Genomic DNA, 143,072 nt, shown 5'->3' with positions numbered 1-143,072 from the left:
TCCTTAGCCCATCCTTTGTTCTGTTCTGTTTATACAAAATGACAATAAATGTTGTCTAAGTCTAGGTCTTTGTCCTTAGAGGTCTCCTTGTTCATTATCCAAGTGGTGAAGGTTCGTTTCTTTGTATTTTTTTTGTTTCGCTTTAAGTTACTCCTCATTGTGTAGGTCTGTTGACATCCTGTATAAGTCAGCCAGAGGGACATCGCAATGCTCAAGGAGCACATTACCGGGTTTTCAGAATACAAGTCGCAGTTACACCCAGAGATTCGTAAAGAATTTTACTGTAAGTCTGTTTTTGCAGAAATCTTATTCTGAATTTGGCAAGATAGGGGTGGAGGAACTAAGTCCATTTAGCCAGGTTGTTCTCTTTCTCCCCAGAGGGTCATTGGTTTGAATCCCAGTTCAGTCTGTCTGAGGTGTTGTGTACTTGTGCTAGACACTTGACCCACATTGTTTACTAATATTGTTTACTGGTCAGTGTTGCCTGTTTATCGTACCATCAGGCCAGTAGATGTGTTTCATAAAACTTTTTTGCACATATTTAAGGATTGTATTAGAAACCGGAAAATTCAAATAAACTTAATACATTTTGAAAAACAAAAAGTATGCTCGCTTGAGGTGTTTTTGTACTTTTTTGAAGAAACAAATTTTTTTCATAAGTGTTGGTGAACTGTTTCACCCATTACTGGTGTCCTTAATGCAGCATTTGAATCACACTTCTTTCCTGATGTCTCTGGATAGCATGAGCCACCAATCCTAGTAGCTGACATGATAAAGTTAGCACAATCTGCCTAATTGCAACATATACATTGAAAACGAGGTCTATCAATCATCTGTGGTCTATGTTAGCTTGCTAACTTTACTTCCTGTTTACTACAGCCAAGCATAATATCAGCTAATAAGCCAATGACATTGTAAAATATATAAGTGTATTTGCTGTGGTGGCTGTTGGTTTTAAATGTAGGTGAAAAATCTAACATAAATACTGCTTTAAACGCTGTGAAACCTTGATTCTTTTTAGGTCAAACTGTTTTATATTAGTTTTTTCATCCAGAGGTTAATGCAGCAACCCTCCAGAGTCTGTGGTTGTTCAGTGGTAATCAAGTTAATTAATGACTACTTAAACAATCAGACCGTTTCATTGCTTGGATTAGGCTTATCAGCTATCCACTTATAGTTAAGTATTTACAGATAAAAAGTTATTGGCGATGTATTAATCAGACTTTGATCAAGAGACTATGTAGAAGGTGACATAAGAGAAGCTTACACAAGCGCCTTATTCCAAATAATTGGCTGATATCCAAACTTACTTTATATCTACTTATGTTCATAAAATATGTGCACTTTCCTCCAGAGAAGTCCTTTCATGGCTTTACTTTAAAGATCAGTGAAAAATGAAACATTACAAATAAAATAGGCAGAGCTGCATTAATAACTCCCTTACTAGCCCCATATTCTCCCCTTCACGCCATTGTCCTGTATACTTCAAAAGGGGATTTCACAATGAAACAAGTACCCTACCTAAAAAGCAATATCTGGCCTTTTTTTGAAAACATTTAAAAAAAAATTTAGGACTGTAAATATATATGGTTGATATCTGTGAAATGAAGTCTACAATGACTGCTGCATATGCAGGCCATGTCATATTTGATGTGAGTGCAGAATGCTATTGCTAATTTGATCACTCCACTGATTTACAGTCAGACTAATCACCCTGTGGCACAACTTGGATCTATTGTTCTGGGTCAGAAACCAAGAACTTTAGACAGTTTTTTGTTTTTTTCATAGCTATCATTCACTAATGCAGAAGTAAGCAGGGTTTGATCCATTAGAGAAGGCATTGCACAGAAAAAAAAACACACATTTTCATTTTTCCAAGTTGCACGATTCAATTAATTAACTAGAATGGAAGTATTGTAGAGAGTTAGAGAGTCTCTGAGGCTTACTGTTTCTACATGTATTACTATGGCCTATTTTGTTATATCACATTTTCCACATGATCATCTGGGACTTCTTGAGACCAAGTGAGCACCTGCTTCACGTGCTGATCATTTAATTCCCTTTCATCATGGAACTGGGATATTTTTTTCCCATGTGTAATCCTGGGGAGGAACTGGAACATCAGAGATTAGAACATAATTAGGTTGCAGCCATTCAGTGACCGGAGCCTGACTGTACTTCCTTGGCTTGTTCTGGTTTGGCATAGCAGTCAGACTCATTAGGTTTAGTGCACCTCGCAGACATTTCATACTTGGACCTCTTAAGTTCTAACAAATAAATTTGCCAGTTCACCGAAGTGCTCTGCTACCTAAAGCCTGTTATTTTTTGTTGTTTTAGTTTTACTTTTTGTTACGCTTTTAGTACACAAACTAACAACATATAATGTGTGTTATGTTTGTGTTTAGAGGAGTATTCTTATTTTTGATTTTGTCAATTTTTCTAAAGGTTATGTGAAGAGTATTTAAAGCAGGTGCCTCAAACTGGTTCCAGAAAGGGACATGTGGCTGCAGGTTTTCTTTCCAACCAAGTATTAGCACACTACACTCCATTGATCTCATCAAGTCATCATGTTCAAATTGCACTCAGTTGATGAGATGACTGGAGGCTGATGTGTGATTGCCTGGTTTGAAAGAAAACCTGCAGCCACACAGCCCTTTCTGGAACCGGTTTGAGACCCCTGATTTAAAGTATGTTTTCCCCAAAAAAACACATCTGTATTTTATATTCAGTAATACCTAAAAGTCTCCACACCTCTTTCCCTTTTTCATATTTGTGCCATTACAGATTTACAGGTAAGAAAATAAATATGAAAAGTACCAAAATATGTATAGTTAAATCTAAAAAAAATAAATATCTGAACAAATTACTCTATAGTGACAGCATGGAAATATAATTTGAGCAAGATGGAGGTTTTTTGCAATTTCAAAGCAGATTATGAATATATTTAATAACTAGAACTGAAAGAATATAGTAAATTAATAGGTCATTCAAATCAAGGGTAAAACCAGTTAATAATTAATAGTTAAATGATTATACCTGAAATCTGCTGACTCACCAAGGTTTTTTACTATTTTACCCAAGGTTGGACATCTGGACTGCCTGTTAAAATCCAGTTGTCTTTCACCAATTTAGTCATTTAGACTAAGGTTATCTACAGAGTCTTTAATCACCAACCAAAGGAAATTGGGCTGTTTCTTCAAATTTTAATCAAAAAGGGGGTGGCTCTGGCTCTCTGTGGAAAAACGTTCATTGTATAAATAATTACAGACAACCACAGGTTAAAATATCCATATCTTTATCACCTAATGATCCCTATTATAATAATCTCTGTCGCAGGGATGTGAGGTCAGGGGGGGGAGACACTCTTGCTTACATTTGATCCCCTACAGAGGCCACCACTCACTAAAAGGCACATGAAAGGCTTTGGGAGCACAACTAAAGAAATCCTTTGATTTGAAGTCAACTAAAATAAACTTTTTTACCACAGCTTGACCATATATGAAAAAAACAGGCACTATTCATCACGTGGCTAAAACTTTCTCTTCTGAAAAGAAATGGGGGTGACACCATCATTCTTTTGGGAACATGGTTCTGCAGGATTATTTAAATGGAGAGCCTGCATAGATAATACATCACAGCAGCTCAGTATAAAAAGGTCAGCAGTAAAACTTGTTTTCTGAGTACTCAAAACTTTAGATTAAGATATAAAGTAACAAAACACACAGTCCAAATCACAAAGAGGTAAAGAGCAGTCTTAGATTATTTAGTGTGTCCCAGAAAGAGTCCAGACTTCACTGTAGAGGTTTGAATACTTCATGAAAACACTGTATTGTCAAAATTTCAGGAAAAGCATCATATTTTGCACAAACACAGCTAGGAGTTAAAAAATTAAAGTGTAGCTAGTCTGTTAAAAAGTCAAGCTTAATGCACTGCTAAGGTAGTATCTTGAAAACTTTTTTTATGCAATATGAATGAATTGAAAATCTTACTTCCAGCATGCAAAGGCGCTGTATTGAAAACTGGCTATGTTCGTTCAGTCATGTCCCTGTGCGTGCAAACCAAAAAAAGCTGAAGCGAGAGATACACGTGTGACACAGTTCAATGAGATAGCTCATTTCTTTTAAAGGTAAGCAGTTCAGGCATGCTCATGACATCTGAAAAAACAGGTTACAGTTAGATTTTTATCATAAATGTCAAATTAGCTTGTTTTGAGTAAAATGTTTATAGTAGAAAAGCAACATATACTCTGACCGAGGCCTTCTTCATCATGGATTTACACACATGGGCAGAAACCTGGGTATTGATTCAAGATTCGATTTCACTTTGATTCTCATGATTTAGAATTGATTCTTTTAGTTTCTTATCAATTTGATTAAATCCAGTTCAAAATTGGATTGCTGCTATTCATTTTTAAGCTGTTACCTGAATCACATGCCAATGTAATTATGCAAAATATTGATACTAGTATTAAATTGGGTTATTCTTAGCCTAGTGGTTGTACTCTGGGTCCCTGAGCAAGACCCTTAACTCTACACTGCTCCCCAGGTGCTGCACAATGGCAGCCCAATGCTCCCCATTGGGATGGTTTAAGTACAGAGGTAAATTTCTGCAATGTGAGATCAATAAAATTCAATAAAGATAAATTAACATTCAATATAGAGCTAATAAAGTAATGGTAGTAAAAGGTTAACAAAGATTAAACCATGTTAAAATTTTATGGAGTTGTTTGTGTTTGGGATTAGTTCTTCAGAGAGAAGTTCGATAGACACCTTAGCATAATCCGGTTTAGCTACTTTCATTATCTGCCTGAAACCTGTATTTTCAAAAACTGAAGGTGGCTGCATATCTTTGCAAATAAAACCTGCAATTACCTGTTAGTTTTTGGGATTGTGCAGAATCAGCTGATAGTTGTAGAGTTTGCTGGTGTTTCATCTGTTGCTGTCAAGAAAAGGGTTGGGTTTTTCTTGACGCATCTATGAACCACACGGAATATGAGCCGCCCATCACAATGTTTTCAGGTTTTATACTTTGTCCAGCATATTCAAAGATAAGATCATGGTGATGCAACAACATGAGACTGGTTGAATTTTCCACAATATTTCACTTCTACTCTGCGTTTATTGCAGATTGCTTTTCTTTTGTCAAGCTTATCTTTGTTTACATGATCTCTGAATACAAATTATTGTCAGATAGGGGCTATGAGTGTGTGTTTTTTAAGGTAAGGGCTTTGCTAACTTTACCAAAATGGCCCAGTACCATTTTAAAACTCTGCCTTAATGTGTCTATGCTCTTCTCCTTATTTTCTTCTTCTTCCCATATCATTGGCTTGGTAAACAGATTTTAGGAGAATTGCCACCAACTATTACCGTGTAGTCAGTAGTGCCATTTCATACAATAAAGCTCGCAATGGAAAATTTACTTTTAAAAAGTCGATTTTTGGTTATGACCAATAAGGAATTGATACGTCTGCCCTAACCCCCGCAGTCACACTGTAGGACAGGGACTGTATAGTGGTCTTTATAGTGAACTCAGTTAACTGACCATTTGTACAGGAGACCACTACTTTTTGCTCCCCTGTGGTCACGTTACTTGAGCTCCCTGCATGGTGCCTTTGCTGTCTTTGTTTTCTCTTTCGCTACTTTTCAACGTGCAACGTGGGAAATTTTGAGTCCTCTACTTTTTTGTACACTGAACATTCGGAAACTAGATAGATAGATAGATAGATAGATAGATAGATAGATAGATAGATAGATAGATAGATAGATAGATAGATAGATAGATAGATAGATAGATAGATAGATAGATAGATAGATAGATAGATAGATAGATAGATAGATAGATAGATAGATAGATAGATAGATAGATAGATAGATAGATAGATAGATAGATAGATAGATAGATAGATAGATAGATAGATAGATAGATAGATAGATAGATAGATAGATAGATAGATAGATAGATAGATAGATAGATAGATAGATAGATAGATAGATAGATAGATAGATAGATAGATAGATAGATAGATAGATAGATAGATAGATAGATAGATAGATAGATAGATAGATAGATAGATAGAATATACATGAATAACAAAGTGCTATAGCATTTGTTGTAGACATTGGAAAGGGGGTTATAGTGTTATAGGAATACCTAATGTTTAGATTTTGTTTTGAATAAAGTGCCTCTGGAATCTTAGACCACACATCGGCACATAGAGGGTGTCACTGTGTATATTTTGCAGATTGTCAACACAACACAGAGCTTGTTACGACTCACAATATTTTTTATCTTAACTGACCCCAGATGATACATTTGCTACTGAACTCTTTTAGGTAAACAGAGCACAACATTCAAAAGTATTACATTTGTATTTTGTGAAGATTAAATAAGAGTAAGATTTTTGTCAAACAAGAAAATTTGCCTGGGGGGTTATTAGGCTGACTTTGCATAGAGCAGGAGGAAAAGGGCTTTTTTTCAACAAGAGATCATAGTATATTCATTGGTTCTTTTGTTAGAAATGTCTTCAATGAGCATCCCTACTGAAATACTGTTTTCATACTTTCTTACACAAATTCACTCATGACATAGATGTGCAATAATAGGAGGGGACATTTTTTATTGCTTTCACAGCTGTGCTTTTCGTTTAGCATCTTGCTATTTTCAGTCTGAACATGGCCTTAAGTTACCTGTCCATCCACATAGTAAATGTTAGTATCGATAACAAAACTCTTGGATAGTGTTGCTTTGGCAAAGCACCGTTAAATCCACACGTGATAGACTCTAAGTCAGTTATCTGATGACAGGCAGGCTTGCAGGCTGTAAACATGGAACATGGGAAGTATCCAAAGCCCTTGACCTCACTTTACATTTAATGTATTTTAATTGTGAAAAACATAAATATAATGGTCCACAATTTTGGTTTAGGAAAAGAAAAACAGAAATGATAGTTTTTTTTTTATGAATTCAACTTTGAAAAATGTGGCATGCTTATGTTATTTTTCCATCAAAGTCAAATGTAGTAGAACTGCTCTTCCTGAAAATACAGAAAAATATCATGTTTGACTATGCTTTTTTTAGCACAATAGCTCTGTCTCAATCTGAATACAACTATCTGAACTTTCTATAAACTCTGTCCATCTTACATTTTCCTGGCTAAAGATCCCCACACCGTGAGGCTGCCACCACATTCTATGATAGGGATTTCATTTTCATGATGATATGCAGTATTATGTTTTTCCACTCATTTAAAATTGCAGGTAGACCAACAAATTACATTTTGTTTTTCCGTGTTTGCAAACCATAAGCAGGACAACGGTTTTCTTGTTGATATTATCTACATTATCCAAACAAACTTCGAATCATTACAGCTCTTCCAAAAATGTCTTGAATGTCTTGGCAATATCCCATTTGAGAACCGCTTTGTTTAGTTGTCTGAACTATAATCTGACAATTTTTGGATAGTGGATTAAACAGTTCTCCCTCACGCATTAAAAGTATTGTTTATAATCTAACTCAGCTTCGAAAAACTTCATAATGTAATCCATGCTGTGTTCCTTGTTATACACTATTAACAAGTGTTCTCCATGACTCCTCAGAGGATTTTACAGAAAGGGGAATTTTGTGTTGATTTACACACAATTAATTATGTTGTTTACCTATTAGTTGACCAGGGAGAGCTATAAGTAAGACTGGAATGTTTGGGAGTCACAGGGAAAGGGGGTTTACTAAAAATACCAGAAACACTTTTAAAACCACATATTAATCATGTTTAAAACTGAAAAAAATCTTAACTTAACTACTAAAATGAGAACCCAGAAACTATAATTATGACCAATAGACACTTCAATTTGAGAACTAAGAATTGTTTATTCAAAACAAAACAATTTATGAATAATTAAAGCATGTCCAGCATTTTTCTAAAAATATATGGAGAGGATCAAGTCTACATATTCAGTGTTGATAATAAAGCATACATTTTTTTGAAATGATGAAGATATAATATGTCCTCTCTTGTATTTTTTTGTACATTCCCATCCCCCTCCGCTTTCTCTTCTTCCTCTTTGTCTGCTTGCTCTCTCTTGCTGCCATCTTTCCTCCTAGCGACAGTCGCTGCTCTCTGATTGGCTCGTTCTGATGTAGGGGTGGAGCTCGCGCTGTCCTCTGCTGGTTTTAAGCTCCAGGATTAGCTCTGTCGTCAGTTTCAGTAAGCGCAAACGAAGAAGGAGATCTAACCCACGTTGATTAAAAACAGCTTTAGCTGCTGTAATGGCTGGTTTAGATTATTATTAAATCCACCTTAAAACACGTAGCTCGGGTACAGAGCCTTTTAGAGCCTCCTTCAGTCAGGAAAAGGAATAAAATAAAGGAATTCGTCGCCGGTTTTGCTTCTTCCCCTTCAGACCTTTGTTTTTCACCGATTCGTTCGAACGGGTGAGCAACAGCGCCCCCCCGCGAAGACGAGTGGAAACAGCCTGAGAATAGGGAGCCTAAAAAGCAGCCGAGCAGGTACCCTCTCAAACGAGGTGGGTCTCCACAACCCAGCCATCCGATGCGGAATGAGGATGTGTCCCGCTTTGGAAGTCCTCATGCAGGCGGACGGGACTCCATATTCTGGAAAGGGTGTGATGCTTGAGCCGTTCGTGCACCAGGTTGGAGGCCACTCCTGTGTGCTTCGCTTCGGGGAACAGACGATATGCAAGCCACTCATCCCCCGGGAGCACCAGTTCTACAAAAACCTGCCCACAGAAATGAGGAAGTTCACCCCTCAGTATAAAGGTGAGACTAGTGTTTAGTATTATTTTATTGAGCTTCAATTCATCGTCATGTCAATGTGTATGCAGGGCCGTTCCGAAAGTCTGTGCGGGTATGGGCAATTTATTGGGGGGGGTTGTTTGTTTTTATCGGGTGGTAGGTTTTCTGCCTTGGTTATTCCAGCATCCTCTTGTTTTTATACTTTATTTATAAGCTTTCAATGGAATTGCTTCCCTTTTTAAAATATTTACTTTCATACTTTTACTTTTTCAATTACAAAAAAAGTATTTTAACTCATATATATATATATATATATATATATATATATATATATATATATATATATATATATATATATATATATATATATATATATTTATTAGAGCACAGCCTTTTTCTTACAAGCTGTTGTTGCATTAAATTCAAATGAAATACATACAAGAATTACATAAGTTTAGGTATAAAATGAGATGCTGCCAACTTTGTTAACCTGTTGTTGATTATTGCCAATATTGCTTTTATCAATGGCCAATGTCGTAGAACAAATATTTTATGATTTGTTGTGTTACATTTACTCAAAGGAATAGTTGAGGTAAATGTTTCTGTATTTCATCTGCTGATCCCAAATTGCAGCCTATCAAAATAAAGGCATTTATACTGAGCTTTGGGCAGTTATTTAGGGCATACTCAATCAATAACACTGAATACATGTTGAGGATTCGGTAGTTGCAGAGAAATATCAATAGACTCTGGAAGGAGGGGCTAACTTTAATGTGCTTATAAGAAACATAAAAAAAAAAAAAATGATTAACTGATTAATTTGAGTCTGCATAAGATGTTTCTTCAGCAGAAGAAGTAGATATTAGGAACTGGAGCGGTTCCTCTTTGCCCAGTGCTTGCTGTGGTTGAAACAGGTGGTTTAAAGAACATTGCATGCACTGCAGGGCAAAGTCACAGTTGCTTAGATTCCTGTTTTGTTTTCATTTGTTTGTTTTTTATAAATGGCCTCACAATTACCGCTATATCAATCATTTTAAAGATGCTGGCAGGCACACCTCGTGTCCTTTGGGGAGTTTCAAATGGCATGAACGCAAGACGTAACTCCCTGCCAGGAGGATGTCTAGCCAGGACTAGCTTTTAAAGCATCTACAGTTTCAGGACAGGAGAGAGAAACCCGCTTAATGGAGTGGAGATAGGAGCTCACAAGTCATTTGAGGAGATTCTGGGTTCTGGTTTCACAAAGTTTCACACAATTACACGTTTTCATCCACACATGGGCCTTAAATAGGGTGTTGTGTTTCCTGGTTTCAGTCAAACCCAACAGGTTCCCCTTCCCTTACAGACAATGACGCCAAATGCATGCAACAGCAGAAGTCTCCAAGAGGCCAAGTTTGAAGTAGCTGGGGCTCATGGGTGGTATCTGACCCCTCGGTTATGCACTCTGGGCCTATAAAAAGACCCTGAATGAGGAGTGGGATTTGGACAGGGTTCTTCTGGGCCTTTCGGTGGCTCAGATATTTAGAATTTCCTCAGTATTATCAGGAAAATATTTTCTTTATTTTTTTTTTTTTATGTACGTGTGCTTTTAAAACTGACTAGAGCTTTCAAGTGTCTTTAGTATCAGAGTTCAAACCTTTGTGGTCATACTAGGTGACAATAATCTGCATCTCAGCTGTTCCTCTAATGTACTCCGTTCCTGCCTGAAAGAGAAAGAAAAGCACATTTTCCTCAATAAATCCTTATCAAAACTCATCTAACTTTCCATTGGATGAAATTGGAGTGACTCAGAAGTTCCCACTCTCTGCGAATGATGACTGTGCAACTCTGGTGGACAGGACAGACTCGCCGAATGAGTTTCAGAGGCGGGGCCCTCTGCAGCAGGCGGAAGAAGATGCCAGTGATGACGTCAAAGAGCACATGACATCAACCGTTCTTCCTTCAGTTTCCAGACACATTTAGAATCCCAACCATAACCAAACACTTAAATTAATGCTGGACTTCTTTGTTTACACACGTAGCTGTGTAGTTAGATATCTATATGTGTCTTTTGTAGTTTTTCCTTTCTATTTTTTAATCTTTTTACACCCAGGCCTCCTTCCTCTTTCGCTTTTATTTGCGCTGGCTACTGCAGCTGCCATGTTTATTCTCAGTGCTGCACCTTCCCTCCTATTCCTGCAGCACTCACATCCTTATAGGGAGTTTTAATAGTAGCTTGGGGGATATGGGGGGGTGCTTGGCTTCACTGCATCACACTAAATGTATTTGGGATCCTATTGCAAGAAACTATTTGTTAGACCATCTACATCATTGAAAGAAGTTCATAAAGATCTATGTAATCATGAATCTGATTTATTTTCTCCCAGCCGCTTTAATAAAGTAGCAGTAAATAATAACTACACTTGCCACTGCTTCATATTTTATTCAGTGTTATGTACAGGGTTTATGTCACAATAATGTAGTCTGGTCAGCTGCTGTTATACATGTGATATAGTCACAGGGGCCGCATGAAAATCTATTGTAAAACTTTTAGCATATTCTGGCACATTCTGTTATCTCATGATAAATATCTTTGCCATTTTAACACAACTTTTGAATAAGCTGATCCAGGCGATTTGTGCACAATCTCTTGTATGTAAAAATGTGTTTCATTCATTATTGCTCAAATTTGATTTGTCAGAACGGTGGTAATTACTAAACCTCTCCTTCCTTTCATCCTTCTCTTCATGCAGGTGTCGTGTCTGTAAGCTTTGAAGAAGACGAGGAAGGGAACCTGTGCCTCATCGCCTACCCTCTCCACAGCGAATCTGTGGACACGGAGAACAAAGACCCAACGGCAGACTGCCAAGAACCCAAGAGCAAAATGGTGAAGTGGAGCAACAAGAAGCAGTCGCTGTTGCTGCAGGAGAATGAAAACTACAGCAAAGATAGAGCTCGAAACAGCCGAAAAGAGGACAAGATCATGAGGTGAAGATTCTCAAAGAGATAAGTTTCTTTTATATTCTTAATGGAACACAAGAGCTGATGTATTCCCTTGTTTTCCTGTGCTCAGTTATAATCGTGATGAGATCCAGCAGCAGCAAGCTGAGGTTCTGTTCTTCAACTTGGAGAAAGGGAACACGGTACCGCAGATCAAACACAACCCTTGGAGTCTGAAATGTCACCAACAGCAGCTACAGAGGATGAAGGAGAATGCAAAACATCGCAACCAATACAGTATCCTTTTTTATAAATAGTATTCTCACCGACCTCAGCACTACATTTATATTTATTTGTTCTGGTGAAGAGCACATTTCTCCTTGTTGCTGTTATGATCCTTGACTCCTCCTCTAACAGAATTCATTCTGTTGGAAAACCTGACGTGGCGCTACAGAGTCCCATGTGTGTTAGATTTAAAGATGGGAACTCGGCAGCATGGGGACGACGCTTCGGAGGAGAAGAAAGCCAACCAGATCCGGAAGTGTCAACAGAGCACATCGGCGTCGATTGGAGTGCGACTCTGTGGGATGCAGGTAAAGAAATCAGCAGCCTGGAAAAGTATTAGTGAAAGTATGTCCACATTAGGGCTTAAACAATTCATCGATTGTAATCAATTCTTGAAATAGTCATCAACTAATTTAGAAATTGACTAAACGTTAACTGGAGTATAGAGACCACCCACTCAGAGCAATATTGGAACAGAATTTAAAAAACATATAAACTACTTGCATTTAAGATGAAAAACCTTTTTTTATAAATCAGTTTGTTAAATCCACAGCTTCTTATTGCTTTCTCAGATTTGGCAACAGATTTTCCTTCCACTAAACTTTCCTTCTACAATCCATGGTAATCCATGCTAAAATCTGCTTCTTTAACATCAGCCTTTTGCTGCTTAGCCTCTTCAGTCAGCTGGTTGGCTGTGGAGATGGAAACCAATACTTGTTTAAGTACTAACCACTTGCTCCATGTAATATTCTGACTCATGAATGTGTTTTTTTTTTCTTTCGCTTTTGTTTTTTTATGAGCTGTAAGCCATAATTAAAACCGATACCATTAATTGAAATATGCTGAATTTAACTACATATTCGATTTTCTTGTTTTTATTCAGTTTTGTCTTGGGTTTTTTCAGAAATTTTTATCCTTTATTTTAATACCTGAAATGCCTTGAATCCTTCAAAATGTTGCAAAGTACTTTATCTGCTGCATGTCTTCCACAGGTGTACCAGTCCGACTCTGGCCAGCTGATGTTCATGAACAAGTACCACGGGCGAAAGCTGACCCTTGCAGGTTTCAAGGAGGCTCTCTACCAGTTCTTCCACAATGGCCGTCGGCTTCGCCACGAGCTGCTGTCCCCGGTGCTGCGCAGGCTTCGGGAGATGCAGGCTGCCCTGGAGGCGTGCGAGTCCTACCGCTTCTACTCTAGCTCGCTGCTCATCATCTATGATGGAGAGTCTCCCAGGACTCCCACCAGACCCAGACATCGAGGCGGGGAGGACGGGGACGAGGATGATCCGTCTGACGACGATGATGAGGATGAAGAAGAGGAGGAGGAAGAAGAGGAAGGGGCATTTGGTTTCCCCCGCTCTTCTTCCTCAAGCGCTGCTGGTGGTTTGTCTGCAGGCAGCAGCAGTCGCTCTTCACACGGTGCAGGAGAGCCCAGCAGCCCCGAGGTGGACGTACGCATGATTGACTTTGCTCACACCACGTGTCGGCACTTTGGAGAAGACAGCGTGGTGCACGAAGGCCAAGACAGCGGCTTCATCTTCGGCCTTCAGAATCTGATCACCATCATCTCTCAGCTGGAGGACCACAGCACTGATTGAGGGCACAGCCAAGCTGACATGGTCGAAATTTCAAGCCTGGGAAAAGCTTAGCTGCTTTAACCCCCCTCATGAGGTGCTTCATACCTGCGCAGGGGGGCTGCTCGGTGGTAACCACAGAGCTCTCCAAGTTAGAGGACGAGTCTGCAAGGTTGACCCTGCGCTCTCGCTCACCTGCCGACAGAAAGGGCTGTCATGCCCTCCCTTGCACTTTTCTCTAAGACTTTTTCTTTGTGATAGAAAGTAGGAGCAAAGTTGCATGAGATGGACGATTTTTCTACAAAACAGGTTTTCCCCTTAGACATTGTTGGAGTCCCTCCTCCGCCCCACTGGAAAAACCGAGCATCTGTAAATTCTCTCTGAGAGAGAAAGAGAGGCAGAGACCTTTGAAGCTATACATAGGTAGGAAGCTGCTGTGGTGCTTAACCTGTCATATTACATCCCCTTTTTTAACGAACCAACCCCCAACAGCAGAGCACAACTTAGTGGAGGAGTTAAATAGTTACCTGAACAAGCTGACCTTAGCTGGCTCGGTCAGCAGCCTTGTAGCAATGGACAAATTAAGCAACTAATGCAGACGTTGTTGTGTTTATATTGATGTCTTATAAGAGATATTGTTTGTGTGTCCACCAAGCACTTGGATTTATACCTTTTGGTGGGTATTAGGTTTAGAAGAAGGGATTTGCCTTTTTTTTCTTTTTGTTTCCTGCACTTCTTGCCTATAAAAATGCATTTTGAAAGGGGATTTTTATTGCAGTTTTCCTCATCATTCGTCTTCTTCTTCATTCCTGCAAATCTGACTTGAAGAGGATATATTGATAACACTAGCTTCAGAGACTACAGCATATTTATTTAAAAGAATTGTTTAAAAAAAATGGAAACAAGCACATTCCTTATTACCACTTTAAATGTTCTGTCCTCATAAGTGACTGAATTGTTTTTTTGCATATATGTGTTAACAGTGTCTTGGTAAATAAAGGCATTCATTGAGTTCAGAATCATTTTCTGTTGTTTATTTCATTTTATCTTTTTTAACTCAGAATGTACTGAGTGGTTCGGTAAATGCTCGACAGGGGAAATGAAAGTTAGAACGTTAATATAGCAAAAAGCGGAAGCAAAACAGAGACATCCTGTCTACTTTTGCCAGAAAACAGCTCAGTGCTACTTGGGAAAGGTTTATGTTGCTTGTTGCTGCTACAAAAGTTCATATTTCCAACCTAATCGACAAATCTAATTTTAGAACAAATGAATGTTTCAGTCGACACCAACTGTTTAAAATGCAACTCACCCGCTATAGAAAAACGGTTCAAATATAACCTGCAGGCTGATGAATAAATCGTTACTATTTCATGATCTGGTAGAATCTTCAGCTTTAATTCTTCACGTTCACCTTGTGAGAGCATTTAGTAAAATGGTTTAAAAGCTAATGTACAGATAAAGAGTTTCAAGAACGAGATACTGCTGTTAATCAGTGATGTATAATTCAGGTACATCAGAAGAAAATGTGGAAAATTTAAATATTTATGTTCTTGACTCATTTCCGAAGGTGTAACTAAGTATATAGACTCTTTACACAGAGGGAGATATTTACCTCCACCAAGGAGGCTGTTTTCAAAATAAATAAAGTAATGGATGGATTTTTCTGAAATTTTCAGAGAAGGTGGGTATTGTGACTGGCAACAAATGATTAAATTTTGGTAATTATCCAGATCACTATCTGGATCCAGATTTTTTTTTTTTATCTGTGAGTACAGGCATTAAAATAGGGTGGAGATTAAATAAAAAAAATAAAAAAGTTCTATGTGCTTAGTTCCTGGTCAGCTCTCTTTTTGCATGATAACAATAGACTATTACCATCAGATGACAAGAAACATCATTCCATTCCCATCCTTATCTCCATATAAAATGCAAGCTTTACTTTGATTAAAAAGAAAACTTTAGAAACTGGTCTAGTTAGATCATTAGAAATATAACATTTGCAGTCTGTGTAGGATTGATCTGGGGCCCTTTAATACGCTAACTCCAACTGAGAAGCTCACCTACATTTTTTAATGATTTTCATTTGAACATCATCTCGAGGGTTAGGTCAACCCTGTTGCTGGCTCTTTTTTTTTTTTTTACACCATTTTTTCATTCGCTCAATACTTCAGAAGATACATCTGTGAAAAACCACCTTTTTTAGCAGTGACCTTTTTTCTGTCATCTTGACATATTTCTTCTTATCTTCCTCATCATTGCATGTTCTGATTCTGACTGAGCGACCCTGTAGAAACGGCAGTCACCATAAGTAGCAGAAACAAACAAAAACTTCCATTATTATTCATTGTAAGTTCTCATGATCTTAGTTTGGGGTTATTCCTGGCAGATCTCAGTGTGGATACAAGTTTTTAACCGATAGCTCAGATTTTTGGCTCCACTTTCATCAAGCTAAAACATTTTTTTTGTAAAGATTGCAGCTCTTGACCAGCTTAGCTACACATATTAAGTTAAATCTAGGTATAGTGGGCTGGTGGTGTAGGGGTAGAGCATATGAACGAGTTGTCCCTGGTTCACTACTTAAGCTGGGGGACTTTTATGAATGTCTTTACTATAAAAAGAGGTCACTTTACAGGGTTTCCGCGGATCATTAAGCCATTAAATTATTATTTTTTATATTAAAGCTTTAATTGCCATTACAATTCATTAAACATGATTATCATGGCATTTAAAATGCTTTATAAAAAAAATATAATTTTGTCAAATATATAAGATTTAACTGGTTCCACGTGTTTGCGTGGAACTGCTCCTGCTCGATCCTAAAGCCATATGTTCGGAACAGAAGCTCGAGGCACAGAAAAAGCTAGAGAATGGGAAAATGCAAATTTTAACATAAGTGGCTAGAAAACAAGAAATTCGGGACATGGCTGCAGCCTGTCGATGGTAAAGATTACGAAGGAATTTGCAGTGTTTATATATATATATATATATATGTATATATATATATATATATTTATATGAGAGTAGTGGGTACTTATTGATGGCATTAAAATTATTTCTAAGAACATTAAAAAGCATTAATTAGAGTCCCTCCTTCCTGTATAAACCATGCTTTAGTTAATAAAGGACAGATAAATAAAGTCCATGATGAACAGTAAAGACCAAACAATGAAGAAAAACAGAAAAAAAACTTATAATGGGTTAATAAGATAAACATATAACAATGTATGTAGATTAAAACAATAAAATACAACATAGCAGTAAAAAGATCAAATCAATAATGAAAGAGGGTAAAAAAGAAAGAAAAATAAGTGGAATCAATTCTGAGTTGGGCTGAAAGCCAATGTGTAAAGGTACATTTTTAGAAGGGTATTGCCACCATTTTTTTTTTTTTTTTTCAGAATTGCACATCATAAAAGAGAGGGTGCTTTTAAGTTCTATTTGGATTTGTGGTGCATAATGTATCAAAAACCTGCTATAACCCCCAAACCCTACCTGTTGCTGAACACTGTAAAGTGTGAATAAATATTGATATTTATCGAACACTTTAAAAATCTCATACTGGTTGTGTTGTGAGCTGTAAAGGAGCCATCATTTTTTGAGTATGAGTCTCATGATACTCGCCAAACAATAAAGCTCTACAGAGAGTCTATATATGGCCATTTATCTTTTATTGTTCGACCTTTGAGGTTCAAGTTGAATCAAAAGGTCGATACATCAAGTAAAGATCAAATGCTTCCCGCCCGCAGTCCATGTTGCAAGTTTTTCATCTCTGCACGGCTTAAGTGCATGCAACCACCATCATTCATTCAAGAATCTCGTACCAGGTTACGCCTAGAGCAGAGTTATCTATTTTTAATCCTCACATGGTGGAGTAGTGCTTATTCTTCCAGTCCAGGGGTTCTCAGAGTACTCCAGCTTTTTCCAATTGGTCAAAAACAATCAGAGTAACAGACTGCTCCTGCCTGCCTTGCATGTGGACTTTCATTCCCGTGTCTCTTTGTATTGCTCTACACTGGGCTGGTGATCTGTCTGGGGTGTATCCTGACTCTCACCTCTTTACAACTTTGATATAGACACCAGTGATTCTTCTAGGAATAAGTTTTGAAAACATATGGTAGCCTGGATTTAAGCTTTGCTTCCATTTTTTAAAGATAAACCCTTAACCTTATGTAATCTCCAGCGGTTTTGTTATTGATCACGTTAATCTTTGACAAATCCGTCTCTATATATGAGAGGATGATGTGATCCTTAACATAGTCAAACCACCAAGGATTAAACATTAACCTGGTTCTCAAATAGTTTAATTTTAAAGCATTTTTAGGTACCAGCTGTACGGTTCACATTCCTAACTAAGAAAGACCTGATTGTTGTTATTTTAATAATACAGAGGTGGGCAAACTTCAATGCTTCGTAGAGGATTTTAGACTGGTGCAGTTGCTACAACTATATTATAAGGCTGTTCTTACAGCCTTATAAAAAACATACACCTGATTGGCATTCCTGAGTTGGCACTGGCATTGGATTGTTTTTTTACTATTTTTTTTTTTTTTCATGTTAACAGGTCGGCCACTTGTCCAACATGTAACCTGTCTCTAACTCCTTAACTTCTGTTAAATATTATTCTAGTGTAGAAAAGTTATGTTTTACTCCATTGCTATATAACATTGAAGGATGTGGTAAAAAAAAAAAAAAAATGCATTAATACTGTAAATAGATGCCAAAATATTTGTGTACATAATGCCAATAAGAACAGATGCAAAATAATAGCCTTTTGGTAGTGTTTATTGATTTCAAGAATTTGCTCAAGAGCCTGTGAGCACTAAGCTGTCCAGCTTCCCTGCCTGCGTCATTCTGGTTTCAGAATTCATTACTAAGCAGTTTAGTTGATATTCTTGGCCATGATTACCCCAGCTGGGATGGTGGTGATTGATCTGATTTAGGCAGGAGAAACGCTTAGATTATAGACTTCAAACACAAGAAACAAACTTCCTTTATGGCTACAGGGAAAAACACAGGAAGGCATTTAGCATGAGCAGATCAGCTGCAGAGGAAAACAAGACCCTGTTTTGCACGCTGCACTGTTCCCAGGTCGAACACCATGTGGTGAATGCTGCTGTTTGTCCCATCCATGGGCAATGTAATCAGCTTAGCAAGGCTGGAAAACAGTGGCGGCTGGTGAAAAATATTTTTGGTGGGGCTGATATAGCCTAGTGTATGTCTCCAACTAATCCGGAATAAGAATTCAAATAAACATTTGGACAATACATACAATTTAACAGTAATGATTTAATTTACTATATAATAACAGTAACAGGAATGATTTGGGTCACTGTGACGGGGTTCTTTGGCCTCCAAGAATCCAGGCTCAGTCGGGTTACCGGTGTTGGTGATTTATTGAGCTCAAAAACTCAAAACAGGGTGCAAAAGAAACTAAACATGTACAAGATACTCTGGGCCTCAGCCTCCCTCCAGTTATCAGCAATGTAACAAAGAAACAGAAAACAAAAATTGCCGCTTTTCTTCCCACAGCCCTCATTAAATAGTTTAAGCCCCTACAGGCTCTCTTATTTCTGATTTCTTCTCATAAATCAGTTTTGTCCATATATTACCTCCACAAACAATTGATGTACAAAAACAAATAATTTTTACAACTTAATTCTTTTACACAGATTCATTGACTTATTCAATTACACCAAACTGGGTTTGAACCCAGCAAAGACGCAGCCAGACTGAAGATGACAAGTCCCCATAGCATAAACACGTACACACCCACACCCCCCACACACCCACACACACACACACACACACACACACACACACACACACACACACACACGGCTAACCCCACTGAAATATTAAGTGTGCACCCTCAATACGCCAGCAGGTAACCAGGAACAGCTTGTGTGTTTTAAGTTCATGGAGCTACTTGGCTCAGCGCGAGTGTATTGGTCCTCACAAACACAGTATAACAGGAATGTGTGTGTGGCGCGCAAAGTTAGAGAGGTTGTTTTAAGCGACGAGGTGGATTCGTCACAGTCACAATAACCATGACATGAAATGTTCATATCCTACAACAGGGATATTCTTCTGGCAAACGGGTAGATAAATAAGGATCTCACCGAATTTGGTGGAAGCTGCATCTCGTTCGTTACATTCGCCATCTTCCCTCTAACTGTCTGCACCTGTGCTTGGGTTCAGAAGCCTGTTAAAGCGCAGTATTTTCAGAGCCCCAAGACCATAAAGTTCCGAGACGCTGATTGGCCATTAAATTCACCTAGCAATAGTACATGATTGACAGATTCTCTGCAAATGTGGGGCTGTCTGATCACAGCCCCCAGAACAGAGACGGTAGGAGTCTGTCTGTGGAAATCCACAAATTAATGACAGTAGATAGGGAAATGTAGTTTATATAATTTGTTTTGCTTATAGGTACACACTCTAGAGAGTAAAACTGACATTTATGAGTTAATTTCTAAAAATATATTTTACGTTTCTCTCTTCTTATCAGGGAGGGCGGTGCCCCAGCGCCCCCTATGGGCCGGCCGCCACTGCTGGAAAACCCTCTGAGCTAAACAGAGTCAGTTGACCGTAGCTTCGTGGAAACTATGTTCAGAATTTTCCTACTGTTATTAATGGGCTCACCTGTTTTACACATGTAGGGCAGAGGATGACAGCTGAGGAAACCTCAGAGGGTCATTAATTGTTGTCAATCAAACAGACAGCACCGACTTCCACTCTATGGATCTACAGCATGTGGACTCATTCTGTAGAAACAACAGTTGGAACCACATTTTTGTATTTTTTTTTATGCTTTTAATGAATTAATCGTTTACACCTGACTTTTTCCTCTCGTCTTCCTGTCTGTCATGTAGATCAAAACCAATTTGCTGGAGTAAAAATCATCAAAGATATTATGGAAAGGTTACAGCTAACAGATGACTGTATGAAAGATGATAGCACGAGGGCAGAACTGGATGGTACAAGATTGCTGAGATTATTAGTTTCCTGTTGTCAGATCTAAAATTAGTAACACAATCTCTGCTCATCTGCTGCCTGATGGGAAACAGATTTAGATTTATTTGTTTTGATTTGGAGCTACAGAGACTCAACCATATAGAGATCGTTTTAAATGGAGGCATCTAAACTTTATTTTCTTGCACTTGTTTTGTTTTGAAATTTTTTCTTGGGGCAAATTCAATTTACTATGTGTGTGATGTGTTAGTATGGAGACAGCACTCCTAAAGCAAAAGTCGATTATTTTCCATGCCATCGTTAGTCTTTCTTTGAGTCTTCAATGTCATTATATAACACAACAAACATTACATACAGTGCTTTGTAAAAGTATTCACAACATTTGTTGTGATATTACCTTTTTTTTTTCTTATATTACAGCCTCAAATCTCACTGTATTTGACTGGAATATTGTGTGAAAGGCCAACTCTGACTTTGATGGAATGATACCTATTTCCCGAAATTTTAACAATTAAATACGTTGAAAGTGTTCCCATCATTCCCCCTAAATAAAACCCGTAAAACTAAAGTTACATTAAAAAAAAAACAACAACAACAACTAATCAGTAAAAAATAACTGGAGGAGCTGCTAAAATTTAACATCTTAGGTGGGAGATTCTGTTGATTGTAATCAGCTGTTCTTTTAACAAATCTAAGCCTCAGCCTTCTAAAAGGTAAAATACATTGTTTGCATTAAATGACCAAAAAATAATTGCCATAAATGGAAAATTCGTTGAAAAACAACAACAAGTTGCACTGCACATCATCCTGAACACTTAGACTTAGACAACCTTTATTGTCATTTTATAATTTAAATACATACAGCTTTTCGACAGTGAATAAACAGCTTAGCGGTGAAATGAACATTTCCATTTATAAAGTGCAACGGTGATCAAAATGTAAACAGTGTAGGAGAGACTTGGTGCAAAAGGCATTGATGTGGAAGGTTCACAGCAGTGCAAAAATACTAAATAGAAATGGTGCAAAATGCAGTAGAAACACTGCAGTCGAGTTCTATATAATTTCAATTCAGTTTATTTATATAGCGCCAATTCACAACACATGTCATATCAAGGCACAGACCATACAGTCAAATTGATTCAAAGTTTTCTATCTAAGGAAAACCAGTGATTTCATCGACTCATTGACTCAAATGCAATCCCTCACACTAAGCATGCTTGTAACGACAGTGGAGAGGAAAAACTCCCTTTGAACAGGAAAAAACCTCCAGCAGAACCAGTCTGCTGAGACCGACTGGGGTTCAAGGAGACAGAAGCAGTGATACAAAAAGTAACTCTAAAAGGTGGCCCCATCCAGGAAACACACAGCAAGGCAGATGAGCTCCGAGCCAGCTCCCATGTCAGAGGATGAAGAGAGCACATCCAGCCAGTCACAGTTAGAGAAACAGGACTACACTGGAAAATCAGGTCAAACTCCAACATCTATAAACAAAGGTGTTGATGGCAGCAGCACAGCTGATATTTCTCGGATGGTGTCACAGCCAAAAAGCAACAGATGAGGCGAAGCTACTATGAGATTTGAAGGGATTTGAAGATTCACCATAAAGTGCAAGTATAATGTTTACAGAGTGATGCAGTCTCGATTTGTGACTTGATTAGAGTTTTAAACATTTCAACAGGCAGAGGGGAAAAAGCTGTTGCAGAACCTGCATAGAAAATGCTGCGATACATGATCTCAACTATGAAAGATGAGGGCGGTGACATCATGCTGTTGATTTACTTTTTTAAGCATGACTGAGGATTCTTGTCAGTTACCGCATTAAAAGGATTGATGGAGCTTAATATGGAGAACTGCTAAAATAAAACCTGTTCAAAGAGTCGCCGTACCCTGCTGGTATAGTAGGTACTTGGGTTGTCCTCCTGAAAAGTGAAACTTCCAGTAGGACAACCAGTTTAGGCTGAATAAAAATCCATCACTACTCCTTTCAGCTTTGCTTTATATAAAACACAGCTATTGTTTTTATTTCACCTCACAATGAAGCAGTACTTCTTCTTTGTTTGTATAAATGCAAGTTATGTACTTTTAAGTTTTATGTGATGTAACAAAATGCGTAACGTTTCAAGGAATGAAATATATTCCCAAGTAAACCAGGTTAACCTGCATGGCACAAACAATAAATATCTAACTTGATACAGGAGCTTGCGTGATTAATCCTGCTCTGATACATGGAGGAATACACGCATACATGGAGATAAGCACCCAATTTGTTTCTGAATGTTTGCATAGAAACCAGCACATCAACCTGTTACTGTGTATTTTACTGTTTGAGTTTTTGCAAATTTCTTATCAGATTGCTTTTCATTCTGCTGCATGTTTTAAAACAACATTGCATTGCATTGTATGAGACATATCTTGTGGGAGAAACCACTGAAACTAGATAGCTTATCTAGAGTTTAGCGACTAAAAGACAGCGTGTCGAAGTTTGAAATAATCTTAACAGGAGCCGAAAAAACAGGTGTGTTTAATGATATTGCATTGGGATCAAAGGTTTGTATAAAATACACGCTTTTATCACTGCTGATTAAAACATTCTTAGATGACAAATCTGTTTCTTTTTTTTTTCATCCTACCAAACGATGTTTTGATGTGGTTGTCTGTCAGGAAACCCGTTTCAACTTCAACCAGTCTGGAGTTGAGGTACATCAGCAGACTGCATATATGAAAACTGTAAAGCAGCAGAAACGGCATGAAAAATTTGGGTCTCTTCACACCAGTTCACCATCACATTGTTAAAGAGGTGATAAGTTACCTCAAAATGAGAGGGATCACTCATATCATTTTGTTTTTAACAAACAATGAATACTGTTATAATATTTCCAACATCCAGGCTAACTAAGGCACTAAACAGAATCAATGCGCTGCCTCAATATGTTAAAACCTCACATTTCAGTGGTTTTGGGTGCTAGACTAACTCAAAGCTAAACAATTGTGAAAGTGAAAGGAAATTGATTTTGGAGGAGCTGCAGCAATCCACATGTTGGGTGAGGGAATTGGTGGACAAGACAGCTAAATCCACATATCTGGCATTTATGGAAGAGCAATAAGAATGAGGAATTTAATGATAAGCCTTTAGATATCCTATGTGGAGTTTGCACATCACCTGTTGTGCGGATGTGTTTTTCAGTGGAAACAGACAGATGGTGATAAATAAAGAGAAACCTATTAGGCTGCACATTCCTTTGTACAGGGATGGTGGTTCATCCCCCAGCAGGACACCTCAATTCTCCTTTAAGGATCATAAAGGAACTTTATTATGAACTTCTTTTCTTTGAGGTTTAAAACATTCAAATGGTTTGAACACAAATGTACACTCATTTTTTATGAAGTGTTAAAAGCAGGTTTTGCAGGTGACAGAAGGGCAAACAGTGTGGTCTAAGTTCAAACACTGACATCAGCAGTGTGTTATGCAAGGCTCCTTGAAACTTGCTAAAAAGATCAGCGTGATAAGTCATCCACTGAGATGAGCTAATTGGACGTTAAGATAATGACCTGATTGCATTGTTCCAACACCTGTTGGCCCCATTTCATATCGACAGGGTTTATATTAACATTTCTAACTCCACGTTCCTGCTGGCACTTAACGGCCTTTAAACTTCAACCCCCAATAGTTAATCATCAAATGTCGAAGTGTGTCACTTTTACCTCAGAGGGGGACTTTAAATCCTCGTTCTGCTATTTCTACCTCATTGAGTTAATCAGAATATGGTTATATTTTTCTGGAACTAACTAGCTTCTTCTACTGAAGATTTAAAAAAGACTGATTCTTTAAAGTTTAGGTGAGAAGCATGAATTTCTGGGATAAAGTAGTAAAATAATAAAGTAATAAAAGATGTTAAGCGATCTTTTCTTCCTTTAGGTAAATAGAAACTAAGTTGTGTAACTCTTCAGTGGTGTCATAGACTGTTTGTTTGTTTCTCGCCACCTCCCACAGCCGTTGTGTCACAGCATCAGCAGCTGTTTAAACTCTAAATCCACATGGAAAGTGTGGAAGTGTTATTTATCCCTGACCGAGCCTTAAGGGCATATTTAACGCTTTTCTTACATTTAAAAAATGAAATAAAAGGAACAGTTTTGGAAATAACAAAAGCTAAAACATTCCACCTATCTTTGTTTTTGGAAACCTTAATGTTGATATTTCTTTTTTTTTGTATACGATGTTGTTTCATCCCATTAATAAGTAATTGTGCCTTGTCATCTACATTTAGGAGGGAAAATCTGTGTTTGATGTTTTTTTTCCTGAAAACATCCATATGGATTCAAGGTTTTTTTATTTATTTTTTTACCCACTGTTTTTTATAATTTTCTCTTTTAATTTATTTTAGTATTTAGGCTGTAAAAAGTCAACTTTTTGTAATTCCGTGCAAAAATGTAAATACTAGCAAAACACAAAGTGTGCCTCAAGCTAATAGGGAAAAAAACATTTGGCAGGATTGTTTAAATTTTATATTTGTGTGATTTTTTTGCATTTATGTTCTCTATTGTTTTAGATCAGAAAACTAATAGAACAGTTTGTAGAAGTCAGGATTTTTTGCCAAATTTTTACCAACTCCAATTTTACAATGCAACATGAAATGAAATCAGATGCACTTAGGCTATTTGTATTATCGTTACTATTTGTTTTTTTATTCCATGCAGCACATATTTTGCAAAATAAATTTCTGTTACCCCGTTTTGCTAGAGGTAGTTAGCCTGGTTGTGAATGATTTAAGTGGTGCTAACAACTCTGAATACCATCAAACCTTTTTTATCTACTGTAACGCGAAGCTGGATGTAATATTCAGAACAGCGTGTGGGGGTTTGCATGCTGCCAAACAGAAGCCCTTTCACAGCTATACACTCTCAATTCTCCCTGCAGCAAGAACACATAATAGTAAGACTCTGGTCTTAAAATAGACCAGACATGGACACAAGAAGCAAAGGGAATGATGAGTGTACACCAGCTCATAGTCTGGAATAATCTGGATTAAGGCTGATGACTGCAGTCTAGTTAGGCTTCCTCATCTGTTGTGGTATTATGTTGTGGCTTTTAGGTCAGGGGGGATTGTGTTTGTTCTCTGCTGCTTCAAGCTGTGACAATTAATCCGCTTTGAAATATTCCACTTGCATGTTTGTACCCGCCGGGACTACGAACTCTTTCCCTGACATAACAGCAGCAATCGTAGGTGGATTTAAGTAAAGATGTGAAAGGTGAAAGATTCAGCTCACCTTGTTATTCATTGTCATCCATTATGATGCCCTGCTTTTGTACCATTGAGGGGATTTTATAAAGGGTTTTGTGATGAATAGAATCAATCAGAAGGATGAACATAAACCAGTCCTAACTTATTACTCTGCTGTTTCTTCCAATTAAAGTTAATTACTCCATTAATCTCATTCAAAGATGTTTGGGTCTATCGGAGATTATATAGGTGTGGTGCACATGGTCTCTGTTTAAAAAAACAAAAACAAAAAAACACCAAATCCTTTGCTGGTGTTACTTGCTTTGAAGCACAAGTTAATGTTTAGGGTAAAGATAGATGTAAAAGGATAAACAGGTTACATAAGACAGCTGTACTGAAGCTGGGTTAAATTCATTATTGGATTAAAGAAAGACGAAAGCAAAAACAGAAAAGCTGTTTTCCACTCTGCTACTCTGTATCTAATATTGGGTACATGGTTAAATACAATATTTGCAAAAAAAAAAAAAAAAGTTTTATCCACATTGTGTCTAAAATCTCCATATAAGTTGGCTAAAATTTGATTTATCCCTTTTGGTCTTGAATACAAACCATCATCCGTAATCAAGTGCTTCAACAAATATATAATTAATGGCAGGGTCATTTTCTAAAGATGTGGTTGGTGTTCAGAATGTCCCTAACATCAAATACAGCAAACAAAACTGTAAATGTCAGCACCTCACCACTGTTTTGGGTAACAATTAGCTCTAAGAGGGCCAGAGTTTACAGTGCAGGGTTTCAACTCTCTTATTGCCTTCTGTTGAAAATAATGCGAAGATAGCTGAGTGGTTCTGAAATATGTGAGGAGCTGAAATCAAACAAGTTTAAAAAGCTATAATAATAATAATAATAATAATTGCACTTTATTAATCTCACACTGGAGAAATTCCTGTTTGCATCTTAGCCCATCACCTTGGGGAGCAGTGGGCTGCCACTGTGTGGCACCTGGGGAGCAATCAGGGGTTAAGGGTCTTGCTCAGGGATCCAGAGTGCAGGCTCTGGGATCGGATACCATCTCTGAGCACGAGCGCTCTGCTCTGACCACTAGGCCACCACTCCCTCAATTTGTCAATAAGACACCATTGTCTGTGCTCTCCAGCTACATTAAATGCATAATATTCTTATTTTATGAGAAACCTCTAAATTTGAAGGAATCAGAGAATATCTAGAAAATCTGCACGTTATTCATGGGAGATTTAGGTAATATGCATAGTTTGGTTATGTTTTATATAATTGTAATAACCCTTTAAAACTAAATGAAATTTTTGAATAATAGTGTGAAAACATTTATTATGTATAGAGGAAGAAATCACACCTCACATTTAACGATAGAGTATTTAACATAATTAATGAACTTTTCATATGTAATGACTTGACCTTCTGGTTCCTTAGACAATAGAGTGATAAACGTGTCCATTTGTCTAAGCCATTCAAAGCATTGAGATATGTTTTTTGAGTGTTATTTATTGTATTGCATATTTAGTTGGGTTTTTTTTTAAGGAAAAACGGGACACCAAGATCTGACTCGTCAACCAGAAAAAAACAATCCTTTTTTTTTATATTTGCTGAAACTTTTTAAATTCATAAAAACTTTTTTTCATTTTAGAAAAGCAAATGCCTTTCTCAGTTTTAATGCTTAAACTATCATTTTCAATCTTTAGAAATCATTCCCATTTTTGTCAGCTATTCAAATCAGTTTTGTTCCTTTGCATAGCTTTACCCCTTCTCTCATATTTGACCCTTCTCATATTGTCCTAACGAAAACAGCTTCATACTCGAATGGTGTGTGTGAAAAAAGCCTCTGAACTTTAGATCCTTACATAACCTCAAGCTTCAGTTTGAGGACACAATGTACTTCTATCTGGATTCCACTGTATTAGATTACTGGGGCAATCAAATCCACCAGTTAAGATCCATGAACAGGATCCCCTGTCCTTTGGCAGCCATACTGAGACATGAACATGAGGAAAATGCTCATTGTTAGGTCTGTAAATAAATAAATAAATTAAACACTGTAACACTGTAAACCCTCACTTTTATCATCATGAAGCATCATTTAAACATGATGTTATTTTGTGGATTTATTTGACAATGTAAAGCATGTTGGTAGTAAAAGGTCAGAGGGAGAAATCTTGTTTTGTCTCAACAACATTCAGCAAAGATATTCCCGACTGCGAGCTGGACAGAACAGGACGAGGCAGTGACTCACATTCCCACATCTCATGGTGATCTTGTGACATTATATTCCCACCCACTACCCTTTGTACATATAATCATGCACTTCCATAGCACCCTCTCCCCACTTTCCTTCCCTAGAACCCTATGTTCAACACTTTGGGTACAGAACATGTCAGGAACATAGTATTAACTTGTAATGTCTCACTTTTCTTCCAAAGACCCTGATTTACCTCTTTTACCACCATCCCTGCTTGTTTATTTACACCACAGGTCTGTTTGCTTCACATGTCCGGAGAAAAAAACAAAAACAAAACAGCAATAATTACATGCAGATGTAATGCTTTTGATGCAAGGGATTTTTCATTGTGACTTGCTGTAAAACTATTGCGCCCATTAATAAACATCTGAATCTAAATCCTTGTTTGGGTATATAAAGAAAACAGTGACTGAATTATCTTTTTGAACGGATATTTAAAAAAATAAACATTAGAGTAGATTAGGACTTAATTGACCTCATAATGGAGAAATTCGCTTGTGACATCGGCTCTTATAAACAACAGAAGCTGCACAAAGGAGGAAAAGGTCCATGAAGTTATATACAGTGGATGGTAAAAGATATAAAAGGAGGAGTTTAAGGTCACTTATATACAGTATACAGTATCGTATGTACCTTCTAATACTAAAATAATGTATTTAAGGAGCTAAACTTAACAAACACTTCAAAAGAGTTTATCGTTTTTTATAAATGTTGATTGCTGATTTTGTAAAGCGATTTACCATAGCTCTAAAATACGATGAAAAAGATATGCCACATACATGGCCTTTAATCATTTTTAAGCAATACCCTGATGTATTTTGGTCTTATTCCTCAATTCAGTTATATCAAATTAAATGTGAAAATACTCATTCGTGCCCAATATAAAAAATAAATGGGGAGTATTGCATTACTTTTTTATTTTAAATTTAACATTTACTTTTAGATATTGTTACTTTACATGCTTTTAGTATAAATTTTGTTGTATGCAAGCATATTAATTAATGTTTCAACATCCCATGTATCAGACAGAGCACATATTTGCTATTGATAGCTAACATGTTATGCAGCAATAAAGCCCATTTTAGCATTTGAAATAGATTGAAGTCTTTACTGTGGATAGTTTTAGCAGCTAACCACTAATACGCTGGGGCGTAACATGCAGGGGTAACAGTGGAGTCTGATGTAGGAGTTTGCCCTGAAATGGAAGGGTTGACGGTTCAAGCCTTCTGGCTCTCAGTGCTCTCTCTCTCTGGCTTTCAGTGCCATTGTGCCCTTGGGCACAATGTCTCCTGACTTGAAAATGTGCTATATAAGCTTTTATATGCAAGCTTTAGATAATGTTAGCTGTCAATTATATCATTTGAATAATTGCATATATTCTTGAACTATTTCTTTCTTAATCATGATATTGGCTCTTTGGAGCTTCATCGTCACAAATATATGTTTCAAAATTTCAATGAGGATAAAGAACATAATATGGAAATATATCTGGCCTAACTTTTCAAAAATCTGGATTTCAACTAGTGTGAAAGTATGGAACAAACTTTTTGCAATAAAACAATGTCAAAGAGTATAGCTGTTTCAGAAAAGGCTTAAACTGGTTTTCTTTAAAAGATATGAGATGGAAGAAGGGTGGTGAACATCAGTGGGTAGTCTTAGCCACTGTAAAATGGGTGTATGCAAACATTTTTGAAATGTTTGTAGTTGATGGGACTAATGGTAACCCTAAACAATTTTCTAGGAATTTGAATTTGAACACAGAAACAGTGTTGGCAGTTAAGATAAAATCCAACATCTTCGGTAATCTTATTTTATTTTTTTCTTATTTATCATGAAGTCTCCACTATTTTCTTTAAAGCCTAGAATAAGGAGAACACATCCTGTATAACTTTATATCTACCTGTTCCAATGACAGGATGGGTTTATCGATTTTTTTTTTTTTCACTAAAACACACGGAAAAAAAACAACAAATAAAGCATTAGAAAAGCAGAGAAAGGATGCAATTACCTCTGATTTGGTTAGGGCTGAGGACTAGGTTACCGGTACTATGACGTAGTATGAGTCATAGATTTAAACTGTGTTTCAGGGGGTTTAGATAGCCTTAATGCCATTATCTTTCCAGATTACGTTTACTCCAAGGTTATATGTTAAAACTTCTATGATATTGGTTATGACTACATGGGAGCTGATTTCATCATCAGCTTATCTCACCACTCCCTCTCAAAATGACGTTATGCATTGTGTTGTTTGGAATTAAGTTTTACTTTTAGGTTTTACAAGAGCAGGGAAAAGAGGTTTACTGATGTGTATAAAGTTATGGATACTTATATGACTCATATGAATAATTAATATATAGTGTAATTACTGTGGTTTTTGCATTGACAACAAACTCAACCGGGACACAGCTGTGAAGCTGTCTACAAGAAGAGAAATAGCAGATTGTGCTTAAAAGTTTAGGTCCTTCAGTGTTTGCAGCAAGATGTTGCATGTATTCTATAGGTCTGTTGTGGAGAGTGTGATCTATTTTGTCTGCTGGGGTAAAAGCATCAGGGCAAATTGCTTTAAGCTCAACAAGCTGATCTGCTCTGGAACATTCCTTTGAACCTCTAGAGATTATTTTTTAAAGAAGAAATCTTCATAAAATGAAGACCATTATGGACAAAGAGGACCTTTTTCTTCAGAAGATTTTAAACAACAACAGAGTGTCTTAGGTCATATCTGGTGCAAGACATGCTGCTACAAAAGATCATTCCTGCCTACAGCTATCAACATTTACAACTTTAAAAGCTATGAGTTAGAAAAACATTTAACCTCTCTTTAGGATAAATAAAGTATTAATGAATATGCGTTGTACAAACTAAAATGCATCAATATTTTGTTTAAAGCAGAGGTATCCAGGGTTTGAGATATTAAGGATAACTAAGCTTAATCTTTGTGATTCTTGCTTTAATCGTAGCTGATGCATTTTCAAACAATAGTGTACAACAACAAACTAATGTTGCAGTGTCTTAATCCTGGCTTTAAGCCTTTAAAATTATTTTCTTCTGTTTTTTTCTGCTTTATACACAGGACATATATAAAGGAAAAACAGCATTTACAGCTGCATATTAATAAAAATCCCTTCACCTACCAAATGTCAGTGGTCTAATCTGCAATTGTCTATCTGACCCGGTTTTGTCAGAAGAGCACACTTTAATCTTCTCCCCAGTGACCCAGAAATGATGGTTCTTTTTATTAACAAGGAAAACCTCAGAAACCTTAGTTTACTACAAAAACGGCTTGTGTCTGGTACACTGCCTCTTTTCCACCTGTGAGAAAAGCCCAATTTCGTGGACTTAGGCCTGGTCACTTAATACTAATTTAATAGAAAGCAACAAGGAATGCACAGAAAAAACACAAAAAACACTGAAAAAAACAAAAAAAGTATTTATTATTATTACATCAAAATCAATCTGTTTGGATTAAAACACTCGCAAATATTTAAACATATATGGGGAGAATGTAAAATATAAACACAGGGTGAATCAAACAGTTAATTTCTTCTTGAAACATGATATATCAATCTACAGTTTCAGTGCAATCGTTTTTAACATGCATATTTTAGGACAAATATAAATCTGTTCATCTCAGGATCTTAAACTAAAGATAAAATTTGAACCACAGACTAATAATAATATAACACTGCAACAAAAACTAACAGTAGCAGTTATTTTTATCAGCCTCTCGGTCTCTGTGTCCATTTGTGTGTTGACAATCTTGTTGACTTATACTGTTTTACAGACCCAAGCTTCCATATGAATGCTGAATGGTTTGTTGGTCTATTCTGCTCCCTGGTGGACACAATATTATATATATGGCCAATTACTGTTAGCCTAATTAAATCCAATACTTTTTAAGATTCCTGGTGTACAAAGCCTATCCCCCCAACATCAATCTAATATGTCTTTATTTATATCTCAAAAAATATATCCTTGAAAACCCATATCGGTCCTCCTTTAATATTACTTTTACTATATTTACATCCCTCTAATTTTGCCCTCATGGTGAATGGAATTGTGTTTTCCTTCATACAAGCATTAAGTGCCTCCCTGTGCTGATAGCAAAACCATGCTCCATTCTTTTTATGAGTGACACCATTCCTAGTCAGTCTCTCTTATATAATAAAAATAGTCCTTTGTGCTCTCATCCCAGTCTTTCTGACTAGCCTTTTTCAAACTATTATTAATACTTTTTACTTCAGCTTTGAGATAGCAGGAAAATGTATATCCCTTGCCTCCATCTTTGCATATTTAATTACTTTCTACCCTATATATGCACTGTTACCCATGAAAACACACGTGTTTCCCCACTCCTCGTATTCTATTAATTGTTTCTGCTATAAACCCTTTCTCACCTGTAAATAGATATTCTTATCACTAAAATGTATACTACCTGAATCAGATGTATTCACCTTTTCTTATGGATACACTACAGAAAATAACACCAGTTGAAGTCCAAGATACTCCCATTTAAATACAAATAAATTATCATTTGTCCTCTTACTAATTTTCACTTCCACATCAGGAATAATAAAGGCTACCCTGACCCTTCCATCCCTCATTCTTGATACGTACGTATACACTTCTACAATGTAGGGACTCAATTCATGGTCAGAGGCGTAGCCAGAAATTTTTTATAAGGGTGGCCAGGCAATGACCAATGTACACTAAGGGATGGCCGAAAGCGGATAGGCACTAGAACCTTAGGGTCATTCTACACTGTTCCAACAGGAAAATTAACAAGCAAAAAATCCATATTTTCTAAATAAAGACAAACTTTACTTTCCTACAGCCTTTGCTAACAAATAGACGCATATATTTAAACATCCATCATTTCTAGATAAAAGGTAAAGTGGATAAAACTCTTTCAGATTTGAGTTATGGAGCGTAAATCTTTTCCATTGTCATTACTTACCTACTTGTATCAATAAACATTCTGCATAAAACTAATACTTACAAGCACAAACATCTACATAAATTGATTATTTGATAAGTTTTTATTAAAATTGTTATTTATCTTTGATTTCCCTGAAGACTCCTAGATGAATTGCAGAGACGCATCATTTTCTCTCTACCCCAGATAACACCAAATCTAGTTCTGAAAAGAGCATGAATTCTGTACTTATCATCTTTGATTTTTGTATATTGATGTGTATAATTAACCACCAAAAAATAAAATGTTTTGAATTCCACTTGAGAGTATTTGTGCCACCATCTATATTAGAGGGGGGAAAAAATGGTAGAGGTGGCCACAGGGGTGGCCAATGATTGGCTAAGGGTGGCCATGACCATCCCTTGCCCCCATCTAGCTCCACCTCTGTTCTTGGTTAATTACTCCAGCCTCTCTACCGCCTTCTATACCATCCACCCAAAACTTGACTTTACGATGTTCTAAAGAACAATTTAATTAAAGACAGAAATAATTATTCTGATCTTTAATACATAATAAATAAACATTTATTATTCTTTTTTTATTTCTAGTTAATTATTACATTGAGAATATAATTTTAGATATCTTATAATTATTCTTAATCAGTTTAAATATAGCCTACTGCACAAATATAAAAATACATTTATCAAAACATTATCTATTGGGATGTAGCATTTTGTGGCGTTAATATTTTGTCTTTTTTTTTTTTTCCTTAAAGGCGCAATTTTCTTTCATAAAGCTTGTTATATGCTGCTGCAGTTATTTACAGCACAGATTTTGATGAAGTGCATTGTATGCAGCGCTTTGCTAAACCTGGGCAATTCCACGTTGCTTAATCCGAGGATAGTACTTCCGTTTTACAGACGCGGAAAAAAACTAGTGATGCTGCGTTCAAACTTTACTCGGATATATTAGTTTCTACCATAGATATGGTTTCTACTACTGAGCCATTCTACATAGTAGTGGACATGATTCAACCAATGCTATTTCTTTAAATTTTTGAGCTTCTGGTCTGTAGCGGTGACGTGTCTCTCTCCTCCTCTCTGGCTCTGTCAGTCATTGAGATTCACTCCGTGCTGGTTTCCACCGAAGAAAAGGATATACGTTGTTTGTTAAGACATCATGGGCAGTAAGTGGTACTTTTTAATCTAGTATTTATTAGACCGATACCTATATCACCAAAAAGAACCCTAGTTTTGTTATTTAATCTGTTCTCTAACTTAGTTAGCTTACTCTCTCATGGCTCACTTTAGCTTACATTGCTAGCTAGCGTGTGATTTGTTCCTTTTTTTTTACCGTTATGGTTTCTTTTCAGCGAGAATTTATTAATGAAAGTAACTCAATTTACTGGTAGAATTTGAAAACGCAGTTTATTACCTTTCTTTTTTTTAAAAGGCTGTCGCTGTTAGCTTTAAATCTTTTAAAAAGCTAACCACCCATTCATAGACATTGACTGTCAAGTGATGACGACGCATAACAGAGCTGCTGCAGTCATCTTATCGTGTTCATAAAACTACTACAAATGCGCGGCACAGAGGAATAACTTCAACACTAGCTGAAATAATGCTCTTTTTTTTCTGTGTTTTGTTTTATGGTTTTTGTTATTTCATTTGAGTCCCCCCCACCCCCACTCAATGCCACGTCCTGTTCATCAATCCATCATTCCCAGTGAAATACTGATGATTTTTCTTTTTTCCAGTTAAATTCTTGGAGGTGATAAAGCCGTTCTGTGCGGTGCTGCCAGAGATCCAGAAACCAGAGCGAAAGGTGAATATTAATTTATATTTAACATTATTTTTCATTTATAGTGTTATAATTTCCTTTGCTTTCTAACTTAGTTTATCCTGCTTCCTCCTTTATGTTTTCATCACAATGTGTGTCACCAACAGATTCAATTCAAAGAAAAGGTGCTATGGACTGCAATTACGCTCTTCATCTTTCTAGTTTGTTGCCAAGTAAGTAAAAAAACACCTATTACATAGAACATTGTTAATGCTTGTGGCTCTCTACTCTGATTTAGCATTATTTTATAACTATGCATGTGTTTCCATAAGTAACAGGTCAGCTTGTATGTAGTGTGTTTTTAATTTATATATATATATATAAATGCTAAAACAATTATTTAGAACAAATACCTACTGTTTCCTATTTGTAGACATTTCTAATTATATCCCCCCAATTTAATTATTTTTTTTTTTTGTTATTATTAAATCAACATAAATCACAGCACTGGATACATTTGCACAGTTAATGTACCAACCCAAATATCTCCCTCCCCTCTCACTCATTCATATTAATTTACCCATGTTAAATGAATTGATTCATCCACAAATTACATTTTAAGAGTAAACTTTTGAGAACTTCCCATCTATTTTTAATGTTTTCTGCCTTCATTATCGGTTTCAACCATATAGCTTTCTAAAGCTACATAAATGCTGAATAAATGTTTTAAAGAAATTAATGCTAATTGAGAATCTATTTTTGGCTTTGAAAAAATAAACCTTTTACGGAGTACAATGATTGAATTAACTAAATCGTGACTGTAGATAAAGTCTCCGAGTAAAACAGAAACCAAATCTTGGTTCATAGACAGACAATACCGAAATAAATGCAGATTGGATTCAGACTCCTAGCAACAGAAACTGCAATCATCTGAGTTTGTCGTATTCCATAGTTTTTACATTTTTCCAGTGTGTAAGAAATTCTATATGATTTTAATTTAAAAATAACAGTTTTGCACATCTACAGTAGTTTTATAGATTAGTTTAAATATTTTATCACAGGGCAGTGAAAGTAGTCCTCCCATTTTCCATGTGTCATATGGGGCAACCTTCAGTGTTTTTATTCAATATATATATTTTTTCATTTATTTTAATTCCCTTTTGCCAATTAGTTTCTTGTTGGAGATTTACAAACTTTATCATTTATTAGTTTCATTGTTAATTATTATTTTCCATCTTTTTCCAATTACTCCAGTGAGTTTGTTAAAGGAAAAGTTTGAATAAGCATCACCATACATGGTTCTAAATTCCACTAGTTTAACTTTACTAACCTTTTTTTTTTTGCTTTTGATTTAATTGATTGTTCTATTTCACTATTTTAATCTTGTAATAACATTAATTTCCTAAAGAATTCAAATTACTCTTAAGTTCTTTATTTATTTTTAATCAAGTCAAATATGCCATTTATTCCGTTATGACTCATTTAGAGTATCATGTTAAATGCTGATTTTTCACCCACGATTGCATGTCAGAAATTCAAATGAATAAATTTAAAGGTATTTTTACATTATCTGTCTAGACCTAATGCAGTCTTTCTTATTGATTTTCTTGTTTTAGATTCCCCTCTTTGGCATAATGTCCTCAGACTCTGCAGATCCATTCTACTGGATGAGAGTCATTCTGGCTTCAAATAGAGGTATCAGTCAAAAATTTATTATGGGAGATAAAATATATGATTACAGTCCTGAACAATTGAGTTAACGCATGTCTATCCATCTAGGTACTCTGATGGAGCTGGGTATCTCGCCTATTGTCACCTCAGGCCTGATAATGCAGCTCCTGGCTGGAGCTAAGATCATTGAGGTTGGAGACACACCAAAGGACAGGGCTCTCTTTAATGGAGCTCAGAAATGTATGAAATACTCTCCTGGTTCTTCTCTTACACTTTAATTTCTAAGGTCTTTTTCTGGGTTGTTTAATCCTTTACTTTTTCCAGTGTTTGGGATGATCATCACCATTGGCCAGTCCATTGTTTATGTGATGACGGGCATGTATGGAGATCCATCAGAGATGGGTGCAGGGATCTGTCTGCTCATCATCATTCAGGTAAAAAGTGTGTCTTTACTGACTGATGCATTTTAAAAGATGAATATGCACAATCAACAAGCTTTTATTTTGCACTAGTGGTTCTTTTGGATTAGAAAGGGACAAACTGTATGTTGCAAAACCTGTACTATTATGATTTTTGTTGTCGTTTTTTTAACGCTTAACCACAAATAGGGCTGAAACAATTTATCGGATTAATCAAGATTAATCAATTATTGAAATAACTCAATGTTAACTAATTTAGCAGTCAATTAATCGTTAATAGTGTTGAGACTCTAAAACCAGACTTAAGCTGAAAGTGAAGCAGAAATTTTACCAAAATTGCGTAAATAACAAATATTTTATCTTTGAGATAAAATAAAAATAAAAGGTTTTCGTCCGACAATATGCTTTATCCAGAACTCCTCAAGTGGAAAAGTTTTAGTTTCACCTGGTTTTATTTTTGTAATAAGTCTTTTTTAAAGAACATTTGGGTATCTGATTATTAATTGATTAATCGAAAAAAATTATCAACACATTAATTGATTTGCAAAATAATCGTTAGTTGCAGCCCTAGTCACATTAAAATCTGTGACTTCAGTGAATAGACAGTTTGGTACAAATAAGGAATGTTAATCGTGATATATTTTTGCACGTATCCCTCTTTACTCAGATCCTCCTAAATATTACTAATTACTTTCATGGGGTTGGTCGCTATCGTATATTATGATATATTTCCTCAGTGAGACACAGAAATATGTGCTCACAATAAATATGATCCGTTTCAAGCAATATAAACGGCATTGGACTGCAATATTATGCAAATAGGATTTTTATTTTTCTGTAAATCACTTAACAGTCTTGGCCATGTTACTCTCTAGTTAAAGTTAATAATAATTTGTTACTCTTTTACGCTCAAAGTAGCCATGAAGTAACTTATTAAAATCTAAAATGTTAATGAATATGTGTCATTTTCCTGTTATCACAATATTAAATGCAACTAAGAGATAAATTATCAAATCTAAAATCAACTATTCATGGGGGTTTAGAAAAGTAATTTATGGCCTAAAAATATTTTGATTAGCAGTAATTCTCTGCAGACTCAGAGAGGCTAGTTAAGTGTGCAGATAAATAAACCAAACATAACACAATATTGACAATATTTTAAAGTTGTTTTAGTCATCATTCTTTATTGTGCAAATATTCCAGGAATGTAAAACTAACGACAGCAAAAATAATTTTAAAAACACCTGTCTTTAGTATCGATACCATGCCATTTTAATATTACATTATACAGCATTTATTAAAGTATGTCTGAGTCTGATTTAAGTATTGATACTTTTGTCAGTACTGATATTTCTGACGACCCTGTTGCAAACTAATCTACACTGTTTTGGTGTGTGCTGTGGGATAGATGTGTCTAGAAACTCAATTGCAATATACCTTTCCAGATGTGATTATTATTATTATTAAATTAGTATTCATGAGTTATTTAGTATTAATAAATGAAAATTTCATAATACACAAACAAAGATAGATATTAAAGATGATTTATAACTTAATATGTAAATATGTTCAGGGGCTTCAACTGTTTATGAAAAATATTGCTTTTCAAGCAATACTTGAATCTGCCGGGATCCCTGCATTCACCTTCCTTTTTTACTCGGTCTGTATGAGCAATCATTGCATGCTGAGCCATTCAGTGTTATGTATGCCTCTATCTCAGCCCTCTGTAGTAACACACTTTGTTAGATGACAAGCATAATACCAGTTTGTCAAAAGTAATAGGCTGGATTGTGTAATAAATTCAGATTTATGTTTCCGTTCTTGCTTTTTCTCGTGCCTACCTCTCTACTAAACGATCTGGGTGACAACAAATTTGACCACAATGTTTGGAAAAATGAAGATGGCATTGGTTTTAAAGATAAATGAAATGACAGCATAGTGGGAGCGATTTAGATTGAAATCCAATGACAATATTATCATTTAGTGCAACAATCTATAGGACAATTTACCATCCAGCAAAATCTGTTCATCACAACCCTATCAGAGATTAAGTATGAATGCTCTTTTTGGGGTGTTAGTGATGCCTTAGATATGGCATGAATACATATTTTCAATTCTTCAAATAATTGTTAATTGATTTCCAGCTGATGGGATTGGTTGTTTGTCTTTGCAGCTGTTTGTAGCGGGGCTGATTGTGCTGCTCCTCGACGAATTGCTCCAGAAGGGCTATGGACTCGGTTCTGGGATCTCCCTATTTATTGCCACCAATATCTGTGAGACCATTGTCTGGAAGGCTTTTAGTCCCACCACTGTGAACACAGGCAGAGGTAAGTGACCATAGGCCACCCATCTGTTCTTTATAGTCCTGAGTTATTAAATCTGAATAGTTTGGCTGTTTTCAAAGTCATTTTTTTTCTCTTTCTAACAAATTACTTTGTGATTCAGGCACAGAATTTGAGGGAGCAGTCATTGCTCTTTTTCATCTGCTCGCCACAAGGACCGACAAAGTGCGTGCTCTAAGAGAGGCCTTCTACAGGCAGAACCTCCCCAACCTCATGAACCTCATTGCTACAGTGTTTGTCTTTGCTGTAGTCATATACTTTCAGGTATGTTAGCATCTCTGTTTGACTCATTTTACATTAGAATATGAACTTTGTCTAATAGGAAAAAAAAAAACAATCCAATCTTCTTACAGGGATTCAGAGTGGATCTGCCCATCAAATCGGCACGCTATCGTGGCCAATATAACACATACCCCATCAAGCTTTTCTACACCTCCAACATTCCCATCATCCTGCAGTCTGCTTTGGTATCCAACCTGTATGTTATCTCCCAGATGCTTTCCACACGCTTCAGTGGGAATTTCCTGGTGAATCTGCTGGGAACGTGGTCTGTAAGTATATGAGTATTTACTGTCATTAACCAGGTTTCCTCTGAAGCGCTGAACCTTACTACTTAACTATTTCCCAAGTCTTAAATGTTACTCTAAATCACACAGTTCTTAGTATTTTAAAGACTTTAATTTTTTGTTTTTTTTCCTCCAGCACATAGAGTAATTGAAAATGTCAGCAGTTGTTCTCTGTAATGTAAAGATCTGAACAGTGATTAAAACACAAATGATTAATAAATCAATGGAAATATTGGCTACCCAAATGCTGAAAGATGAAAGTTGAGAGAGAAATCCTGAAAGTTATTCTCCCAAGTTTTGAATAACTAAAAAGCTTTGGACTGAAAACAATTTTAATTTAGAGCATTTTTTGCTTTCATTGGATAGATTATTTTTTTTACTTTTCTAAATCCATGGTCATTCATGTCAGATTTGTAAAAGTAAAGTTCATTTCAGGATTTTCAGTACCATAGAGGTGACTCACTTCTTACCTGGGTCTATCCCGATGGTTACTGCTGGAAAACTAACAAGCAGGATAGGTTTTCACCGTAAGAACACATTAAACCTACTAACCTAATGCATGTCCTAAAGAAAGAAACATACTCATGGTTAAATACAATTTATATGTCTCACACAAAGCAGCACAAATGTGTGCCTAAATAGAAAAATCTGATGATTATGGCTGCATACTTGTGTTCACGCTCAGCTTGCTTGTATACGACTAGGGTGTTTAGAATAATAATCCAGCCATTGGACAATTTTAGTGGCATTATTTATTCTAGATGGATGAAATTTAATCAAGCCATTCCCAATAGCTCCACTGGTTTTACCTAATGTTTTTCTTATTTTATATTCTTAGGGTTTTTACTGATTTGTGGGGATACAATTCAAAAGATAAATGTTTCTAAGATGTCTGGAAAACGATAAAGAGGATCAAGGGAATCTAGATAAAAAAAAATGATTTATAATCCTGGATGTTTGAATGTTTTTCTCTACCTGCTTGTTTTTCTAGGACACGTCATCGGGTGGACCAGCCCGAGCCTATCCTGTTGGAGGACTGTGCTACTACCTCTCCCCACCGGAGTCTTTTGGTTCCGTTCTGGAGGACCCTGTCCATGCGCTCATCTACATCTTTTTCATGCTGGGCTCATGTGCCTTTTTCTCCAAAACTTGGATTGAAGTTTCAGGGTCTTCTGCTAAAGATGTAAGTCCTCGTTGCAGGTCTGAGGGGTGGGGGGTGCTTTGGTTTGTTTTTTTCAAAGAAACCCTGTGTTGAAGCTCTGATGTTTATCCACATCTAGGTGGCAAAGCAGCTGAAGGAGCAGCAGATGGTGATGAGAGGACACAGGGAAACCTCAATGGTTCATGAACTAAACAGGTAAAGTTCTTCCATTCAAGATGGGACTGTCCTTAAAACAAAACATTGTTATAGTGCCTTCAGACCGGACGCGGTGTCCACAGAATTCCTATACAAACTACGCAGGGAAGCGGACAGCGATGAATCCTGCGTGTGGAGGGCGTTCTCTGCTCCGCTCTCACCTCGTGCTACTAGATAGAGCTGAGATGTTTTCAAACAGCAGCTCCGCATTGAGAGAGAGGAGCGGAGATTTTTTCATTGGGGTGGGGTTTTAAATTGCACGCAGCTGAAACTGCTCCTACATAAAGACGAGATCCAGGGTGTAAACACTGCATCTGAAACGCGCCCCAAGGAAATCACACCGGACACTGCGCTCTGTCTGCTAAGAGGTGTTTGCCTAAATGATTATTGAATATTTTTAAAGCTGAAGGTAAAGAGAAACCATTCTGTTAGTGAGCCACAGGGCAGCTGAGGCTACAGTGTAGCTTGCCAGCATCTGTCTGTGTGTGCGTGCATGAATGGGTAAATAATGTGTAAAGCGCTTTGTCAACTCCTCTGACTTGAAAAAGCAATATTTACGTACAGGCCATTCACCATTATCTTTTTCCTTTCAGGTACATTCCAACTGCTGCTGCCTTTGGTGGACTTTGCATCGGAGGTTTATCTGTGATGGCTGACTTCCTCGGTGCCATCGGCTCTGGCACCGGCATCCTGCTGGCTGTCACAATCATCTATCAGTACTTTGAAATCTTTGTAAAAGAACAGAGTGAAGTAGGCAGCATGTCTGGCATGTTCTTCTAAAACAGTCGGGATCCTGCCATCTTCTGACAGCTTTTATTAGGCTCTTCTATGTTGCATTTTCTTTTTCTTTTTTTTTTTTCTTTTACATCCATGAACTGTATTGCCTCGGCTGTTCAAAGACGTTTGAGGAACCTTCTGGAGTCTCTGCTGAAATGTGACGCTATGGGGAAGTGAACTATTTTGTGACTTTCGCATCAGTTGCTTACTTTTGACAAATTCCAAAGATTTGAGCTGAACGTCATCAGTACTCCAGATTAAAACCAAGGTCTTCTGAATCTCTTATTTTATTTCCTGTATCCCCAGACTGAGGAGCGAGTGCTTCAGTATGCAGGCATACTTGATTAGGAGGGCGGCAGTCAGCTGCATGTGCGCTTAGTGATGTCTTAAGTTAAACCCTTACTGTCAACTTAGTTATGTTTCTGTTAACTGCCTAATCAGGCCAAGGTGAGGACCAGAAGGTGGCTTGTCAAAAGCTGAGTCAAGTACTGCAAAACTTTCCTTTCTATAGCCTATAGTTGGAGGAAGGTGAGGCCTGAGAGCTCATATTGGGTTCAAGCCTCATCCGGAGACCTTTGAACTCTCTTCCGGTAAGACCTGGCTTGTTTTAATGTATGGCATTTCCAGGGTTACGCAGTATTAACTCACACCTCTTATATTCCTGGTAGCCACTGCATCTGGGGATTTTTTTGTTTTTAAATGTTCCTTCTTACAGCTTTTTCAGACAAACTTGTGTTTCTGTACATAGACCATGCATTGAATACTGTTGAGTCTGTATGTGTATAAAAAATACTTTTGAATATGTAAAACAAAAAAACAATCCATTTCAGAACAAACTTGTTTAGAAGAATCATTCTGAATTAAAGAGACTTTTGTGAAAAAAGTATTTTTCAGTTTCAGAAAGTTGTCCTGTGTATAATTGTGTATTAACTTTTCTTGATGTAAGATTTAAAACCATGAGAAGCTTTTGTGTTGAGAAGAGAGATCTGTCAAAGGGTTTTATATGTTTTAAAATTATGCCTGGGGAAAAAACTTGAACTTTCAATCAGATTTCAACAAGAAAGCTTTAAAAGCTTCTAAAATATCTGATTCAGTGATGTAACCTTAAGGGTGTAATTTCTAAAATGGATTACATTTTTTTCTTAAATAGTTTTTTGTATTTAGGTCCATTGCACAAGTAACTACTAGTCATCATTTATGGCATTTGATCTCGAGCTAAGTTTTGTGTTCATTTTTTCCCCTTTTCCCTGTTTTCTTCCTCCTCTTGCTATTGTTTACCTTTCTGTCAACATCCACATATAGTATAATGCCTTTCAGGCGCCATAATTTTTTTTTTTTATTTAACACGATTTGGCCTTTTCTCACTTTAACTTGCCATTAAAAGCAAAAAGACATGAAATTAAACATGAAATGGTCCAAGTTGGAAATTTAAGAAGTTATAGATTTGTAGCAATATTTATTTTTTTTGGTAAGATTGGATATTTTTATCATCCTTAAACTTAAAATATGAAATGGCTGCCAGGGAAATATCAGTAACTATCCCATAGGCATAAAAAGTATTATCCATCCTCCTTTTGAGATCATATGTTGCTACAGTGAAAGTAAAAGCCTTATTGTCTAATAATAGTGAGCTTGGCCAAGGTACAATGGAACACTCACTTGCCTTGAAACAGAATATGGGTAAGTGAAGATGTCTGATGCAAAGAGCACAGCATTAGGGGCTGCAGGTTTTTGGTACTTGTTTCCTGGGCCATCATCATGAGTGGTGGCCTAGTGGTTAGGGCATAGAGCTTGGAACCCTGAGGTTCTGAGTTTGAACCCCACTCCCACAGACTGTCACTATGGGTCTCTGAGTAAGACCCTTAACCCACACTGCTCCCCGGGCAGCCCACTGCTCCCCAAGGGGATGGGATAAACGCAGAGGTACATTTCTCCAATGTGAGATTATTTAGTTGCATCCAAAGTTATCTCTGACTTGCTACTAAACCGAAAAATAAAGTTAGTTACTGAAAGTGCTGGCACAGGAACATTATAAGATCCAATCTTTTCTTAAACCAATCAAAATCTACTAATTACCTTAAATGTAATGAGAGATTACATGATCTACATGGGCAAAATGAGCCTAAAAAAAGTGCACAATGTTCTTTAAGATGGCTTTTTTTTCTTCATATTTCAACAATTATTAAAAAGAAAGGAATCAGAGGGAAAGTGTTTTTTTTGACATACTTTCTCTTGACATTAAAATTAATATATATATATATATTTTAAATCCTCCCTGGGCTGTTGGAAGTAGCAAACACAAATGTTTTCAGTGACTTATTTTTCATGATATTACAGAAATTAAAAGCTCTCAGTAAAATCAGACAGCTTTTAGTTGCTTTGTAGACTGTTTGGGAAGGTGAAAATAGACATTTATAAGTAGGCTTTTATTTTATTTTTATTTTTTATTCTCTCACATTTTGTGAACGGTAGGGGGCAGCAGTGGTTCCTGCAGCGAAAACTCTTCCGGAAATTGGAAAAGAAGAAGATGATCCGATCATGCTTTAGTAAGGATAGTTGTGAAAGAGGAGCCTGGTTATGTAGTGAAACGTCCGTCCGGTTTGATGTTTTTTTTTTTGTCTTTTCTAACTAATGAAAATATCCCCGAATCTGTAAACTGCTAAAGTAAATTCAAAGGAAGTCTATAGCTTGTTTCAGCTGAAAGAAATGAACTCAGTCCGACAGGAAGGTGAGCATCCTGAGCTAACCGGCGGCTAACTTTTCCTGAATGCTAACACTAATGGTTTACTCAAGTGTGATTAAATTAACCCTGCGGCTCTTAGAATATATCCAAACTGATTTAAATAAATACTATTGAAGGCAGGAAACTGTTGATCAGTCAAGTACATTAGTAGATAATTGGATAACTGCTGCGATCATCCCAGAGTTTAACCTTGAGAACCAAAAGGTTGCATGTCACAACTAGGCTGTATAATCATTTATAATTAATCTTATTTAAGGTGTCCAGCTTTGTGTCTCATACTGGAGTTTATAACTAACACATTTAATTTTTAAATTAAGTTAATTAAATAAAAAAAATTATAGTATAAATAGTAATTTTAAACCTAGAGCATTCATATACAGTATTTGTGTAAATCAAGTCATATCAGCTGAAGCAAAATCCAGAAGAGTGATGTAATTAATATTCTCTTTGTGGATTTCTGTGCAGAATTTATATATATATATATATATATATATATATATATATATATATATATATATATATATATATATATTAATGACTAGGACAAATTTATTTTGTCATTTTGTATACACGAGTGTAAACAAAAAGAAAATTCGTTTAGAACAGCTCTAGACAATTTCATATTTTAAAGTGCAGCCTTGAAAACGGTCATAAATACATACAAAATAGTAATATAAACATATGACTGTATTTACAGTTCTAACATTTTTATTTATATATATATATATATATATATATATATATATATATATATATATATATATATATATATATATATATATTTGCTTGCTGCATATCTTAATTGCCCCATTGCTGCTTTAGGTGCTAATAAAGTTAATTTTAAAATGGCTTAAATTTTTTATCACTTTATTTCAGAATCAGACATACTTTAATAATCCCAGAGGGAAATTACTGATTATATTACATATTATTTTCCAAATATAGCAAGAAAAAATGTTTTGATTTTTCCAGCTTATCAACGAAGGAGTAGTGTGACATACCCTTTATGTATTGAGGTAAGGATTGTTAGGAAAAAGGAGGACAAAACAAAGACATTTCCCCTCTTCAGTGTCAGTGTACTAACTGTTGTGGACGAGGTTAGATATCTCAGTAACATTATTAGGAGGGATTCTTGTGATGATATACAGTACTGTAAATTATATGGACAAGCAAACATGGTGACACATAAATTTCACATGCGTTCCTGTGATGTCAAAGTCACTGTTTAAAGCCTACTGTAATCCACTGAACGCTGCACATCTGTGGGCTATAGTAAAGCTAAAATGCTCAAGTTATGTACAATGATGGACTTTGTATTCTATTGAAGGCCCCGGGCTGGACTAGTGCCAGTCCACTGTTTGTGCAAAATAATGTACCCACTTTAAACGCTGCGATCAGAAATCTTGTGTACAGATTTATAACGCGTTTGGAGACCTCAAAATGAGAAGTAATTGTCATTTAAGCCTCAAATACGAAGCATCAGCTACACCTCTTGTTATTGGAAACATTGGAGAGTGAACTACATGGATTGTAGTAAAACATTTTTTTTTTCTTTGTTTTATTTTTGACCAAACAGTCCGAAATAAAGGACTGATTTACTTTTGTGTTGGAAAAGACAAAAATTAGTTAATGAAGCACAATCTATAGTCCAGTCTTAGGGCCAAGATTTTTCCTAATCGGTAAAAAAGATTAGTGTGCTATAAAAGGTTTTTAAAGCAAAAAAAAGAGGGGGAAATAAAAGTAAACAGAACAGCAATGGAAAAAAATCGCTGTATAGCTGGGTTATTGATCACTCTGCTTTGGTTGATAATGTTGTTTTGTTAGTTTTTGTTTTTTTTCTCCCTTGAATCTAATAGCTTGACTTTATATGCAGTGATGTAAATATTTTATGTTGATGGTCCTGAATAAATTTGTCAAATTGCTGATTGTTTGTGTTTTTGATAGGGTTGGGCAATTGATTGCATTTGCAATACAATCACAATTCAACAAAAAAGCATTTTCCAAATCCAGTGGCACTGAATTCGAAATAGGTTACATTTAAAATGAGCTTATGTTATCTCTTGCATCTTTAAACAACAACATAATAACCAAAGCATGTTCTATGGAAGGCTTGGTGTGGTGTCTTGCTTACAGCTTGCCGTCTTTTCTGTTTCACACATCAGGTAAAGACAAAATCATATTTGTCACCAAAGAGGATCATGAAACACCGAGCAGTGCAGAGCTCGTGGAAGAAGACCCGAATGATCCGTATGAGGAGCAAGGTGAGCCAGTCTCTGGCTAACTGTCCCTGAAATGAACCTTTATAATGTAGTGTCATAATCTAGACTTCCACTCTCCCTCTTTTAGGTCTGATTCTCCCAAGTGGAGAGATAAACTGGAACTGTCCCTGCCTGGGTGGGATGGCCAGTGGTCCCTGTGGGACTGAATTTAAGGAAGCCTTCTCCTGCTTTCATTATAGTAAGGAGGAGGTGAAAGGCTCTGACTGCCTGGAGCAGTTCAGGACCATGCAGGAGTGTTTGCAGCGCTACCCAGAGCTTTACCCAAAGGAGGATGATGCACCATCCAGCCAGACGTCTGAGGAATCGGCGTCTGCAGCGCCGTCGGACCCAGCGGCTGGCTCCGAGAAGGACTCTGATTCCACACATCCAAACACAGAGAGCTCAGCAGAGAGCTAATAGTCAGGCTTACTGTGGAGCTTCAGAGCTCGTTTAACATTCAGACGATTTTTCCCATCAATGTTCATTAGTTCATTAGAATTCAACTATATATACACCCCTCTGGAATTTAAAAGGGCTTTCTTTGTTGTTGGAATAGTGCACAGTTTCAAAGTTGTTAAACTGTCTTTGTGTCAGACAAACTACTTATTTAACTGTTGCATTGGATGTGATGAAATAAGCTCTTAATGTTTTAATGGAAAACCAGTGATGGTTCTCATCAGTTCAACAATCATTTCTTTATAGTGATTTATCTACATCACTGAGGGCAGTTTCCATTCCGTTGTAGGTTTATCAGAGCAACCTGATGTTTGGACTCCCATTGGTTCTTTAATGGGCCCCTTAGGTCTGATGAGTTAAACATCGACAGTGATTATCTTTAGTCAGGACCTTTAGTTGGGACCAAGCTTATATTCATTTTGGTTTACTTTTCTGTCCACTCTAATTTCCAAAACATAGAACATTTCAGCAACACCTGGATTTGTTCCCTCCTTGTTATCATTATTAGTACTGCGTTACATACAAAGCTCAGAGCGTATTTTAATATTTTCCCAAACTGTGGCTGAAATCTCAGAGAAATGAAGAGTCAATGAGAATACTTGGGTCACCTTTCCACTGTGAGCTCTTCAGTGTTGTTTTCACTGTTACCTCTCAGGCTGCACTTATTTTTCTTTAATTTATAACCAGAGTTGAAATATTTACCTCATCTGAACCAAACGCAACTTTGTGTGTGCAGCAAAAGAACAATTGCAGTTTTGTAATAAAAGCTATTGGAACTTTTAATTATGTTTCTTTTTATTTAAAATATATTAATCCAAACTAACCAGTATAAATGACTTCTAACCATCCACCACTGTCAACATTTATTCATGGGATTGTATTAAATTTAAACTACACTTTTCTAGGTATAAAGCATGGCGGTGGCAGCATGATGTTAAGGACCTATTTTATTGCGACAGGCTGGTACTTTAATGGTTAATTCAAGACAGTAAAGATGCTAATGGTCTCTGGGTTGTTAGTGACCGGCCTTGTGTGGTCACACATGGTAAAAAAACATGTCCAGATGTTCACATATTTCAAACAAAAAGCATTCATACATAGATAACACTACAACAGAAATCTGGAAGTCCAAAATCCAAACTTTAATCTGAAAGTTTGTCCTAAAAGATGTAATCTTTCACAAGGCTACAACAGGTAATTTGGTCACCTTAAGAAACTAACAGAGAGATAGTCCTGCATTCCAGTTTGTAAGCGCAACCAATGATAAATTCCTCAATTAGCATCATTAATGATTTAAGAAAGATGACTATAGAAAGACTATAGGAGGCCCCTGAGGGCCGATGAAGGGGTTTAAAGAAGAATAACAGCTGTGACTCAGCAGAATGTGTGTGAAGATAGTTGAATGCTGATGGTAACAAAGGTTTTTGTTCTTCAACTATTTTTTGAGCTGATGGTCTCAACAGGAAAATGGTACCAAAAACCATCAAATCTGATTAAATGGGTCGAGCTAGGGAGCATTAAACTGTTGATATGGCTCAGAGTGGAAGTATGTTGAAAGGTAATATCAATGCAGATTGGTGCTTAGTTATAAAAAGAAAAAAGGCTGACTGTCTGGGGCGGCATGAACTGCAGAGGGTCAGATGACTTTGGGCATAATATTCACTCAGTCTTATGGGACATTTAAGCTTTTTTGCTTGCTGCAAAATATGTAGCGCATTTAATTCTCTCTAATTAAAAGATTTAACAATTCAATCTGATAGAATCAATTAAATGGTATTTTGAACCAACAAGAAGTGAACTTCTCACCAAAATTTTAAGTTTAGATGGCTGGCATTTTTAGCTTTCTAAGTTAACAAAATTTTACATACTTTGTGTTATGTATTCTTTACACGCCTTTTTAATTAATCAGTCCACCTTCTCCTGGGTTGTTCCATCAGGGTCATGGGGGGGGGCGGTGCATATCTCCGGGAGTCTATGGGCAAGAGGAGGAGTACACCCTGGACAGGTCTTCTGTCTCTCACAGGGCAACACAAAGACACACAAACATGCACACATACACTCATACCTAAGGACTTTTTTAGAGATGCCAATTAACCTATCAGTCATCTTTTTAGACTGGGAGAAAGCTGGAGTGCCCGGGGAGAACCCATGTGTAGAACATACAAAATCCATGCAGAAAGACCTCAGGACAGAAATCAAACCTGGAGCCTTCTTGAACCACGCAACAATTTTTACCCTTTTTAATAAATATCTGGAAAATAAGATGGTAAAGAGTTTATTATAGTTCTAAACTAAATATCAAGGAACAACCCAGATGATTAGGATCAGGTTCTTCCACTCAATGTCTCAAATATTGTTATATGACAAAGCGTCAGAGGTCAGTGTCCGTGTTTGTCGGCTCAGTCATGCGCTACTTTAAACTCTTTCAGAAATCAATAATCATCAAACATCACTGTGGAGCTCCTGTGTTTTTATTGGTGGATTCTTTCTGGGCAAAGGTAAGCTAAAAACCAATGGGACAGAAAGGAGAGGAGGGTCTGGCCCTTATTGTTCACAAGGACACAGACTTTCTCTCCATAAGTGAGTGTCTGCTACTGCATCATTTGGAACGGTCCCTTGGTCTCAGAAGAAGAACGTGCAAAAGACGAATCGACAGCATGTCAGATTTAAAGGAGATTTGCAGCGGGTTACCCCTGAATCCTTTACCCCCAAACCGGGGGAGAGATCCAAATGTGCCCCATGCTCCTGTCCGGACCCCCAACCTCACAGCTGAGGAGGAACGAGTAAGTATATTCTAACATTAGTTCTTTCAGAGACCCATTTTGTTCTTATTTAACACTGTATGCATTTCTGGATTGTTTCTATTGCTGTTGCAAACAACATATGCATCAAGGACTGAGAACTGCAATACACCCATTTAAAATCTAAAAAGTAACTATATCTATGGATGTTATTAATGTCTGAATGTTGAAACTGTTTTTAGATCCAAAGTTTCCAGAAATGGCAGAGTTGAAATCATATTTTACAGTCTCCTCCGCCTCATTGCATCATTCACTATTGGGTTGAACTGAAAACTGATTATTTTCAAAGGCCCCTAAATGATTACACAAACTCAGAGCAAAGCGCTCAGTCAATAATTAAGAGACACAAGCATGGAGAGCTCACCTCTTGCATAAGAAATCACTAACCCACAGTAAATGATTTTACTCTCCTCCAGCTGGCGTTGAGAAATGCTCTGCGCTACTTCCCACCATCCCACCATGCTATACTCGCATCTGAATTTGCTCAAGAGCTGCGGCAGTACGGCCACATATACATGTACCGCTTCTGCCCTGCAATCCGGATGAGGTAAGATGACCTGATGGAAACCTTATGATTTTCAAGTGGCAAAGAATTATGATTCTCAGGTGGAAAGAACAAATGTTATTTAACCATCTGAATTTTTCATAAAATATAATAGAAAAACTAAATTGATATAATTAGGTCTGTGAAGAAATGCTACGTTTGGGTTCTACCCACTGTTTCCTCCTTATGCAACCATACCTTGGAAAAGTATTGATGTTGTTTACACTTTGTAGAACACTACAAATCTTAATGGTTTTGTTTTTTCTTGCAATAATATGACATATAGACCAAAACAAATGGAATGAAACCTTCACTTTACAAACTGTTAAATGTATGTTCTTACTATGACCCTCATCAATAAAATCAAAGAGGAATTGCCTTGTTTTTTTTTTTGGTATATCACATAGAATTCCAATAAAATATTCTAATTATTATTATATATTATATTTTGTATATATTACAAAATGGTGAAGAAAATGAAGGTGTATTAATATTTAGTAAAGCGGTCTTTATACACATATTCTGCTCTTATGTATGGCTTCTAGAAATTAGGTTGATTTTTATTTCAGCTTAGGCTTTGGGAAGTTACTCACCAGTATCTTAAACATCTTAAATATAGCTAATTTCTTTAACCACAGTGATGTAGCTAACACTCTTCTATTCCACAGAGCTTATCCTATAGATCAGTATCCCTGCCGCACAAGACAAGCAGCAGCTATGATGCTAATGATCATGAACAACCTGGACCCAGCTGTGGCTCAGGTGAGCTTTTAATTCACAGTTATTTAAACCTGGTCTGATTTAATGTCACTGGCAGGGTCGCTAATGTCTAAATCTCAAGCTCTTCTGTTCTGTATATTTTTGTTGCCTACCTTCCCCAATGCATTTAAATGAATGTAAGAAGTATTATCAGGCCTCTGTAGAGAGGATTGACATGGACTCTGGTGTGTGGGAGCAGAGCTACCCAGGACTAGACATAGGAAGCCATGACACAAAATAAAATAAAAAATCTTTCTACTTTTTACAGTTTCCCCAGGAGCTTGTCACCTATGGAGGAAACGGACAGGTGTTTAGTAACTGGGCCCAGGTGCGTTCTGAATAAACCCCAAAATACCTCAGTTTATATAGTAACCGGTCGTAAACAGCTGAAGGATAATTCTTTGTATTTGATCCTATGAGTTCAGTTTCGCCTTGTGATGCACTACCTGAGTGAGATGACTGAGGAGCAAACTCTGGTCATGTACAGCGGACACCCCATGGGCTTGTTCCCCAGCCTGCCCTCCTCACCTCGCGCTATCATCACTAATGGCATGGTACTGGCAGGACACACAGCATGTACTAACGAAGATCCAAAATACAGAATCATGTTTGGTTTGTTTTCTCAGGTTATTCCAAATTATTCCTCCAGAAAACAATATGAGAAGATGTTTGCTCTTGGAGTCTCAATGTAAGTGTTATCAAAGCTGTCATGAAAAACAAGAGAGGACAGTGGCAGGTTTACATACTCTCACTACAACCAGGAATTTTATATTATTTTTTAGACCTTCAGTTCTCCAGTTTGTCTGCTCTATTTCCTTGGGACAAATTATAATTTAGCAAAAAAATAATAACACATTATTTGTATAGGTTTAAAAGATTAATGGTAGCTTGCTACATCCTACAAAAAAAAAGAAAAAATCTGCTTTGACCTGTTTTTTGGATCTTGTTCCTGTTGAAACATCCAAATGTGCATGTTGCAGGTATTTTATCTTACCAACACTATATTGCCAAAATATTTTTTTCTGACTACTTTATTTTTGGAATAATTGAAATTAGGAGTTTTAATACCTAATTTCCACACCGGGGTATAAAGTCAAGATAAGAGGCATTCAGACACTTTCTACAAACATCTTTTGAAAATTCTGTCACTCAAAGGAGCTATCACAGCCTGGTACTGTGATAGGATGCCACCTGAACAACATGTCCAGTGGAGAAATGTCTTCCCTCCTAACTCTCAAAGGTATTATAAGAACATTGAAGTTATTGGGAACAACAGCAACCCAGTCTCAAAGTGTCAGGCCATGCAGATGGACAGAGCAGACGCAGCGGATGCTGACACTCCGAGTGTGCAGAGATCTCCATGTTTCTGCACAGTCACTTGCTACAGAGCTCCAGACTCCATGTGGCCTTCACATACATCACCAGGTGCAATGCAAAGCAATGTATGCTGTGGTGTAAAGCATGCCAATTACTGGACTCTAGAGCAGTGGAATAACATTTTTAGGCTCAAGAATTTCACTTCTTCATCTGGCAATCTAGACTAGCCTGTACAGCATTCTGACCTCAGTCCTATAGAGCATCCTTGGGATGAATTAGAGCAGTGAACGAGACTCAGGCTTTCTTTTCTAACATCAGTCTATGACCTCACAAATCCATTTCTGGAAAAAGGAGAAAAAAATACTACAAAAAAACCTTTCTTAAGCATGTGGACAGCCTTCTAAGAAGAGTTGAAGCTGTTATAGCTACAAGGGGTGGACCAATGTCATATTGGAGAAAAAGGGTCAGAATATTAGAGTTTTCATTCTAAATGGGATAATATCTGAAAAGCAGCGTCACCCGTGCCAGAACGGGGCTTTTATTTAAAGACATAGTGGATGTTCTTTTTCTGGGTGGATCATCAAAATCAGTGGTCCTCCTAATTGTCAATCATTCTGGTGATATGTTTGGGTAAGGCTGTCCTACATGCCCGTCCCCATTTTCACTTACCCATGGGGAGTCTGACATAGTGGAAAAACTGAAAATCTTCTTTTGGAAAGTAAGCTTGTATGAGTGATGCAAACAGCAACTTTTAAACAGAGAGGGCACAAGGAGAAATGGGCTTGTGCATGCTCTTGCACACGTTTAATAGGCGTTCCCTCTCAGGTGCACGTACAGGGTTGTGCTTGTATGTTTGGTTTTTGAAGTGGAGAGGGCGGGTCTTGTCACAAATTCGCGGAAATCCTCCACCATACCTTTAAAGGCCAAACCCTAGGGCTAACCCATTCGCCAAACATCTCTCCAATGTGTTGCCCTTATTATTGCTGACGTTTAATCCCGGCAGCATGAAACATGGCCTTGTTTGAAAACCTGACTCGGATGTGTGTTCTGTTGCTCCATTGTGCAAGGAAAGAAAAATGTGTGCATGCAAAACATTGACTTGGATCACAGCGTTCATCAGCTATGGGTTGTCTTGTCCCTGTACAAACAGCTGTGCAATATCCGCCTTCTTGCTCTATTCTGAGTGTTGGTGAACAGAATAGGACCATCATCTCTGGTTCTAGAGTGATCTATAAATACTTATTAAGATATTACAGAAACACATCAAAAGGGAACATATTGAGATACATAAATGCAATAGAAATTTATTTAAACTGGTTTTATCAGTTTTTAAGTAACATTAGGAATAGTCTTGCAAAAAATGTATTAGACTACTTTTTATCTTTTTTTTGAGAATTTTCATTTAAGGTACATGAAGAATAAGATGTTTGAAGAACATTTTTTCCACCACTGTGTCTGCCTTTCTCTTCATTATTTGTCCCAGCACAAAATAATACAGCCTGATATCTGTCAAGATTTTTCACAGCTTCTTAAGCTTCCTCTCAAATTTTTGCAATAAACAAGCATTATGTATTATGTATTGTGCAAAGTATTATGTAGGTCAGTCATCACTAAGTAATTTGACTATCATTTAGGCTTTCACAAAAGGCAGCCTGATACATGAACATTTATTTAGAATCCCTAAATGTAGGGGAGGGGTGGCCTTGTGGTTAGGGCTTAGAGCCAAGGCAGCAACATAATAAACATTTTATTATTTGCCATTTGATCTTATTGAGCATCTTTCAACAATATGTGTTGATTTTTCAGTTGCCTGATGCCTGTAGCTTCAAATCCTAGCTCCGGTTGCTGTCAGACTAAAGAACACCACAAAGGAAATAAACCACTCAACTACAATAAAATTTAAAGAATTACGTGGTTTAGTCATTCCTATGTAATTGAACACCTGACAGATCACCTGCAGCATCAGTCTGCGGGGCTGCTCTGCTGCAAGCAGTACTGGGGAACTGCACAAAATTGGTAGAAGGAAGGAGGAGGAGTGCCTCCAACTTAAATCAACAGCTGGATGGTATAGATAAGCCCCAAGTAAAAAAAAAATTGAAGTTAGGGAGGTATGTTGGAAAGATGCAATCATTAAGCTTTAAGCTACAGACCTGTGATATGCAACATGTTCCCTGGACTCTAACATTCATTGAGGAGGTTCTCAGCTGTTTTGATAGAGAAGTCCACCTGCCATTGAACATAAATGCTGATCCACTGTAAATCTGCAGGGGGTGAATCCTGGGAGGTGATACCTCTGTATAACAAAGGAAAGGGGGTGTTTGCTAGGAGGGGAGTGAAGCAAAGGGATAGATTTCTTTGTGTTACTTAATATTGCGAATATTGAAGTCTCATCTGCAGAGGGCCGACATTATGGTTCTAGAATTCCCCAGATCTCAGCCAATATAAAATACAATGAATTGTTGTAGAAGAGTGGGTTAACACCACAAAATCATCCAATGTTGATTAGCTCTTACATTTTTTAAAAGAAGAGTGATCAGTTATATAGCAAAACAATACATGAGGCTATTCAATGGCATTATAACATTTGTTGCCGAATCAGTCCAAGTTAAAGAAAATAATAGTTTAAATGAATCTAGAACAGCCAAACATGAATATGACATTCTTGCTGTCTTTGAACATTTTCCCCAGCTCAGCATTTATCTAATGTTACAAATGAGTGATATAATTTGCATCCTGTTGTTGTTTACCTACAGGTACGGCCAAATGACAGCAGGCAGCTACTGTTACATTGGCCCACAAGGGATTGTTCATGGAACTATGGTATGTAAAAATCAAATTCATCTTCTCCTTCACATCAGACCACACTGTACCACACTATTATAGCTAATGTATAATGAGAAGAATATAATTATTTTTATTTATCTCTGCAGCTGACTGTACTCAATGCTGGGCGGAGGTATCTGGGCAGCGATGATTTGAGGGGCCGCGTCTTTGTGACTTCAGGCCTTGGGGGAATGAGCGGTGCCCAGGCAAAAGCTGCTGTCATTGCCGGCTGTGTTGGTGTCATTGCAGAGGTCAGTTTGTTTCTGTTTAAATGCTCAATACTGAGTGAAAGCAAAAATGGAGAGAAGTCTTTGGGATTTGTCTGTAGGTGGATGAAGCTCCACTGAGGAAGAGACATGAGCAGGGTTGGGTTATGGAGGTGACCAGCAACTTGGAGCAATGCATCAAACGCATCAGGTAACACAACACAATACAGCATTTTTAGATAATTCCTCAGAATAAGTCCGTCAATGAGTGAAAATTTTGATAAGACTGAGATGGAACTTAAATATTTGGTAATGAGGCTTAAATGAAACAGCTGAGCACTGGTCCTTGTGTGAATGATGAGCCCTTCTTCTATTTACCCCAAACAATCAAATGCTTAAAATGATCTTACTCTAAAACACAAAGAACCTAGAGTAGTTTTCCTGCTCTTTTTTTTTTTTTTAAACAGTGTCCTGTCTGGCAATGTGGCAATAAGAATAATTGTCTTGATGCCAAAAAGAGCCCAACAGATTTTACTTTCACAAGTGGAGCAGTAGGGCTATTGCCATAGTGTCCCGCTTGTTTCATGCATATAAATAGCTTTATTCTAATTATGCAAGGAGTTTTACAGATTGTATGGACACTGCAATGTAAGTAGAAAAGAAGAGGAAAAACATAAAAAAGGAGAAAAGATGAAAGAAAGAGTTGATAAAAGGGAGACAATGATAAAACATTTTCAGTCTGCTTCATCACCTGCAAACAGATGTAAAAAGAACCTGCTAGAGCAAGAAGGGGGCATCATAACTCCTTTAAAGGGATAGTTCGGTATTTTTTACATGAATCTGTATGGCATCCCCATCACCAGTGTCATGCAATCACACTGACTTACCCCTGGCAGCGTCCTGTGAGCAGAGTTCTGGTCCAGTTTTGGTCAAGCCGAAAGTAGTCCGGCAGGTTTGCTAGAGCCAGCGAAATAAAACGTTTCTCTTCCCAAAACATTATGTGTTCAAAAGAGTGATATTTTTGCATCCCAAAAACGTTGTAGTGGAAAAAGTCACACGTCGTTATCACTTGGTCCTATTTTCTCTCTGTTCGTATCAGTGCGCGCCGTCATTCAGACAGCGAGCTCAACAACAGCCAGATGCATGTCTCCCTCCGCCTAGCTCCTAGCTGGGCGGAGGGAGACATGCATCTGGCTGTTGTCAGGTTAGTAGGCCCTAGCTGTCTGAATGACGGCGCGCACTGATACGAACAGAGAGAAAATAGGACCAATTGATAACGACGTGTGACTTTTTCCACTACAACGTTTTTGGGATGCAAAAATATCGCTCTTTTGAACACATAATGTTTTGGGAAGAGAAACGTTTTATTTCGCTGGCTCTAGCAAACCTGCCGGACTACTTTCGGCTTGACCAAAACTGGACCAGAACTCTGCTCACAGGACGCTGCCAGGGGTAAGTCAGTGTGATTGCATGACACTGGTGATGGGGATGCCATACAGATTCATGTCAAAAATACCGAACTATCCCTTTAACTCCACATGCAGAAAAGCAGTAGGAAAAGACACAGATTATTTTCTGAATCCAGAATGTGTGTGACATGACCTTAAATGACAGTGGTATCAACAGAATATGGCAAGACCGTTATGAGCCTAAATGAACTGCCAGGAAATGCTGAAAACGCAGAGCTGAAAAAGTGTGTGTGTGTGTGTGTGTGTGTGTGTGTGTGTGTGTGTGTGTGTGTGTGTGTGTGTGTGTGAAAAACACCAATGAGGCCCCGTCCACACGAAGTCAAAACGAACACGAAACGCTGATATTTTCCAAAACGTTTGCCGTAAAGACGGAGACGTAAAATAAATGTGAGCGTCCACACGAATGCATGAAAACGCTGCAAAATGTATGCCAGGCCTGTAATTGGCGCTGTGGTGCCAAAGCAAAAATAAGCGACGAAATGTTGGGCATGCGCACTAATATTTATACATGGTTGCCCTGCGGGTCCATTTTCGTGGTTAAGTCAAATTCAGGTGCTGAACTATGTCGTCGATATTGCTCTGTTCTTCCTGGAGATATTCCAGAACAAGAAGATTCTGTTGTAAGCCCGACAGCAGGGTGAGTAGCATTAGCAGCAACGGCGCCATTGTTGTTGTGATACTGGTCGCGCATGCGTGTTTAGAGGCGACGCTATGACGCATGCTTGTAAAAAAAAATATGTGGTTAGAGCGTAAAGATGGAAACGCGAAAACGGCGTTTCGAAATCTTCCCACTCTGAAGGCTGAATAAAAAAAAGATCGTTTACAGACCCCCGAAACGCTGGCTTCGTGTGGATGAGAGGCTGGTTTGGTGAAAAATTTGTGCGTTTAGGCCAGGGTTCGTCTTCGTGTGGACGGGGCCTAAATTATTGTAAAAAATGTGGAAGGAAAGCCAATATAAACTTAAAGAAAACAATTAAAATACTAAATAAGTAAATATATGTTCATTTCAGCATATTGAGTGTAAAAAAATAGCTGAACATTCCTCTACCAGCTATTCTTCTATTTGTGATAGTGATACAAACATTGTTTTGACACTGATGTTTATTGCAGACTAAAGAACAAGTGAGTAAAGAGGGCAAACAATCATGAAACTCAAACAACATAGGAAGTGGGTAAAAAATCTGCTCCAGAAGCTAGACCTCAGCCCAGCACTCTGTTTAAGACAGACAAACCAACGCTATGCATGTACATTTATGTATTTTGGGAATGTTGAATAAAACGTCTTGATATGGACTGTAGAAGTTTGAAGAAGCATTAACAACACAACCCAACACAGTCTGCACAGGGGTGACTATTTGTTAACTATAGACTGAAAACTAAATACATTCATATGGAAATCCTACTGGAGTGAGATTTGAAACATGTGTAGCTTGCACAATAATATTTATTACGTTCTAAAAATATTTCCTAAATTTCTGCTGTTGTCTAACAGAGAAGCCAGGAGCTCCAAGACCCCCCTTAGTTTGGGATACCACGGCAATATTGTAGACTTGTGGTGAGTTAGTAGTGAAAACCCGTCCTTAGACATAGTCTGGGTTTGTATTAAAAGCAAAATAACTTTAGCTTCTAGTTTTTATGATTTTAATCAGGGAGAGGCTGCTGCTTGAGTTTGAAAGAACAGGAGAACTTCTGGTGGATCTGGGTTCAGACCAGACTTCGCTGCACAATCCCTACAACGGGGGTTACTACCCTGTCCCACTCAGCTTCCGCCAGGCAAACCAGCTCATGTCCACAGATCCTGGACGATTCAGAAGCGCCGTCCAAGAGAGGTTAGGTTCATGCCCAACCTGAATGTGTGTAGATTTTAATGGCTGATGTTGTGTACTACAATATAAACTATGCCATTACAGTCTCAGGAGACACATAAAAGCCATCAACAAGTTATCAGATGCAGGTATGTTCTTCTGGGATTATGGCAATGCATTCCTCCTGGAGGCCCAAAGAGCAGGTGAGCTATTAATGAAATATCACACATATAATATCAGAAAGAGCCAGTGAGGATCTAAGTACCGGTAATAAACAGAAACCTGTTTTTGGCTTTATCAAGGTGCGGACGTCGCCAAAGTTGGCGGAGGAGCAACGGAGTTCCGTTATCCGTCTTATGTCCAACATATAATGGGGTGAGTTTATCCAGTAAACTGTTGGTCCGGTAACACTAGCAAAACTTAGTCAAGCAGCACCTACGTTATGTTTGCTAGATTATTGAAATATGAATTCAAATCTGGGGGGAAAAAATGTGAACTGATGTGTCCAACAGCTCTCAAAGTTTTGATGTTTTTGCTGCAGGGACATTTTTTCGTTGGGGTTTGGGCCTTTCCGCTGGGTTTGTACATCGGGTGATCCTCAAGACCTGGCCGCAACTGATGACATTGCTGCTAAGGTTCTAGAGGAAATCTCTGGCAATGTGTCAGAGCGTGTGCAGCAGCAGTACAGAGACAACATCCACTGGATCAGAAAAGCTGGAAAACACAAAATGGTTAGTTTGAGGAGATCTCTAAGAACAGATTACGCATATTAAAAATATCCCTGTGTGATATTTAATGTATGTATGCTTCTTGTTTAGGTTGTCGGATCTCAAGCTAGGATCCTCTATTCAGACCAGAAAGGAAGAGTGTGCATTGCTTTAGCCATAAACCAGGCCGTTGCGGAGGGAAGAGTCTCAGTAAGAGGATGGATACAGCTGCAGCCTGCATGAAAGCGGATTGACACGTAAATCTTTGATTTATTTTGCTGTTCCCTTTCCTCAGGCACCAGTGGTGATCAGCAGAGACCACCATGATGTGAGCGGCACAGACAGTCCCTTCAGAGAGACCTCTAATGTGTATGATGGTTCTGCATTCTGTGCAGGTCTGTGTTTTGTGCCAAAATACCGGTAATTCATATTCAGAACTTTTTTATAAGGGTACCAAGGATTGTGTCCACGCCCATTTCATGAGTTTATATTTTTTGTCATTCTGTTGAAGTCTGATTGAAAATCAATGTCTGACTTTGATTGATTCATTTTCATAGGACTTTTATTTAAAATAACTTTTGTCAGAATGTGTTGTTTCTGTGACCATTATTTTTTTTTCTTTCATTAAACAAGGAGTACCTATAATTTTATCCATGTGTGTACCTGTGGTCAAGGTGTGAAAAGTGTTAAACATATATCCATTATAAATAAATCTTCATTGTAGAAGAAAGAAACAAGATTCAGTTCATAGAAAAAAAACAGGTTTGAATGTTGAAAGTGTTGAAAATCTGCTGCTCAACTAAAGATGAAGGTGAATTTCCCCATAAAGTTCGGACCTTTTGCAAATAATTTAACTTCTGATAATGTAAGTTTCAGAAATCAGGCTCAGGATGTTTTAAAAAGAAACTGTTCCTTTATAGTAGAAACACTATTTAAACAATAACGTTTTGTTTGGTTGCCAATATAATTGCCGTAATGTTTAAATAAGTTGTAAGCTCATTAAAAACAGCCATGTTCCCTTTTCCATAGATATGGCCGTGCAGAACTTTGTAGGTGATGCCTTCAGGGGTGCCACATGGGTGTCTCTGCATAATGGTGGTGGTGTTGGCTGGTGAGGGTGAAAGAGGCTGCAGTAAACAGTAATCTGGCTGTTTCAGTGTGAATCACTGTGTATTTACGTCTGTATCTCACCATCAGGGGCGAGGTGATAAATGGAGGATTTGGTTTGCTGCTGGACGGCTCAGACGAGGCAGCTAAGCGTGCAAGGCTGATGCTCAACTGGGACGTCTCTAATGGGGTGAGGGTGCAGGCAGAGCAGCAGCTTGATGCAGTTTTGGCTCATTCCTCAGGGTGAATGTGATCTGTGTGCTTCTGCTTGCTCTAGGTGGCCCGTCGCTGCTGGTCTGGAAACACAAATGCCTATGAGACAATCCAAAGCACCATGGAGGAGAACAGGCAGCTGCGCGTCACCATGCCCTTTCAAGTTCAGGATGAGCATGTGCTGGATCGAGCCTTACAGGGATAACTAACACTTTGATGATTGGACTTAATTACATCCAAAGAGCAGAGGAAACAAGCAGCTGCCTTCATTTCAGGGCATTTATCTAAATAAGGCTTTATTCACCCGATGAAGAGAAATTTCCCACAAAGTTAAATTCAAACTCTGAAAGTGTTTTACAGAGTAACACGCTTTACTGTAAACCTGCAAAATTTTTCATAATCCATCAGTGTTAAAGATGATGGTTGACTAACATGGATGTTGTAAAATTCAACTCTAGATGGTTGGACCATCCAGCCAGCTGTTAGGAAAAAGAATATTTTTGAAAAAGGTATAAATACTTAATCGCATTTGATCACACACATTATCTGTGCTTAGAATAAATATAAAATGCAACTATTAAATAAAAGTTGAACATTTAAGGTGATTGTTCTGTGTCATGATTATGTCATAGGTGCCAACTCAAATTATTAAATTATTTATGGTGAATCCTAAAGAAGACAAAATGTTTTTCTGCCCTCTAAAGCCGAAACCGTTTTCAAAAAAATGTTTCTGTAGGAAACCAAAGAGAGAATACGAATACCTGATATTCTCATCTCAATTAGATGAAAAGCTGAAACCAAGATTCTTCATAAAGTTATTAGGAGTTTCTTTCATCAGCTGGGGAATTGTGGCTGAGCCTGGTGGAGTAAAAAGCTTTCTCCTCTTTCAATAAAAACTGACTTAAGATGATTTATCAAAGAATCAGGCTAGATTTTACCCACGGAGGCTTATAAAGATTAAACATTATTTCCAAAAATGCTGAGAATATATTTTGTTTAAGCAGGCAGACACTGTAAAGTACTAAATGCTCTAAAACTGCTTCACAGGCTTTCTGCTTAATTTTTGGTTTGCTCTTTTAAATTCCTCTACAGTTGACCATTTTTTGCGCACATTTAATATTATCTCCTATTAGTCATTTATATTATCTGCTGGATTATTTTACTGAACCTTGACTCTCTGTTTTGGACACCATCTACAGGAGAAAAATGAGATCTGACTTTTTTTCAAATTCTACTTAATGGATAAATTATAGTATCTGCAGTTTAAAGGAGTAGTCCGGTCAGCAAAGAATAATCGATGGATCCTTATTTACACCTTAAACTAATACATCCATGGAGTCCAGGACCGGCCATTTTTGCCCAAATATAGCAACAAATCACTCTTGACATGTTCCAGCAGTGACGTCACGGTGCGGTAAGCCTAGTGCCATTCTCAAAGCTTTAGTAGCATAATCAATGGGAACTATTAGACAAATCTGCAATCAACAAAAATTGTTTAAGATTTCAAGAGGACTTCACCACGAGAGCTGTAGTTTAACTGACAATGCCCATGTGCATGGCAGTTGGATGTTGTAATACATCGGGTAAAAGTGAAAATATATAAATTATTTCACCCTTGATCCACCACGCCACGGATGGGTTCGTCGTTGGATTGCCAACTTGAAGAGGGAGGATTTGCTATTGAACTTCTGACCAGAGAAAGAACACGTAATATGGAGCCAACGTTTAGAAGAAGAATGTATTCAAGCTGACTTAGATAATAGTGTGTTGTCAGAAACACCAGATACAGCACTGGTACTTGATCAACAGCCGATACAGCACCGTGATGTAACTGGTTGGTGGCAGTAGTGCTCTTTGACAAATATGGGCCTCTTCAGTAAAGCACATTCAAATGAAATTACTGCTAAAATTAAAACACTTATCATTTATTGAACAGTAGGTATTAATTACATATTCAAAGTACTGTCATTCCTGTCCTTAAATGATCTTTTAGCTTTTTTTTAAAAAATTATGCATTCTAAGACAGGGAAACCTATTGTTTTAATAAGATTATTTGGAGTAAATGAGGCTTAAAAAGTGTTAACACAATCAGGGCCATTACATACTTCCTCTTCTGCTACTTTCTCTTTCAATGAGAATCGACAACTTCTTCTTTCTTGTTTCATAGACAGCGTCAAGGGAGAGGCGCTCGCCTCTAGCAAATGTCCCTACCTAAACTAGTTAGGCTAATCCCTGGACATCTTACCAAAAAGTTGTTATTATTGTGTTTTTCAGTGCGTTGGTCCTTGTATGCTTGCCTGAAGAGTGCTGTTTTCCACTCACCTTTAAAAATGGCTCTTTGGATCCCTCCCTTTTTAGAATTTACAGACTTATGTCAAAGCTTCGTTTTCTGATAAAGAGAATATTGTGGTCAAGCAGTAAACTGCTGCTTTTGAAGAGCACAACATTTTAGGCAGGTTTTCGTGAATTAGAGAAATCTACCTCTGCATTTAACCCATCCCCTTGGGGAACAGTGGGCTGCCATTGTGCGGCGCCCAGGGAGCAGTGTGGGAGTATAGGGTCTCACTCAGAGACCCAGAGTTTAGGCTGTGGGGATCAAACTAGGTACTTGCAACCTTCTCAGAGCGTATCCGCACTGCCCTGACCACCAGGCCACCATTCCCCATATCAAATGATATTTTGTTGCAGGGTGATGCAACTAAATATTCTGTGCTGCTTGTGTTAGAGCTGGCTTTAGCTTCTTATACCATTGGTCATACCGAATATTCATACACAGTGTAGTTTGCATGGCATTCGATTGCAGTGGTTCCAGTATTAGTGCCAGTAATAATTTATTAGTTCCCCATTGTTTATTTTACTTGAACTGCAAAGAATAATTATTAAACAAAGTTGTGACATTCTTAGTTTACAGTATATTTAAGATGCAATTATTTTAGTAGGGCCTATACTTCTTTACTTCAATTCTCTAAGAATCACCAGAATATAGAAAATAATATATATTGTGAGGAAAATGTTCCACAAAACCACGGATCACTTGTTCACTAACATTTACTGTGTTATAGAAATTCCAGATGTTGCCGCTTAGTTTCATTTGAATGCTCTGAAAACCTCCAACCTATAGCTGCACAGGTCCTCAGAGCCTTTTGACTGAAGCCTGGTGGGCGTTCCTGTCCAAACTATTTCAAAATCTCACCCCAAGGTTTGGTGAAAAGTTGGCAACCCTGTTAATGACGACGCGCATTAATCTCACCTCTTCTGGTTCTGCGCTCTGCGTCTTTACGCATGCCTGTCCCTTTAAGAAATCTGTGAATGGAGCGTGAACTTGAGCTTTCCTCGCTGACGTAAAGGGTTACAGAGGTTGATGTTCCCTCAGAAAGAGGCAAATCGCAATGAGGAGCGCGCAGGGGGAACCAGATCCTTTTTATATAATCACCTTTTTTTCCTTTGTTCTTATTTCTAAGGACTTACTATAAGTTTTAGGCTGTAATAGCTTTAATCCGTTTATACATAACGGTTTCCTCTACATCTCCGCCCATTCTGAGCGTCCTTTTTTCTTTAGTTTTTGCCTCTTTTGTTTCGTATGTTCTGAAGAGTCTGCTATATCAAAGTCCTGCAGTTGGATCACAATGATTTTTGTGGATTGTTATTAGCGACAGTAGTGAGCTCCTGTCTGCTCACAGTTTCGGTTTTAAGTGAAAATGCTTCATGATGAGGAGGAGCAGGCGGTGACTCCAAGCTGTGCGCAGCACGGGACAGCGCTCTGCAGCAGTGGCCCCTCCAGTCTGGACAGCAGCTCAATGGGGCCCCTGCCACCTGCTTACCCTAAAGCGGAGTTCAAGAGAAATTCAGTGACTGATGACTATAAGATCACATCTCAGGTGCTTGGTCTTGGAATCAATGGAAAAGTGCTGGAGTGTTACTGTAAGACCACAGGGGAAAAATGCGCCCTCAAGGTTTGAATACCATTTAAGTTCATCTGTACATTTAAAACACCAATCTGTGAGTCCTGCTTTAGAAATCTTCTTTTTTCTTATTCAGTTTGACCTTAACTGAATTTATTTTTATTTCATATATGTTTTAAATATTTATTACTTTTTTTATTAATGAAGCAGTAGTCTGAAATCTAATTTAATAGAGGGCTGCTTAGACAATTATATACTGTCTGGGTCCCTGTCTGTTTCCTTTCCTCTCTATTTTTGCTGCCTGGACAATGATGTGCTTTGTAATGAAATTACATAATAGTCTGAATGACTAAGAAAAGTTGTAATTTTCCTCTCATCTGCTCCACAGTAAGTGTTCAGGAATGATTTCACATAAAAAAAAAAACAGATGGGTACAAGGTTGCAGCAGAGCTTTCTAAAAAGTAAACAGGAAGAGTGGCTCCAGTGATTGCTTCCATGTGTTTTCTTAGAAAAGTCCATGACCAAGCAGGTATGATGAAATGTTGGAAGTTACACGCACTTTAATAGCTGCTAGTAAATGTGTGTTATTTTAGTAACCTAGGATTTGGTCAAAGAATGATTGATCCAGGCGTGGACAGATAACACTAGGTTATGTGTTTGAATCCGCCATAACTAATCAACATTGAAACTTAAAAGCAGATGCAATATTAAAACATTTTCTTTCTTTCTTTCTTTTTTTCTTTCTTTCAGGTTAAACTTTGTTAGATTGTGTTTTTCTCACAATAAACCTAAAGTCTCCATCTAGTTACGATATTAATGCATCAAAACCAATTTATTGGGATTTTTATACTTAAAAATATACATAACACCAGTGAGGCTGACATGACCTGTATTCAGAAATATTGGGTCACGTTATTTTTTTTAGCTGATTGTTTTTTGCAGTCAGACATAACAAGCAGGTCTATTTCAACAAACCTGTGACAGCTCTGTCTCTGACCACAGTAAACACATAATTATCTTTCAGACAGGCTGTGATCCTGATGGAAGGCAATGCCTCATATCAAGAAACACGTTTTGCTCCAGCCCTGCCAGAGGGATAAAGTCCTTCACACTAAAATAGAGCTGCCCATTGTAAATTATTCCATGTTGTCCAAAACTAAATGACCCAAAAGCAATAAACTATGGACATATCAATAAGATATCATAACTGTAAATGATTTACAAAAAAATGACCTGGATACCAAAATTCATACTCTGTGTGACACTAGATAAGCACCATAGCTCATATTGTCTTTGTCTGCTCTATGGTCAAGGTTTTAAAGCCAATGTAGCTACAGTAGCATTCGCTTGCACCTACTTTGTAGCAAGGAAAAATCTTTATGATGAAATAGTAAAGTAAAAAATAAAAAAATCAACCTGCTTGACTGATAAGACTTTCTTTTATTTTGAATTTCGATTACAAAATGAATACGTACATTTTTTTTTAAATAACACCTCTTTTTTTTATTCTTTGATCAAAGTCTCATTGTAAACGCAGTAAGCTTTAGCTTACACTAGCTACTTAAAAGGATGAAAGGTTATTTAAAATGAACAATCTACTTCTTTTGTGAGATAAAGTTATCAACAGAAACCACTCACATTAACATTAGTGCACGGCACCGTTTATAATCTCATTAGTTCTAAATTCATCCTGTGAGAGAGTTTCAGTGAAGTCATATCAATCTGTTTTGTTTATTTCAAAATAGGATCTGTCCTTCATGTCTCCTCTCTAACCCAAACTGGGTCACATTGTTTGTTTAAAACCAAAAAAAAAAAAAAAACAATTTCCCCCAATATAAACCCATCAGCAATGACCCCAAAAAGGGGTCATGCTGGGGTCATCTATTACTTTTTAAAGATATTTTGTGTTAAAGCTGAGCATTTCTCACAGCTATTCCTCCTCCAGGATTCAAATTGGTCTTATAATTTTCTCAATGATCAAAGCCCAGATCTGAGGAAAGTGTGATTTTTTTTTTTTTCAGCTTCAGTACTTTGTCTAATAGAGAGATCACGTTACTGAATACAGTCACTCATAGTTACAGTGCTGATGCATTTTATATAGAATCGCTGCTTTGGATGAAGATAAATTAACAGTAACACTAAACTTGAAACACTTGCTTGTTTTGGGTTTTACCAGATTCTCTATGACACTCCTAAAGCCAGACGGGAGGTTGAACTTCACTGGCGAGTTTCAGGAGGCCCCCACATCGTGAGAATCCTGAGTCTGTATGAGAACATGCACCAGGGGAAGAAATGTCTTCTCATTGTGATGGAGTGGTAAGTGTTATCAACACTTTAACACATTCGACATGAGAAGCTCATCTAACCACTTGGGGCCAAGCAGATAATAAAAACCGTGAAGATTTTGAAAACAGTAGGAAGTGTCCCAATCTTTCCATTGCAGAAAATATGCCCCTAAAATGTGATTAAAATAGAGGGAGTTAACCCTAAAGATAATTAACTTAAGTTTTTCAATAGAAATACATCAAAGCTTGAATGTTTCGGGACTATTTACCAAAAGATTTGATACAGATTAATAAAGTTTTATAAAACCCTAATTTGAAGCCAACAAAGCTGGTCAAATTAAGTTAGATAGAAATGAAAAGCAAAGTATAGTTGCTAAAACAGACAGTGAGACGGTTTATAGAAAGAAAGCAGCAGGATAAGCTGATCAGGAAGGCCAGCTCTTTGATTGGATGCCCTCTGGACTCAGTGCAGAGGTGGGAAACATAAGGATCCTAACTAAATTTACATCTCAGTTGGATAATGTCTCCCACCCTATGCATGAAGCTGCTGCTGATCTGGAGAGCTCCTTCAGTGACAGACTGCTGCACCTTAAATGCACCAGGGAGCGTTATCACAGATCCTTCTTCCCAGCAGCCGTTAGACTCTATAACCACCACCGTTCCCAAAAACCTCAATCAGTTATTACATTCATGCTGATTTTGCACAGTTTCTATCTTAGTCTGTTAAATAACATGCTGCTCTCATTTTGCACATCTCTGATGTTGCTGCTTTTTTCACATAACCATTACTGTAATAATGCCCACAGCTGTATATTAGTTATTTATTGTCCAGGTGCACAGTATTTTTATTGTTAAAACACTTTGCAGTACAGTAATTTATAAAAACTATTCTCTATTATGTTATTTTTGTATAATCTTCTAAGTTCCACATTTGTCTGACCATTTTTTCTATTATCTTTTTGCTGCTGTAAACACCAGAATTTCCCCATTGTGGGACGATAAAGGATTTTATATTCTATTCTATTCTAAAAGGCTAAGCATGTGGAATATAATAATTAGCTTGTTATAAGGATTCCATTTAAATAAAGTTAACTTCTAAGATATCAAACATTAACATTGCTAGCTCTTTGTATCTATTTGTACGCCAGGAAAACATTTTTTTTTTATATATATATAAACCATGTTAAATATGTATCATGGTTTACTTTTGCTCCCCAAAGTGAGTTGCTATACACACTGAATCATGAGACACAATGGTTAGCTTTGTTCTAATAGCTTTGGAGCACGGTCCAATAGATGTTTGCCAAGCATGTGTTCTCTGTCCCAGTTCTCATCTCTTTGTCCACCTTGTCTCAGCATGGAGGGAGGGGAGCTGTTCAGCCGCATCCAGGCCAGAGGGGACCAGGCCTTCACCGAGAGAGGTGCGTCCAATGTTCTACTCAGTTCATATAATGTAAGGTTTGCCCTTTGTGGTTTTACATGCAATGTGTTCCTCAGAGGTGTCGGAGATCATGCATGACATTGGCACAGCCATAGAGTACCTCCACCATGTGGACATTGCTCATAGAGATGTGAAGGTAATGCTGCTTTCAGACTGACTCCTCCTTGAGAACATCAGAGAAGATTTACATTTGATTAAGCTTTTTTTCTTACTATTTCAGCCTGAAAACCTGCTGTACACAACAAAAGACAGCAACGCTACGTTAAAGCTGACTGACTTTGGCTTCGCAAAGGAGACTAAACTGCATAACTCCCTCCAGACCCCATGTTACACCCCGTATTATGTTGGTGAGAGCATTCACCACTTCTGCTAGCTACTACAGTATTAGTCATTTAATGACCAATTGATGTCATCAACCATTATGTTGTTTTTCTTGCACATTATTGATTCGTTTGATAATTGCTTCTTTCCATGCAGCCCCGGAAGTGCTGGGGCCAGAGAAATATGACAAGTCATGTGACATGTGGTCTCTGGGAGTCATCATGTACATCTTGTGAGTAACACAGATATCTCGAAATCATTCAGCTTCATTTTTTAGGTAGATATGCTATATAAACTTTTTTTTTAAGTTTTTTCCTTTCCTTTGTTTTCTTCAGTTTCTTTTATTCCTTTCATTTTCCTTTAGTCTTCTTTTTTTATGTATATTGTTTCCCTAAATTCTCAATTCTTTTCTTGTATCTTTTAACTTGTTGCCACTTTTTATGTTATCGTTTTTTTGTTCTTTTTGCTGTTAGCTTAAATCTGTTTTATGCATGTTAATCATTGATCTAGTTTTTGAATGAGGGGAGTTTTACTTCTTTTAATTTTTTTTTATATTTTTTTTTCTCATCTATTGAATTTTTCTCTATGTTTTGCAGGCTCTGTGGATTTCCCCCCTTCTACTCCAACACAGGTCAGGCCATCTCTCCAGGTATGAAACAGAGGATCAGACTGGGCCAGTATAATTTTCCAAACCCTGAGTGGGCCGACGTTTCTGAGGAAGGTCAGAATTTTCACCATTTTTTATATTATTATACTATTTATACTATTGTATAAAGCGATCAGACTTGTTTTCAGATATCTCATGAATGAACATGGCAGCAACACATGCAGTTTTAATTTATAAAGCATTTATTTTGGATTTCATGATCTTAAACTGGATGAGTTATTTAATCTGCACAAAGCCTCAAAGGTTTACCATCAGAAGACTTCTGCAACTTTAGACAAGGTGTTATTTTAACTTTGGCAACTTAAATAAACTATGTATGCATTGTTATCATTAGACAACATTGATTGATTTATTTGTTTTTTGTTTATTTTTACTAATTAAATTAATACTAAACTAATTAAACTAATTAAATTGTTTTATTGGTCGATCCATAGATGTAAACTTAAAGAATAAACTATTTTAGATTAGCTCTGTTAACTTGTGTTATTAGATATGTTATTCAATCAATTAAATTCATAAGGAATGTCAGAGATAAGAAGCCAGAGATTTGCTGATTTATATTAAAGTGGAGTTAATTGGAAATATAAAGATATCTTGCTACTATTTAATTCTTTTGCACCGCACAGAAGCTTTTAAAACAGATTGTATACTTTGGGAATGCTTTCTCTGGATTTTAAAGGAAATAAATCTGGAATAACTAGAATTAATTTGGATCTGCTGGGTTGCTAACTTGCAGCCAAACAGCTGATTGTTCGGTTACTGAAGACGGAGCCCAGTGAGAGGATGACCATCAGTCAGTTTATGAAGCATCCCTGGATCAGTGTGAGTTGAAACTTTACAATCACTCTGTAGATAAACTGTTGCAGTTTGCTGCTCCCCTTGTAATATTTATTCTTTGACCCAGCAGCAGTCGATGGTGGTCCCTCAAACACCTTTACACACATCTCGGGTTTTGACAGAAGATATGGAGCTTTGGGATGATGTGAAGGTGATATTAAGTCCTATGTGCCCTGTTGTTTGTTTGTTTTCAGAATGTTGCCACAAGGTGGCAGACATGTACCAAATTACATTCACAGCTCACACTGTTCCTACAGGAGGGAATGACCAGTGCCCTGGCCACCATGCGCGTGGACTACGACCAGGTAAAGATCAAGGACTTGGACACGTCCAACAACCCTTTGCTAAACAAGAGACGCAACAGGCCGACACCTAGAGCGACAGGCGACGCAGAGGGTGAGGACAGGGGAAGCAGCGAGGGAGGCGTGGTGTGAAACAGTCAGATGGAGATGACGTTTACTGAAGAGCTTGAGGAGAGACTGATTACTGGATAAAACTGGTGTAAAAGGAAGCTCTAAGCAATACTCCATCGACATATCATACTCTCTGTGTTTTCTTCATGTTGCATTTATCATCAATAAAAAAGAAACATTTATATTTTAACAATTTTAGCTGTAATGCACTGAAATAAATTTTGTTTAACACATTTTGGAGCACTTTTTAGATCTGCACACACATTTAACATCTCTATTTACAAGGCTCTGTATAGATCGAGTATAGGTACGATATTTACCCAAAAAACTAGTAATGGATTATATCCTTCTTTATCTTTGATTTCTGATATTGTCATGCTGAATGAAAAACTCTGCTTCTATTTTAAGTTTCTGTAACCCATTGGTTAATATTACATGGGTCAGTTGTTCTCATACCTATTATAGATTATTGTTCTCTGTTTTTGTAATAGCACTTGCTTCAGCCTTTTCTAACATTTGTAAGTCAAATTTAAGTAATAATAGCTGGTATGATTAATTAATCATATAGGGTCAATATTCATTTCAATTCAGTTTATTTATATAGCGCCAATTCACAACACATGTCATCTCAAGGCACTTTACAGAGAGAAATCAACCAGATCCTACAGTCAAACTCATTCAAAGTTTTCTATCTAAAGAAAACCAATTGATTATATCGACTCATTGACCCTCTGCAATCACTCACACCAAGCATACTTGTAGCGACAGTGGAGAGGAAAAACTCCCTTTTAACTGGAAGAAACCTCCACTAGAACCAGGCTCGGTGTGAGCGGCCATTTGCACAGGTCGACTGGGGTTCAAGGAGACAGAAGCAGACATAGAAAAAGATATCTATCAATCAATTCTTATAGCTTCAACATTCAAATCAGAGATTAAAAAAAAGTTGAATCAGGACACCCCTAGTGTACATATTTATTATCTTTAATCATTTGCATAATCTCCAACCGGGCATTTTGGAGGTTAGGGTACATCTCAGTGGGAGTAGACCCCAAGATGGAGATTGAAAGATGGATACTGCTATGTCTTGAATCCCTTGGAATGAAAAGCTGATGCTTGGGAGGAGGATGTCTTGGTTCCCCTGTTGGATCTGATGCCTCTTTGAGGATGGATGGATGGATGGATGGATGGATGGATGGATGGATGGATGGATGGATGGATGGATGGATGGATGGATGGATGGATGATGGATGGATGGATGGATGGATGGATGGATGGATGGATGGATGGATGGATGGATGGATGGATGGATTTTTCATTGATAAATTTATCATCATCAGCATGGTGGTGGCAGTATTATGCTGTGGTAAATATAACAACGCAGAACAAGGAAGCTGCTCCGACTTGTATGAATACTATAGCAAAACACTGTAAAAGGAATTTGAGTACTGTAAATATGCAGATCTCATCCAAACTGAATTTGGGTCCAATAGTTTTATCATGCATTAGCCAGTGAACAGTTGTTAACATTGAAATAACACTTATTATTCCTCTTTTGATTTCCAAAGTGGAAAGGCAACACCATTTTCAAGCAGCTGGCATTTGTCAGAGCCAAATCAGAAATAACTACAACTTGGTGTGAAAAGTTTGTCTGAGGGAAACATCCTCAAATCTTTCATGGCTGCTGTAGGATGGCTAGAACACATAAACATATTTGCCTATTCAAAAATGTACTGTATGCTCACACAGTCACACATTTGCATGAACGCACGTTACACAGGAACTTTGGACATTCAAACAAGGTGTGAATGTCAGATAAGACTTGTTTAAAACAGAAGAAAGGAAAGACTTGGGAAGCTGAGCTGAGTAGAGGACCAAGTGATGGCGGTCGGTCGTGTTCTCCAGTCTCAAGTAATGAGTGATCTGCTGACGTTCCGTGAGAAAGGCGTCATCATCGGTCTGCTGGAACCACACTGTAAGGTCAGTTCAGCTTTTTAGTCTCCTTCTAGGACCAAGTGAGATTACCGTAGTCAAATATGGCTTATATTTTGAGATATTAAACAGAGAACTAAACCTACATCAACGTGGCTAATTGTTGCTCAGATACAAGCATAAATAAAGGTTTAAATACATTTAGTCCTAAGCTTGGGATTATTTTCCTGCTATCAGCTGGAGCAATCAGGAGGCCTGGGGGATAATTGGGTTTCCTGTGTCGGCTAGCAGACAGGCAGGCTATCGGATCATATTTCTGTGGACCTGATACCAGCCCACAACCTCTGATCTGCAGAACCAAACTCACCGTCAGAACCTCAGAACCATCCTGGTTTGGACCTTATAGGACTGCTTTGAGCACAAACTGAAGGCTATGCGAAAGAAGCTGATCTGGAGGAATACACATAATCTGTCTTTCATCTGCTATGCCCTTATCAAAACTTTTTTTTTTTGATAGATAGCACAGTGCTGTCTTTGAAAATAGCCTAGGATGGATTATTTAGATAAGGAGAAAAACTGTCCAACAGAGGGGCCCAATAATCCACTTAACGAGTGGAGAGGCATCAGGGGCATCATGTACCACAAAACTAATGAACACCAGCTTAGCCATAATAAACCTAAAAAAGTTTTTCTGCACATGTCGACCTTACAGGCAGCAGGAAGTATAGATATCCTCCATCAGAGTTCTAGCATCAGCCTCTCATTGAATGCATGAAGCAAGCTCCAACTTTAGGGGATTTAAACATCAAAAAGGCTGAAGGTCCAGTTTGACTTGGTGTCAAGTTGGACCCTAAAATAATGTGATGACCAACTTGAAGGTGTTTTTCTTAATCTTCAACCTCTCCCTGTAGCTTTCTATGGTATCTGCCACCCTTTAGTCCTCCATAACTGTGTCTGTACACACAAAAAAAACATCAGCTGGTTTTAACTATTACAACCCTGCCGCTCTGATTCCAATCATCATGAGGTGTGAAGTGGCCCGGACAGCCAGCTGTTCGTCTACAGGGAGAATTCCTCTAGTTAGGGTTCTTGTCCCGACATGTTTGTTAGGATGCTTGCTGTTGTCTTCAGCTCAGCCTATAACACCGTCCTTCCAGAGATGCTAGACCGGAAATAAAATACACCTAGCAAATACTCTAAAATAGGTGTATTTTCCCTTTATTTGTTTCAGTAAATAATATGATACGCCAATGGAATGAGTATTTTTGCCCTTAAAATAAGATAATTAGATATTCAATTCATTTCAATTCAGTTTATTTATATAGCGCCAAATTCACAACACATATCATCTCAAGGCACTTTACAGTTCAACCAGATCATCCAGTCAAATTGATACAAAGTTTTCTATCTAAGGAAAACCAGTTGATTGCATCGACTCATTGACTCAAATACAATCCCTCACACTGAGCATGCTTGTAACGACAGTGGAGAGGAAAAACTCCCTTTTAACAGGAAGAAACCTCCAGCTGAACCAGGCTCAGTGTGAGTGGCCATCTGCTGAGGCCGACTGAGGTTCAAGGAGACAGAAGCATATTATGCATATAAAGTAAAAATAGTTGTTTCTTATTTAAACTTACATTTATTTTAAACTTAAATAATTTTATTTACATATACACACTGAAATTCACCCTGTATCTCAGCCTGACGTTGTGGAACGAAAGCTCCATGACACAGGAGAGGAAGAACTTATCACAGGTGGTGAAGACAGCACAGGGGGTTGTGGGATGTCATCTGCTAGATCTGAATCAAGAATCTTCATGTTATTATGGGACCATAATAAAATGTCAGGACACTTAGCTCAGAATGCACATAAATAGAGCACACAAAAAAAAGAGATAGAGATCCAAAATAAAAATGATCAGGCAAATAAAAAGTTTTATTTATGAGTTGTCTGCTTTTCTTAGTTTCATTTTTGACAGTGTATACTAAACTTAGATTCAATTAAACTTGCAGAAAAGTAAGTCATTTCCAACCCTAACCTTTCCAGCAAACTAAGTGTAACTAAATAGTTTTTATTGTAAATATAATTCCTGGTAAATGTAGAATTTCTCTAAGCTGCTGTTCAAATTGGAGAAGACAAAGAGAGTAGGTAAGACATATGTTTGGTGATTTGCATAATTTAGGAAATATATAGTGATACATATATATATATATATATATATATATATATATATATATATATATATATATATATATATATATATATATATATATATTATTTTTTTACATATATATATTTACTATTAAAAAGGTTAAAACAACTTGAACTGTGACAGTTTGGATGAGACAAGGACCCGTGTTTATTTTGTCACCACTCAGTGAGCATGATGGTAAGAGAGAAAGAAAAAAGCTGAAGCTATTTTCTTTCAGCCATTCATTTTTATATTTTAATGAATTGGTATTCTCTTTGCTTTTTCACTCAATTTACAATAAATGTCAATAATCTCGGACAGCAGTTCAAAATATACACACACAAGAAGTATATTCAATATACATATTTAACTCTGATCATTTAAATGATGTATTTTAGCTGCTCAAAACCACAGTAGCCCAGATACTCCAGGCCAAAGATTCTGGAGATGAAAGCAGAAGTTGGCATCGTTTGGACTGTGGTGTGGTTTGCCTCGTTGAGGACACGTCTGTGCAGTCCTACTTCCTGCGTCTCTACTGTGTCCAAGTAAGTGGAACAAGAGAGTTGTTACTCCACCCACTCAAAACACCCTGAAACGTGCAGTTTTCTGTTTTTTATTTTTGTTCACTGTAAAGACGCCGTCACTTCTGTTTGCTTTGTGTGTACAAGTAGAGCTGCACGTATGGGACAGTTTCCTCTAATGTGCAGTTTCCTCTGCAAACAATGAGCTCTGTTCCAATTGGTCCATCTGCATTGCTGCACGTATAACTCACTGTTTACAACCACTTTCACTTCTTCTTTTGTCCCTCCCTTTATCACAGCGTGAAAAGTTATTGTGGGAGCAGGAACTGTACATTCCTTTCAAATACACTGCGAGTCGTTCATACTTCCACACTTTCCCCGGAGAAGTAAGTTATCCTTACTAAATAGCCTTGCTCTATAGCAACCATACCACATAAACGTGTTCACCTTATTGCTATTGTACAGTCACAGCTGTACAATCACAGTGCTTAGAGGAATAAAGCAACAATAATAAGGATCATGAGGTCTGGTCTAAAGGTTTTTTTCATATCATGCATGATCAGTCTGCTGTGGTTTTTGGTCTTCATGATGTTTGTTTTTTCTAATGTTATCTAATAAAGGGATTTAGAGACCTAAACAGAAGAATTTGATTTATGGAGAGATTGAAGAACATTAGTGTATATTCCTTAGGTGACCTTTGAAGGAAATTGGTAATTCTTATTTTATTTCTAAATAGGAGATTAAAAGCAGCTAAACCAATCTCCTCACCACTTCTCCTTACCCACTTTCTGCACATTTGATTCTTAATTACTTTTTCTTTCTGTTTTACACTTAAGCTCTAAACTTTGTTGCTCTGTTGGTTTTGTTTGTCTATCCTATAAATATTCAAATAGCATATGTTGATGTTTGTAGCTTTAATGTAAAAATGAGCGAATGAGAAAACAATGATTTTGCTCTACCTCTGCAGGCCCACCAGGTCGGTCTCAACTTTGCAAATGAAAATGAGGCAGAGGAGTTTCAGTTTGCTGTGGAGGGGGTTCAAGGTCATCACACTAAGAAGCAGATGAATTTTATGTCAGATTAAATATGTTTTACCCTTTTGCACATGCTTTCAAAGAGAAAAAGCTTTTAACTGTTAGTCTCCATTTATCTGTTTCAACTTGCAGAACAGCTGGCAGCCATGATTAACATGACAAACACTGGAGAGAAGAGCATTTCGTCAAGCAATCTACCTGTTTCATGGTATGAATGAATCCAAGTTTAATAGAAATCCTGAGAAGTTAATTGAAGACACAATTTACAGCCAGTTTGTGTTCTTTACAGGAAAAAAGATGTTGGGAAATTGTATAAGGAGCCAATTTCTACCCCACGTGTTTCAGCCTCTCAGGGTTTGGTAAGCTAGCTCAAAGATGGCAATACAGATGAGACAAACATGATGTTTCAGTGAAAATGTCAATGTCTCAAGAAAACCCATCTCTGTACACATTTTTGTTTTCTGCTGTAACCTCCTTTAGTTCTCAGATCTGGATCATGGGATGAGAAGGTTGTTAATGGAGGCAGGACTCAGTGAGGAAGACCTGAAACACAAAGATGTTCCTGAGGTGGTTGATTGCATCATCAACCACTTTGGAGGCGTTAAAGCTGTGCAAAGGGAGCTAAGGAAGAGAGGTTTATTGGTTTTAATTCCTCAAAAGGATTTTGTAGAAGCAAACACATCTTTTATCACTTCCTTTTTTCTTCAGATGAAAACATTGGCATATAAATAAATCCTTTTTCTGACATATTTTAAAGGCCCAGTGTGTCAAACTTTGCCGAGAGCTGCAGGGACGTCCATCTCCATGGCTTTGCACAAAGGTCCTTTGCCACCGGCTCCTGTAACCCAAAACTGTCAGCAGACACCAGAGAATATGACCACGACAGATGAAGTTCTGGATACCCCTACTGCTGGTTCAGCACCAGGAAGAATGAGAAGAAGTGCGAGTTTTAAAGATGTAAGAAGAACGTGGTTTTTTGTGTGTATTTGTATTTTTCAATACTTAAAGATTAAACCAACTGCTTGTGTTGTTAGGTGGGATTCACACCAGAACCACAAGGAAATGATCTCTTCCTGAATGCATTGAGAGAAGTATTCAAACAGAAGCAGATGTTCCAGCAAACCTCAAGAGAATTTCCTAATTAAGACTTAAAAAAAGAAAAATAATGATGTAGGAATTAAATTAAGGGTAAATAAAAAGAAGCTTTGCTGCATTAAGATATCCAAGCAATATATGATGTCATTTGAACTTGCATTGTTCCTGCCAGGAGTCATCAATGCATCAATAAGAAAGACCTGGATATTATGAAAATCCTGATGTTTTACATTTAAGAAATTACAAAATGTTATTCTGTGACCAATCACAAGCAATCCCTCAGAGTACACTCAGAAAAGTTTGACCATTGTCTACTTAAAAAAATGAAGGCAACAAAGGGACACTTAATATAACTAAATAATTTTAATTATCTCAACTTTGATAAAGACCTATTGATTTAATTATGCAAATTTAAACAAAATTATTAATTACACACAAAAAAACCTGGTTGAAATATTTTGGATTTACTAATAATAAGGCAAATGTTTAGTAAATCCGAAACAAATATACATGGAAAACTGATTAATATTTATTAGGTATCTGAAATGAAGTAATTTATATACACCAAATATCTGTGAAGAATTGGTTTACCTTTACCAATTAATTGGGTGAAAGTAATTTATATTTACTACTTATGTGGATGAAATGATTTCTATTTACTAAATATCAGGATACAAATTATTTAGAATAAATAATTAAAATACGTTACATCAACTTATAACTTGGAACATTTTTACCTAATTCAGCACATTTAAATTGTAATTTTTATTTATTTTTACATAAATGAATTGATCAAATTGGCCTATAATTGATACCTCAAGACTTCAAATCTATTTAATGTTAATGATTGTCACTTTGTTGCCATATTTTTTCATGTCTAATCTATTCAATACCATGAGTTCTTTTTACTGAATGGTAGCTAATAAATAATCATATTAAGAACAACAGGTAAACAAGAGGTAAACATTAATTTTTTTTGTATTTACAAATTTACAAAGAACTTCTTTTTTCAAACACAAAGGCACCTGTTATTTGAGGAAGGCTAATTGCACAGGTAGATTTCTCAACCAGTGAAACGACACAAGCGTAAAGACCCACATTGAATATTGTCCATTGTCATAATAAAGCTGTGGGTTGCTTTTGCAAGAACATGAAAAACATCATCATGAAAAAAAAGTGTGTTGTTTTGCCTCTGTGAAAGTGGACTGTGATACGGTGCTCCATATCCTGGAGGCAAAGTATTTATGGTCCATTAAGAAGCTCTGTGTTTTCAACAAACAAATCTCACTGTCCTGGTTACAATGCAGCATTATCATGTACTCTGTAATTCTGGAATACTAAGCTACAAATGAGTATGGGTAACATTATTTCTGAACAAAACTTGAACACTTAAATGCAGCACATAATAACTGAGCACTCCAGTGTATTTTGGCTCCATTTTTTTAAGCCAGTAACTTGCTCCTGAGGCTGTTGGGTTTTGTGGAAAGCTTTGAACAATCAAGATCTAGAATACCTTAGCTCTTTGGGGTGGTCAAGATTCACTGCAAATGTCAAACCAATGAGCAATGCAAAAGCTCTTAGAAAATTACCCAGAGCCATCAGGACCTTTGTTCTATCACGATTCCGATGTCCTTTGTACCCTCTGACTCTGGATGCTGTAGATTTTCATCCTTTGTAAAGCAAGGTCCTGTGCCACATGATCTGCATCTTAATATAACAAGAATAAGTTGTTATTTTAGACTGTACAGTTAAAGGAGATGGTCCTAAATAAATAGAGATTGAGAGGGAGAAATATGCATCAGACTTTTTAAAGAGCTGATGGGCAGATTCCTCAAGGTACAACATCAGACGTCGGATGACAATGTCTCTGGTTGTGATTATGTTAGGACTCCTAGGGGCCTAAAAAACAGAAAAAAAAAATATATTTTAAATAGTGATGGAGCAGTTTTTAACACCAGGAGGCTTAGGCTTTAGGAAACCACTGTTATTGTTACTTTATATTCCTAAAAATGACTAGCTATGGGCCCAGAAAGTCACTGCTGCTGGAAAAAAAGAAACTTTCATAGCACCAAATTTACAAAAATGTTGAAATGTTATGTTTACCACAGGACATACGATGGGTGAGCTGGTAGGCGAGTTTTGTCACCTTTGGACAAACAAAGGTGGACAAAGCTTCCCTATTTCTGTTTTTTTATGACAAGATATTCTGTTGGTTGGACCTTTAAATTTAATCAGGCTAATCAGGAGATTGGGAGCAGGTGTGGATAAAGGAGTCTTTTAGGGATCTATGGAAAAGGAGACTGATACAGGAGGGCAAACAAGAAAAACACAAGAACTCAAATACAGTCAAAACCATGACACTTGTATGTGTGGTGACTATGCGTTGCTGAAGTAATCAGACTTTTGCTTACAGTTATTTGAGTAGAAAGATGTTACTGTTACAACAAATGTTTAATGTACTCAGAAAATGATACCCGTTTATCAAATTATTTCTTGATTTGTAAAAAAAATAAATAAATTGCGATAAAAATATGACAACGAATTGACAGCATGTTTGGGATAAAAACATTGTACATGTTGCACCATGTTAAAATGTTTTTATTACACGTCTTAAGTCCCTTAAGTAGACAGTTGATTTGTGGAGAAAAAAAAAATGGCCATTTCTAATCCCGCTTGGCACATGCATCAATTCACTGCATCCTTTAAGTTTCACAAATCAGAGAAAGGTTTCAAAAATACCAAACCTGGTTTTAATTATTCTTCAAGTAGTTTATAATAATCTAGTCCAAGTTAGATGTGTCTAGGTGTTCCCCTGTGACTTCTGGAGGTTATTAGGTGCTTAATATGACAGAGCACCTCACAGAAGCTATTTTAACCCGTTGTACACTAGGGCATGGACAAAAATTAGGACTAGTCAACTTAATTAAGCTGAGTCAACCCACATCTGGACATGTCCAATGCACAAACACGGTTTAAAAATAGAGAATTTCCATTGAGTAGAGTTAATTCGTTTTTTGTCATTGTTGACTTGAGTGATAAAATATTATTAAATTCTACCCGGTGATTCTTAGTTGATATTATTTAAACAAAAATTAATAAAAAACAATTGACAAATACTTCATCTTTGATTAAATTAACATAATAATAGCCCAACCTGTACACACAGACAACTTTTTCATGTAAAGGTTAACTTTGTTAATATTAATTAAGCTCAGTCTCACTTTTTGGAGTGTCGCTTTTAGATGGTTATATACTTGTAGAAGATCAATGGGGCTACTTATACGCTTTTTAATTAAGGTCAGTGCTAGTAATTTTTCCAAGATGATCCAACATTTACCTGTAAAGAAATAAATGATCATATTTTACATTCTCAAAATAAAACGTGATGAAACTGTCCACGATTACTAAAGCTAGGCTCTGTTATTGTCCTAAACCTGTGTGGGAGTGTCTCTTCCTAATCTTATAGCAGGATAAGTCTTTGTGTACTTTTGTATTTGGTGTGTGTCTATGGGTGATTCTAAACAGGGGCCAACAGGGGCCAGTCCCCTTGATGGACTGGTTATGACCCCTGTACTGCAAAAATAACACTAAATCAATTTGTTAAGATGATGTGCTCTAACTGAAGAAAGCATTACTGAATGATTTCTTGAAGCACCTTAATCTTTTACTTTTACTGTTTAACAATTGTTTTGAAATTAAGGTGCATAACTTTAAACTTTAGCTGCAGTAAGATATTAGTTTTCTTCTTTTAGATCAGGGGTCTACAACCTTTGCTTTATGACTCATATTTTGTGTGTTTTTTTTTGTTGTTTTGTTATGTGCTCCCCATGATAAACACTGGCACACCCCACCCCCCTGGTAATTATGGCCTAGAACCGCAACTGTGTGTGTCCAGTGTCAACAATTCTCTAAACCCATCATTTCATACCTGTGCCATGTCCCATTTAAAATGAAAATTCACCCTTTGCAAATCAACATATTGAAAGTAAAAATGTAACTACTTTTGCACGAACGATGATTTAGCTGTTAAATGGCCTATACTTGTACAGCACTTTTTTGCTTCCCAGATTTCAGGTATTCAGTCACCCATTTGTAAATTTTTGTATTTGTAAACAAATTCACATGCTGACATATTCATCTTTGAAATAGTTCAGGAAAAAGACACCTTTCACAACCACATTGCTTTTTTGAACATTGTAGTTTAAAATGTCAGGTAATGTAAATGCAGTGGAACCCAATAAACAAAAAATGTTGCAACAGTGTTTTGGAAATATACCTATGTACGAAATAAAGTTTTTCACAACTAGGCCATTCTGAGGCCATTCCTGGGTTTAAGGAGTGGATGGATTACTAAACAGACCAACTATCAACAAGACATGTGGGCATAAAACTGAACCAATGCCAAACACGAAACACCAGCCAGAAATAGATTAGTAGAGTTTTAAAGCTAAAGTGGTGAAAAATGCCAAGAAACTAATAGACATTTTTCTCTTTTTTTATCAATGGTTATTGAAAATCAAAATATTTTTTTAAAATAGATTAATGACTACAGAAGGAGAACATGATTTTGAAGACAGAGAGATAGGATCTCAGATATAACAGAATAACAATGACTAAACAAAACAGAAAAGTAACCCAATTGTGGCACAAAATAACTTTGAAATGACACAGAAGGTCTTAACAAAAGGAAATGTATAAAAAGAAAACCTAATTATTGTAGGACAACACAAAAGACATTAAGATACAAAATATTTTTAAAAGGCATAAAACTTAAAAGAATGCTTTTACCTAATTAGCATTAAAGAATCACACTCATACACAAAAATGTTCAACATCATTGTCTTGTGTGTATTTGCATATTTTTGATTTGATGCCATAATGAGTTTCAACTCAGTTTATTTATTTAGCGCCAACTCACAACATGTCAGGTGAAGGCAATTTACAGGGCAACTTCATACAGATATGTCAGCTTAAGGTTTTCTGTCCAACTTTACTGAAATCTGGATCTGGAACTCAGTGAGCTGGTGACCCGGAACTGGAAGTGAGAATGGAAGTTCAATGGTCAGTTCAGGTTCTGTGGGAATCTTGGAAGCTCAGATATTGAGCGTGGTTTGGAACTCACGTTTAAGTGGGGCCTTGTTAGTCCTTGAATCAAGACTGTGTGGTGAATCCAGGGTTAGGTGCACATGTTGGAGGGCGGACAGGTTTGACTAGTGTTGGACCCGGAGGAGTAATGGAGCGGACTGTCACTCTGATTTTTGATAGGAACTTGAACGGAACTTGTGAAGGTTTTCCCCTGCTCAGTGTAACTCGGTTTATCCTTCCAGGGGAGAGAAGGTCCAGGTATCCAGTAAAACAGGAAAGCTTCCTGCCGAGGAGCAAAGACAAAAAACAAGTTAGACTCAGAGAAACAAAGCTAGATTAGACTCACCTAAACTCAGCTTGGCTAGAGTACCCAAAACTGGCAAACACTCTGGCGTCGAGGTAGTGACAGTCCACTGCTCAAATACTCCTCCAGATAATGATCCAATGAGCCGCAGGTGTGCAGGAGGGGCAACGAGGACAGGGCACCACCTGGTGGTGAAAAACGGAGACATACAAACAGGCCACACAAACTGGATTCCTAACACAATGCTCTGGATTACCCATAATTCCAAGTCGTTTTGTAAAAAAATAAAATACTCAAATACATTCTTTTAATATTTTTATTGTGTTTGAAATATTTTATATGAGTGTGTTTTTTTTACCAACCTTCTAATGAGCTATACACAACTATTAACATAGTAATTAAAAGTACCACTATCTGCTTTGCTATTGGTGGGTTAGTGTGGTGTTTAAACGGCTCACCATCATGTAGAAATCTGCCATGTGTTGGGGTATAAATAAGGTCAAACAGTATCAGGAGGGTTTAAGAAGAATTTTTTCGCATCACCTCATCTGCAAAGACATGTCTTTGTTCAGGGGCCCCTAAGAGCTCGGGGGCCCCTCTCTGCTTACCAATAGTTACGCCGTTGGTTGGGTCTATAATTAGCTTCCAAATTGAACTGCTTCAGTTTGTAACAAGTGACTGAATAAAGGTTTCCCAAACTTATTTATTTTATAAGCTGCTCTGTTGAAGCTGTGTTCTCTTTTTACATTGTAGAAAGGAAAATAATTGCTATTCAGTGTTTGGTTTTCCTTTGGACATAAACCTTGAGACAGTCATGGCGCTTCATTGCTTAATTAGTCTAAAAAGCTCCATCTAATGTAGGGTAAGATGTCCTTCTGGGCCAGTGATGGTTTCGGTCACGCACACACAAAAGCTTCATGTAGGTTTCCAAACATGTGCTCTCTGTTTAGATGGAGGTGGATGAGCACGCGCCCGTGTGCCATATCCAACAGCACGCTTAGCGCGCGCTCTCCCAATTCATTCATCGCTGCCTGCGCTCTGCTGTGGACATCTCCCACTCACTGCTCTGCAGACTGACAGCAAGAGGGCTTTAAACCGAGACCATGAGGGGCTCCTGCCGCTCGAACAACCCACGAGACAGGCCAGGTAGGCGGCGGAGCAGACCTCCGCTCTCACTTTCCTCCCTCTTGTTCGGTTTCTGGTCGTGAGGCTGTTGGGAGCGGATACTGTGTGCAGACAGAGCTGCAGCTGGGTTAGCAGGCGGACCAAGTAAACAAGTCAGCGTCACGTAGGCTTCGTTCAGAGCTGACAGAAGGAGAGTCGGAGCAGACTGCAAGTTACAAACGCGAAATAAGCTACAAATGATTGTTCTGTTATTTAAAGCTTGTTTATGTGGAGGATGCTTTGTTTTGGTGGTGCCTTATCAGCTGCTTAGCCTGGCTGCAGCTTAAACAAACTGACATGTTGACAGTTTGGAGAAGGAAATCTAGGAACTGTATATTATGCATGTCTTTTATTACTAGTTTATTACTCTTAAACACATTGCATGAGAGAACAGCACCTTTTTATTGACTGGATCCGCTTTATTATGATAAATAGGAATATCCCGGAAAAAAACAAAGGAGCAGTTTCATATAAATTAATATAATATATATAATATAATATAATAATAAATTAAATAAGGCAGTGCTTCTTCAACAAATAAATATCATCCTACTTCCAAACTATAAACAAAAGTTTAATATTTTCATGGAATACATAGCACAAAAGGTAAACAACAATAACAATGGAAAACAGGAGAGGATATTGTTTTCAGCAAATCAATAAATTGCAAGCATCAAGTGCATACCAATTTTGAAAAGCAGATAAACAAATATATAATTAAAACAATTGAGCATGTAAATTTAAAAAATATCTTAGGCAAATGAAAACAAATCACAAATCAATGTATAAAAAAATCAATCCTTTATGAACGTAGGTGGAAAAAAAAATGTTTTTGTTAAATAGTAAACTCTCCAAAATGCGAAATCCTCAAATTTAAGAAGATAAACATTTGAAAAGGAGTAAAAAAAAAAATTTGGATTTTGCAAAAGCCTTACTTTATACCTTAGAATAAATGTTTTACACTCCATATATCTTAGCTACATGACGCTTAGTTTATGCTTGGTTTAAGTAGTTATTCATCACTTATTATAACCAATTTTTCCATGTATTAAATTAAACTAAGACCATTACATAAAGCTTTATTCTACCACTTGTGACAAACTGTTCACACCTGCTGCAGGTAAAGTGTTGGCATGGAGCGGACAGATGGAGAGGAGCTTTCTGTGATAATTTAAGGTTTGCAATCCGATTCAACATGTGCTCCAGTGTTAGTAGATTCACATTTAAGTCTCTACATCTCTCTATGTGATGTTTGCCTCATTTTAAATAATTAAAACCCTTTTTTTGTTTATGTTTGAGAACTCTGCACAAACAGAAAGGTCAGCATAGCACATTAAAGGAAGGGGTTACTATGACCTATATAATCCAGAGTGTCCGTTCTTATGACAGGGTTCTGTTATGTAATTTCATTAGTCAGATGTCCTGGAGGCTTATTTAGTCTAATATTACAGTGCTGTCATTTTTAATAAGCAGGATGCAGACAGATACTTCCAAGTGTGCTAACTAAGGTTTAGATGGCTGTTGTGGCAGCAGTATGGAGGATGAACGGAGCTGGAGAGGTGTTCCATTTTAAAACTACCTGAGAGGAGGGGCTGAACCTAAAAACATACCAGAGGGCAACCTGCTGATTTATGTATTTTAAGATATTTAAACAGCCCCTTTGTGACATACTTGGCAATTCCCTATGGCTACTATACTGCAAAACTTAGCTTTGACTCCTATGTGTAGTGGATACACTTGAGATGGTGCAGCAGACCTCTGTATTATGTGTGCTATTACCGACACACTACATTAGCTGTATATAACATTAGATATGGAAAAAATAGAAAGGCTAATTTCCCCACCGATCGCCTTCCTTTGATGCAGCGTCTAAAATCTTTGTTTTAACATTTATATACACTATATTGCCAAAAGTATTTGCTCACCTGCCTTGACTCACATATGAGCTTAAGTGACATCCCGTTCCTAATCCATAGGGTTCAATATGACATCGGTCCACCCTTTGCAGCTAGAACAGCTTCAACTCTTCTGGGAAGGCTGTCCACAAGGTTTAGGAGTGTGTTTATGGGAATTTTTGACCATTCTTCCAGAAGCGCATTTGTGAGGTTGCACACTGATGTTGGACGAGAAGGCCTGGCTCTCAGTCTCCGCTCTAATTCATCCCAAAGGTGTTCTATCGGGTTGAGGTCAGGACTCTGTGCAGGCCAGTCAAGTTCATCCACACCAGACTCTGTCATCCATGTCTTTATGGACCTTGCTTTGTGCACTGGTGCACAGTCATGTTGGAAGAGGAAGGGGCCAGCTCCAAACTGTTCCCACAAAGTTGGGAGCATGGAATTGTCCAAAATGTCTTGGTATGCTGAAGCATTCAGAGTTCCTTTCACTGGAACTAAGGGGCCAAGCCCAGCTCCTGAAAAACAACCCCACACCATAATCCCCCCTCCACCAAACTTTACACTTGGCACAATGCAGTCAGACAAGTACCGTTCTCCTGGCAACCGCCAAACCCAGACCCGTCCATCAGATTGCCAGATGGAGAAGCGCGATTCGTCACTCCAGAGAACGCGTCTCCACTGCTCTAGAGTCCAGTGGCGGCGTGCTTTACACCACCGCATCCGACGCTTTGCATTGCACTTGGTGATGTATGGCTTGGATGCAGCTGCTCGACCATGGAAACCCATTCCATGAAGCTCTCTGCGCACTGTTCTTGAGCTAATCTGAAGGCCACATTAAGTTTGGAGGTCTGTTGTGATTGACTCTGCAGAAAGTTGGCGACCTCTTCGCACTATGCGCGTCAGCATCCGCTGACCCCGCTCCGTCAGTTTACGTGGCCTACCACTTCGTGGCTGAGTTGCTGTCGTTCCCAAACACTTCCATTTTCTTATAATACAGCTGACAGTTGACTGTGGAATATTTAGGAGCGAGGAAATTTCACGACTGGATTTGTTGCACAGGTGGCATCCTATCACAGTTCCACGCTGGAATTCACTGAGCTCCTGAGAGCGACCCATTCTTTCACAAATGTTTGTAAAAACAGTCTGCATGCCTAGGTGCTTGAATTTATACACCTGTGGCCATGGAAGTGATTGGAACACCTGATTCCAATAATTTGGATGGGTGAGCAAATACTTTTGGCAATATAGTGTATGTGACAGATACTTGCTGTGGATCATCATCATGGTAGATCCCTGTTGTCCTTCCAAGCATAACTGCCAGATTTCTCTTCACTCCTTCCTCCCTCCCTCCCTCTCTCTCTCTCTCTCGCTCTCGCTTTATCTGGGGGAAAGTTCACCCGCTCACTCAGAATCACATTAACAGCTCCGAGCGGGCCTGTGTTATGGCAATGCAGTGAGTGTGGGAATGTGGACCAACACAGCTGACGCTTTAGCATGTAGGACCATCATACCCTGGGAAAGGCATCAAGGGCGTGAAGGTTAAATTGAGTATGAGCTATTAAAAGACCTTCTAAGCAATTATTTTTAGTGTGGAATTACTATACAGTGTTCTTATTACACAGGGTTTAATATGGCGCCCCATTTTAACCTCTTTTGGAAAGACTGTCTGTTAAAACATCTATTCATATGAACCATTATTTCAGAAGGGCTTTGTTGGATCAAGCACTGGGTCAACCAGGATGGTTTCACTTTTTTGGTGCCGTCAACAAGCTTCTGGTTTAGTTACTCCTTACTCTACAACCTATATGACATGAATGTGTAGTGCTGTGAATTTAGGTTAAGCATGAAGGTGTGTGAATTTTTCTTTTGGGCAGCACCCTCTGACCAAATGCCAATGTTTAATCTTTCTACACACAGCTAACTTTATTTCCTTGTAGGTTAATCATTTGGTCAGAATGATGAAACTTAAACACAACCAGTTTTTCAAGCAGGACAAGGATTTCGAACATAGGTGGTTTTCTAGTAGATTAAAACAGGATGACATTTAGGTTCTGTAAAAGTCCTGACCTGGACTGATAAATAAAAGCTGGGTTAATGCCAGGAAATAAAACTGCTTTAACTATGATTTGACAAATATCAACCCAAAATTATGCCAGAAGCTTGATTATTTCACATCAGCATCTGACCTCAGAATTACACTTTAGGAAAAATAACCAAATAACCAAATATTAAGATACCTTAACCTTAGAGTAAAAAAGACTGAAACCTTACTAAGAGCCTTGTTATAATTAGAAATCTGTACAGGATTTCAGCAAATTGCTTATCAATACCGGACAAAAATGTTAGTGAGGGTCTATGAATATGTTTGGGCAATTATGGGCTTAAGAAACAAAGCACAATATAATCCAACTTGTGTACTTGTGTTTTTTTTTTACATGTTAGATTATATTTTCAGTAATAGATTAATCTTAAAAGAGAACGTTAAACTTCCCCAATAAACAAATGTTTTAAAAGTAAAAAAAAAAAAACATTAATATCATGTTTTAAACTAATTATTAAAGGAACATTTATAAAAACAAATTCAATGCTTACAACAGTGTAATTTACTCTTACCATCAGTACGATAAGCCTTTATTTTGAAATCCACAAGGCAAAGGACTATAGAGCAGGTCTTATTATCATTTTTATATTTAGATATTAAGACATATTTGTTCTTGATTGGAATGCAGTGAAGTGCTTAACAGTTTTTTTTAAACAAAGCTAAAACTAGAGAAGTTCTGGACAAAGAAGTGACAAAGTAGATTTTTAATTTGAAATGAAAAATGTTTATATCCATGTACTATTATAGGCGTATTTACTTCTCTTAGTAGGTTACTCTCTCAGAAGATGACAGGTTTCTGGTACTCCAATTATTGATTTCATTGGGTTACCAAATTTCTTGACGATTGTTTCAATAATCGATTAATCATGATTATTCTGATAAACTTTAAGCTATAATAAACATTCTATCCAAAAATTACCGACTTTAAACCCATACATTAAAGCCCAAACATATAATAATAACACTACCCGTGATGACCGGATGTAAACTTTTTATTGCTACTGTATGTGCAGCCTTAAAAGTCATTTCTTTAATCCCCACAGGTTTAGCAAAAACACTGCCACACCAGTACTTCATCTCTCAAAATATTACTTTGATGTCTGTTAAATAAGACCTCTGTTTGTATTCATTCCCAAGCAAAGTCTAAAAAAAGTACATGTTGAATCTTGACCTGTTGCTTCCCAGTAGTTTGATGGAAAGCACGCCCCTCATTGTTTAAATCAGCAGTTATCTGTTTACTTTTCTTGTGATGCAATCAATCAAGCTGCCCATTTAATCAGCCTGTATGTTAGCATAGCCACAGAAATCACATGGCAAACTCCTGTCCACAGCCAGGACAGTGTTGTGGCTTAGCTAAAATATAGCTAAAAAAAAAGATCCACTTGTATATGCACACTTAAGATATACCTGGATTCAATGTCCAGAGCGGTATTTCATAAAACTTGCTAAGAAGAGCTAGATATGGATGCCCTAAGCTAAATCCAATTAGGCAGAACATTTCAGGACGCGATAACTGGGTTTCATCAAAAGGACGCCTCGCTTGCTTAATGCCCCTAACACAAGACAGGTTCAATTAATCTGTGTTGCATATTAGCAGATGGTCACAGAGTTCATTAAGGAACTATGCTGAAACATACCGTGTTTCATTGGTAGAAAGCTATCAGAAGGTTAGAAATGCAGTTAAAAATAAATGGGAAATATTATTGCCATAAATAAACCAGATATTAAAGGAAAACAAGTAAATACAGCATGAGAGGGATTTTTACAGGCTGAAGCTTTCCAGCAGAAACATGTCAAGAGATTGATGAATGTTGCTGTTTTGCACTCGGTCCAAAGTGACACACCTTTGCAACAGGTTTTGCAAGTTTTATAATTACATTTGCTTTAAGTGAACCACCATAAGCTAAGTGAAATACCTCATTTTAAAATATATCTCATGAAAGGTATTATAAAAAGTTCTTTATGATTGGGTTTAAGCATATTCAAGTGCAAAAGGTAGAGGTTAGAGGACTACATCTGTTTGCATTATCATTATCCCCAATTATCAAAATATCAATCTTCAAAAATGTTAGTTATATTGTCAAATTACTTTAAACGTATGTGAATACATTTGGATATTATTTTGTTGATATTAGAGGCTGATGGAAAGCCCTGTTTATCCAGTCTGCTATTGATGTAGTAGGGATAAAATATATGAAAGTTATCTGTGTTTTTCTTCATTATTACCAAATGCTGTGTAAAAAGACAAGACTTCCTCCTTTATTTACCTCAATCTTGGGAGGCCGCTAACCTAAGCCCTCCTTGCTTTCACCACAACCATCACAATTCCACCAAAAGGGCCGATTCCAACAATGAGGGACCCAATGTTGCTGCTTGGGTCACCTATTACCTGTGTGTGTAAAATACTGGGAAAGAATGATAGAAAAACCATGGTAAACTGAGAATGTTCCGACCATACAGCCACATGGATGAATGAATGACACAAGTCGAATTTTCATGCTTAATTTTAGGGGAAAAAAAGTGATATGAATAGAGTCTAAGGCTTTGTCAGAACCAGAACTGAGTGGATAAGAAAAAATGTTTCAGTATGACTTACAACTACTTTTTGTGTGCATGAAACATGTCTTCTCTCTTCTAACTCCATGTGCACTGGTTACCCCAGGCTCACACAGACTCCGGTCTTACCGTTGCGGTGTGGTGGGTGCGGCGCCGCAGTGATTCCAAGTCATTAAAAAGACGTTAACCTCTCTCACCGGCTGCTGAGCTGTCCGGCTGTGGTTACCGAGACACTCCGGCGCTGCAGAAAATTCCGCAAGAAAGCTATCCTTGCGGCGTGCCGGAGCCCTCCGCAACAAGCTCTCGCAAAAATCCTTTATTTGGGCCATGTTATCGCGTGAAGTTACGTGAACTCAAGTGAACTTCTGTTAAATCTCCGGACCTGTTGCCGGAGCCGCAGAGCCGCACCGCACCGTAGTCAAATGGGCGGTGTGAGAGGGGGTGTGCGGGAGTTGCGGTCTCTGTCGGCTCGGTAACTGCACCGGAGCCAGTGTGAGCAAGGGGTTATGTGGTGTACTGTACTGCACAGTTTATTTTCAAAGAATACAGATACCGGGTCAGCATTGAGTATAAATCTGTAGCTTTTGTTTTTAGGCTTATGCAGCCCATATGGTGACTGTAACTTAATATTGCATAATGCTGCCTCTGCCTTAATTCACAGTTGTTCTCAGGCTTTAAAGGCCCCACATTTTTTCCAAATGTAAAAATGATCAGAATTTTAATTTTCTTATGACCAAAGGACATGTCTCTAGAAATCAAAGGTTGGTGTTTTGAATGTATTTCTATATGTAACTCTGTCTTACTTTTGCAGTAAAGTCTTCTCCCCCTCTGAGTGGCCTTGAGGCCTCTGTTGGCATAATAACAGTTTTATTATAGATAATAAAACTTAATCAGCCAGCAGTTAAAGCAAAAATTTTTTTAATTTGTGATACACAGAAGTCGTTTCCCTCCTGATGTGTATGATGGACACTGAGGTATTTACATTTTTTTTTAGGAAACTCAAAATTCTCAAATTTACTGCCAACGATAAACCCTGTGTAGCCACTCATCTCTTCTCCACATCTTGAATAATTTCTTTTGCTCTTGTGTAACACAGAGGAGACAATTGTCTCCTCTGTGTTACACAAGAGCATTGTTGACTGCTCTTGATAAGACTCTAAAGGATAAAACACGTTTGTTTTACAGTGATCCCAATCACAAAGCCAAGGAAAATCTAAACTGGTTAAAGATTTTTTTTAAAAGTGTCAAGTCGATGATCCTACAGGAACCCAATTGAAAATCAATGTTTAAAACCAAACGTCAGGGTGAGAATGATTGGCCCGCCAAAGCCTTCAACATTTTGGGACTAAATGTGTGAAATAATGGGTCACAATCACAACTGAGCAATGACTGTGACTTTCTTCTCTATATATTAGGTGCTATTTGTGTCCAAATAATGGACTTATCTGTGTTGATTTCCCTATCTGTGTGGATTACTTAGGTTATTGTTGACATCTGGAGATAATTTCATCTCAAAAATCATATTAGAAAAATATATTATTGATAAAAATTCATGACATCTTTTATATGTTTCTATAGTTAGACAAATTTAAAGATATAGTTTAGGTTTTTCCCAAATGTTTGAAAACACCCACCCACTCCACTTAAAAAAGAAATGCACATGCATAACCCTGTACCCACTACCGAAAGGGAACACTGATTAAACATGTTAGAAAGCGTGCACAAGCCCATTTCTCTTCTTGCATGCTCTCTTTAAAAGTTGCTGTTTGCATCGCTCACACAAGCTTACTTTACAAGATTTGCAATCTTTCCACTTTGTCACTCACCACCAGTAAGAGAAAATTGGGACAGGCACGTAGGACGGCCTTACGCAAACGTGTCAACAGAATGATTGACAATTAGGAGGACCACTTATTTTGATGAACCACCTGGAAAAAGAATATCCTCCACTATACCTTTAAGGAATGCTAATGTTGGATTTGTGTGGTGTTTTGATCTAGATTCAGTTATTTAGGCATTATTAAAATAAAAGTCATTAAAAGAAAAATGCTAGATGTACACAAACGTACAAATTCCCCTGTCAGTAGGTAAAGAGACCATGTCAGTGTGTGTTTTGGGTTTATTGAGAGGTCCTAGTGTGAATTGAGTGGATTACCAGTCCTGCTGCCAGGCTTACTGTTACTTAACCCCTCGATCTCCGTCTCAGTCTGTTTCACAACAAGAAGCTGAGTTGATAACAAAGATTTGATCAGCCTGTGAACTGAGTGGTTTTTAAGTGTAGTTACACACCGCCCCCTGGTGTTTTTACTCCAGTACTACATTGGATTTCCTGCAAGTTGAAAACAAAGCAGAGTAGCCCAAAAGGACAGGATGTTTTCTTCACTGAACCAGTTGACTTGACAGAGGATTTGATCCCGTGACTGTCACGCAGGGTAGCGAGACCTCTATTTGCTTTTTTAAAGGAACTGCGCAGTCATTATTTATTGCCCAGGCTCCTTATTTATCCTTTAAATGACACAATATAGAACATCTTTCAATCTATGTTGATCAGTAAGAATATTGATGGTTAGTTGTCAAACTTAAACAGTTTTTGTTAGATCAATTTGCTGTATTTACAAATTGACAGAATATTGAACTTTTTTATAATCAACATTTTAAAATTGAGCAACATACAATTACACAAGTATTCACACCCTTTGAACATCAGTCTAATCTATCCACAATATGTGCTGCTGATTTTTTTAGGGTAAAGTTGTTTTTTTTTCTTCGTTTACATGACAAGAATAATTACATGCATCTCAGTTTACACAAAATAAAGGTTTATTCATAAATGAAAGGAAACATTAACAATGAAACCAAATTAAGACAATGGCTTACCTGATCTCAAGGTGTAGCTGCTAAATACATCAATGAATCGGCAAACACCTTAATGCCCTTATGCCAATTACATTTTTTTTTAAACAATGGACAAAAAATATGTATTAGTCAGTGACTACTTTATTTATAAATAAAATCTAAACTGATTGGCATGCACTCATGTGTCAATATTTTTCAGTACAACCTTTCACTGACACTTATCCATCCAGTCTGTCTTTGCACATCTATAAGGCATCTTTTGAAACACTATTCTTTATAGAGTAGCCTGATCATCTTAGCCAGACTCCATGATGTCTGGAGAAGTTCAAAGTCTTACCTTAGATTGTCTATGGAATTTAGGCCTCTGCATTGGCTTAGCCAATCAAAGACATCACTTCAAGCCTATTTCATGGCAGCTGTGAGTCGAGGTTTAATGCGTGAGTTACACTTAAACATCTGAGTTGGGGGATTTATTATTATTTTTTATTTTTTTTTGGTGGCTTAACTACCGCCTGTCCATTGAGGATTTTTCATCCTCTTGATCACAGGAGGTTGAGGGAAGCTTTCTGGTACCCAATGAGTTGGAGCCTTTATAGTTTGTGCCTCCAGCCTCAAAGCTGCTGCTGCCAAGGCAGTGGAGGACATGATGACTCTATGAAGTTCCTTTTATATCAGAGCAAGTGCTATGATGACAAAGGCCTGTATCTGTTACTTAGAAAATTCAACAGCAGAATCCACTGTTTAATTGTGTAGAAAGCACTGATTAGGTTTATAGACAAATACTGCAGAACTGAAAAGTATTAGAAAAAAAATGCTTTTAAAAAGCACAGTAACATTAAAATAGAACCCTGTAGGCCTGGTTAGTACAATTCATTTTCTGACCAAAGGTGACCGCCACCCTAGTCTCATATCTGCCCTGTTTTAATCTCCTTCCATATTCGGACCAACTACTCCTTGTCTCTGCTTAAACAAAAAAAAAAAAAAAAAAAAAAAAAAAAAAAAAAAAAAAAAGAGCTTAGAATCTTGGTTTACAACCTCTCTGCTTTAAACGTTGTGGTCCCTGATCTAAGTGCTGTGCTCCTTGGTCTCCTTGTTGCTGTTTGCTCCATAATGTTGTCTGAAAGGGCTTGCATGGTCTTTACTCAACAACTCTTTTGATGCTGAGATAAATAACACATATAACACATGTATGTACTCTGTTTTCTCATATGATGGCTTCTGAGGCATATACATTCCCCATTTTAATGTATATTTACTATTAAAAACCATCATCCCATGCATTTCACAATATTGTATGATATTTATTTTTATGGGCTGCGCAGGGGGTAGCACTGCACTGTACTGGGTCTTTCTGCATGGAGTTTGCATGTTCTCCGTGTGCATGCATGGGTTCTCTCCTGGTACTCCAGCTTCTTGCCACAGTCCAAAAACATGACTGTTAGGTTGATTGGCTTCTCTAAATTCTCCTTAGGTGTGAGTGTGTGTGTGAATGGCTGTTTGTCGCTGTGTTGCCCTGCGATGGATTGGCAACCTGTCCAGGGTGTACTCCGCCTCTCACCCGTAGACAGCTGGAGATAGGCACCAGCACCCCTCCTGACTCCACTTGAGATTAGGCGTGTCAGAAAATTGATGGATGGATCTTTGTGGTTTGAACATTCCAAAATATATTTTAATAAACTCCCAATTGATTTTTTTGATTGCTTTTTTTATGTAACTTGAACATCTTGATGATTTTTGTTGAGGACTCTTTAAGACACTGGCATTTCTTGAATTGCATTAGGCTTGTATCTAAAATGCAGACACACCGCATGGATGCAGCACTTCCTTTCATAAACCCAATGACCTGCAACCTGGATGTTAGAAAAAAACAAGGGCAGACAATCTGTTTTTGTTTTTTACTTGTCTGCTGATAGCAGAAAGGCAATGTGTTTACACCATAACTGTCTTTCTATTGCATAAGTGTAGAGCGTGCGTGCCATAAGTTGCTGACCAAGAATGTGTTGCAAACGCTGTGAGGCTCGTGAAAAGGTCGTGTAAAAGCAGAGACTTATAGTTTTCATGTGGATGTGTTTACACGGGTCTTCTACAGGCAGCACGCCTACCATTCATCCCCCCTCTTCTTCTATTGGCCGTCGAGTTTCTGCTCCGTTCTCTGATTGGCTAATTTCCGAGTTGCATTCGGTGTCCATGTGTGTACCATGTGAGCAACAGAACGCTTCTTTTCTTCTCGCTTAATTTGCTTGGCGATCCATTCAGATACATTACGGTAGCGTTTCAAAGTATGTTTTCTTGGGAAAACCTCCTGGAAATGCGAAGGTTTTTGAGAACATTTTGTTAAATGGTTAAAGATGGTGTCATAAACGAAAACAAAATAATAACAAAACAGATTTTTTCTCCTCAAGTACAAAATGTTCTATCAATTTATTTGTAGCCTCTCAGCATCTAAGAGTTGGATATAGTTTGAATCAAAATGTTGGTCAAAATTAATCTTTCAACTGGGACTTAAAAGTGAAATACGCATCTGGCACTGAGGAATAGTTAAAGCTTGTGATTTTAATCACAAATTCATTTTCTTCTGCCTTCATCAGCAATAAAACTATGTATCCATAGAACAGGAACCTAATTAAGATTATTTGGAGTCTATAAATAATTGGAAATCAAAGTTTTAGTTTGACCTAAATTGTAAAGTATGGGACCAGGCCCGAACACGTGTGCCATAGACGGCTTGTTTTCTTCCTCGCCATTTCCCCTTGCGCTCTGTTTCCACTTCTTACGGTACTGAGAAACTGCTGTTTCTCAGCTGATATGAGGCATCCAGTCTGCTGCAGCCTCCTTCAGTCAGCACTGAATAGGACAGCAGCTCACCGCCTCCGTTTGCAGAGAGGAGATTAGCTCTGATAATCGAAGAAACAGGATGTTGGACAACGAGGATCATCGCTTAGAGAACCACCCGCGGGAGCTTACCCAGAACCCGCTGAAGAAGATCTGGATGCCGCATAAAAACGGGCACATTGCGCACAGACGGGGTAAGAGATGCGGCAAGTGCGCCAACACAGGATGCGACTGGGACAGACATTGTTTTTCAGTTGCCCTTACTTTTAGTTTTATGTTTATTTCCCTTAAGAAAACTAGATTTTAACTCATTTCGACGATCCAAGGAGGGAAACTGGAAGTGTTGCATCATGCTCTGCTCTTCTAATCCGTGTTCACACTAATTATGCTTCCATGGAAAGACATAAGAATGGAAGTCATTTCAGAAATGTAATTTAGGCTTAACCAGATCTAACCTGTATGGGCGTGAGACTTGGCAGATGCTCTTTAATCTCTCACGGCTGCTTGCTCTTTATCTGACTCAAAGCTCTGCTTTCCTCTACTTTCCTTTTTTTGATTTGCAAGCTGCACCCAGTCCCGTCCTGCCTTTAACTTTGGCACCAAACGTCTCACTCGTTGCAACTATTTTATGCAAAGGAGAAAACTTAAAACTTAAAAATGCAAGATGATGGAAATAATTTTAGGATTTATAATCTTTTTGTGTTAATGACTACCAGAATCGATCTAATATTCCTTATCAGAAAATACTATTTCTACATGGGCAAAATTGTAGTTGAGGGGTCCCACTTGTTTACCCTCGCCAGCCAATCACGTCACTTCCGCCGCCCTAAAACCACGCCCCTTTTGGGGGGCAAAACCGGACTCACCGATTCTGAAAGGACATTGTTGAAAGTTAAAATGCTTAAATATCAGAAAAAGGAGACAGTTATGAGTATGAGTAATTATTATCATTTATCATTTTAAAGAGCTTTGCTGAATTTACCCGTAAAAATAGAAATACAATCAAAATAAATAAGTAGATTAAAAGTTAAACACCTGGAAATTCAATCAGGTTAAAGTATTCTTAATAAATAAGAATAAATATAAATGAGCAGCATTGTATAAACAAACAGCCCAAAAAATTTTTTAATAATAATTAGGGATGTAAATATTAATTGTTTTGTATCGATGCATCGATCCAACAGCCGACGATCCGATGCATCAACACGTCCGTAACAGTATTGATTCATGTTTTTGAATCTACCCTCTTTCCGCTTGCACACACTCGCGTAAAGACAGAGGGATTATTATTTTTTACTGAACGAGGTTTTTATAGGCCTAGGTGGAGTACAACTTTGCTACTTCTGTTATTTGCTGTTGTTTCTCAAATAAAATGCATAACGATATAAAAGCTTTCATTGATTTATTTCAAATTTGCAACATTGTCTGGTAGCCTGTAAGGTAAAAAGAAAAAAATAAATAAATCGAATCGGATCGTGGTGTATTATTGAGTAGCGAAAATGATTGAATCATTGGGTCAGAAAGTTGATACTGAATCGAATCGCCATGATGGGTGTGATTTACATCCCTGATGATAATATAGGTTTTAATGAATCACCTAGAATTTCAACAGTGACAACCTGCAGTGACTTTCTTTGCATCTGCTATTAGTAGCTGTGTTTTTGTTTGTTTGTTTTTTTTACTGCCTGAGATCAGCACATTTAAAACAAATTAGAAAGAAACACTTGAATGTCATTGTTTATGTTGTTGTTACAATAAAAACTCCCCAGATCTTTCCCTGACATGAATTCTTTTTTTTTTTCAGACAGTGTCCTGTCTGGGAATGTAGCAATAAGACTAATTGTCTTGATGCCAAAAAGAGCCCAACAGATTTTACTTTACACCACTCCTGGCATGAATTATAATAAATAGCTTTATTATAATTCATCCAAGGAGTATTACAGATTATATGGATACTGCAATTTAAGTAGAACAGGAAAGGAAAACAGAAAAAAAGGAGAGAAGATGAGAGAAAGAGGTGATAAAAGGGCAATAACGATAAAACATGTTCAGTCTGCTTCATCACCTACAAAGAGATGTAAAAAGAACAGCACAACCAACAGATATAATATAAGACATACAATAAAGTAACACCTAGATACTATCGCTGAAGTATAAGTAGTATTATTTAATCTTACATGTATACTGTGATAGCTAAAATTACTTCAAATTTTTTTTTTTTATTTGTCGTCCAAAAGGAGACATAAACACGCTAAGTACCCTGTTGTGTTAAACCTCTTTTATTTAAAGTATCCAGGGTGAATTTAATCGTTTTATGATGCATTTATCAAGCTAATTGATTCTATGATTCTCGTGCAATCCAGCATTTAAATAGCTTAACCTCCAAATTATTCCCATCACACAACGTATTAAGTAATTAGCCACAAACTACTTCCTTGGGTGAGGTAACTCCTCTGACTTATTCCATTAGGTAACAGGGTTTCAATGCAGACACTCTGGAAAGGTATTTAATTGGTTTAAATCACAAACAGACGTAGAAAGTGGTCTTTTTATCTTGTGGGTTATTGTCGGTTAGAAATGGTACAGACACAGCTGGAGCAGAAACTACTGACCAATCAAATCGCTTCAAAGTTTATTTCTGCTACACATTTAAATCAACAAAATGCTGCAGTTTCTAAAAAAAAAAAAAAACTGATAAATTAATAAGTAAATTATAAAACTTATTTGAAAAAAAGCAATGATATAACTAGACACAAAAAAAATGTGTTGAGCTTGTAATAATTTACAATTTTTCATCCTTGCTCTAATCCTAAATAAAGACAATAAAAATAAAATGGAGGTTATTTTTATGATTGAAATTTCAATCAAAGTTAAAAGGTCTCATTCTGTTAGGACATAATTTAAGGGTTTCTCATTTCCCTTCAATCAAGGGCTCCATGGACACCCTTCCTAAGTTTGTTTACACCTTGGACTGGCTCTGTAAATACAAGACATGGCTGAATATTAGAGCTGCACGACATTATCTGAACCCAACCATCACAGGAATATGAGCATGGTGAACTTCTCAATCCAGTTAGATGGGCTATTACACTCTGCCACTGATATACTTTTAACATCTAAGCTATAACTTTAGTGGTTGAGATGCAGAAATTGAAAGTGTAAATTGGGGAAATTGGTGTGCACTTAAACAACAAAACAAAACTGTACATTTAACATATTTAGTCATAAGTATTGCACCATGTTCATGAAGTGTTTGTTTCTTTTTTTCCCTCAGTTTGCATGACAAACTGCCCAACGCTCATCGTGACTGTGGGACTTCCTGCCCGTGGAAAGACGTACATTTCCAAAAAGCTCACCCGCTACTTGAACTGGATAGGTGTGCCAACCAAAGGTATGAGCAGCATTCCAGACACATATCAACATGTTAAGGCGGAGAGCAGCTGTTTGGTTCTTCTTTTTTTATTTAAACGTGACTGTCTGGTTAACAGAGTTCAACGTCGGGGATTACCGGAGAGAGTGCCTGAAGATCTACAAGTCCTTTGAGTTTTTCCGTCCAGATAATGAAGAGGGCGTTAAAATCAGACGGTAAGTTTAATCAGGCTACATAGGTCTACTTATAACAACACATGCAGTGAAGAAACACTGTGAAGGATTACTCTGCTGGGCTTGATTTCTCTATTTGGATTTTTTTTTCTTTAACAAATGTAAACATGTTTGAGTTCAAATGTTTTTTTCCCTTGTGGCTTCTGGACCAACTTTTGAGTTTCAAACTCTCTTACACATCCACATAGAAACATTCTACTTTAACATATGACCATCAGTTTGTCTAATAAAGGAAATGGCAGGTCAAAATCAAGTTCTGTTCTTTCTGCAAAATAATCTCCTGTAAACTACAAGCAGTAACACTCCTCGTGCCCTTTCACAGTCAGTGTGCAATGTCGGCGCTGAACGATGTGCGGCAGTACCTAAGCGTTGAAGGAGGACAGGTTGCTGTAAGTCCCTCCGTTTTAACCCAATTTCCTCCAGCAAACATGTGAAAGCGCTGCAGTAACAACGACACTCCTCGCTGTTCTAGGTGTTTGATGCCACAAACACGACCAGGGAAAGAAGAGGAACCATTATGAAGTTTGCTGAACAGAACGGTTTCAAAGTATGATCGAATGAAGATTTTCCCGTCCAACCTTAAAGTGATTCCCGTTTTTATTTTTATTTTACAGTGCTTTCTTCTAATTACAGGTGTTTTTTGTGGAGTCTGTGTGTGAAGACCCAGAGTTCATTGCACAGAATATCGTGGTAAGCATCTAATTTGATTTGTTTTTTTTCCATCTAATATTATTAGGTTCTCTTCAGTGGTGCTTATCATTAGATAAAAATCAATGTGAAACAGACATCTTTCGCTCACATGTTCTGCATTCCTTCTAAAGCAAGTGAAGCTGGGAAACCCAGACTACATTAACTGCAGTTCAGAGGAGGCCATCGAAGACTTCATGGAGAGAATAAAGTGTTACGAGACCTCCTACCAGCCTCTGGATGAAGATCTGGACAGGTGAAGATGCTTAAACAAAAAAAAAAAAAAAGGAGAAAAACAACCCGATGGTGAAATCCTCTAAAAATTGAGAGATTCTAACCTATTTTCTTCTGCTCTGCTTTCAGCGACGTGTCTTACATAAAGATCATGGATGTGGGCCGTCGGTACATGGTGAACCGTGTTGTTGACCACATCCAGAGCCGAATCGTCTACTACCTGATGAATATCCACATCACTCCACGCTCCATCTACCTCTGTCGCCATGGTGAGAGTGACCTTAACATCAAGGGACGCATTGGAGGAGACTCTGGCTTGTCTTCCAGGGGAAAAGAGGTGTGTTTCCATATATGTAGCTGAAACAATTAAAATTTCTCTCACTTTGAACTTGGGATTTTATGTTGTAGACTAACAGAGGCTAGCAGATAACAATTAAGTCGATGTAAAATAACCAAAGCTACGATGGAATAGTTGAAATTCAAAGTATATTAATTTGGTAAAAATGGCCTAATCAAAATTCTGAACTAAGTCCAAATGGGAATGTGTGGAAACAGTTTAATGGGGATTTTTCTCTGCAACTAATGCAGATCTCAGACTTGGACAACCTTTGTCATCTTGTTTACATATAGTGTTGACAAAACAAAATTACGTTGCTTACAGCAGCGATATAAGCAACTTGCAACCGTGAAATGAACATTACCATTTGAAGTGCAGAAATTATCATTATGTAATGAATATAGGAGCAAAGGAAAACCAGTAAAAAAAAATGATGGTGCAAAAGTGCGTTTATATGGAATGGTTCGGTGTCCTGCAAAATATAATAAACATGTTGCAAAATGCAGTATAACATTGAGTTGTGTCCTATTTAAAAGTATTATAAAAGTTTCAGCCATGTTGGTGATGCAAAGTAATGTTGCGAGTTGATTAGAGTCCAGTTTAGAGTTCAATATGTGCTTGAGCCGTTAAAAAAAAAATACTTCAGTTTCTACATCTTGAAAGCTGGCAGACTCCCAAAAATACCTGCAGCCTTAACTGCATAAAAAGCCAGCTCAGCATTCGACTCTGTACCATTTCCCTTCTTTTCATAATTACAATTTCTTTGTTTTTCAAGGGGTATAAATTGCATGTGGTTTAATCTAAGTCTTCATATTTCTAATCATCTAGTTTGCTAAACACTTGAGGAATTTCCTTGAGGAGCAGAACATTAAAGATTTGAAGGTTTGGACCAGCCAGATGAAGAGAACCATCCAGACAGCAGAGTGCCTTGGAGTTTCATATGAACAATGGAAATCTCTCAATGAGATTGATGCTGTAAGTTAACTCCTGCTCTCCTCACTTCAATGCGTTATCATTTTTCCAAGTAACATTTTAATATCTTGTGTTTTTTAACAAAGGGTGTGTGTGAAGAAATGATGTACGAGGAGATCCAGGAGCATTTCCCTCTGGAGTTTGCAATGAGAGACCAGGACAAATACCGCTACCGCTATCCAAAAGGAGAGGTGATTCTTTTTTTTTTTTTTTTTCTAGATTTTCTATATCGGTAAAATAAGTTTCCTGATATGATGTAACATGTGCAAGAGTGTTCATTTTGTCTGTGATTCTGTGTTAGTCATATGAGGACCTGGTGCAGCGGCTGGAGCCTGTGATCATGGAGCTGGAGAGACAGGAGAATGTTCTGGTCATTTGTCACCAGGCCGTCATGCGATGCTTGCTGGCATATTTCCTGGACAAGACTTCACGTAAGGATTAAAGGGCTGGTAATCCTCCCTGCAGCAGTGTGTCGCAATGAGCTTGATGCCGATATTTTTTATTTATGCCCAATATTGAAAAAATGGTCTGCGCTGTTATTCCACGCCACAACGCAAGAGGAACAATCAGGAACTAGCTGTGGGTCTAGATACGGCCGAATTGGTGAGGAAGTTAGGGCAGGCTTGTGCGACAACGGAGGGACATGAGGGCGAAAAAAAGCGGGGATCCAGGTGCAATAAAGGGTCCCAGCATTCTCATGCACCTTGCTCTTCTAGCTGGTCCAACTTCACAGGACGTTTTCCACAATGGAGGTCTTACAAACAAAACAAGCTGGTAATGTACCAAAAAGGAAATATGCATAGCGTAGAGCGGATGTAGATTTGACCAATCGGATGCCTCCTGTCTGCGGCCCTGTCTGCGGCCACCTAAAATTTGGGAGAGGTGCAGCGGAGTGTCAGCGGAAGGGGTTGGGGCATAACTATGTTCACTGCGACACACGCTGACCACCTGAGGATAATTCAGGCTTAAGTCTTTAAAAGTTATTACCAGGTTAAAGGAGATTCAGTGCCCTACAAAAGTATTCTTACCCTTCAAACTTAATCGAGAAGCAGAAGGAAAGGTCAACATAAAACTGGAAATTGGGAAAGCCTGACATGTGCTTGCCTTCAGTCGTGTCTAATCACCCATAATTCTTTGCAAATGAGCCAAACCACATCATTACTTGATGGAGAGCATCTGGGTTAAAAAAAGTCTTGCCACAGATTCTTAATTAGGAATGGACTGATACAGCGGCCGGTCTATATTTTGGGCCAATGTTAGCATGTTTCCTGTACAGGGGATTGGCCAAAACTTGACTTTAGATCACCTGAACCGCATGTGTATCTCCTCCCTCCATTTGCCACCTATTGTCAAAGTTTTTATTTATTTATTAATATATGTTTCTTTTTGTTTAAATAATCATTATTGCAGGATTTGTTAAAAAGGCAATACCGGTTTAAAAAATCAGTAGCACATATCGGGAAGAGGTTACACTGTTATCACAATAATCGGCACTGGCCTTAAAAAAACCTTTGAGGAATCAATCATCTTTATTTTTTGCAGGATTTCGGTTTGAACTTTGATAGAACCAGTCTAATTAATGAGCAACTTTTGATTTTAATCATTCCTGGCAGCATAAATATTTAGGCTGTTGTCCTGCTGGAAGTTAAACTCTTACCCAAATCTCATGCCATGTCTCGTCTCTAACATATTTCTTCCAGAAATACAGAAATGAGCTCCACTGATCAGCTCTGGTCAACTCTGACCAGCTTAAGAAACACTTCCCCTCAGCATGATGCTGCCTCTTTCAAGTTCTAATAAAGGATTAGTGTCTCTAGAATGACTTGGATCATTAGCTTTCTGACACTTAATGTATTTCGTGTAGACTCATCAGATCTGATAACCCATAAATATGTCTTTAAACCTCTCCTATGGTGACTTTCCTCTTGTAGCTCCTCCATAGAGGCAAAGCTTAAATATAAATAATTTTGTAAGGTACTGTATATATGTGAAGTATATAAACAGAGGCTTGACTAAACCTTTCTTTTTTTCACAGATGAGTTGCCCTACCTCAAGTGTCCTCTGCACACTGTGCTGAAGTTGACACCAGTTGCTTATGGTGAGCATTTATGACTAATTCCTGTCAGATTGTGCTGTCCATTAATAGGTTTTTTATAGACTTTAAGGCTATGTTCACACTGCAGCCTGAAGTGACCCAAATCCAATTTTTTTGGCTCATATGCGACAATCTGAACAACACAGATCCGATTTTTTCCAATGCGACCTATGCCACTTGGCTATGTGGTCCTGAATCCGATACGAATCTGATCCTTTCAAATGCAACCTGTGTCTGAATAGCCAGGCCGCATTCATCCGACCTGAACGGCATTAATACTCTGCAAAGGTCACTATTCTGGGTCTTGCTATGAAGAAGCGGCAAGAAAAACAACAACCATGGCAGACGATGATGCGGAGAGCAGTATTTATGTTTAACCATCCTGAAACTATTGTGTTTTTTTGGTTGGGAAATATTGCTAGAGGCGCTCCAGCGCTACCATCCATGCTTACTTGTCCTGTGATGTCATTGCGTCCTCTACTGCGCATGCGGGACACTTGTGTTGTATGACTGCAGTTCACACAGGATATCACACACAAGTCGCATATACACTCACCGGCCACTTTATTAGGTACCCCATGCTAGTAACGGGTTGGACCCCCTTTTGCCTTCAGAACTGCTTCAATTCTTCGTGGCATAGATTCAGCAAGGTGCTGGAAGCATTCCTCAGGGAGTTTGGTCCATATTGACATGATGGCATCACACAGTTGCCGCAGATTTGTCTGCTGCACATCCATGATGCGAATCTCCCGTTCCACCACATCCCAAAGATGCTCTATTGGATTGAGATCTGGTGACTGTGGAGGCCATTTGAGTACAGTGAACTCATTGTCATGTTCAAGAAACCAGTCTGAGATGATTCCAGCTTTATGACATGGCGCATTATCCTGCTGAAAGTAGCCATCAGAAGTTGGGTACATTGTGGTCATAAAGGGATGGACATGGTCAGCAACAATACTCAGGTAGGCTGTGGCGTTGCAACGATGCTCAATTGGTACCAAGGGGCCCAAAGGGTGCCAAGAAAATATTCCCCACACCATGACAGCACCACCACCAGCCTGAACCGTTGATAAAAGGCAGGATGGATCCATGCTTTCATGTTGTAGACGCCAAATTCTGACCCTGCCATCCGAATGTCGCAGCAGAAATCGAGACTCATCAGACCAAGCAACGTTTTTCCAATCTTCTATTGTCCAATTTCGATGAGCTTGTGCAAATTGTAGCCTCAGTTTCCTGTTCTTAGCTGAAAGGAGTGGCACCCGGTGTGGTCTTCTGCTGCTGTAGCCCATCTGCCTCAAAGTTCGACGTACTGTGTGTTCAGAGATGCTCTTCTGCCCACCTTGGTTGTAACGGGTGGTTATTTGAGTCACTGTTGCCCTTCTATCAGCTCGAACCAATCTGGCCATTCTGCTCTGACCTCTGGCATCAACAAGGCATTTCCGCCCACAGAACTGCCGCTCACTGGATGTTTTTTCTTTTTCGGACCATTCTCTGTAAACCCTAGAGATGGTTGTGCGTGAAAATCCCAGTAGATCAGCAGTTTCTGAAATAGTCAGACCAGACCTTCTGGCACCAACAATCATGCCACGTTCAAAGTCACTCAAATCACCTTTATTCCCCATACTGATGCTAGGTTTGAACTGCAGGAGATTGTCTTGACCATGTCTACATGCCTAAATGCACTGAGTTGCCGCCATGTGATTGGCTGCTTAGAAATTAAGTGTTAACGAGCAGTTGGACAGGTGTACCTAATAAAGTGGCCGGTGAGTGTATTTGGAAATGCTGATGAAGGTTCTCAGTCATCCAGGTCATAGTCATTCCGTAAAAATTCAAAAAATATCCACTGGACTTGGTTTCCAAGATTTGAAGACGTTTCGCCACCTCTCCAGGAAGCTTTCTCAATTCAAATGTCTGGATCCGCAGTGAGTTTGAGTCTTATATAGACAAAGCCTTGTATCGCTTGGAAAAAAGGAAATGGTAACCGATGAATGGGTCGTTTGGTTCCATCGTTAGCCTGTAATACCTGAAACCTGTCTATGATTGTTAAGAGTCGGTCGTTAAGGAGGTATTGTTCACCGGCTGGAGCGGGTAGGTCCCTCGTTCCTCTGTGATGGGGTGGGGGGTTTGGTGATATCTGGAAGGGATCATGTCTATGATTGAATTGTATGTTTTTGGAAGTTGGAAGAGGTGGTGGACTCAGATTCCAACAATCATAGACAGGTTTCAGGTATTACAGGAGATAATCCCCCCCTTAACGGCAATCCCCCCCTTTAACGACTGATCCTCAGAATCATAGACAGGTTTCAGATATTACAGGCTAACGATGGAACTAACGACCTATTCATCGTTTACCATTTGCATGTTTCCAAGCGATACAAGGCTTTGTCTATATAAGACTCAAACTCACTGCGGATCCAGACATTTGAATTGAGAAAGCTTCCTGGAGAGGTGGCAAAACGTCTTCAAATCTTGGAAACCAAGTCAAGTGGATATTTTTTTTTTTTTTTACGGAATATATTTGGAAATGTGAACGGCAACGCAAAAACATTGGATTTCACAAAAAAATCGGAATTGAGCATTAAGGCCTGCAGTGTGAACATTGCCAAAAAGTCTTAAACGGGACCATGCATCCAGATTTTTTTTTCACACAACTACCAGACCCATAATAAACCAAGGCATTACCACAGACAACCAGCTCTCCCTGCAGACCTATAAAGGGATTCATTCTTCTTGCATCATCCACTACCAGCTCCGAAGTGTTTAACTCCTTTTAAACCTGCTGTCAGTAATCTTAAAACAAGATTACTGGATGTTGGCACTAAAAGATTTAAGTTCTAATTTGGTTAAGCTAAAAGATATGCTTAATATAATTTACAGAGCTAATTATTTAATGAAGTGTTATCATTCATTCAAGTCTTGCATTTTAAATCAGAACAGTCCTTAATGCTGCTGAATTTCCAGAAGCCCAGTTACATCACCATCAGAGGTTGAAAGAAAATCTAGCTGCAGCCTGATGAGACTCATTTTGCAGATAAGCAAGTTATTAAGCGTTAAATATTGATTACTTGTCTTTTTTTTGTTGTTTGCTCCTCCTCAGGATGTAAAGTGGAGTCAGTGTATCTAGGCGTGGAGTCTGTTAACACTCACAGAGACAGGCCAGAGGTAGGTATCACAACCAGCATACTGAGAGGTCTCGCAGGAGACACTTGACTTCCCTGCGTCGTCAGCCTCACGCCATCCATGAACCTTGTCCAGATCTGGGCTGGAGGGGAGGGGGGGTTCCTCTCTGTTAGGACACAGACTGTGACTTTGTTTCCACACTCCTCTGAATTGACATCATGTCCTCCTAGTCTGAATGTCCCTGCAGCTCAGCTATCTGTGTTAAACCCTTTCCTGTTAACGGAGAACATAAAGAATGTAACACTAAAAACAACCTTAATCTTTTTACCACTAATTTAGACATTTTCCGTTTTCAATTTTGTTTCTTCTGTTATAAAATTTATGTAATCAGTTTTGTGATTCTATTGAGTCAGTACAGTGTGGAGAGGGGAAGGAACAGCATAAGATAAACAATTTAATGTAGCGCTGATAGTCTCAGTGTACTTTTGTTAAAATCAGAACACATTTCTGAAAACATAAGGTATGTTACACAAAAGCGCAACAGTAAATGCATGTCTAAATGTATGCACTTTATACTATTAAATAACATTTCAAATTGGAGATGCACCGATCGGGGCTTTACTGGTCAATGGGAGTTTATTTTTAATTTCTGCTCTAAGACCTCCCATATCTTTGGAAAATTAAGATTTATTCTGGCTAATTTATTTTCTTTCTGATAGGAATCTAGAATAACGTAATAAAATATCCTATTGGAAGAAAAATATTTTATTTTACCTCTTAACACCTCTTGACAATCGCTGTCAGCCTTCCAATGATTAGTAGAACACACTATAATATTTACGCATGTTTCAGTTATATATAATCATCTTTTCTCCAAGTGTTGGTCATCACCCTTTTCATTAGCTGTTTTCTGCAATTAATCTGACTGGCCAAGGCCATAACAGTTGCTACACTCCAAAAACTAGTTTGATTTCTAATAAGAATTCAAAGCTGTTGCTAACATTAACTGATTTCAATATAATTTCAGTCTTTACTAATCAGACAAAATGTGATACAAGTTCAAGGTTTGAAGTTTTGGATTGAGAATTTAAGAGTTGCTAGTTTTATCTTATTTATTTTTGCACGAAAGCCATTTTTTTAGGCCCATAATTGAAATAATTTTTATAAAAGGAAAAAAAAAGATTTGCTGCTGATTCAAAGTCTAACACCAGATGGAAGCTTCGAGCCGATCAAGAGAAATTTGTCAGATTTTCTTTATCTCTGGCTTATTGGTGCATCTGTATTTTTTTTTCTATGGTTGTTTTTGGTGAATCTTTTTTTTCGTTTGTTCCTAAATTTAAATTTGAGATGAACAGCTTTTTCTTTCTTACCGCTGATGTACGCACAACTTAAATATTTTAAACTTAGTGATGCTGCACACAATGCACCGACTCTTGAGTCATGATTGAAAGCTGCACCTTGAGCCTTAGCTCTTTTGTTTTTGTTTTTTTTTATGTTAAAGTTTGACTTGTGGTATATACCAATATTGTACTTAGTTTAAATTTGCAAGCCTGTGTTTTATACTTTAATCTAAAGCCATTTGTCTTATGTTGACAATGTTAACATGTGTGTATTCTTAATAAAACACGTTCATTTCAAAGATTTTCTGGCCAAATTATTATTTATTTTGTCAAAACTAAAGCAGTCACAGCAGCATATATATTTCTAAAGCCACAGTATTCTTCTCCATTATACATCTAAGTTCCATACTTTTCTCAGTACTGACTTTGCTCAGTCGGATTGGGAATGATCTAATGCCTTCTACATCTTCCTCACACTGACAACTTTCACTCTGATGAAAACCAAACCACGTTCCACAGACACACACATGCCATGGATCTTTTTCCACCCTCCAGTGGTTAGTTAGGCCTATTTTAGCAAATCTAAATTCACAAATAATGTGCAATATGAAAATAAATTATCTCTGCTTTGCTTATCTTTTTGACAGGAAAACAAATCAGCAATAATAATCAGGCAGTGAGGTTTTAATATTGAAAAGCCACTGTAGCGACACTCAGCCACCTTTTCTATATATTTACATCAAAACAGGATATTTTCAAATGTTTCTTAACCAGAAAAATATAACTCGTTAAGACCAACTTAAGTGCTAATAATTACTGTCCCTGTCGTTGCTCCTTCCAGAACGTGAATGTGCAGCGCAGCACTGAAGATGCTCTACAGACTGTTCCAGCTCACCTCTAATTGCCCAGAGTCCCACTCCAGCGGGGACTTCGTTCTGCTCTCTCTATAAAGGAAGCAGGCTCAGCAGCTTTATCCCTCCAGCTTCTAGAACTCGGATCTTTCATTTCTGTAGGAAAGAAACCTACTTGGATCCACTGTAACCGTTGCTGAGATAATCTCAGTATCATCTGTGACTGTAGCACTGAGTCCTGTATGTACTGTCATGTGCTTCCATTGATTTAAAAGAAAAAAACTCATAACACTATTTTACAAACATTTCTTTTATAATAACCTGTTATTTTTACTAACTGTGTTATATTTTATACAAAAGTTAAAAAGATTTAAAAAAAAATCTCCAAGAACTAAGAGCCAGATACAGCATCTTCATTCCACTAATGAAGACTGTCCTGCAAATACAACCTATTAAAGAATCAAATCAGGCTCTAAATGTATTTGTGTTGCTATAATCCAAAATGTGAACTGCAGTAAAAATCATGAGACTAATAGTGTAGCTAACTTTTAACTTACAAATATTCCTTGTATCCTCTGTGAGTGAATATCAGCCTAATAGCAAAGGCCAGTTTGTTGTTGGGTTTGTTTTTTTGTTTTTCAAGTATGGTACTGTGGAAGCTAAAGATTCACATTTCTACCTAATAACTACCTGGTATTACATGTCCTGTATAACTGATGAATATTCAGCTCTGGAAATGTAAACATGAAATGGATGACAAACAATCACTAAAGTGAAAAGTGTACACTTGTTTTTTTATTCATTGCCAGATATTTCACTTTGTTTCATCTGTGTGCATGGGAAATAAAACTTTAACTGATTGCCCTCATAGTTTCAATTTTGTGGCAACAAAACAAAGCAAAATTATATTTATGTGCATATAATATATATATATGTAAATATATTTTTAAAACTTTAAATTATATTTTGTAAAAAAAAAGAAAAATGCTTAATGCTGTGCTCATTACTCCAGATGATGTGTTTTTTGACCTTTGAAAAATGAAAGCATGGTGGGAATATTTAGCACAGACATCAATAATCAGGAGCACAGGATGAGCTTCAGGTTAAAGGGAAGTGCCCCGTCTGCCTGCACAGCCTTACTGCACATCCTTTATTTCTTTACCCCTCTTGAAAAACATCAGGGAGGAGCTGCCCTGCTGTATAGGGCCCACAGTGACGGCCAATATTGCAATAAGGAATGTGTTCTTAGGTCTTCTCTCTCTCTCAGAACTGCAGAGACATGAGAAAAAAAAAGAGGACTGGAATGAGAAATAGGAGTAATTATAGAAAATACCACCCTATAAAACATCAAAGAGTAGAGATAGAAACAATGTACGTTTTTGAGGAACTCCTCTGCCACAATGCGCGCCCTGGCATTAACGGACAGCTTCATTTCACTAATCTCCTTGTCGATTTCTTCCATGAAATGAATAACAAAATCCACTAGTTTGTGCTTGTACATCTGCTCAGTGTGGAAGTTGGTGATGAGAAAAGAGATGTCGTATCCCTGCAAAGCAAAAACAGATAAATAATAGATGTTGCATTCATCTATTCAGGATCAAAACGGAAAAATATTCATTAGAAATATACATTTTTCCAGAAATTTCCTGCATGTTCCAGTAACATTAAAGCTCAAAATATGTTGTCTTTGACTTAAGCTGAACATTTAAAACCTATATATATATATATATATATATATATATATATATATATATATATATATATATATATATATATACACTTTCTGAAGCTTTAAAGTTGTATTTGCAAAATAATATAACTCAATTGGTAAGTTTGCAATGTTAGATAGGCTTTGCATATGTTTTAAGGCCCTTTCATTGGGTATAAAAAAAAATATAGCCATAGTCCTTATGATGCCAGTTCGTCATGATGGCCTTATGCTAAACTAACTACAGTTCCTCCTCTAAACCATAGGAAAAAAGTGAAGCTACACAGCAGTAATGGAAGCAGAACAGCTGAACAGGAAGTTAAAAGTTACACACCTCTGTGATAAAACTGGAAATAAAGTTTCAGTGGCTTAATTGCAAAATTAATTCTTAACATTTTTGGATATTCTGATATTCTGACATCCTGCAGCAAATCTCGAATCCAGATTCTTAGAAACAAATACAGTTTTATAAGTACATGTGTTATTACCGCATGATCTTTGAGTGAAAACTAACTGTCGCTGATGATTTAAGACACTTACCTCCACTGGTTTTCTCCTAAGGATGAAGAAGTTTTCTGCTCTCATCATCATGAAACGCATAAATTTATGGCACAGAATCTTCTCAATCTCATCTGCCTGCAGCAGCAAATAGATTTCCACATCCATTTAAGCCAATAAACTGTTAAGGTCTTAGTTATTACAGCATCAGTGACAGACAGTAATCTAACTGACCTGCTTGATGGCGATGCTCACTCTGACAGAGTTGATGGATCCCTCGATTAGAACCTTCTCCTTCTCGTTACGACTAATGATTACAGGTTGGAGGAGCAACTCTTTGCTACTCCTGGACATGAACGAGAAACACCAGTAAAATACATTTGTTACACCATTAGCTGATGAGTAAAATGAATTAAATGTGTTTAAAAAATCTTTCTCTAAGCTGTGAAGGTTGACTAACCTGACTTCCACCTCTGGTTTGTTGTGTCTTTCCACCACCTGAGAGGAGAAGTTCTCCAGGCAGAGAGCGGCCTGCAGCGTGGCTCGCACAGCATTGAGATATGGACGCAGAGTGGCCGTCTGATTGTTAGGGAGAAGAAGAAGTAGAACAGATCATTGTTTTCTAATTTGCAATGAATGCAACACTCCCACACATGATTAAGCCTGATTGCTGGGGGGACCTTGAACTATGGAAGAGGATTAGGGCCACTGTAAATTTAAAAAAGTTAACCGATTTTTAAATTTAATTTCAGGTTAATATGGGGGGGAAAAAAGGTCAGAATTTTGACTTTAATCTCATAATTCTGGCCTTTTCCCCCACATTAAACTGAAATAACATTTTAAAATCAGCTAACTTTTTTTTTCAGTGGCCCTAATCCTCTTCCGTATTGAACCCTCTAAACATTGCAGGGTAATCAGATTAAAATCAGATCGATGATAAAGGCCACAGTATGTAAATCCGAATCAAACTTAGAGCAAAAAAAAAAAACAGAACCAGCGAGTTGCCACCGTATACGAATAGATTTGATTTTGACAGACTGACGGCTTCCTCTACTAAAACTAATAATCTGAGCTCAATATAGGTGAGATCAGAATACTAAAACTAATAATCTGAGCTCAATATAGGTGAGATCAGAAATCAGCATACATTCCGTGAAATTTCGATTGACTCAAACATAACTTTCACTGTGGAATTTGGAGAATAGTATGATCTATTTCTGTGATACTCATTGAATGTCATCATTATCAGGTAGTCAACAAGGAAGCAGGAAGCTTCAGCTAATGTAACCTTTTAAATGGTTAGAGCTGTGTTAGGCTGTAAAGTGTTTTTAATAATATGCCAGCAACTGCAGCAAGTAACTAAAAAAAAAAAAAAAAAAAAAAAAAATATATATATATATATATATATATATATATATATATATATATATATATATATATAATTTTGCACGTTACATACAAACTCAGACATAAACCTATAATCTCTTTCAGCTTGCTAGCTTAGCTAACGTTAGCATACAAATTATATGACGGGAAATAAATAAATCAACCAATCAATAAAGCTACGGTAGCAGCATAAGAAGACACATTAACATTTTACATATCAATAGCTGTTAAAAATGCATATGTCCTAGTGGTATGTCATTTTTTATCTTACCATTTTTTCGGTTTTGGCAGTCAGGCTAAACGCGGAAGTAGCTGCAGTTGCGTTTTCCGCGTGCACACCGGAAGTTCCTTATTTTCTGGTACACAAATTATTTTATTTGCTTATCTGAATGTAAAACGTTTTTACAGAAAATGTCTACTTGGAAGCATACCGAAAAGTTTTCACATTTTAGCATTATATGCTTTTGTTTTATTGCAAAAAAATATTTTTAATTAAAAATGTGGAATCTGAGGTTATAAAATATAAGAGCTGTTTTACTCTGAAGATGTTAAATGCGAAAGTACGCACACAATTACACAAACTAGCTTCATTTTCTCAGCATTAGATGCATAAAAAGTCAAATTATCTTCATGAGGCTTAAATTCAACAAGCCTCTACTGATTACATTCAGTCTGCCAAGAAAAATCCAAGCATCCAGGTTTAGAGTAGTTTATTTCACTAATCCATTTTAAATAATAAAAATGATCTTCTTCCTTTTTCATTGAAGTTTTATTATAGTTTTACAATTTTATTAAAACTGATACTGAAATAAATCCACTTTTTGATGTTATCTAGAGAGATGTACATGTAGATACCATCCAAGACATTAAACAATTTATATATATTCAATAGTTTTATTATTTGACGTTCAAATTTCCTTTTACAACATCATTGGCATTGCTGTAATGTTTTCTGTAAGGAAAGAAAAAAACAAAAGTAATACCAGGGCAATTTGTTGAATGTTTTCTCTTAAATGGAAAGAAACAGATTTGAGTTCTATACTATCTATACACCGTAATACACAATCCGTTAAAAATATTAAGTACTTAGCCAACCTGAGCTACAAGCAGATAGATAGAACAGCGATAATGAAGACAGGACAGAAGACAGGTGTATGCAGTGTTGGTGATGCGTATAATCTTTTAGCACTGAGGTGTGTCTGACGAGGACAATAACACATACAGCAGTAATAGTAGCAGTACAAGTAATGGTACATAAAAGGCAAACTTTATATATCAAGGATTTAACTTGTTACACTGGTTTCCTAATCAGCGTTTTACTTGACAGAGTAACATATTCAGCAGTGTGAGGCAGTTTCAAACCTTAATCCTGACGTGAAAAGGCAATACAATCACCAGATTGTTCAGAAGATATTTGAACCAAAGAGGGGATGGAAGAGGTATACATTTGGAGCTTACCAAAAGGCATTAGATAGAAGACGTTACCCAAAACATCCCTCCATAACACTTGAAGGCAAAAAAAAAAAAAGTGCAAAAACAAGTGTTTCAGATCAGCTTTCAAATTAACAAGCCAATTACAACATATTTATTTAGGTCTACTACTTGATTTACTTCTTGGGAGAAGGCGCAAAAAACAGAGCGAGCAGAAAGCAAAGAAAGACATTTGGGATGCTGTATCTTGGGATTGGTCAACATCATCTCAACACAGAGCTCGCTGTGAGTTCTGGAGTCCATCCAGATTTCCTAATTGCAGCCTGAACATGGCTCCATCGCCTTGTCCTCTCAGTGTGAGTCAGGGGGAAAAACCTGACAAACACGGCACAATACAGGAGTTCACTCGCTACCGATTCATGGGATGGGAGGTTTCTCTTTTTTTCTTCTCTCGTTATTTTACTGCACTGGATTTGTCATTGATTTATATATGAGGGTGAACTAGTGTATTAATTTATGTACTAAGTGGGGGAGGAGGGGAGGCATACATCCATGTGCAGTATACAGCGTGAGGGGGTGGAGTCAATGGAATGAGCGGTGTGTGAGGAAGACCAGTAGGGATTTTTTTTTTCCCTGGGAGCGAGGATGATGAGATGCAACAGGGTGAAGACACTATGAGAGAAGATGGTCCAGTTTGTCCCTCAGCAGCTGCAGCTTTCTTGGGAAGGTTTAGCTCTGTCGTTCCTATCCAGCTTAATGGGTTCTGGGAATTCATTATACAGCTCCACCTCAGTCTCCTGTAAGCATGCAAAAAGAAAAGAATGTCACTAATAATGGAAATTTAAAGAAAAACCCTTTTGTTTTGTTTTTTCTTATCTGTAACTCACCTGTTTGAGAGCGTTACGTGCAATTGTCTGGAATGCTTGTTCTACATTTATGGCTTCTTTGGCGCTGGTCTCAAAGTAGGGGATGTTGTTCTTACTCTGACACCAAGCCTGAGCCCTTTTAGTGGTTACCTAAATACACAGAGAAAAACAAAACAGATTCATTATTGACTATGTAGATAAATTCAATGTTATGTCTAACTTCAAAGTGGTTAGAAGGGAAATAAGAATCAACTAGCATCACTAATAAAGTGGTAATATCAGGTGAGTGATAACATAGGATTAGTTTTCCTGTTTACATTTTCAAATACAACAATGTGATACACAGCTACTGAGGAGATTAATGGTAAAGATTTTTTTCTCTCAAATGACAAAATGTCCTGAGCACTAGAGAAAATCCCTTTTTTGTATTAACAGATGCAAATTTTGATACCAATACCTCTGATGGGAATAACAAAAATGAAAAAAGGGGGTTTTAAAGAAGGCGGGCATTTTCACCAAGACATTTCTCATCGGCTTGGTAAAAATGGCATGATAATAAATGTGTAAAAACATAGGATAGCATATGTTCAAAGTCAAAGTTTAGGGAAAATTACTTTATAAAGAAAATTACTTAAGACAACTTTTGTCGTTTTGTATACAAAAAGTGTGTACAATACGAAATTTCATTTTGTACAGCTTTCATGACTTTCCATTCCATGAAGTGCAGCAGTGATCAAATTTAAACAGTGTGGGGAGAAAAAAAAAAAAAAAAAAAAAAAGAATTGATATGGAAGTTCAGGGCATTAATATTATGCAGTGTTTTGGTTTGGTATTGTCGGTGTGATGCAGAGTCTGTGACGTGATTCAAACTTTTCTCATCAGTTCAGCTGTCTAATGGCAGTGGGAATTATTTCAGTAACAGTTTAAGTAGAGTAATAGAATACCAACAGGTTCAGTGGTAACCAAGCCATTCGTCTGAAAGCAGTGTATTTAAAATAATAGAAGAAATCCCTTAAGTTAATTCTGTGAATAAACAGGTGGTCCTTATTGCTGCCGGTGGCAGGGGGTCAGTCAGGATTTGCCTTTCTTCTAACATGCAAATAATTTACTCTGGAATCTGTAATATAAAAGCAAGGCTTGTTCATCTCTGCTGAAAGAAGAGTCAATAAAGGATGTTCTCCCTGCCAAAAGAAATGACTCACACCAATGTCAGGAGAAACATGGCTGCCTACCTGTTCCCGTTTTAGTTCAACTATAAGCCGAAACCTTTTCGTTTTTTTTCTTTAACATTATAAAATTAATTCAATAAACAGTTTTTGATGCAACAGTGTCAAGCCTGAGCTCTAGTCGAAACCTTCCACCAGGAAAACATGAATTATTAGTGTATTCTCATCAGTTGCTTCTTTGGAGCAACTACAGTCCAACCTGTAGAGCTCATATTAAGCAGAACAAGAGAATGCTAATACTGAAAGACAATTTGCAATGCATTGACCGTGCTACAACTTTAAGAATAGTAATTTAACATGGACTGTCTCAGGAGTGTGGAACTGATAACAACCTGTCTGTTCTCCAAGTCAATCTTGTTGCCTAGCACCACAAAAGGGAAATTCTCAGGATCTCGAGGGCTGGCCTGGATTAGAAACTCATCCCTCCAGCTGTCGAGTGTCTTGAAGGTGTTGGGCGCAGTCACGTCAAAGACCAGCACACAGCAGTCTGCTCCACGGTAGAACGCAACACCCAAGGACTGAAACCTTTCTTGGCCAGCTGTGTCCCAGATCTAAAAAACAAAACAAAAAAAAAATAAATAAAAAACATGAGGGTACATGAAAAATGAGTTTGAAACATTAACACCTGACTCAGTATTTTAAAGCAGCACATTTTCAATACCTCTACAATTTCACTTCCATTTATTGTAAAAAAAAAAACAAAAAAAAAAAGGAAATATATATTAACAATGGAAATATATACCTGCATTGTAACGAGTCTGTCGTCCACCATTACCTCCTTGGTGAGGAAATCTGCTCCTATTGTTGCTTTGTACTGGTTACTAAACTTTTTGTTCACATACTGGTTCATGAGAGAGGTCTTTCCAACTCTAAGGAGACAGAAGATTATTACAGAAGATTAAGACAATGGCTACACAATTCTAAAAACTAAATAAATAAATAAAAGGAATAAAAGATGTACATTTACTATAATGTGTGAGACAAACAAATATCCATTTCCACTTTTATTTGTGCTAGAAGGTTAAAGCAACTAAGGCAAACACCAAACAAACAGCTTCTCTGTCCAAGAAAATTTCTAAACAGATTTTAGTTTTTCCAATGTTGTCAACTTCTGTCATACAGATTTTATTTCTAATCACAGAATGTTTTTTCCAAAACTGTCTGGACAAACATTTTTACATCTATAAAAGATTAAATTGAACAGCACCACTAGAGAGGCACAGCAAACTTATGCTACATAAGAGATGCAACAATAAAAACTATTAGCAAAGAATTCATAGTAACTCCTCACAGATAGCTGCAGTTCACCATAATCATCACCATTAGGGTAACTTCCATTAAAGTTCCATTGGGAGTGTTGGCCTAGTGGGTTAGAGTAGTGCGCTTGTGCTTTGAGAAGGTTGCAAGTACCCGGTTTGATCCCCACAGCCTCTACTCTGGGTTCCTGAACAAAAAGCTTAACCCCAAACTGCTCCCGGGGCGCCGCAAGATGGCAGGCCACTGTATCCCCAAGGGGATGGGTTAAATGCACGGGCAAATTTCTCCAATGCGAGATCAATAAAGTTCAATTATCATTATTAATACATTGGAGTGCATCAAAGGTCCGCATGTGCATTCATAGACAGAAAGATACCTCAATCAAACAGCAAAAATGTGTTTAATCTTTGTTCTCCATCTATGAATCTTATTAAAACTAGTCGATCAAGATGGGCATCACATCTACTGCAGACATAAGATGCACATGGTGCCCTTTAAAACCATTTATATAAACTGTATTTTAATACTGAATGGAATTATTAGAACAGTAATAATTCCAACCTCACTGAAGGTCTGTGATGGTGAAAGAAAAGGAGGAAATATAACATGAGTTTATGCAACAGAGACAAAAACTGGAAAAAATGTGCCTGATTCATGGTACCATGGTCATTCTAAATACGCTTATCTTTCCCATTCTTCATCCTGTATGTAGGCAACAATAACATCTTAAAACTAAGATAGAAAAAAATAAAGAACTGAATACACCACTCATTTAATTGTCTGCCTATTTCTTTTTAATCTAAAGACAGTGGCACAAACATGAGCATTTTTCCTGGTTCCACATGAGGCCAACAAAAGAAACCAGATGGTTGACTCCACCCAATTACCACGGTAAGGCAACCTACTGAAAATTACCCAGCAAAACATCCTCAGGCTCATGTCCTGTAACGGTATGTGTGCTGGTAACAAATCTAAATAATATAGTCACTAGGTGACAGTAGAAGTAAGGCAATGAACTTGCTGCAAAAAGCACAGCTTTGATGAAAAGAAAAAAGAAAAAAAACAGCAGTCACATGGAAAGTCAAATCACAGTGAATTGTGGGGGTTTTTAGGAAATAGTGGGTAAAAGAAAGCAGATGAAAATGAATTCCATGTTGTGAAAAGATCATATTAAAAAGCATTGTGTTGATTTTCATATTTTTGTTTAGATAAATTAGATAATAATATCTTGATTTACTTCTTAATTACTATAAAATTTAAAACTTAACAAAAGCATTTAAAAAGAAGGTATTTTAGTTTTGGTTTGAACAGAAAATGGAACTGAAATCACTAACCCAAAAGTAATTTAATGTTCAGTGCTAACAGCACAGATCTTGGAAACCAAACTACAGCAGTGACAACAAACCAAGTTCAAACAGGTCTGCAGATGAAAAGAACAGATTTCTAAGTGGAGTCATAATACCATTTGAGGGAGTTGAGGGTGATCTCTGCCTGGATACAGATTATGACAACAACCACTCCCAACAAGGAAGTAGCAGAGATCAGACTAACCAGAAACACTACCCAAAAAAATACCCCTCCTATATTTAGCACTGATCCGTGTTCTCCTTCAGAAGAACAATTGATCCTGTTATGACTCACCCAGAATCTCCCAGGATGATGACTTTAAGGAGAACTTTCTTCCTAGACGTCATTGTTCAGCTGTGTGGAGAAAATAATTAAAGCAGTTAATGTCTTTATATTGTAAAGAAAGAAACAAAACAATGAGTTTTATGAAGTGCAGTGACATAAAAATTCATATTAACATAAATCTAAGAATCTAAGTTGAGATATCTTGTTCCTAAAGCAGTCATGTTTTAATGCCAGTAATTTCAGTCATGCGTTTCCCAAGCTGTTCAGAAAATCACGAGGAGCAAATCTCTCCTCGTCTTTCTTACGCACGCAGACAACAGGAAGTTGTTGCAAAAAGTTCAACCCTTGCAGACACTGAGACCATAACCTGATATGGAGCATATTACTCCAGGAACCCAAGCAAACATGGGAAACAATGAAACCTGAGCTGAAATGCTTTTACAACACTAAGTGGATGCATCAGCTGACAATTCTGATTTTCATCCAAGGTCAATAACAGCTGAAAGAAAAACTAAGCTTTGTGTTCTTTGACAGCAGCAAGATTTTTGAATTTCATCGATTTTTACCATTGGTGCATCAAAGCATGTGTCCAATAATCTGTTTTTAAAAATGAAATACAACAAAAGGGTTTGATTGAAACATTATGTATCAATAAGTGAAAAATAAATGACATTTTGACAATTTACATTTTACTGTACATAATATACTGATTTTTTTATTTTGTATTTAATGTGCTGCTACATATCAGTGCTGAGTGGGAAACTCAAGCCGCTTCTGATCTCTTGCCGATTGCTACACCTCAGGAAATAATTCAACAATTAGAGGACGAAAAAAATATACATATAGTAAATTGAAATCTTTGGAACAAGAACATTGCTTTCTTTTTTCCATTTGCTCAACAAGCAATGTTAACCGCCTATGAGTCAAAGATAAAAAGTCTGTATTTATGAATACAGGGCTGATGCAATTTCAAATACCTTAAGAAACTGTATTATAATGGACAATATGGTTAGGTCAAACAGACTGTAGTATTATTCTGTATCTACTTTGGTTAAATAGAAAACCCTCACAGAGCAGTGTACAAATATGCAAAAAAACAAAACAAAAAATATGATGTAACACTAAAGGTAACCAAAATGGAGAAAAAAAATAAACATTTATTGTTATTGCTGTTTTGCCAAAAAATATGAACTGAAGAGTTAAACAATAAATGTCTAAATCAAGAAGCAAATGAGATATTCCCAAAACATTTCTCAATCTCTGATTGCTGAAGAGAGGAAACAAACCAACCTCTGCACTGATATATTTTTTTCAACTTTCATAACTAACAGAAAGGCTTTAGATGTGTTTAAATGGTGGATAAATGCAATCCCTTTCCTCTCTACTGTATTCAAACCCGCCAACTTAAAAATCACCCTGTACAAATATTTTTCTTTTACTATATTAAGGAAATAAATGCCTCCTTCAATTTTTTTCCCAGGCAGTAACATGCAACAGGTTGTTCAACAATAAGAAAAAAAAAAAAAAAAAACATCTGCCACTTCCCATCAGCACTCGGTCTACAATCATCCTGGCATGAAATACAGGAATTTAAGCAAGTGTTGGCTGTCGTTTTCTGTGCAAATTAGCTTTAGACAAAGATATTTCTGCATGAAATCAACAACATAATAAAAATAATAAAGATAGACATGTAGTTTTTTTTTTAACCCTTTTTGAAGTAAAATAAAACCTTTTAGTATAGTTAAACTTCAACTTCAGAGTCTTATTGTACGAAAATGTTTAATATTACACAACCGGTCACAGATTCAAATGGTGAAATGTGTTGAAACTTATGATGCAACAAACTTTAACAAAGAAATTCCTCACTAACAGCAAATTTGAGACAGAAACTAAAATCCATAGCTGCAAGAATTAAATGTAGATATGAGCAAGAATTAAATGTAGATATGAATAGGTGAAATTCAAATGATTCTCACTCCTTAGTCTTTCCCTCTGTCATAAAGTCCAGGCATCTAAAACCTTTTGATGAGTCCTTAGGCTCTAAAATTAGTGCTATAGTTGCAAATTCAATATACTACATTTACAGAAAAATTACAAAAGGTTTTCTAAAAGGTGCGATTTAAAGCAGGAGATATAAATCCTTAACATTGGAAAAAGGTGTTTAACTTGTAGACTGAATAAATGACCTCAATAAACACAACCATCACTATAAGCATGTATGTATTTAGGTTTGGATAAACAGGTGAAAAAGCAAAAAAAAAAAAAAACATATTCCTACAGACAAGCCAGATATTAGATATTACATCTTTAATCAATAAAATTGTATTTTTTTTTTTAGCAAATTTAAGGAGGTGTAAATTTCTTAGAAAGAGCAAATATCAGTAACATTAAATTATGAAACCTATAATCGGAGTAGAACAGTCATAAGCGAAACAAAAACTACTTTTCTCTAAACACCGGCAACTTTCGACTGCCTGGCAACGCAAACAGATGTAAAACATTGACAGCTTACTGTCAGGTGATCTGCTAAACCTCTGTCAGCATAAAGATCCGCTGCTTTCTGTTGCAGCCGGTCAAAAAAATAAATGTAAAAAAAAAATCAGCCCAACATTTTCAAAGTCCACCATCTCGAATTACAAACATGACATTTAAAAAAACGCAATGTGAGCAAATAAACAAACAAAAAAATAGAACAAAATAAATAGATTGACTCTTTTAAACTGTTTTCCGTGGCTCGGCTCGGTTTTCTTCCCTAGTTGGATTCGACCCAAACCGAGCCAAAGGCCGGCCTTGTTTTTTTTTTTCCCCTTTTACCAACCAGCTTCTTGAAAAAAAAAAAACAGACTCACACACACACTGCACCACCATTAGCGGTTTCAACATCAGGGTACACCGGACACCAAGCACAGAGACCTAACAAATGCACGGATGGTTGGCGTTTAAAAGTTACCTTTAAGGTTGGAAACACTCTGGAGAGGCGACTTCTATACCGTTTCGGAGCCGAGAGCGAGCTAACTAGCTGTTATTGTTCAGGACAGCCAAGTGGATTCGGCGTTACGTTAGCCAGCTAGCTCCCCGGAGCTCGACTGCTCGGCCAGCGTTAATTAGGCAACGAGTCGGCTCAAGTTGCCCCGAATTGTACCTCGGTATAAACACCAAAAATAAAACCTAACGTGAACTGACGAATGAAAATATGAATAAAAATAGTGAATTTGGCACTTTGCTAGAGAGCTAGCCTTCTTGCCTCCTAATCAGCTACCTATCAACTACCCAAAGATCAGCTTCTCCTTTCACTTCCTTCTCTAGAACTACGTCGGCGTCTGACGTAAGACGCAGCCCACCCATCTCATAAAAAACGCGCAAATAAAAATAAAAATCTATTAATTTGTAGGCTATATTAGAGAAATGATGTGCCATTCACAGCTTGGTAATTATCATATTCATGCGAGGTTACATTTATTGAATTTGTCATTTTGTCAGCTAATGCTCTTAAACAAAATAGCCTAAGGATTTTTTTTTTTTTGTAAAGACTAATACCGACCTCTTATTATTGCCTTATTACCTCATAAAAGTGAACACAATTACAGATGAAACATAGTTGAATATGTCCACTTTTCATATAAAAAATCCAACTCATTCAATTCTTCTATGAAATGAATTATGTGTGAGCAAAGACTATCACACAGAATTAAACAAATATAATTAATAATTATTTTTGTTTTATAATAGTAAGAAAAACAAAGTATATGGCTCCTGTGTTGTTGGATCAGGGTCACTTTGCAGCCATCATATAATTGCTTTGAGAGAAAGCGCACAATTAAATGAATGTTGTAAAAGTTGTTTGGAGTGAATATACTATATTTTTAAGCTGTGATATTCTGTCGTAGACTCAGAAGGCTGTGAAGAATAAAAAGGTTAGAATGTATTACATCAATAAACTACCTATCATAAAAAAGATAAAAAGGTTACACGTTATTTTCTAATTTAACAAAAATCATCCTTTATCTACCATCAGTGGCATTGTTAATCAATTTCAATTCTTGATCCGCATGAGTTTTTGTTTCCGCGGTTGACTAATGGAAACTAAACCACCATCACACGAATGGTCCTGTCTCACTTTGCATGTTCAACATTCAAGAGCTAAAACTTGAAGTTAAGCCTTATCTGATTGCAGATGAAGCAGCTACTCATAACATGAAGTCAAGTCAGGACATGCCTGAGTTTTACAGTGACATATCTGTAAAAGCTTGATTATGACAGCAGTCGACAAAGGAAAAGGATGGACTAAACGGAAAACCATTTTGTATTCAATACCATTGGCTTCTTTGTCTGTCATTTCACCCTTTAAAGGGCAAGTTACGTTTTTGGATTAGTTGCATACCCCTTACAAATGGAGTGAGGTCTACAAGCACAAGATCTATATTCAGCCATTCAGCAAAGATATTGCTATGTGGCTGTTCATATTATTTTGGCGTTTGACCAATTAGATGAACACTTGACTGATATATTACCCTTACTGTAAATTAAGCTGAAAAAAGTTAACAAGTCAAGAAAAAAAGGTAAAAAGCTAATTGAAACGTTAAAAAGTAACCTTAAAAAGTCAATAAGCCTAGTTAACAATTATATTTAGGTTTATAAACTAAAAAATGTAAGTGCCGGTATCAGCATTAATGCCTCTAAGGTTATGTTGGACCAAAAAAATGTTTCTTTCATTCTCAAAGTGTTTTTCATGAATTTCTGATAGAAGTACTTTTGTTATTTTTCTTATTATATTCAGACAAGTTGGTGTTTCTTGTTAATATATTGATATACATTTTTGTCATCAAAATATCCATATTTATTTGGACAAATATTGATATTTGGCTTTTGGATTTGGATTTTCAACGTATTTCACTGAGTGCCCTATAAAGGGTTAACAAGTAAACATATTTTAACAAAATGCTTCCTGGAAATCCACCATATCTTCTGAATTCTAATCCCCATCTTCTATATTTACTCCAACACCTGCTGCTTTATGAGGTCTGAATCATGGAGATTTGATTTGATTTGATTTTCCAGTAAGCTATTAAGTTAATTGCATCCCCAAAGCAGTGATAAATGTAAATGACTCAACTTTGAAAGTAGAATAGGCATTACATTCTTTCAAAATAAGGATCTAAAAGTATTAGGTCGAAATATTTTGAAATAGTTTTAACAATATGAGACACCGTTAGAACCACACTGCAATTACTTTTTTAAACCCTTATTGTAACTTCTGAAAGCTGATCTGTATTTAATAGTAAGGACCTTGATACTGCCATCTTTTTTCAGTTTTTGTTTAGTAAGTCAAAGTCAAAATATAATTTTGACTTTGTGATATAAAAGCTGAATAGAAGCAGGATCAAACATGGTAACAACAGTGGTCTAGTTTAATAATAGGCATATTAGAAGTAACACACCTTTGTTCAGGAATAAATATTTTAAGGATTATCTGCTTAATTCTTTCGATGCAGTGACTTATGAAAGAGGAAATAAAAGTGATCACTAGAGGTCAGTGTAAACTATGTTTTGGTTTTGGATTTTTTTCCTCCACATGCATGTTTGGACCTTGCTGACTAACAGAGAACTATGGGGAATTAAGATGTAACTTAAAAAGCACAAAGGTGATATATGTAAACAAATAATTGAACAAGCAAACAAGAGGAGACGTTACAATGTTTACATATCACAAACCCTTTGAAATATTGTTATAATTCATTTATTTAGTAAACTAGAAGTATAAACATGATTCAGCAGCACATAAATTGACCCATTCATGTGAAACAAGACAAAGCATAATATTTATTTCTTATGTTAGCAGAAAGAAATACAACCTTACATAGGCTGTAAATGCATGCAACATTTGCATAACAGTGGTCATGCAAGATTGTCGAATCGCAGGAAAGATAGCAACTTTTCCTTTTCCTGCAGATAAATAACGAGGAATACATTATCAACATACTCTGAAATAACCGTTAACTTTACATGTGTTTAAAATGTTCCAGTCAAAGTCCTAAATTCATTCGGTAATCTGAGGTAGGATTGGGAAACTGATGCTCACAGACATAATCAGGTTTGTCTGAGTTTGAGATATTTACAAAGAAGAATTAAGTGAGTTTTCAGATTTCAGATGCGCAAAGCTTTTAATAGGCTTGTTTTTACAGTAAGGTGTGTTTCTACAAAGTATTGAAAGGTGGGGTGGGCGGGGTGGGTCACACACATGGGTGCCTTAGTTCTCAAATTTGAATTGGTATAGCGTATTTCCCTTAACTCCATAATAATGTTATAGTTGTAACATAACAGAATGAAGAATTGCAGAGTTAGAACTACTTCTTGTGAGGCACTGTTGTTCAATCAATGCTATAACTTTTCCTGAGAAAACAAATGTATATCCTGAAAAAAAGTTGATAAATCATAATAAAAAAAAAGAAAATGTTAAGATGATTAACAGATGAAAATAAAAAATTAAAAACTTAAGATGCCTAAGACCAAAAAGAAAGTTGTATCTCTGACTTTTGAAAACAATTTTTGATTGTAAGCTTTGTCCCTCTTTTTCTGTTTTTACAAACTGGACTAATTATTTAATTGATGGGAAACATGTGTTAATGGTTGCTTACTGTATTAGATGAGAATGAACCTGTGCATCAGGCTCAGTGCTTTGTTGTCTTTAACAGGTGTTCATAAAGGCTTTCCCTGTATTTAGTTCCTTACATCGTCCCAATATCTCTGACCAGACTGTTTTCTCTTTTAATAAAACACAGCAAGATTCTGTTGACACCATGCATCACTTTGAAGTCTCAGTTTTCTGTATTTAGCATACAGATTGAAAAGCCTTTACGATGTTTGCTGTGTCCCCTACCAGTGACAGAGACCAGTAATCGAGTTAAGGGGGAGTGAGAGGTGATGGCATCCACCTTCTTAAAAAAACCATCCCCCTTCTTTCTTCTTTTTTTTTGAGTTTTTACGGCACTAGTGGCTTGTTTTTTCGCTCAGTAGGCTGACAGGAGAGGGGGTATGAGAGATGGGGAGAGACATGCGGCAAAGGACCACAGGTCGGATTTGAATCCGTACATGGGTTGTGCACGCTAACCACTGAGCCACCTGCACGGCCATGTTAAATGACCATCGCCCCATACCATCCCCTGTGAAATTTTATTACTGGTTGTGTAAAATTTCTACTATATATTAGCAGTAATGGCAATAATATTGCGCTTTCAACATTTGGTGAGTGTGGGCTAATGATTAGCCTGAGCAAAATAAATTAAATCAGAGAAGTGGCCTACCATCACTATGAAGCTGATCCCAGTGGGAAATTTGTCCTCTGCATTTGTCCCTAACTATGTGGGAGCAGTGATAGCCATGCCAGTCCAGGGACTGACTGCAGGTTTACTGTAAGGTGCCTTGCTCAAGGTCAATGAAAGGCGTACCTGACATGTAACAACCATACCATGCATATTACTTTAGGTTAACAGACTATGTTAATTAGGTTATGTGTGCTTAAAAAAAAATCCACCATCCCCCTCCTTTAAAAAAAATAAAAATAAAAACTAGACTACTGGTGGAGACAATTTTCATAGGGGTGGCCAAAAACAAATACCTGGCAGTACCAGTTTAGGCACAATCTACACTAATCACACTGTACCAATAGGAAAATGAACAGGCATAACTTAAATAAATAAATAACTAAAGACAGAATAGATTGTCACAAGGCATTTATTTTAAATCTATACACTAAGGGAGGGCGATATATGGCTAATCTAATCTAATCTAATCTCTTATTTTCTTTTCTACCAAATCCAATTAAGCGATTTGCTTGTCCCGTACGTTTTGCAATAAAAATGACAAATGACATATGCTTGTAAAACAATGTTTCACAGCAAGGATATAAAATACAACTCACTAAATGTTAGTAGTTTATCAATTATACGAATAAATCTAGGAACAAAAAGTTTGGAACTGATACTTCTGAGCTACGAATGCCAGAGAATTGCATTGGCGGAAAATAATAAAATACAGGTTTGCCAAAAAATTAAATTATTAATAAACAGAACATTTAATAAATCAATTGAATCAAATAATCACCCAGGCGTTCAACACGCATTTTTCTACATCTGCAGAGTGCGATGCAATAATTTACAAATCTGCATGACATACAAATTAAGTTATGACTTTCCCTTCTCCACAATAAAACACACAATCTAGATTTAGATTAAAAACCAGTAAGCGCAATTCTGTATTTGTTATTTTCAATGCAAGTATGTTGATATGAATAATTAATTCTACCACTTTGTTTGCTTTTAGTTTATTTATAATAAACTAACTAAAATGTCAAATTACTTATCACATTACCCTCGACAGTATCACTGCTGTTTTAGATCAAAACTGTTTGATCTGGAGGCGTTAAATTACATCCACATAGGAACAACAAAACACCTGGTAGTAATGGCCAACAAGTGGCCGGGGCTGGTCATGGCCACCCCTGGCCACCTCTTAGCTCTGCCCCTGCCGCTACATATCTTTTTAAAATACCAAACTAGACTGTCACCTATTAATTTATATTCTCTTAGAAATCTGTGGCTCCACTGCTGAATTCATTGCACACAGATAGACTCTTGTTACACAGGTGACTTTAGAGAGCTTAGGATGATGCATTTAAGTGGTATCAAAGTAAAGAGAGCTGAATTCAAATGCACATTTTTTTTTTTTTTGAGTTTTATAAAATCTTACATACTTTGTGTTTATCCATCAGACATAATCCTTATGAGATACAATGAAGTTTCTGATTTTTATCAGGTCAAAACATAAAAATTAAATTTGAAGGATTTAACATACTTTCACAAGGCTCTTTTTTTCTTACACACTCCTTAATTAGATTTAGATTATTATGATACTCATTTCACATTACATAATAAAATGACCCATTATATTTGGAAACAAAATGGAAATATAAAATCCATCCAACGCTTAGAGTTAACTGGGCACAAAGCAGGGTGCACCCTGGACAGGTCACCAGTTAATCACAGAGACAGATAAAACAAGGGACATACAGCTATACCAGGGGGATTTAGATCGACAAATTCGCTGCCATGTTTCCAGGTAACTGGAAAACTGGGAAGGACATGTAAACTGCCTGGATTTAAATCCCACAACTTCTTTTTCTGCAAGGCATACAGTATGTCCCAACAGGTGCACCAGTATCAATGGATTGATATCTATGTCTAAATCTGTCTCTTTTCTACGCTCAGATATGAGATATCAGAGTATGATACATTTTCCTGTTTCCCCTTCACCATGTCACTAAATGTCTTGCTAAATCTCGAGTCCTGAAATTTGTTTTAAAAATCTAAAAAAAAAAACAAAAAAACAATCCACTTGAGTTTGTTTCCAAGTTTGAAGTCTTTTAAAACGGTTAACATGATGATGATCTAATTTCTCATCTTCAGCCATCCTAACGGATGTTTTTCTTAATCCCTCCTGAGTATTCATCAGCCAAGAGTGAACGCACCTCTCCATGTTTACTCTCCTTATTACTGGGTGTGTGGTTCTGCAGAATCTTGATGATTAGGATGACTTTGGTGTTTGGAGAAGGATTCCTGTCTTCTTGTACCTTTTATGGCTTCTTTGGAATTTACTTTGTAAACAAAAATGGCACACAGGCCATGCAACAGGACAGGATACTGGAAGCATCCGTCCCAAATAATGGCCAAGGTGAGGGGTGGGAGATGCTGGCTCAAATTTCATAAATGAGATGGGTCTCCATTCATATTTCCATTATAAGTTCAAGAAAAATGTGGAAAAAAATGTGTGTAAACATGCATCTCTGTGTGTGGCAAAGTGGGAGTGTAGGTTGCTGAGATGAAGAGATGGTGTGTGAGTGTGGGGTGTAGGTTTGTGTGTGTGTTGGGGGTGGGTGCATCAGTCCGTGTCAGACAGCAAAGAGTGCTGCATTTATCTAGGAATCTGAGCCAAAGTAGCCTCGCAAACACAGAACAGGCAGGACTAAGAGGAGGATGACAACTGACATGAACTGAAGAAGAAAGACAGAAAGGAAATCTGGATAAAAAAGATCAACATTACAAAGATCTGAACAAAAAGGAGGAGAATATCTATGGTTTTTACAGAAAGAGACACATCTTGGACCATGAGAGAATAGAAGAAATATTTTTTCAGGGAATAAATAACAGAAAGACATTGCAGCATCTGGACCGTGGTTCCGGCTTTAAACTTTTTTTCTCATGATTTCTTCCAACTCTCTCAGGATGCTTCCTTTGCTGTCCCTGTATGTGGGAGCTCTGCTGTTCTCAGATGCATCTCCGCCCTGCTTACATCCACCTTGCAGGGAAAGTTTAGTGGCAACATCTGCTTCACTGGGTCCAGAAGAAACAGTGACTACCAGGGCCTGCGAGGGTCAAGCTGGGAGAAGTGGATGCAGCTTGGGTGCTTCCGTTCTTGCTGTCTCAGACGGTCCTCAAAGGGCTGAGCAAAGAACACTGACTGAGTTTCCTCAGATTGAGTTTAATGTAAGTGGAACAGCCCTACCACAGGACTGCATCAGGAGACAGAATTACTAGAAAATTGTTTTCATTTTGCAAATCTTTTATCGTGTAAATATGCAACTTTATTTTCTTGATGTGTCTGGGTTAGGCAGACCTGAGACCTCTGAGTGTACTTTCCAGGGAGAGTAAGTGGCTTACTATCAGGGCACAGGCCATAGACACTAAACTTGGCACTGCCACACAGCCACCGAGAAATAACTGTCGGCGATCAAAGAGGGGATAAAATTAGGACTGTTTTAAAAATGTCTCATCATATGGTTGTACTGAGCTCATGCAGCAACAGGTGCTGGGGACCTGATCACAATCGGTGACATGAGTGTGAAAGACAGAAACCCAAGCCATTAGTTTGGGGATTAATAGCTGGAATGCCATGTCTTACTGACTAAGGGGTTGTCTTCACACATAGTGGTAAATTTCAGCTTTTTTTTCCATAAATAACATCAGTCTGAAATGATTAGACAATGCTAGGCTGTGTTTGCTGAATATATAGAAAACTGTCATTACTTTCCACTTTATGATTAGGCACACATACCAAAGTGTGTGTAATGTATTTTATGGCAAAAGTGACCCTATTTCTATTATTTGCATGACAAAATATATAAATCTATATTTCATATTGGTATTTTGAAAGTTTCCTGATAATTTCACAGATTTTATACAATTGTCTTTCACATTGTTTACTTTATTTTGCTGAATAAGAATCTCCTTATCAATCTACCAAACAGGTCATTTACCATGCAGCCATAATTCCTGTTAACCTATAAGAACTGACTTGCAGACTGGAGGTGTCAAAGAGCGCCTGGTTCAGCTGCAGCGCTGCATGGGCTCTCTCCAAGAATCAGGAGGCCCGTGGCGTGATGGGGAGCAGGAAAACAGCTCTCTGGGAGCCATCCTGGCACTAATGGCGGCTGTGCTGACTGAGTGTGACCTCCGCTGTCACAGCCAAGCACTTGGGGCGATGGCCAAGAGACTAGGTGGGTCGCACAGGCACACAAGAAAGATACACATCTAAACACACAAATGCAGTATGCAATAATACCGGTGCAGTCACTCCTTCTCAGATTGTAAACAATTGTCTGCAAAATGTCATAGGTGAGTGCACAGGAATTTAACTCTGTGAGGAAGGCAAAACAAACTTTTAACACACGACATAATACCTGCCTCTGTTGCTTAAAAGGACATCCAATTTCCCCTGCCCTTTCATCAGTTCAAGAGTTATTAAAGATTTCACAAAACTCTTTGATTTCTACCAATAATTAAACCAAGACAACTCTTGAACTCATGAAGGTTCAGTACTCTGCAGTACTCTCAAGTCTTGCCTATCTTTTTCGTGCATCTTACCTTTAAAAATCTAGACTTCCAATAAGTGTTATTTTTTCATAGAATTGTTCAGATATTGGATTTTTTTTTCAGTTTTTGTGATGGATCTCATTTTATTTTTAAACTCACCTTTAATCTATCAGCACTTTTTGTTTAAACAACTTTTTCATAAAAAAACAAAAAAATGCTTAAATAGTTCCTAAACTCAAAGGATCCTAGTGATGTCACACTGCAAACAACTTACAAAAAAACACTAAATTCTCTCTTTGCACCCTCCTCTCTGATTTCTTAAGCCTAACCTCTTGCTACCTGTGATGTTACTCTTAACTTACCAGCTATACTGATACTGTGAAGTTTCTCTCGGTTCTCAGAGAGTGCGACATTGGGCAGCAGAGAAGGTGAAAAAGACCTGCTGCTTTTCCTAAGGAGCATCACACAGTTTCCAACTACAGGTGAGGGGAGTTTTTATGTCTAAACGTGTGAGTTGTGCTCTATTGAGGTCAATAGAAATGTGTCCTTTGTGGCTTCAGCTGCTCCCATGGAGAGGTTACACCCACAGGACTGTGCAGAAATCTACAGACTTGGGATCAAAGAAACTGGTGTTTATACAATCCAACCTGATCTGAATGGACCATCAATAGAGGTATTTCTAACCTGCTGTTATAATGAAATGCTTTCTACAAAAAGCTTAGAGCAGAGGTCTTCAACAGGGGGTCCGCGACCCCTAGGGGGTCCGCGGAGGTACTGCATGGGGGTCGCGAAAGTCCTGGTTGATTACTTTTTTTAATATTCCCTCCTGCAATTTTATTGCACTAATTAAAATGTCTTTAAATACACATTAACATGAAATCAACACACTGTAGTAAACAGATAAATGAAAGCAGAAGATGTCTTTCAGTCATCAATGCACACATTCAGCGACACACAGGAGCTCTTTCAAACCTGGGCACCGTTTCATTCACAACACCTGTCCCATCAACCAGGAATCAGAATTAGAAATACTTTAATAATCCCAGGGAGAAATTACTTTCGTTACATGACTCCATATGTAATAGAGTGACTATAGGACCAGTTTGATATAACACAATTTCATACAATATATATAATTAGGGGGTCCCCGCTCCATCTCGCAATCAGTTTGGGGGTCCTTGGCTTTGAAAACGTTGAAGACCCCTGGCTTAGAGTCATCTGTGGAAATGAATGAAAATCATACCAGTCTTTGCTTTGGCCCAGGCTAAATGTGACATGGAGACAGCGGGCGGAGGGTGGACTGTGATTCAGACTCGGCAGGATGGCTCGGTGGACTTCAACAGGACTTGGCAGGAATACAAGGAGGGCTTTGGTAGTCTGCAGGGGGAGCACTGGCTGGGGAACGCAGCACTGCATGCTCTCACCTCCACTGGTCAACATCAGCTCCGCGTTGAGTTGGAAGACTGGTACCAACAGAAGAGACAGGCAACCTACAGCAACTTCAAGGTGGCCTCAGAGGCAGATAGGTAAACAGCAATGCAGAAACTGACTCAAAATAACATGAATGACCTTACTGAATCAGGAATTTCAGTGTTTTATTCTTTTAGACCAAAAAGAGACCCAAAATGAAATGATTTTTCTTTTAATGTCTAATACAAATATAAGATCCTCATATATTGCAAAGGTAAGATTATAGCTGTATGAAAGACCCAACGCTGTTAACAAAAGATGGTTCTGCATGAAATTCTCACATATCCTAAAAAGAAAGAAAGAAAAAGTTTGGTGCAACATTAAAGGAAAAGTCGGTTCAGCAAGGAATAATCAATGGATCATTATCTATACCCAAAACTAATATGTTCGCAGTCATTTAATAAATTTAGCGTTGATCCGTAAAAAAATTAAAATAATAATTTTTGTCGCGATCACTAAGTCACTGGCCACTTTTGCCCAAATATAGTAACACCTCACCTCCGACATCTTCCGGCAGTGATGTCATGGTGACTTGGATAATAGCGCGTTGTGACAAACAGAGTGTTGGGACTTGATCAACAGCCGATACCACACTATCCTGTCACAAACCGGTAGGTGGCAGTAGTGTTCTTTGACAAACATGGATGTCTCCGGTAAAGCACATTCAAATGAAAATTACTCTTAATTTAAAACTTTTATTTTTCTCAACAGCATCTAATTTCATATTAAAGTACTTTCAGAAGTTTGAATTCTGAATATGGCCTGACTTTTCTCTTAAGGCCTGACCTTTAAGCAGTTGTAATCTTAACAACTCAGAAACTGCAGATGTTAACAGTTTTATACTGACCAAACATCATCAGGCTGCAACTATAGAAACATGATAGAATAGATCAGAATAGAATAGAATAGAATAGAAAATCCCTTGATTGTCGCTGATGAAGGTTCTCAGTCATCCAGGTCATAGTCATCCCGTAAAAATTCAAAAAATATCCACTGGACTTGGTTTTCAAGATTTGAAGACGTTTCGCCACCTCTCCAGGAAGCTTTCTCAATTCAAATGTCTGGATCCGCAGTGAGTTTGAGTCTTATATAGACAACGCCTTGTATCGCTTGGAAACATGCAATGGTAACCGATGAATGGGTCGTTAGTTCCACCGTTAGCCTGTAATATCTGAACCTGTCTATGAACCTGTCTTTAACGACCGACCCCTAGAATCATAGACAGGCTCAGATATTACAGGCTAACGATGGAACTAACGACCCATTCATCGGTTACCATTGCATGTTTCCAAGCGATACAAGGCGTTGTCTATATAAGACTCAAACTCACTGCGGATCCAGACATTTGAATTGAGAAAGCTTCCTGGAGAGGTGGCGAAACGTCTTCAAATCTTGAAAACCAAGTCCAGTGGATATTTTTTGAATTTTTACGGGATCCCTTGATTGTCCCACAATGGGGAAAGGCTGGTATTTACAGAAGCAAAAAGATTATAGGAAAAAGTAGTCTAACAAATATGGACCTTAGAAAAATGTATAAGAATAACATAATAGTGAAGAGTTAAAAGATAAATGTAAGTTAAAAGATAGGAGCTACAGTATCACAAATGTTCATGATCAAATGCATTAATACCCCTTTCACCTTTTCAAATTTTATCTTGTTTCATCACAAACATCATTGAATATTATTTTGATTTTCTGTCATAGACAGAAGAACCTCTGAACACACAACTCTAATAAGTGTGACAGTTATATATTTTCTTCTGGCCTTGAATGAAAAAGGTTTAGAGCAACATGTTCCTGTATTTACAGGTTTACAGCTGCAGGGTTGCTTGGAGTATATAGTATCTCTGATGTGGCTTTGCACATTTATAGATTAAAGTGTTTTTCACTTTTTGTTTTGCAAAATAGCACAAGCTCAGTCAGACTGAATGAATTCATTTCCAAGTATTTTCAAAGAGTTCCTTCCATTACATCAGCCAAGCTTTCCCGTTCCTGCTGAATGAAAAAAGAACTTTCCACAGCCTGATGCTGCCCCTGCAACATTACAAGGATTCCAGGGTTTTGTTTTGTAAAGTAGCCAATAGCATTTAGTCTGGAGGCCAAATAGTTCAGATTTGGTCTCTCCAAACAACAGCACTCACTTCCACAGGTCTGGCGTTTTTCATATGTTGCTCTTGGGAAAGTGTAAGGAAAAGGAATGTTTCGAGGCTTTTTTCCAAATAGCTTGATTTTTCAAATCTGTTGTCGAATTGGATTTTTTTTATGCACCAGTCTTTAAGGTCTTGTCAACAGATACTTCCAGTTTAGCTATCATGTCTGCAGCTCTTCCAGAGTAAATGTTCTCCATATCAGGCCATTCAGTTTAAGAGGACGTCCATTTTTTTGGGATGACGCTTTCAGTTGTTTCATAGCGTTATAGTTCTTCATGATTTCACTCCGGCTGCCTCCCACACTCCAAAAACATAACTGTTAGGTTAATTGGCTTCTCTAAAATCCTCCTTAGGTGTGAGTGTGTGCGTAAAATGTTGTTTGTCCTGTCTGTCTCTATGTTGCCCTGCGATGGACAGGTGACCTGTCCAGGGTGGACCCCGCCTCTCGCCCATAGACAGCTGGAGATAGGCACCAGCACCCCTCACAACCCCACTCAGGATAAAGCGTGTCAGAAAATGGATGGATGGATAGTTTGGTTAGAGCCACAATGAAGGGCCCAAATGCTGCTTTTGGTAGTACTTGCACTAAAAAATAAAAACTGTTTAATAATCTGCATCTTCTCTCCCAGATATCGCCTGACAGCCCACGAGTACTCCGGTAATGCTGGCAATGCTATAAGCTACAGCAAGCACTACAACCATGATGGCAGGCCTTTCAGCACCGCCGACAGGGACCACGATCGCTATGCCTCTGGAAACTGCGGGCAGTACTATGGTGCAGGCTGGTGGTTTGATGCCTGCTTGGCAGCAAACCTAAATGGCCGCTATTACCATGGGCGTTACACTGGTTTAACCAATGGGATCTACTGGGGGACATGGTACATCCTGACAGATGGAAGGACTGGTGAACGCTACTCCTTCAAGAGGGTGGAGATGAAGACGAGACCCAAAACCTTTGGGGGAACCAAATGACGACTAAACAATCCAATTTGAGAAGGTTCACTGTATAAATAGGATTGCCTTTGATTTTACAGATGACCTTTCAAAACAACTTTCTGCTAAAATTAACATGGATTTTAATAGATAGAATATAGAAAATATATATATAGACTTTCAACTTTATGTTTTGTCACTCAATTAAAAACAATTAAAAACCTCAACGTGTGTCATTAGGAATTTGAGTATGGCAACTCAGCTGGAAGTGTCAGATGGCTGTGATATGGATAGAAAAATTGTTTTTCATTAGTACAACGTTTAGGCTTTGAGAAGAACCTTTTACCACATAAAATGTTTTGTTTTAAACCTTTTCTTCCTGCATTTAACTTTTAACTAATCCACCTGATCCCACTGATCTCTAACCCTGTTTTCAGTCAAGGCTGAGGAAAACATCCCCTCAGCATAATGCTACCTCCTTGTTTCACCGTGTGTCAAAGGTGGTGTCTTTTTAAAGTGTTGAAAGATGTAAATTAAGTAAGGTTTTGAACCATCAACTTGGTTCTAGAGAGTGATTGCTTCTTATATGGCCAACCAGCCAGCAGTTGGAAAAGAAGCTTAATGTCTTGAAAGAAACTGCCTGATTTCACCTCCCTACTATTTATTCAAAAATTTCTTATAACCATGGACATGCAAACTCGACCTTAGTGGTGAGCAATAATGTTTGCAAGCATTCTTGACTGATCACCTCTTCTGGTTTTCCAACTGGGGAATAGGAGGATATCTTAAATATTTTTATTCAAACCAGTTTATATTTTATTTGTTTTGTTTGAATTTATTTGTGACAGTGCGGCATCTGTATTAGCAACTGGATGGAAATGCCTGTTTTACTTTATTCTTGTCTCCTTTATGGTCAGATGTGGCTGAAATCACACATTCAATGCCATGTTGTAAGAAAGCAGCCAACTAAAAATGCAGACTGAGGTCAAGAGTAGTGTAATTAATTTGAAGGTTTTAATGAAAAATAAGTAATAAAACTTAAAGCATAACACCTGAATGAACCCTGCACGGCAAATCCCAAATGGCGAAAATAACAGTTTATGGTAACAACTATAAAAACTACAGATGAAAACCAAAATGTTTACAATTGAATTAAAATGGTGATGTGGTATAAAGAGTGTAAAAAAATAGAATAAGCGAATAAGAAATTATCAAATGCTCTACTGTAAATGATGTTTGATATGATGATGAGACTGTAAGGTTATCATTATAACACTGTATATTAGCTTTCTAAAGTCCATATATTTAATATTTTTAAACATACCAGAGGTGAAGGATCGAGAACATAATTTATGTCATTAATTCAATATAAACATGTATTATTTTGTAACAGTATACTATATTATACAATTAAGATTTCAAAGAGGGGTGTACAGACACACTATTATTATTAGTATTTATATATAAATACTACAAAAATGACATATAAAGTATTAACTAATCTAAAGTTCATTTAAACTTAACCAAAAGAAGCACACAAGGATTAGATGAAAATAGTAAAAGGCGTAATTTAAAAAAAAACAACCCAGAAACATATCGTTGTTATAAATAAATTAAATTATAAAAAATCGGTTCGGTAAAAAAAAATCTGATGAAAAAAACAAAAGAAAAGAAGTTCCCAACTTTGTTTAAAATGAAGATAGTAACAGGAAAAACTAAAGGCTGTGCTTTTTATTCTGGTCCTGGAAATTTAAAAAAAGTAAGAGATTAATTAAAAAATTAAAAAACTACTCCAATGACTTCACAAACTGCACAGTTATTACAAAGTGCTAATAGGTTTAATAATGTTATTGAAACTCATTTATGAGGTTTGTTGTGCATCAGTAGAACCCGTCTAAAAGCTCAATTTTTTTTTAAAATGAAGTGTTGTCCAGTTCCCCCACCTCATCCATCTAATACCCCTCCATGTCCAGGTCTTGACACACTGATATTGGCCCTCGGGAGCTTCGCCCCATCATCTCAGAATCCTCCTTCCATTCACAAGCCTCAAAAAACACACTGACACAAAATCAGCCTCACTTGTTATCTAGAGGCCTGCCGTTTCCTTCTTAACTGTGCTTCTCTAAGCCTTTTGTGTGTGTACAGCATTTTGCACACATACACCCCCCCAAAGAACACCCCCAGATTCATCTCTCTCTCTCAACAGAAGATTTGAAAGATATGCTTGGCTCCATGGAGATAAAGAGGCCCTATTGTACACATAATGGTGCGTTAATTATTGTTAAACATCCATAAGCTCCTTTTGCTCTGTTCTCTGTGTTACACTACAGAAACACACACCAGTACACACTGTCCCACACACACAGTGGTTAACTATAGGCAATCAAGATCAGTCACCCCTGACAGGCATAAGACGTATCAGTTTTCTGCTTTGATTTTGTTGTGTGTGAATCTTTTTTGTGCAGTGTTGTGTCACCAGATAATATACAGGTCTAATGTGTCACTATATCCTGTTCTGCCCCCTAGTGGCCACTGATGTCTCTGAAGAATTTGAGTCCAGCTTTTTCAATCAAGTCAGCTGATGAAATTAAGTATCAAATCAGATTGAAATAATTATTTATCTTTTTCTCTGATTCAGCTATTTGTTGTGGTAGATTACTTTCCCTTTAATAGCCCATGCCTATAATGAAGTGATTTAAGTCTTTGGTTATTACGCAGGCTATCCAGGTTTGTATCCATATTGTGTCAGGAAGGGAATCTAATGTAAAAATGCTGCCAAGCTAAAGACCTTAAGATCCACTTCTCTGAGTATTGAATGAGTAAACAATTATTTATTGGGGAGAAAATAAATAAAAAGAAACAAACCCTGCACTACATTGTTTACGTCAACCTCATTAACTCCCTCAAAACAAATTGACGTTATTGGTTGAGTGCAGTAACATGTATGTAGAGACACTATATTTCCCTTGGGATAAAGCATTTTTGTATAGAACTGTGTTTGATTAAAGCAATTTAAGTGATATGAAGCATATATTAAATTTATTTTTTCAATAAAATGTAAGTGGAAATTAACTATGAAGAATGTCTCGCAATCCTGAACTGTAGTACTTCTTTTCACCACTAGGAGCTCTATAATTGATGTTGTAGGTCAAAGGGCAAACAATGTTCACAGTTGCAACAGTTAGAGATGTATCAGCGAGGATATGTTAGATGGGAATATAAGTTTAGGTGATACATCAGCAGAAATTAGTGAAAACATGAAGAATATGTGCAGAAAACTGTTTGGAGATGTGACAGCACAGAAGAGGCGGTAGGAAGATGGAAAAAAAATTTTCACTCTTCAATGACCTGCTCTTGCTCTGATAAGGGAGCATATGACAGCTGTCAGGGCCAAGGATGGAGAGGAAAACCAGGGTGTGGGGAGGAAGCAGGACCCAGTGAGGTTTGAAAGGTGTCTAAGTGTAATGGGCCGTTAGGGCCTCCCCTTCCCTGACCACAGGACCACCGAGAGAGACAGCGTGTGCCTGCTTTTAATACTGATCCTGCAGAAAACCAGAGCAAGGCAGCGTTCCGTTTGAAACCGGAATTCAGAAGAACAAGTGTATCCTGATGTGGTGAGGAGCTGGGAGGGGAGGAGGGTGAGAGCAGGGGTGAAGACACAGAAGGCGCCATGTGGCAGGCCTCAGTCCAGGTCTTGTCTGAATATAAATGTTAAAATGAAGGATCTGCAGGAGAGGGGAGGAGCCAGTGGCTATGCTGTGGCTAAAGCAACAAATTCATTTCTAATGATCAGTAATGTTTACATTATTAACACTAACTGTAAGGAAGATGAACGGTCTGAGATAGCAGAGAGGTTCACAACTTCATAGGGGTAATTAATGGTGTGCAACTTCCAGCTTTTTATATACACTCAGTCAGTTTTAACTCCTTTAATTGTTCACATATCTTATATGTTGCTTCCTAACTGTCTGACTATAATCCAACTTAGGCAGCTCCAAACTGGTATTTAAATATTCAGTAATTATTTTTTCATGGCTTTTCCCAGCTCCAGGTCTGATCAAGTGAGCTATCTTGTCTTTATATTCAATTACAAGAACTTTGAAACTAATTACCAACTATTTGGTGTCAGCCAGTTGTGGAAAATAATAAATTTGCCATTTGAGGAAAATGATTTCCCGGAAGCATCGTCATAAAAATTGCCTCAGTGAGATTAGAAGCTGAAAACTCACATCATCTTGAGAAAAATATTGATATCTGTTCCACTTTTTCACAATCTTTAATTTCATAAAAACACATTTTTATGTATTTTATTTTAGTTTATGTGCCACTCATGACTTAAATAATAATAAACTCTCTAAGTGATTAATAAAAGTTTAGAGGGTCTTACCTTTGATCATTATATATCATGCTACAGAGAATAAAGTCAAGCCTTGCTAAAGGAAATATATGAAAACACATACAAGCCTATATAAAAACTGGACATTTTTCCCCTATTCCCCATTTGCCAAGAAGTTTGCAACAAACACTAAATATGTTCACATTTGACACTGCTCCCCTTTTTGAAATATAAACTTGAAAAAAAAGGAGTGAGAGGCTAACTATGCCTGTAAGCGGAATTCTCATGGCATCTGTGAGTTCAATAACAACACAATCCATTGTTCAAGTCCAATCCACACGGAGTCAGCCAATCACATTGCAGTATTATGGTTTAAGGTGGAACATAAGGCTTGTGACAAAAGCTTCTGAGCTCACAGCCAAACCAAAATAAACATGGCAGCACAGGAGGACTTATGCATAGTTGCTGATATCACATCTGTTTTGACAGACTCCACCATTAAATACTGTATTTGAAAGAGGAACAACAACAGCATAAAAGCATAAGTTGCTGTGGTTTCTCATGTCGGCTATTGCTGTATAATTTGTTAACATGATTGGCTAAAACCAAACTTTGGTAGGTGGGCAAGAGGTGGCGTTTCCACTGTACATTCCTCCTTTCCCTGAAAAGATTTGATCAGGGCAGTCCCAGATTATACCGGTAATGTGTACAACCAAACCTGAGTGTCGGACATTATCAATATGGCATACCAGGTTAGTAAGAATGAAGATTATTGTTCCCAAAAAAATTATGGAAATGTTGCCAAAGACGTGGGGGAGAATGTTTTAAAGTATGACCAAAAACTCACGGTCCCAAAAGATTTGTTTAGTACCAGAACAGCAGTTCACATATTCAAAGGCACACCACATCCACACTGAAACATAGTGGTGGCTGTATGATGCCCTGGGATTACCCTTCTTCATATGGGGCTTTCTATTTTATGAAATTCAACAGTTATGGATAATTGCACACAGTAGTAAGTTTTGATCTAGAATTCCTCAAATGTCTGTTAGAAAGCCTAGAAAGATTCAATATGTATGCATTCAATATAACCAAATCAACAAATTAAGAGACAAAATGTAAATTTAACAAATCCAAATTAGATTTAACAGAATATAGTAACAGTAACAGTGTACTCTCGCCCGTAGACAGTTGGAGATAGGCACCAGCACCCCTCGCAAACCCAGCTGGGGTAAAGGATGATGGAAAATGGATGGATGGTAACAGTCATCTGCATATGTCTGCGGCAGGGGTTGTCTTCACAACCAGAGTTGATGGGAAAATAAGTATGGTGACCATCCATCCATCCATTATCTGAGTGGGGTCGTGAGGGGTGCTGATGCCTATCTCCAGCAGTCAATGGGCGAGAGGAGGGGTACACCCTGGAAAGGTCGCCAGTCCATCGCAGGGCAACAAAAAGACAAACAACCATTTAGCACACACACACCTAAGGACAATTTAGAGAAGCCAATTAACCTAACAGTCATTTTTTTGGACTGTGGGAGGAAGCTGGAGTACCCGGGGAGAACCCACACATGTTCAGGGAGAACATGCAAACTCGATGCAGAAAAACCCAGGGCCGGGAATCGAACCCAGAAAATTCTTGCTGCAAGGCAGCAGTGCTACCCACTGCGCCACTGCGCAGCCCAAACTTTGACCGGCAAACACTAAAAGATCAAATTAAATGAGAGTGCGTCTTAAATCATTAGTTTGATGGTGTCCTCATTCCATATTAGTTTTTTAGTTGAATCAAACCTGAAAATACCAAATATAATTTTATAAAAGGATTATTATCTAATATATTTTACCAATAAAACTTTAAAGAACAGCTGTTAGTATTGACCTTTCCCTTATTTCCCGCTTTACTGTTTTTTATTTTTCCCTTGGTGAATCCTGTATTAATCCTTTGAGTGTATTAGGTCTAGAATTTTCAAAGTGACAATCCAATTCTTCTGCATTTTCTCTCACTGAGTCTCCCTCTTCTTATGCCACCAGAAATTATTTCTGCGAGGTTCCATTCACATTTTCCACTGCAATAGCAGAGCGTTCTTGTCTGACACGAATGGCACCCGGCATTGTCTCTATTATTCAGATATTAGTTTAAAGCTGTTTCTGCCCACCTGCAAACAGTTTTCAGCTCCATTGTGATTCACCACGAGGATGAAAAGAGGATAAGAGGCAGCAAATTGCTAACGAAAGGGGAAAAAAAGATGCTGATCAAGCTAACTTATTTTAGGCAAATCAAAGGATTATCTAATCTGATAATACCTACTGACAAGAAAAGCAAATCTAGAAGGTCAGAAGCAGCTCATTCCTAATCCCTGTAAACATTTACCAGTCAAAAATCCAATAAATATGCACAATTTTTTTTCAAATCATAAGACCTAAAGAGAAAGAGCATATGTGAGGGGGGGTTGGGTGTGCAGGTGTATGTGTACGGATGTGTGTGTGCGGGTGTGTGTGGGTGAAGGGGGGGGTATTCGTAAGCCTGTATTGTGTAAAAGATTAATTAAAATAAAGCGAATGTGTTAAAACACCACAATGGTCTGCTATGTTTCCTCGTTATTTTGCACCTGCAGACTAGATG

General features: G+C 37.4%; 10 protein-coding genes across 11 annotated transcripts; 8 read left to right on the top strand and 2 right to left on the bottom strand.

Annotated features, from left to right (window-relative positions):
- The first annotated feature begins 8,187 nt into the window (after nucleotides 1-8,187).
- On the top strand, nucleotides 8,188-14,409 carry ip6k2b (inositol hexakisphosphate kinase 2b). The gene is made up of 5 exons (XM_038275214.1): nucleotides 8,188-8,775; nucleotides 11,481-11,715; nucleotides 11,801-11,964; nucleotides 12,085-12,260; nucleotides 12,945-14,409. Exons 1-5 carry the CDS (start codon nucleotides 8,556-8,558, stop codon nucleotides 13,548-13,550), a joined length of 1,401 nt encoding a protein of 466 aa, XP_038131142.1. The 5' UTR covers nucleotides 8,188-8,555; the 3' UTR covers nucleotides 13,551-14,409.
- Nucleotides 14,410-33,936: 19,527 nt separating this feature from the next.
- On the top strand, nucleotides 33,937-42,698 carry sec61a1 (SEC61 translocon subunit alpha 1). The gene is made up of 12 exons (XM_038275257.1): nucleotides 33,937-34,087; nucleotides 34,658-34,725; nucleotides 34,848-34,913; nucleotides 36,297-36,375; nucleotides 36,460-36,591; nucleotides 36,676-36,785; nucleotides 38,944-39,097; nucleotides 39,216-39,376; nucleotides 39,466-39,663; nucleotides 40,670-40,861; nucleotides 40,959-41,035; nucleotides 41,629-42,698. Exons 1-12 carry the CDS (start codon nucleotides 34,081-34,083, stop codon nucleotides 41,813-41,815), a joined length of 1,431 nt encoding a protein of 476 aa, XP_038131185.1. The 5' UTR covers nucleotides 33,937-34,080; the 3' UTR covers nucleotides 41,816-42,698.
- A 1,632-nt stretch (nucleotides 42,699-44,330) lies between these two features.
- chchd4b (coiled-coil-helix-coiled-coil-helix domain containing 4b) lies at nucleotides 44,331-48,052 on the top strand. Its single transcript, XM_038275183.1, has 3 exons — nucleotides 44,331-44,540; nucleotides 46,718-46,816; nucleotides 46,902-48,052. Exons 1-3 carry the CDS (start codon nucleotides 44,519-44,521, stop codon nucleotides 47,228-47,230), a joined length of 450 nt encoding a protein of 149 aa, XP_038131111.1. The 5' UTR covers nucleotides 44,331-44,518; the 3' UTR covers nucleotides 47,231-48,052.
- A 1,750-nt stretch (nucleotides 48,053-49,802) lies between these two features.
- Nucleotides 49,803-61,625, top strand: uroc1 (urocanate hydratase 1). The gene is made up of 19 exons (XM_038275268.1): nucleotides 49,803-50,052; nucleotides 50,487-50,617; nucleotides 51,283-51,376; nucleotides 51,642-51,701; nucleotides 51,799-51,927; nucleotides 52,000-52,061; nucleotides 55,444-55,510; nucleotides 55,621-55,764; nucleotides 55,842-55,930; nucleotides 58,681-58,743; nucleotides 58,838-59,017; nucleotides 59,099-59,196; nucleotides 59,296-59,368; nucleotides 59,535-59,724; nucleotides 59,812-59,910; nucleotides 59,996-60,095; nucleotides 60,730-60,811; nucleotides 60,898-60,997; nucleotides 61,085-61,625. The coding sequence occupies exons 1-19, from the start codon at nucleotides 49,927-49,929 to the stop codon at nucleotides 61,223-61,225; spliced, it is 2,028 nt and encodes a 675-aa protein (XP_038131196.1). The 5' UTR covers nucleotides 49,803-49,926; the 3' UTR covers nucleotides 61,226-61,625.
- Nucleotides 61,626-64,372: 2,747 nt separating this feature from the next.
- On the top strand, nucleotides 64,373-71,119 carry LOC119776638 (MAP kinase-activated protein kinase 2-like). Its single transcript, XM_038275182.1, has 10 exons — nucleotides 64,373-64,973; nucleotides 67,099-67,238; nucleotides 68,564-68,628; nucleotides 68,705-68,784; nucleotides 68,869-68,995; nucleotides 69,126-69,201; nucleotides 69,566-69,690; nucleotides 70,373-70,458; nucleotides 70,544-70,624; nucleotides 70,731-71,119. Exons 1-10 carry the CDS (start codon nucleotides 64,719-64,721, stop codon nucleotides 70,905-70,907), a joined length of 1,212 nt encoding a protein of 403 aa, XP_038131110.1. The 5' UTR covers nucleotides 64,373-64,718; the 3' UTR covers nucleotides 70,908-71,119.
- A 1,553-nt stretch (nucleotides 71,120-72,672) lies between these two features.
- On the top strand, nucleotides 72,673-81,918 carry si:dkey-197j19.6 (neural Wiskott-Aldrich syndrome protein). Its single transcript, XM_038275199.1, has 9 exons — nucleotides 72,673-72,863; nucleotides 75,406-75,552; nucleotides 75,828-75,914; nucleotides 76,496-76,571; nucleotides 76,695-76,770; nucleotides 76,852-76,921; nucleotides 77,043-77,196; nucleotides 77,320-77,519; nucleotides 77,597-81,918. Exons 1-9 carry the CDS (start codon nucleotides 72,765-72,767, stop codon nucleotides 77,705-77,707), a joined length of 1,020 nt encoding a protein of 339 aa, XP_038131127.1. The 5' UTR covers nucleotides 72,673-72,764; the 3' UTR covers nucleotides 77,708-81,918.
- Nucleotides 81,919-84,036: 2,118 nt separating this feature from the next.
- pfkfb4b (6-phosphofructo-2-kinase/fructose-2,6-biphosphatase 4b) lies at nucleotides 84,037-110,475 on the top strand. 2 transcript variants are annotated; one of them, XM_038275202.1, is made up of 14 exons: nucleotides 84,037-84,192; nucleotides 99,725-99,841; nucleotides 99,939-100,035; nucleotides 100,376-100,442; nucleotides 100,526-100,600; nucleotides 100,687-100,743; nucleotides 100,875-100,996; nucleotides 101,104-101,311; nucleotides 102,140-102,286; nucleotides 102,370-102,474; nucleotides 102,585-102,714; nucleotides 104,319-104,381; nucleotides 107,476-107,540; nucleotides 109,680-109,739. In XM_038275202.1, the coding sequence occupies exons 1-14, from the start codon at nucleotides 84,150-84,152 to the stop codon at nucleotides 109,737-109,739; spliced, it is 1,356 nt and encodes a 451-aa protein (XP_038131130.1). In that variant the 5' UTR covers nucleotides 84,037-84,149. The 2 variants fall into 2 exon arrangements, with proteins under 2 accessions (XP_038131130.1, XP_038131129.1); XM_038275201.1 differs by lacking the exon at nucleotides 84,037-84,192 and adding an exon at nucleotides 96,533-96,644 and having other exon boundaries at nucleotides 109,680-110,475.
- Nucleotides 110,476-110,479: 4 nt separating this feature from the next.
- Nucleotides 110,480-113,659, bottom strand: arpc4 (actin related protein 2/3 complex, subunit 4). The gene is made up of 6 exons (XM_038275203.1): nucleotides 113,553-113,659; nucleotides 112,356-112,474; nucleotides 112,130-112,241; nucleotides 111,938-112,033; nucleotides 111,065-111,235; nucleotides 110,480-110,958 (listed from the first exon to the last, which is right to left on the bottom strand). Exons 1-6 carry the CDS (start codon nucleotides 113,553-113,555, stop codon nucleotides 110,953-110,955), a joined length of 507 nt encoding a protein of 168 aa, XP_038131131.1. The 5' UTR covers nucleotides 113,556-113,659; the 3' UTR covers nucleotides 110,480-110,952.
- A 502-nt stretch (nucleotides 113,660-114,161) lies between these two features.
- LOC119776669 (ras-related protein rab7-like) lies at nucleotides 114,162-122,998 on the bottom strand. The gene is made up of 6 exons (XM_038275226.1): nucleotides 122,644-122,998; nucleotides 119,703-119,762; nucleotides 117,547-117,673; nucleotides 117,137-117,355; nucleotides 115,600-115,728; nucleotides 114,162-115,509 (listed from the first exon to the last, which is right to left on the bottom strand). The coding sequence occupies exons 2-6, from the start codon at nucleotides 119,753-119,755 to the stop codon at nucleotides 115,414-115,416; spliced, it is 624 nt and encodes a 207-aa protein (XP_038131154.1). The 5' UTR covers nucleotides 119,756-119,762; nucleotides 122,644-122,998; the 3' UTR covers nucleotides 114,162-115,413.
- A 6,635-nt stretch (nucleotides 122,999-129,633) lies between these two features.
- si:ch211-157b11.8 (fibroleukin) lies at nucleotides 129,634-137,407 on the top strand. The gene is made up of 6 exons (XM_038275258.1): nucleotides 129,634-130,231; nucleotides 131,046-131,241; nucleotides 131,959-132,039; nucleotides 132,118-132,230; nucleotides 132,821-133,083; nucleotides 135,807-137,407. The coding sequence occupies exons 1-6, from the start codon at nucleotides 129,947-129,949 to the stop codon at nucleotides 136,147-136,149; spliced, it is 1,281 nt and encodes a 426-aa protein (XP_038131186.1). The 5' UTR covers nucleotides 129,634-129,946; the 3' UTR covers nucleotides 136,150-137,407.
- The last annotated feature ends 5,665 nt before the right edge of the window (nucleotides 137,408-143,072 follow it).

The sequence above is a fragment of the Cyprinodon tularosa genome, unplaced genomic scaffold (genome assembly GCF_016077235.1).
Source record: "Cyprinodon tularosa strain WSP-4 unplaced genomic scaffold, ASM1607723v1 ctg95, whole genome shotgun sequence".
Taxonomy (NCBI): domain Eukaryota; kingdom Metazoa; phylum Chordata; class Actinopteri; order Cyprinodontiformes; family Cyprinodontidae; genus Cyprinodon; species Cyprinodon tularosa.
The sequence above is the reverse complement of the archived record's forward strand: the minus strand, read 5'-3'. Positions and strand labels throughout refer to the sequence as shown.

Bases quoted from the DNA above. Each gene is read 5' to 3' on its own strand.
- ip6k2b (XM_038275214.1), top strand. From the start codon at position 8,556: ATGAGGATGTGTCCCGCTTTGGAAGTCCTCATGCAGGCGGACGGGACT. The intron at 11,965-12,084 runs GTATCCTTTTTT...CTCCTCTAACAG, and splicing joins AAAACATCGCAACCAATACA to AATTCATTCTGTTGGAAAAC. The intron at 12,261-12,944 runs GTAAAGAAATCA...TGTCTTCCACAG, and splicing joins TGCGACTCTGTGGGATGCAG to GTGTACCAGTCCGACTCTGG.
- sec61a1 (XM_038275257.1), top strand. The intron at 34,726-34,847 runs GTGAATATTAAT...TGTCACCAACAG, and splicing joins TCCAGAAACCAGAGCGAAAG to ATTCAATTCAAAGAAAAGGT. The intron at 36,786-38,943 runs GTAAAAAGTGTG...TTGTCTTTGCAG, and splicing joins GTCTGCTCATCATCATTCAG to CTGTTTGTAGCGGGGCTGAT.
- chchd4b (XM_038275183.1), top strand. From the start codon at position 44,519: ATGAACTCAGTCCGACAGGAAG. The intron at 44,541-46,717 runs GTGAGCATCCTG...TTCACACATCAG, and splicing joins GAACTCAGTCCGACAGGAAG to GTAAAGACAAAATCATATTT. The intron at 46,817-46,901 runs GTGAGCCAGTCT...TCCCTCTTTTAG, and splicing joins TGATCCGTATGAGGAGCAAG to GTCTGATTCTCCCAAGTGGA.
- uroc1 (XM_038275268.1), top strand. From the start codon at position 49,927: ATGTCAGATTTAAAGGAGATTTGCAGCGGGTTACCCCTGAATCCTTTA. The intron at 58,744-58,837 runs GTGAGTTAGTAG...GATTTTAATCAG, and splicing joins GGCAATATTGTAGACTTGTG to GGAGAGGCTGCTGCTTGAGT. The intron at 59,197-59,295 runs GTGAGCTATTAA...GGCTTTATCAAG, and splicing joins CCTGGAGGCCCAAAGAGCAG to GTGCGGACGTCGCCAAAGTT.
- LOC119776638 (XM_038275182.1), top strand. From the start codon at position 64,719: ATGCTTCATGATGAGGAGGAGCAGGCGGTGACTCCAAGCTGTGCGCAG. The intron at 68,629-68,704 runs GTGCGTCCAATG...TGTGTTCCTCAG, and splicing joins CCAGGCCTTCACCGAGAGAG to AGGTGTCGGAGATCATGCAT. The intron at 70,459-70,543 runs GTGAGTTGAAAC...TTGACCCAGCAG, and splicing joins TGAAGCATCCCTGGATCAGT to CAGTCGATGGTGGTCCCTCA.
- si:dkey-197j19.6 (XM_038275199.1), top strand. From the start codon at position 72,765: ATGGCGGTCGGTCGTGTTCTCCAGTCTCAAGTAATGAGTGATCTGCTG. The intron at 75,915-76,495 runs GTAAGTTATCCT...CTACCTCTGCAG, and splicing joins TCCACACTTTCCCCGGAGAA to GCCCACCAGGTCGGTCTCAA. The intron at 76,572-76,694 runs GTCATCACACTA...TTCAACTTGCAG, and splicing joins TGCTGTGGAGGGGGTTCAAG to AACAGCTGGCAGCCATGATT.
- pfkfb4b (XM_038275201.1), top strand. From the start codon at position 96,533: ATGTTGGACAACGAGGATCATCGCTTAGAGAACCACCCGCGGGAGCTT. The intron at 102,287-102,369 runs GTAAGTTAACTC...TTTTTAACAAAG, and splicing joins CTCTCAATGAGATTGATGCT to GGTGTGTGTGAAGAAATGAT. The intron at 102,715-104,318 runs GTAAGGATTAAA...TTTTTTTCACAG, and splicing joins TTTCCTGGACAAGACTTCAC to ATGAGTTGCCCTACCTCAAG.
- arpc4 (XM_038275203.1), bottom strand. The intron at 112,242-112,355 runs GTTAGTCAACCT...GTTCATGTCCAG, and splicing joins AAACCAGAGGTGGAAGTCAG to GAGTAGCAAAGAGTTGCTCC. The intron at 112,034-112,129 runs GTCAGTTAGATT...TTGCTGCTGCAG, and splicing joins TGAGCATCGCCATCAAGCAG to GCAGATGAGATTGAGAAGAT.
- LOC119776669 (XM_038275226.1), bottom strand. From the start codon at position 119,755: ATGACGTCTAGGAAGAAAGTTCTCCTTAAAGTCATCATCCTGGGAGAT. The intron at 117,674-119,702 runs GTGAGTCATAAC...CTGTCTCCTTAG, and splicing joins ATCATCCTGGGAGATTCTGG to AGTTGGAAAGACCTCTCTCA. The intron at 115,510-115,599 runs GTGAGTTACAGA...GCATGCTTACAG, and splicing joins CACGTAACGCTCTCAAACAG to GAGACTGAGGTGGAGCTGTA.
- si:ch211-157b11.8 (XM_038275258.1), top strand. From the start codon at position 129,947: ATGATTTCTTCCAACTCTCTCAGGATGCTTCCTTTGCTGTCCCTGTAT. The intron at 130,232-131,045 runs GTAAGTGGAACA...ACTGACTTGCAG, and splicing joins TTCCTCAGATTGAGTTTAAT to ACTGGAGGTGTCAAAGAGCG. The intron at 132,231-132,820 runs GTATTTCTAACC...GCTTTGGCCCAG, and splicing joins TGAATGGACCATCAATAGAG to GCTAAATGTGACATGGAGAC.